Source organism: Corvus cornix, chromosome 4, assembly GCF_000738735.6.
Source record: "Corvus cornix cornix isolate S_Up_H32 chromosome 4, ASM73873v5, whole genome shotgun sequence".
NCBI lineage: Eukaryota > Metazoa > Chordata > Aves > Passeriformes > Corvidae > Corvus > Corvus cornix.
In genome coordinates, this window is record NC_046334.1 from 54,851,617 (window position 1) to 54,977,714 (window position 126,098).

The 126,098-nt window shown below is 40.2% G+C and overlaps 4 protein-coding genes across 10 annotated transcripts; 1 reads left to right on the forward strand and 3 right to left on the reverse strand.

Moving 5' to 3' along the window:
* Window positions 1–20,830: 20,830 nt before the first annotated feature.
* ANAPC4 (anaphase promoting complex subunit 4) lies at window positions 20,831–39,008 on the reverse strand. The gene is made up of 28 exons (XM_010401830.2): window positions 38,830–39,008; window positions 38,116–38,221; window positions 36,915–37,047; window positions 35,624–35,698; window positions 35,470–35,496; window positions 35,322–35,366; window positions 33,763–33,847; window positions 33,287–33,397; window positions 32,622–32,705; window positions 32,273–32,359; window positions 31,507–31,571; window positions 31,371–31,413; window positions 31,189–31,265; window positions 30,661–30,761; window positions 30,530–30,581; window positions 30,171–30,226; window positions 28,949–28,995; window positions 27,956–28,012; window positions 27,737–27,793; window positions 27,078–27,171; window positions 26,309–26,406; window positions 25,737–25,798; window positions 25,607–25,645; window positions 25,419–25,520; window positions 24,236–24,313; window positions 23,349–23,519; window positions 22,057–22,180; window positions 20,831–21,701 (listed from the first exon to the last, which is right to left on the reverse strand). Exons 1-28 carry the CDS (start codon window positions 38,935–38,937, stop codon window positions 21,486–21,488), a joined length of 2,400 nt encoding a protein of 799 aa, XP_010400132.2. The 5' UTR covers window positions 38,938–39,008; the 3' UTR covers window positions 20,831–21,485.
* Window positions 39,009–39,672: 664 nt separating this feature from the next.
* Window positions 39,673–49,775, reverse strand: ZCCHC4 (zinc finger CCHC-type containing 4). Of its 4 annotated transcripts, XR_005601719.1 has the most exons (14): window positions 49,681–49,775; window positions 49,408–49,526; window positions 47,793–47,875; window positions 46,840–47,115; window positions 46,266–46,346; window positions 45,874–45,946; window positions 45,188–45,338; window positions 44,888–44,988; window positions 43,600–43,721; window positions 42,935–43,010; window positions 42,388–42,439; window positions 41,563–41,707; window positions 40,707–40,865; window positions 39,826–39,910 (listed from the first exon to the last, which is right to left on the reverse strand). XR_005601719.1 is itself a non-coding variant. In XM_010402181.3 (13 exons), the coding sequence occupies exons 1-13, from the start codon at window positions 49,763–49,765 to the stop codon at window positions 39,787–39,789; spliced, it is 1,488 nt and encodes a 495-aa protein (XP_010400483.2). In that variant the 5' UTR covers window positions 49,766–49,775; the 3' UTR covers window positions 39,673–39,786. The 4 variants fall into 4 exon arrangements, 3 of the variants coding, with proteins under 3 accessions (XP_010400483.2, XP_039406606.1, XP_039406607.1); XM_010402181.3 differs by lacking the exon at window positions 40,707–40,865 and having other exon boundaries at window positions 39,673–39,910; XM_039550672.1 differs by having other exon boundaries at window positions 39,796–40,865.
* A 333-nt stretch (window positions 49,776–50,108) lies between these two features.
* On the reverse strand, window positions 50,109–72,050 carry PI4K2B (phosphatidylinositol 4-kinase type 2 beta). 2 transcript variants are annotated; one of them, XM_039551121.1, is made up of 10 exons: window positions 71,733–72,050; window positions 67,520–67,677; window positions 62,208–62,408; window positions 61,578–61,709; window positions 59,986–60,139; window positions 58,397–58,464; window positions 57,827–57,923; window positions 55,235–55,368; window positions 54,102–54,161; window positions 50,109–51,571 (listed from the first exon to the last, which is right to left on the reverse strand). In XM_039551121.1, exons 1-10 carry the CDS (start codon window positions 72,019–72,021, stop codon window positions 51,398–51,400), a joined length of 1,467 nt encoding a protein of 488 aa, XP_039407055.1. In that variant the 5' UTR covers window positions 72,022–72,050; the 3' UTR covers window positions 50,109–51,397. The 2 variants fall into 2 exon arrangements, with proteins under 2 accessions (XP_039407055.1, XP_039407056.1); XM_039551122.1 differs by lacking the exon at window positions 50,109–51,571 and adding an exon at window positions 51,584–52,126.
* A 3,127-nt stretch (window positions 72,051–75,177) lies between these two features.
* SEPSECS (Sep (O-phosphoserine) tRNA:Sec (selenocysteine) tRNA synthase) lies at window positions 75,178–97,846 on the forward strand. Of its 3 annotated transcripts, none has more exons than XM_039551140.1 (11): window positions 75,178–75,372; window positions 76,715–76,869; window positions 79,093–79,211; window positions 79,300–79,458; window positions 80,015–80,168; window positions 84,465–84,567; window positions 87,291–87,420; window positions 87,543–87,634; window positions 94,681–94,774; window positions 95,376–95,466; window positions 95,818–96,363. In XM_039551140.1, the coding sequence occupies exons 1-11, from the start codon at window positions 75,259–75,261 to the stop codon at window positions 95,870–95,872; spliced, it is 1,266 nt and encodes a 421-aa protein (XP_039407074.1). In that variant the 5' UTR covers window positions 75,178–75,258; the 3' UTR covers window positions 95,873–96,363. The 3 variants fall into 3 exon arrangements, with proteins under 3 accessions (XP_039407074.1, XP_039407073.1, XP_019142704.1); XM_039551139.1 differs by lacking the exon at window positions 95,818–96,363 and adding an exon at window positions 96,900–97,846 and having other exon boundaries at window positions 75,181–75,372; XM_019287159.2 differs by lacking the exons at window positions 75,178–75,372; window positions 95,818–96,363 and adding exons at window positions 75,667–75,819; window positions 96,900–97,846.
* Window positions 97,847–126,098: the final 28,252 nt, after the last annotated feature.

Genomic DNA, 126,098 nt, shown 5'->3' on the forward strand with positions numbered 1-126,098 from the left:
GCGTATCCTCCTTCAACTACAGAGGATAACTTGTCTACCTCCATAGTTTAATAAACAATTGCAGCTTTTAACAACTCCCCCCTTTTTTTTTTTTTTTGAACCTCTATTGTTTATTAAACTATTTCGATCTCCTCCTCCTTTATTTTCTTCCCACACCACTCACATCTACTATGACAATCACAAAATCTTATTCCATTTTCTGCACAGCAACAATCGTATACAGGTGATTTGGAATCACATTCACAGTACTCATTTTCACCTTTTTCAGACATAGCTTGGTATTTCGCATTGGTTGTTAAAATTAGCAATTTGGTTATATCAAATTTTTCATTTATGAACCTCAACACATATCGAATAATACATGGTCCAAAGATGAGTCCTAAAATAATTATTATCAGGGGTCCCTCTATGGCAGACAACAAAGTCGTTAACCAAGGGGTGGCACTGAACCATCCTTCGTACCATGATTTATTCATTTCCCGTTCCTTTTTTCGTTGTTCTAATCGTTTTCGGAGTTCGGACATAGAGTCCAGTACGACTCCGGTATGGTCTGCGAATGAACAGCATTCCTCTTTCAGTGCAACACATAATCCTCCTTCTTTAAGGAATAATAGATCTAATCCCCTTCGATTTTGTAACACCACTTCTGAAAGTGATTTCACTGAAGTAGCTAAGTTTTCAATGGACTGTTCTATTCGCTCCAGATCTTCGTTTACAGCTGTTTGTAACTTTTGAATTTCAGTACTTCTGACTATAGAGGCAACACCTGTGCCCGCCCCCACCCCTCCTGCAATTAGTAAAGTCACCAATGTTATCGCAGTCAGAGGTTCTCTCTTTTTCCTGCTTAAGTCCCCTTCAAAATGATACATTATCTTCCCAGAGGGGGTCTGGGTTCCTAATCTGGGTAGGGGGGCTAGGTCTGGTGGAGTTCTGCGGTTCTGTTTTATTTTGTTGTTTTGTTTTATTTTGTTTTTGACTTAATTCTGGTCTTTTCGGTGAGAGCTCAGGGTTTGGACCTATGGAAACTGGATCATGGCGTAGGGGTTCCCTTCGTATTAAAAATAAGCCCCAGTACGCACAGTAGTAGTGCCCGGGCCAATTACAATAGCTTTTCCCTGGATTAGATGCAGGGCAAAAATAAAACCCCCTTTTGTTTAGGCAGGGTTGTATTACTATAAGATCACAGAGCTGGCAGTTAAAACTAACATTCCCTGGCCCTATTACTGTGGATATTATTTTTTTTGATCTTCCCATGTCTCGGTTTTGAAAGACAGGTGTCTGCTAAGGAAGGCAGAGGCCCCCCTTGAGGTGGCAGATATAACCCCTTTTCCCTCCAAGTTATTATATTTTGAAATCAAGAGCCTTTAGGCGAAGATGTGGGAAATAGGAATAACAGTTCTTTACTATATATATATATATGTATATAACCAGTCAAACAAAACAACAACAACTATGGCAGTAACAGCAATCACAAACCCAGTCCCAGCCTTCTCGGCTGTCAGGCTATTTCCCCTCGGGTGCAGTTCCGCTCGCAGCCGGCAGGGGCACTGGCGGCTCCCGGTGAGCAGGGCAGGTGCGATGGTTCCCCCGCGGCTGCAGGGGGCGCTCCGGAGCGAGCTCGGGAAACCCGCGGCTCTGGTGCTCTGGGATCCCGGGAAGGGATGGAACAAAGGCTTCACAAACCCCTGGGCAGTTGATCCCGGGCTCTCAGGAACAGCAGGCTGAACGGCAGGGACGGACGCAAATCCCGGGTGGCAGACGAGATGTATCCAGATGGGAGAACCCCACGGACGCCCAGGCAGGCAGGGCGAGCAGGGCTACAGCGTAGCGAAAGCTCGAAGCAGCAGCGGGGCAGGGCAGCCGCAGCCCGGTCTCCAGCAGGGCAGGGAAAGCGGCTTTTGGGGTCCCGGCGTTGTTTCCAGCAGGAAGAAAGAACGGCCAAAAAGAAAGAAGCAGCAGCTCCTTTCTCTGCAGCTTCTCTCTCCGGACGCTCCGAGCGAACTGACCCCACACCCAGGTGTAGACAAAAGAGTAGCCAGGCCCGCCCCACTCCCCTTTTTGTCTTCCTTAAGTACAGCTATTTGTCCCCTAGCAACATGCATATGGGAGAAAATTCCTTTAACAGGAAAAAAACTAAAACTAAACTAAAACCCCAACATTATCCACCCCGAATTTTTTCCCATACTAACATGTTACATGAAACTTAACTTTTTTAACCATATAAATCTATGCATTACCCAAATTATATACAAATATACATGCTGATACTGATACAAGTACAGAGCCATGGGTAGTTCACCCTAAAACAAGGTCCCCTTGAGGTAAGCATCGGGTCTCTCCATCCTTTTGCATCACCCACCAGGTGCAACCTGGTCCCTGAGCAAAAACAACCCCACGGATGGGTTTGTCTTTGCTCAAGGCAGACTTTACCCAAACAGTTTTTCCAAGCATACCTCTCATGTGCACCACTGGAACCTTATCCCCGTCTGTTGTTTGTAGGGGTTCAGATTGGGCAGGGCCTGCTCGGCTGGTGGAACCTCGAGTGTTAACTAACCAGGTGGCTCTTGCTAAATGCATCTCCCAGTTTTTGAAAGTCCCCCCACCCAGTGCCTTCAAGGTGGTTTTAAGCAGTCCATTACACCGCTCAACCTTCCCAGCTGCTGGTGCATGGTAAGGGATGTGGTACACCCACTCTATGCCATGTTCTCTAGCCCAGGTGTTTATAAGGCTGTTCTTGAAATGAGTCCCATTGTCAGACTCGATTCTCTCAGGGGTGCCATGCCTCCAAAGGACTTGCTTTTCCAGGCCCAGGATGGTGTTCCGGGCAGTAGCGTGAGGCACAGGGTAGGTCTCCAGCCATCCAGTGGTGGCTTTCTACCATTGTGAGCACATAGCGCTTGCCTTGGCGGGTTTGGGGCAGTGTGATGTAATCAATCTGCCAGGCCTCCCCATACTTGTATTTGGACCATCGCCCGCCATACCACAGAGGCTTCACCCGCTTGGCCTGCTTGATCGCAGCGCATGTCTCACAATCATGGATAACCTGGGAGATACTGTCCATGGTTAGATCCACCCCTCAGTCTCGTGCCCACTTATAGGTGGCATCTCTGCCCTGATGACCTGAGGCATCATGGGCCCATCGAGCTAGGAACAGTTCTCCTTTATGTTGCCAATCCAAGTCTATCTGGGACACCTCTATTTTCGCAGCTTGATCTACCTGTTTGTTGTTACGATGTTCTTCATTAGCCCGGCTCTTGGGGATGTGAGCATCTACATGACGGACCTTCACGGATAGCTTCTCTACCCGAGTGGCAATGTCTTTCCACTCTTCAGCAGCCCAGATTGGTTTTCCTCTGCGCTGCCAGTTTGCCTTATTCCACCTTTCCAGCCAACCCCACAGAGCATTGGCTACTATCCATGAATCAGTGTAGAGGTGAGAGCTTTGGCCACTTCTCTCTTTCAGCTATGTCCAGGGCTAATTGGACAGCTTTGAGCTCAGCAAATTGGCTCGATCCACCTTCTCCTTCAGTAGCCTGTGCAACTTGTCGTGTGGGGCTCCATACAGCGGCTTTCCATTTCCGGCTAGCGCCTACAATTCGGCAGGAACCATCAGTGAAGAGGGCGTATTGTCTTTCACTCTCTGGTAGCTCGTTATATGGTGGGGCTTCTTCGGCACGTGTCACCTGCTCCTCTTCTTCTTCAGAGGATAACCCAAAAGTCTCACCTTCCGGCCAGTTTGTAATTATTTCCAAGATCCCAGGGTGACTTGGGTTTCCAATTCGGGCGCGCTGCGTGATGAGGGCAATCCATTTGCTCCAAGTAGCGTCGGTGGCGTGATGCGTGGAGGGAACCTTTCCTCTGAACATCCACCCCAGCACCGGTAGTCGGGGTGCCAGGAGGAGTTGTGCCTCTGTGCCGTTACTTCTGAGGCAGCCTGGACTCCTTCATAAGCTGCCAGGATTTCCTTCTCTGTGGGAGTGTAGTTGGCTTCAGACCCTCTGTAGCTTCGGCTCCAGAATCCCAGTGGTCGGCCCCGAGTTCTCACCAGGCACCTTCTGCCAGAGGCTCCAGGACAGACCATTGTTCCGGCTGCAGAGTAGAGCACGTTCTTCACCTCTGGTCCTGTCCTGACTGGGCCAAGGGCTACAGCGTGAGCAATTTCCTGCTTGATCTGAGTGAAGGCTTGCTGCTGTTCAGGGCCCCAGTGGAAATCATTCTTCTTGCGGGTAACCAGGTAGAGAGGACTCACGATCTGGCTGTACTCAGGAATGTGCATCCTCCAGAAACCTATAGCACCTAGGAAAGCTTGTGTTTCCTTCTTGTTGGTCGGCGGAGACATTGCTGTGATCTTATTTATGACCTCAGTGGGAATCTGACGTCGTCCATCTTGCCACTTTACTCCCAGGAACTGGATCTCTCGGGCAGGTCCCTTGACCTTGCTCTTCTTGATGGCAAAACCAGCTTGCAGGAGAATTTGAATTATTCTCTCTCCTTTCTCAAACACTTCGGTTGCGGTGTTCCCCCACACAATGATGTCATCAATGTACTGCAGATGTTCTGGAGCCTCACTCTTTCTAGTGCAGTCTGGATCAGTCCATGACAGATGGTGGGACTGTGCTTCCACCCTGGGGCAGTCGGTTCCAGGTGTACTGCACGCCCCTCCAGGTGAAGGCAAACTGAGGCCTGCACTCTGCTGCCAGAGGAATGGAGAAGAATGCATTGGCAATGTCAATAGTGGCATACCACTTTGCTGCTTTGGACTCCAGCTCGTACTGGAGCTCCAACATGTCCGGCACGGCAGCGCTCAATGGTGGAGTCACTTCATTCAGGGCACGATAGTCCACAGTCAATCTCCATTCCCCGTCAGACTTGCGCACAGGCCAGATGGGGCTGTTGAAGGGTGAGTGGGTCTTGCTGACCACCCCTTGACTCTCCAGCTCGCGGATCATCTTGTGGATGGGGATCACAGCATCTCGATTTGTCCGATACTGCCGGCGGTGCACTGTCGAGGTGGCAATTGGCACTCGTTGCTCTTCCACTTTCAGGAGCCCAACTGCAGAAGGATTCTCTGATAGTCCAGGCAGGGTGTTCAATTGCCTAATGCCCTCTGCCTCCACAGCAGCAATCCCAAATGCTCACCTGAGTCCTTTTGGGTCTTTGTAGTAGCCATTCCGGAGGAAGTTAAAAACCCATGAATTCTTCACCTTCTCGACCCATAACGCAAGCTGGATAACAGCAATGGTAGCCTTAGTCAGAGGACCCATATTCAAGTAAGGAGCTGCAAAGGGGAAGAATATAGCCACGGCTACATGCCACCCAAACCAGGGTAAACTAGACCACATAGTGCTGCCTAACAAGGTTCCAATATCCAGCACACAAAATGAAGTTATCGAGGAACTGTTATTCCTTTTTCACCTCTATCTCTTAATGCCCTCAGGCCCCACGTTGGGCGCCAAGATCTGTCTCGGTTTTGAAAGACAGGTGTCTGCTAAGGAAGGCAGAGGCCCCCCTTGAGGTGGCAGATATAACCCCTTTTCCCTCCAAGTTATTATATTTTGAAATCAAGAGCCTTTAGGCGAAGATGTGGGAAATAGGAATAACAGTTCTTTACTATATATATATATATGTATATAACCAGTCAAACAAAACAACAACAACTATGGCAGTAACAGCAATCACAAACCCAGTCCCAGCCTTCTCGGCTGTCAGGCTATTTCCCCTCGGGTGCAGTTCCGCTCGCAGCCGGCAGGGGCGCTGGCGGCTCCCGGTGAGCAGGGCAGGTGCGATGGTTCCCCCGCGGCTGCAGGGGGCGCTCCGGAGCGAGCTCGGGAAACCCGCGGCTCTGGTGCTCTGGGATCCCGGGAAGGGATGGAACAAAGGCTTCACAAACCCCTGGGCAGTTGATCCCGGGCTCTCAGGAACAGCAGGCTGAAACGGCAGGGACGGACGCAAATCCCGGGTGGCAGACGAGATGTATCCAGATGGGAGAACCCCACGGACGCCCAGGCAGGCAGGGCGAGCAGGGCTACAGCGTAGCGAAAGCTCGAAGCAGCAGCGGGGCAGGGCAGCCGCAGCCCGGTCTCCAGCAGGGCAGGGAAAGCGGCTTTTGGGGTCCCGGCGTTGTTTCCAGCAGGAAGAAAGAACGGCCAAAAAGAAAGAAGCAGCAGCTCCTTTCTCTGCAGCTTCTCTCTCCGGACGCTCCGAGCGAACTGACCCCACACCCAGGTGTAGACAAAAGAGTAGCCAGGCCCGCCCCACTCCCCTTTTTGTCTTTCTTAAGTACAGCTATTTGTCCCCTAGCAACATGCATATGGGAGAAAATTCCTTTAACAGGAAAAAAAACTAAAACTAAACTAAAACCCCAACATCCCATTTTATTAGGGACCATTTAAACGGTTGGTGTGGATTCCCAGCCTCAACCAGCTTCACAGGCTTACTCAGGATGACAGAGAAAAGGAGGAAGAGCCATTGATAATATTCTCCTCGCTTGAGCATTAGGTAACCTTTCCTCCCCGGGTTACCTCCTCTGCCTCGCTCGTCAACCGGGTTGCATCCGGCTACGAGGTGTCTCATCTTCTCGGCAGCAGGGGTTTCCTGTTCAGGGAAGGGAACCTGTACCTTCAATCGCTCAAGGTCTGGTCTGGTTTATCTCTTCCCTTTTCTGTATCCTCTGCACTGGCTTTTTATAATATGTGATTCTAGTTGGGCAGTGATGGCTGCGCCCCACACCTCCAAATCCCGATGCAAAATTGTGAGTTGAAATTGTTCAGCTGATTACTGTTTGAATCTCAATAAAGGTATATGGGGGTGGAGGAATCTGGGATTTTATCTCTTTTGGCAGTCTCTCAATTATAGGTGTGAATATTAAACGTGTCTTTTGATTTAGCCTTCTAATATCTAGTGGTAGGTTCCATATTTCGGTTTGTTCTCTATTATTCATATACAAATTCCTCTTCCACATTTAACAATTTTCCATAAAAAATATAAAACTATTGATAATGCTAAAGCAATCACAAATCCTATTACACACTGCACAGCAAACGGCAACTTAATAAATGGTTCAACTACAGTTTCTATCATTTAGTTTTTGTACTTATCGCTCTTCTTAATACAAGTTTGCTTTCTCCCGGAGGGCTGGTGATTTTCCACTGGGGTGGTGGTACTGGTCCTTTGATTCTGCTTGCGTGTGTCCAGCCGCGCTCAGCTGTTCTGACGGCAGTTTCTGTAGTCAGCAAAACAAGATAAGGACCCTCCCATTTGGGTTTCAAAGTCTCTTCCCTCCATACCCGGATTAATACCCATTCTCCAGGTTCGATTTTGTGAATTTTTAAGTCTAGTGGAGGTCTTTGTACCACTAGTCCTTGTTTCCACAATTCTTCTCGGTGTTTTGCCAGTTGTGAAACATATTCATTTATAGCATAGTCTCGAATTAAAAGGTTAGTCTGGGGTTTCTCAATACGATAGGGCATACCATACACCATTTCATAGGCAGAAATTCCCAAATCAGCTCTTGGTCGAGTTCTCAGAATTAATAATGCCATTGGTAAGCATTTAATCCAAGATAATTTGGTTTCTATCATTAGTTTTGTCAAAATTACTTTGATTTCTCCATTTATTCTTTCAACCTTACCGGAACTCTGGGGGTGCCATGGTGTATGGTAATCCCATCTAATTCCTATATTGTCCACTATTTCTTTAATGATTTTAGATGTGAAATGAGGTCCGCGATCTGAGTCAATTACTTCAGTTACCCCGTATCGAGGTATTATCTGCTCGAGCAGCACTTTTGCTACCTGATTGGCAGTTGCCTTACCGGTAGGAAAAGCTTCAACATAGTGGGTGAGGTGATCAATTATTACAAGGAGGTATTTATATCTTCCCTTTTTTGGTAGCTCTGTAAAATCGACCTGTATGTGTGAAAAGGGTCGGTATGCTGGAGGTCGTCCTCCTGATTGTTTCTGCTTACTCCTACTTCGGTTTACCCTCTGGCAAATCTCACAAGACCAGGTTATTGATTTTGCAATGTTATAAATCCCTATACAGGCATATAACTGTTCAAAATGATCTACTAAGGCTTGGGTACCCCAATGTGTTTTTTGGTGGATTTTTGTAAGGATATCTGTGGCTATTCCTTTAGGCAATATTTCACGACCATCTGGTAACATATATTTCTTATTGTGTTCTTTAGCTCCCATGTCTTGCAATTTCTCTCTTTCTTTTTGGTCAAAACTAAGGTTTTCGTCTTTTTGTGGTATCTCCTTCATTGTAAACAAAATACTGAGATTCCCTGCGACTCGCTTAGCTTCTTCATCTGCTACATTGTTTCCTCTGATTTGATAACTGGTACCACGCTGATGGCCTCTAATATGTACTACTGCTATTCTAGAAGGGCCTCTGAGTGATTTTAAAACTCGTCGTATTAGTTCTGTGTGAATTAGTTTCTTCCCTTGGGAGTTTATAAATCCTCGTTCTTCCCAAATCTTTCCAAAGGTGTGTACTATCCCATAGGCGTACTTGGAGTCTGTATATATTGAACCTGTTTTCCCTTCCAGTAATTTCAAAGCTTTCCAAAGGGCATACAATTCACATGCTTGGGCAGACCAGGTTGCACTCAAAGGTCCAGATTCCACTATTTTAAACTCTCCTTTATCAAATTTCACAACGGCATACCCCGAGGTGCGCCTTCCTTCTACTACTCTTGAGGATCCATCTATGAAAAAGACCTCTCCTTCCTCGAGTTCCTCTTCTTCTAAATCTGGTCTTATCCGGCTTTGGTGTTCTATAGTTTGGAAGCAATCATGTATTATTCCACTACCTCCTCCTGAATATAGAAATTCTGCTGGATTCATGGCCCCGGTTGTTCTAAGTGACAGTTTAGGTGATTCAATTAGTATTCCTTCATATTTGAGCAATCGACTATCTGTGAGCCACTTCTCTGCCTTTTGCTGTAATACCCCTCTGATATTATGGGGTGCGTATAAAATTATTTCTCCATTAAAAGTAATTTTATTTGTTTCTTCTACTAACAAGGCAGCCGCCACAATGATCTGGATGCAAACTGGCCATCCCCTACTCACAGGGTCTAATAATTTAGATAAATAAGCTACTGGTTTTTTCTGCCCCGCCCATTCTTGAGTTAATATTCCAAATGCTGTCCCTTCATTTGTGTTCACAAATAAATGAAAGGGTCTCTTTATATCCGGGAGACTTAGGACAGGTGCTTGACTTAATTCTTTTTTTAACTTAACAAAATCTTCTTGATCTTGAGGGGTCCATTTAGGCAGCTTATCTTTTGCTAGCTGTTCATATAAGAATTTAACTTTGGAGCTATAATTTTCTATCCATTGTCTACAGTATCCAAATAGGCCTAACACTTGTCTAATCTGTCTTTTGGTATTTGGTATAGGTAATTCTAATATTCCTTTAATACGTTCTGGGTCTATTATTTTCTGTCCTTCAAATAAATAATGTCCTAAATACTTGACTTTTTCTTCTACAAATTGCAATTTCTCTTCAGAAACTCGTAATCCTTTTAGTGCCAAAAAATTTAATAATTTGATACTTTCTATCCTAACTTCTTCCCTCTCACTTCCTGCTATCAGCAAGTCGTCTACATACTGCAAGAGTACGTTCCCTGATTGTACTTGATACTCCGTTAATAACTCCTCTAGAGCTTGCCCGAACAGATTTGGTGATTCAGTAAATCCTTGGGGAAGGACTGTCCACCTTAGTTGTTGTTTGCGTCCCGTTTCTGGGTCTTCCCATTCAAAGGCAAAATAATCTCTACACTCTTCTGCTAGTGGGCATGCCCAGAATGCATCTTTTAAATCTATCACACTATACCACGTCCTCTGTGGACCTAGCCGGCTTAATAATGTATATGGATTAGCTACTACGGGGAACCGGGTAACTGTTCGTTTATTTATTTCCCTTAAATCATGAACTAATCGATATTTTCCATTAGGTTTCTGTACAGGCAAAATGGGAGTATTAAAGGAAGACATGCACGGTTCTAGGATTCCTTGTTTTAATAATCTGTCGATTTCTGGCTTTAGTCCTTTCCGTCCCTCCAGAGAAATAGGATATTGTTTTATTCTCACTGGGATTTGTGGGTCCGTTATTTGTATCTTAATTGGTGGAATATTTAGCTTTCCTATTGTGTCTGGGGAATACCATATGTTAGAATTGATTTCTTCCCTGTCTGCTACTGTGAGGGGATATGCTCTGACAGCCAATTTTTCGTTTTCAACTTTGATTTCTAATTGTAATTCAATAATCAAGTCCCGTCCCAATAAATTGTAGTCCGCTTCTGGGACTAGCAGGAGTTCACCTATCCCATATTTATTTTCAGACTCAAATATGACATCTTTAATTTTGTTTACTTTAAATGGTTCTCCTTTTGCTCCTATAACTTGGACTTTTTCATGTGAAAGGGTGCATCCCTCCGGTAATTGTTTAATTGTGGATCGCTCTGCCCCTGTGTCTACTAGAAAGGTGAACTCCTGACGTTGGGGACCTATTTTTAATTTTATCAAGGGCTCCTGATGACTCCGGTCCCCTAATATATAGAGCCCCTGACTATCCTATTCTGCCTTTAATATTCCCTCGTCTCTGATTCGTTCTCTGCAGTTCTTTTTTATATGTCCTCTCTTTCCACAATAAAAACAGTTTCCTTGTTCCTTCTTTTCTACTACATTTGACCTTCCCCGGAATCCTTCTGGTCGTCCTTTTCTATCCTCCCTGACCGCTGCTACCATCATTCTTATTTGTCGTTTACTGCTCTCTTCCTCTCTCCGCACGTACACTTTCTGGGCTTCTCTCAACAGTTCTTCTAAGCCTCTATCCTGCCAATCTTCTAGCTTTTCAAGTTTTCTCCTAATGTCGTCCCAGGATTTCGCTACAAAGTGAGTCTTTAAAACAGCTTGTCCTAAAGGACTTGCTGGATCCGTTCCAGAGTATAACTGTAGGGCTTTTCTTAATCTCTCTAACCACTCGGTGGGGCTCTCGTCCTTCCGTTGTCTCTCATTGAAAGCTTTACTAATGTTCTGGCCACGGGGTACGGCTTCTCTGATTCCCTGAATCACTATAGTTCTTAGATCCCCCATGTGGACCCTATGTTCGGCATTCTGGTTATCCCAGTTGGGATTCTGTAATGGCCATTTAGTGTCTGCCTGCGGTCCTTGGGCATGACGGGCATCCCATATTCTCATGCCAGCCCTCCTAATCATTTCTTTTTCTTCGGATGTAAACAGCTGGCTTAATATTGAGTTCATCTCCCCCCAGGTATAGAGACTGGGTCCCAAGAATTGATCTAGCCTTTCAGCTACTCCTAATGGATCATCTAATAAACTCCCCATTTCAGTTCTCTTGAATTCTCGTAAGTCTCCTGAATTTAAAGGGACAGTAACATATCCGATCCCGGGTAGGGGTCCTCCCATAGGTACCTCTCTTAGTGGGTACATCTGAGCTTGTTCTCGTTGATTTCTAGTTCTCCTCCTGACTGTAATGGGGGACACTCGCTCTGCATTAATTGGTGCATCGAGGGGAATTGGCGGTGGCGGTGCCTCCGGTGCCTGTGCCGGGGGCACATATGGGGGTGGATTCAATAATAGCTCATCTTCCTGCTCTTCTTTCCTTTCTTTCTTTCTCTCATTTAAGGGAAACATAGCTACCTGGGGTTTTTCTAGCCACATTGCAGCATATGCACTTTCTTCTGGGTCAAGCGGACTTTTACTGTTTACCCACAGGTTAAGTTGTTGTCGCACCCAATCTTCATCTGACCCAAAAACTGGCCAAATCACGTTCTTTTGTATTTTCTTTCCTCCCCATATTTTAGTACAGAATTCTATCATTCTGGCTTTGTGTTTCCCGGGTGAACTAGGGAGGTATTTCCAATTATTTAGCATGAATGCTAGGGGGGTGTTTTGGGGTATCACTGGGGCCCTCCCTGCTGGGACCCTCCCCATGGGGACCGAAGGCTTGCTGCCCTTCGCCCCCATCTTCTGAGATATCTGCACACACACACACACTCGCTCCCCTTATTCCTAGCCCGGTCCCTCGCGGGAGTCGGGAAACGTAGTACTAAAGGGTCCACACTCGCTTGGTTCAGTATTTCGAACCTCTCAGTCGTTATATCTCAGGAAACCCAATCCCGCCCGGACGGAATCCCGATGCTCGATACTCACGCGGTCCTGCGTCTTCGTCCGGACTTTAGTGCACTAAACTTTATGGGATTTGACCGGTTCTCAATTGCTCACCATTCTAGAATTTAGGTTCGTCGGTGTGGGGGTAAGCGCACCACCGATCCCCGGGCCGAGGAGTACCTCGGGGCGCCTCCCTAAGAGACGGTAGGTCGCTATCTTCCCATCCGAGTCACGGCACCAAAATTGTAAAGAGTGCGCAACAATAAGGGGAATGCACTCTTAGTTTAATAAATGAAATTTATTAGTAATTAAGCAAGTAGAATGTGAGCAAAAGCAGCGCTGGGTGACAGGGGAGTCTCCGCTCCGCCGACTGCCACGTTTTTTAGCTTGTACAGAGTCCTTTATATATGGTTTTTTCTTCCGCTTTCCTGTCTTTCCAGGTGGTTGTTATCTAGTTTCTCTGCGCATGTGCGTTGTGTTGCTAGGGGGTCTTCTTCTGCCTTCTGGTGGTCGTTGAGGCTGAAGCCAGAAGTCTTCCTCCATAGTCCTCTGAATGACCCCTGTTTTTCTCTCCCATATTTGGTATTTTATCTCTTTACTTACATAACATAAGCGGAAGCGGTACATATTTGGCACTACATATTTTACAGGCTGCAATGGCACATCTTTGGCAATTCATATTGTTCCGGATATACGGGCTAATTCTGCAAGCGTATCCTCCTTCAACTACAGAGGATAACTTGTCTACCTCCATAGTTTAATAAACAATTGCAGCTTTTAACAACAGGGGTATAAAGGAAAAGGCAAAAATCTTCATGGCATCACTACCATTGCTCCATGGCACAAGCTAAGCCAGCTCTTCCCCTAAAACAGTTTGTCAAGCAAGAAATCAGATTATTGTGGATGCAAATATGCCTCTAGCAAGAATTTCTCTTGCTTCTTTCCAGTCCCATGAGATATTTTTCTCTCTCATGGAAGGTATTAGTAGAGTTCTATAAACTATGAACGCCTGCGACCTTGCAAACCTTTGTTTATAGTACAGTAGAAAAATATTTTGACAATGGATGTTTTAGGATTTTAGCCAATCACCCCATGGGGTGGCTGATCCTTTGACCAATTAGACTATGAAGGAAAAAGTCTATAAAAGAGTTGTAAAATAGTTAAATCAGGGAATCTTGCTGGACAATGCCTGCCTGCTGGATCTCTTTTCTCCTCCCTACCACTGCGGGACGCTGTTACATTTGGTGATCCACCACGTGTCCTGCACGCTGCGAGCCAAGCCGCGTTTCTCTAGAGGTGCGCTGTTGTTCCCCCCCTGGACCGGGGTGTCCAATGGGACTGAAAGAAATGGCGAACAGCAGCTTAAAAACTGACACTGTGTTATCTGCCTGGAAAGGTGTTTCCAGTTTAATGGACACCTCCATTTCTGAGAGCTCACTCTGTGAATTATTAGACTGGGGTGCTCTACATGGCATCTCCCCGAATGGAGACACCGCCCTGGATTTTGGGCTGTGCCAAGAACTCGGCTCTGCGCTCTGGCGCGAGTTCCCATCTGGGGATCCGCCAGTGCTAGAATTACTACACACATTGCGGGGTTTGTTTAATCTGCTGATAGACTTTAACTGTGGCAGCAGAGCTGGCTCGCCCGTTTCGGTGGCATGTGGCGGAGACATATCCGAAGGAGACCCCACTGACCTGGCTGTAGGGGCGTGTGGTGGCAGATCCAAAAAACTCCCCCGGCTCCACGGGCAGAGAATGCCCCAGAGCCTGCACCGGGTTGTCCTGTGCTGCCGCAGGAACCCATGCCCCCCGAGAACCCCATGCCAGCAGAGCAACTGGCGGGGGCGTGTGGGCAGCGAGGTGGCGCTCAGCCCGCCTTGCCTTTCGGCTCAGCGACGGTCGCCGCTTTTTCGGCGCCACGTTTCAGTGGGCTTGTGTCTTGTACCCCCATGGCAGTTCCTAGCCCATCTGCGCATGCGCCTGCTACGCCGAGAATGCCCGGATGCGGCTCATCGCCCGCCATAGCAGCAGACTGCTTCACCCAGGCACAGAGCCGAGCAGTCGACCTTCTAATACGTCACCTGCCTTTGTTGACAGAGCTGCCGAACATATCACGGCAGCTGGCAGAACTGCTCAGCTTGCAGAAGCAGCTGTTGCAGCTGCCGGAGACGCCCCGCTGCGCGGGGCTCGCCAGGCCCACACCGCCCGTGAGAGATGCTCCCAACCCCGAACCAGCGGTGGTGGTGGCGGCGGTCGCGGTGTCAGCGACCGGCACTGCGCCAGTGTCCCAGCCGCCAGCGGAGCCGAGACCAGCGAAAGAAGCAGCAGTCGCAGTGGCTGTGCCCCGGCTGGCGGCGGCTCCGGGTGCTACCGCGGCACAGGAGACGACAGTGGCTCCGGGCGCGGCCGCAGCATTACAGACGCTGCAGCAGCCCCAGTGCCAGATCGGTCAAAATCACCCGAGATTGCATCCCCGACAGCGGCTGTAGTTCAAACCCCTGCACAGCCGACTACAGCCTCTGCTGTCAGTTCTTCTTCTGGTCGGTCGATTCTTCCCCGCCCACCTCTGTTTGTTCACGGCTCCTCAAAGCTGCTCATACCCAACGATTCATCGTCGGGCAGTGGGGCAGAGGAGGCACTGGCCCTGGGGCGTAAAGCCGCTGTAGCAGGGCGGTGAAAGAAAAGGCTGCTCCAGTCTCGCCCCTGGACCTTCCCGGACTGCACTGTGACAGTGCATCCGACCCACTGCAACCACTTCTCGGAGTCGCTTAAGATGCGGGCTCTGGAGGAGGGCGATTGGGATTTATTGGAAACGCTGGGGATGCCAAACAGATTTGAGGATCCTGAGAGTAATGGGAAGCTGCTACGCTGCATCCAAAGGCTGTGCCAGCAGTTCAGGGTGATAGTGACACCCTGAAAGGGGAGACCCAAGCTTTCCCAGTGTATAAGGCTCTGCCAAATTCAGGCCAGCATGATAAGCATGAGATAATTGACTGGAAGGTTGCACAGGATCTGCAATCCAAGGTTGCACAACACAGGCTCGGTTCTGCTGAGGTTATGCAAATGATAAGGGCGATAAACACGGATTTGCTCGCTCCATTTGATATCAGACACTTAGGTCAAATCCTCTTTCAACCTGTACAATGTGCAGTTTTTGAGACTACCTGGAGAAAGCTGGCTGATAAGGCTGCATTAGGGAATATGCAGCTCCCTGCTGAAGACCCTAGATGTGCAGTGGGGACGGATGCTCTTATGGAGACTGGTCCCTTCTCTGGTCCCAATCTCCAGGGTACCTTTCCCGCTAGCATCCTGCAGCAGGCTCAACAGGTCGGCATGGCGGCCCTGTTGAAAACCATAGAGCTGGCTGCTCCTAGAAAGTGATATACGGAAGTAATTCAGGGATGGTCCGAGTCATATTTCTCTTTCATGGAGAACCTCGCTGCTTCTCTCAAGAAGCAGGTTGAGAATGACGGGTTAAGGCATATGTTGTTAAGGCAGTTAGTGAGAGATAATGCGAACGAGGACTGCAGAAAAATCATAGATTTCAGGAGAACCTGAACTCACAGACATGGTCGAGGCCTGCTCTAAGGTGGGATCTGGGAGCCAGAAAAGGTCTGCTTTGGCTGTGTTTCTGCAGGCTGTTCATGCATCTTCTGGTCGTGAACCAAAGCAACCCAAACACACGAAAGAACAGAAGCGGCCTAAGCCGAGCCAAAAAGAAAACACACCGATCCCCCAGTGCAAGAGGTGTGGCAGGCCAGGGCATTGCTCGGACTATTGTAGATCCCTGACTCATGCCGATGGTCGGCCTTTGTCAGGAAACTTCTGCCGGGGTGCAAGGAGGGGGAATTGCTCTCCGATGCAGTCGCTCCCCCAGAGAGTGGCACAGGTACAGGCACAGGCCTACCCAGCCACCCTAGAGACAGCACCCAGGGATCAGACAGCACCCACGAATCAGACGGGTTTGACGTCCACACCGCAGCCACAGTCGTCTTAGACTCTAGCGGTATTTATAAGGTTCCCTTGGATGCATATGGACCCTTAGCCCAGGGATCCAGTGCAATGCTGGTGGGAAAACCTGACGTTGCTCGTGAAGGAATCCTAGTGCACTCAGGAGTTATTGATGCTGACTTTACATGTCAGATTCATGCCACAGTCTCCATGAAAAAAACCCCTGTCACTATTCCTGAAAAGACCTGCTGTGCTAAATTAGTGCCTTTTAAGTCTTGTGTCCCCAGGATAGAACAACAAATTCACAGAGATAGTGGCAGTGGATCTACGGGACTTCCGCAGGCCTTCTGGACTGCAGATATCTCTGACCAAAGACCACAGATGACATGTACCCTGATCCTGCCGAACGCCCGTCCACCCCGGATTCAGCTTCGAGGTTTGATTGATACGGGTGCTGATGTAACTATCATCTCCTTCTCTGCATGGCCTCCCGCATGGCCTTTAGCCCCGGTGGGATCGGCCATCACAGGATTAGGAGGAACCACACAGAGCTATTTAAGCGAACGGCCTGTGGTGGAGAAGGACTCAGAGGGGCACACAGCTACAATTAGGCCTTATGTTGCTACCACTTCCCTTAACCTTTGGGGACGGGACGTGTTGGCAGCTTGGGGCGTACAGATTGGGACAAATTTTTAATAGGAGTCACTGTGCGTAAGGGCGCACAGTATCCTACAAAGGAGGGATCTGAATGGCAGGTGCTGAAAGGCCATGAGTCAGGCTCTGCTCAGTTAGTTGAATTAAGGGCTGTTACCATGGCTTTTCAACGATTCTCACAGGAACCTTTGAATTTGATTACTGACTCTGCTTATGTAGCAGATATCACCCAACGCTTAGATTGTTCACTTCTGAAGGAGGTGAACAATGCGGCTCTGTTTTCGCTGTTGCAAACCTTGTGGTCTGCAATTCAGGCTCGAGTGCATCCGTATTACATTCTGCACATTTGAAGCCACAGCAATTGACCAGGGTTTCTAACAGAAGGCAATGCCAAGGCTGACATGCTGGCCAACCCTGCGTGGGTAGGGCCTCAGCCTGACAGAATTGCACAAGCCAAGGCATCGCACGGTTTCTTCCATCAAAGTGCACATACCCTGCAGAAGCAGTTCCATTTAACGCCAACCGAGGCGCGCGACATTGTCAGCGCTTGTGCTGTCACGGACTCGCTGCGCCTTTGCCACCAGGGGGCTAAAAGCCTTGCAGCTTTGGCAAATGGATGTAACGCACATCTCCGAATTTGGCTGGTTTAAATATGTGCACGTGTCTATTGACACTTTCTCCTCGGCTATGTGGGCTACTGCTCACACTGGAGAGAAGGGCAGTGATGTCATTGCCCACTGGAAATTGGCTTTCTCAGTCCTGGGCGTGCCAGCTTCTGTGAAAACCGATAATGGTCCTGCCTACGCCTCGGAGAAGACGCGGCAGTTCTTACACCTATGGGGTGTAGACCATACCTTTGGTATCCCACATTCTCCTACTGGCCAAGCCATTGTCGAACGCGCTCATGGTACCCTGAAGCGTGTTTTGGACAAACAGAAAAGGGGAATGCATGGAGAAACCGCAGAGAACTGACTAGAAAAAGCTTTGTATACAATTAATCACCTTACAGTACCACAAAATTCAAATAATCCTGTTATTCTGAATCATTTTCTCTCATTGCAGTCTTCAGGTGAGACACAACTGCCTCAGGCAAAAGTCTGGGTACGGAATTTACTCACTAACCAGTGGGAAGGCCCTCATGAGCTTATCGTTTGGGGTCGTGGGTATGCTTGCGTTTCCACAGATACTGGGGTATGGTGGCTACCTTCAAAACGTGTTTGCCCTGACCTACGGCACCAGAGGCAGAACAGGCAACCTCCAAATGATGGCCAGAACGCCAACCATCCAAATGGCGACCAGAATGTAGATCATCAGCCTAATGACTCTTCTGATGATGACCAGGATGTCAACCATCAGGCAGATGGTCCTTCCACAAGCAGAGACTGAACTTTAAATTTCTTGTTATGGAGTCAGATAGTTAAAGCCCTTAAAGCTATATTTAGAATTAATAACTGATGTAAATTTCTATTTAGGATTAAGACCTAGTAGAATTGTTATCTTATAAAACAAAAAGGGGGAATTGTGGATGAAAATATGCTGCTAGCAAGAATTTCTCTTGCTTCTTTCCAGTCCCGTGAGATACTTTTCTCTCTCATGGAAGATAGTAGTAGAGTTCTATAAACTATGAACACCTGCGACCTTGCAAACCTTTGTTTATAGTACAGTAGAAAAATATTTTGACAATGGATGTTTTAGGATTTTAGCCAATCACCCCATGGGGTGGCTGATCCTTTGACCAATTAGACTATGAAGAAAGAAGTCCATAAAAGAGTTGTAAAATAATTAAGTAAGGGAATCTTGCTGCACAATGCCTGCCTGCTGGATCTCTCTTCTCCTCCCTATCACTGCAGGACACCGTGATAGATTATAGCCACAACTCCAAAAGCAACAGCTAGTTCCAGGTTGCATGAGAGATCTCAGATGTTACTGCAGTAGGTAACAAGACACATGAACCAATTCTGACTACAGACACTAAACACAGGCCACGTACTAAGGAATTTCCATGCTTACAGAGATGGCTTTCCCATTTTGTCAAGGTTTACAAATGGGGTTTAAGGCTTTTTTTTTTTTTTAAGTAGGTTTTTCAAAGTCAAGGAGCATTAGGACCAGCTGTAACTTTTGTTACAAAGCTACACATCCCTTGTCCCCTCTGCAAAAATAATAATAATAAAGCAAGCTTTTGTTCACTATTGCTCTACATCCATCTCCTGTCTTTTCGAGCAGCTCAAGTGGCTGTTTACAAAGGAAGATGCAAATGTGCCATGAAATCCATGTAAGTGGGAGGCAATGGTACCACAGCATGTCCAGGTTGTGGAGCAAAACAGCACCAGCTGGTGAGAGACCAAAGCACACACAGTGTGGCAAACTTTGAAGAGATCAGGCAGAAAAGGTATAGGAAAAAGGTCTGGAAAAGAGATTACACAGGTAAAGAACAGAAAATAAAAGTTGCATAAGATTTAAAAAAAAATAGTAATGCCAAATACAAAACAAACAGATATTTAAAAAGAGGCAGCAGTAAATGTTTCTTAGAGACCTAAAGATTTGTATTGCAGAGTGGATTGTGTGCATGCTTGCTGAGAATATAGAAGTTTTTTTGACTACAAAACTATCAGTAAATAATAACTCCCCACAGAAAAACATTTACTGAGCCTTCAGTTAACATAAGAGATCAGAGATCAAAATGGCAAGTGAGAAACCACCACACCCAGACACCACCAAAATCCTAAAATACTTCTAGATCTAGTACTTCTTATCACCCTTTTGAAAACAGATGCATAAACACGTTACTGACATATTTATTACTACAGAAATCTGGCAGCAAAATAAATTTTAAAAAAGCTTGTCAGAAGGAATCAGCAATGCATTCAGAAGCACTGACCACTGGTGTGTCTGTACAGTGTCACTGTGAAATGTAGAACGTGCACATGGACTTATCCAAGCTACACAAAGCTCCCACTGACTCGAGTTTATCCAAGACTGGACTAGAAAGGTGCACAGAATAGCCTTAGGGAGGCAACTGAAAGACATGCCCCTGTGACATGGGACACATCTGCTACTAAATCAAATTTAGGAACTACTGTGGGCAGGATAGATCAGATTTCCATATGCTCATGGACTAAAACTACTTAGCACAAAGCATAGCAGAACAATTACTTCTAAGCCCTTGATGTGACACCTCTAAGTTAGAAGCAAAAGTTTCCTTGAAGAACAAAAGGCCATGTTTAAGCTGACTGGGCTCTGTTATAACAGCAATTTCTTATTAAGAGTTAACTGCTCTACACAGAAAATATGGCACTTCTGGATGGGCATTTCTGCCCCTCCTGTCCTACAGCTTCAGTGTGCCTTGCAATATGACCATCTGTTGGATGAGAATGATGAACAGCAAGCAGCTTTCAATGAGGTTGTCGGGAAAGGGAAAAACTTAGTCTCTTTCAAAACTGAAAGTGTGTTTCACCAGGGTCTCTCCCAAGCAGTTCAAAACCTTCAGAAGGCCACTTTTTTAAAGTTACTTAAAAATGGTATATTTCAAAACAAGAGGATAAGTTTAGTATTTGAATTTTGCAATGCCAAATAGCAATTTCAAAAGATTTGTTTTTAAAGCACAGAGTGGAAACTTGGTCCTCCTCACAAATAGAAGGTACACTCACTCTTCTGAAGGAAGCTCATGCATTTAGTAGCATTGTGAATTCAAAGAGCTGAGTTTTAAGTCAGTTAAGAATGACAGCTAGTAGGGAAAAAGAAAACATTTTAGATTTCTAAATGCTGTTTCTAGTTTCTTCTGCTTAGCACTACACCATGCCTACAGTAATATATAAATTGCAAGTAACATGTTTATGCTGAGGGCTATGCACGACATACAATGCCGAATCAGAATAAAAAAATATACTCTCTGTTGAAATTTTTCATTACAAAAAATTCCACATTGAGAAGACAGGCTTTCAGGAACAAATTCACAGAAACTAGGCAGGCTGAGACATGCAAACATTTGACAGATCATGCACTGTGCACACACACATTGCACTGAGGACTAAAGAATTGCATAGATCAAAATGCTGTGTTACCAAGGACAGATGTTATCCAAGGAGCTTTTAAAACTATATATTTAATTAACAGTTGCTAAATTTTGTTGTGTAACAAGTCTTACACTGATTTGGAATCTTAAGTTTTAGTTCTACAGGACATTTTCATACCCATTACTAGAACACAAATGTCTGAGAAGCTAAGAATTAGATTCCAAGTTTTGCTGGTTTTATATACAACTTTATTTTAATCTTTACAACAGTATTTGGGACTGAACAGCTTAGCTACAAAAACCTCAGCTGGTATTTCTTCTTCTCCTCACCTATTAAAAATGGCAAATAGAAAAGCTTTCAAAGCTTAAGCTGGTACCAAACCATGTGCCAGACAAAACAGAGTCAATAAAGGTACTCTAGAACAGTCTTGGCTGAAAAGCAATACAGAATTCCAACTTGATTCAGCTGCTTGAGGAGGTACAGGATCCATCATCTCAGCAGCCTGAAGTCAGATTACTTTCTAACTAGTTAGACGACCTTTCAAATGTATCACCCCCAATCCCAGGGACTGTATTAATAATGTCCCTGCTTATTATAGCAGCCAGGATGAGTTTGAACTTGCTTTTAATATTTTCTGTTTATTCTTCAACACACAATTTCTTTGTGCCATTAAAAAAAGTATTTACAGTTCGGTCGTGTCCCTTTACTATTATCAAAACCTATTTCAAGGATCCAGACTTGTCTCGTGTTCTTCAGTTTCATCAGGTAGTTCTTCAGCAGATGCATCACACACATTGTCCTGGCCATCTGCAGACTGATTTGATTCATCAGGTTCCCCAGCTGCAATCTGAGTTGTTTCTTCTTCCTCTTCTTCCTCAACTTCCCCGTCATCCTCTACATCCATCTCAAACACCCTGACATGGCGGAGGTTTGAACTTAGCTATAGAGACAGTAAGAAGTTCCTGTTAATGACTAAACAAGTAAAACACCAATAGCATTTTGTCAGCCACTAGCTTTGAAAATAGCCCTTATCTTTGAAATGGAGGTTTCAGGAGAATTAGCAACTTTTTTATTGCTCTACAGGCTGAGAAGTAAAGCAAGCAGATTGATTACCTTCTGTTAAAGTTTTTCCATCCTGTGCTATTCAACAGGTATGACTGTACCCTGACACCCTCATAGCAGATTATGAGAAAATAATCTGTTTGTCATAAAAAAATGGTAACTTTTAGGTTACCACTTTAGTCAGCATATTTTCTTTAATAGCTGACAGGCTTCTTCAGAGATACTGCACTTACCACACAAGAAACTTTTCTAATGCCATTTACAGAAACATACTGAGCTTTCATATTCTCTAGCACTCTCCACTGATTCTCCAAGAAGACAGTACGTGTGGGTATCTCACCGCTTCGCTCATCCAGCCTGCACATGGCAAAGAAAAAAGCACAAAGCTGGTTCAAAAGACATAACTGCAGTTCTAAGAAAAGCCTCCAGATTCTTATGTCTAAATTTCATCATATGCAACAAGCAGCATCATAATGCTGCTACAGATACTGTAGAGCAGGAGATCCAACTGTAGAGACACAGCATATTCCAACTGAGTTAAAAATATCACAGCAGGTGAGAAGGGAGTTGTGAAGTCTGATCTTCCCATGAGAAACAGCTATGGCAGGAGGCTGTGGGTGGCTTTCCTTCAAACCTCTCCTCTGCACAAAGAGGAGTTTCCGAACACAGTCCTGGACACAGTGCCTCCCTTTACACAGAAGTTTGGCCTCCTTGACCTTTCAGATATGCATCACTACCCCGCTCACAGGGATTGTATGAAGACACTCCCTACCTATTACAGCAGCCAGGATTAGTTTGAACCTGCTCTTAATATCTTCTGTTCATTCTTCAATGCACAGTATCTTTGTGGCATAAAAAAATTTAATTTACAGTTCAGTATGGCTCTTTATTTTGCAATAAAAATGCATCTTAAGCAAACCACCAGAAAAGAATGAAAGAAAAGTAAAAGCAAGGGAGACACAACTAAAAGATTGGATTCACTGCCTGAACACACACTGGCCTTTGTGTGTGTTCACTTTCATCAGATGCTCTCCTCTACCTGTGTCAATGCAAACAGTGGTACCAGTTCTGATGTTTTAAGGTTAAGCTGACAATATTTGTAAGGGTGACTACCAGGGAAAGAAGAAGAAATACCTTTGAATTCTTATTACACAGCAGAGATATATGAGCAGATATGCTGAAAACATCCTAAATTGAAGTATTCTGACCAGCAAAGTTAATCTTCTAAAGAAAGGAAGATTTCTGATTCTACAAGGTGTCTTCAGCTGATCCTTGCATTTCATGACACCCCTGATACACATGTAGCATCAGTATCAAAAAACCCAAAACCAACCTCCCAAAAACCAGAAAACAAACTATTTAGGAAACTTCTGTCTCCCCCATCCTACTCTCCTGGCACGAAGAGAGTTTGTGTCTTTAAAATATTTACACACACACAAAGTATGAGTAACTGTACACAGTTCTAATATTTGCTTCATTTGCTTTTCAGTTCTACATTTTCAGATATGCTCAAAGTTTTCAATACCTTTCCATAGAATCCCAGATGAATTTCCTATCTTGGTCCTCATCTGTATATACTGAAGATAAAGGCAGCTGAGCCAAGACTCTCTCCTTCCCCTCTTGTTGCACGCTCTCCTTCAGAACTACAGTTACAGTTTCATCATCATAGAAGTGAGCATCCAAACAACTGTAGCATCTATAGGAAAATAATTTAGAAAGAATCAAGTAATATAAGAGAATGCAGAACTAAAATATTTTAAAGTTGCACAGCCTCATGTTAAAAAGTATTCAGTACTTAACAATGAGCTTTATTGTAAATAATAAAACAGGTCAGTTGTGCAGCTATGACACTGAATGATAGCCATAACCTGGCAGACTCCTGTATCATGCTGGAAAAATTATTCTGAAAAGGGAAAAGAAAGCAAGGCACAAAAAAACTTACTAGCAATCTTCACATTTCAGATCAAACATAAGAAACAGTAAACATAAACACCAAAGAAAATTTAGAAATACAGCTGAAGGTACTGAGGGCAAACCATATCTGGCCTTTCTACATGAAAAGGACAAGTTTAGTCTATCATATGCCTTGTAAGATGGCTATATTCAGGCCTATCAAGTCTTATCTTACTTAAAGAACATCACAGAGATAAACAATACTTGTTTCCAGCCAGCTTTGTCTCTTGCACATGTGTTAAAGCTTCAGTTTTCAACTGGAAAACTAAAATTTACTTGACCTTGAGATGAAGCGCAAAGTAAGATTCTCACGACCCCGCAGCTTCACGCACCTGTGCCATTTCCTTACAACCTGATTCACCCAGGTGAGTTAACTTCAAAGTCAACTTAATGCAAAAAAACCACTAGGAAATATGATCTTTAATTCAGCAATCTGGAAGAAAAATCAAATATACTGACCTGGAGTCTGAGCTCTCATTTATACTGTTGTTCAAGAAGTTTCCAAACTCTACTGCAAGAATCCCATTACTGACAGACCTAGAACAACAGAGTTCATTATCTCAGTGACAAAATCTTTTCCCTTCACAGAGAATCCAAGATCTCTAATGGCAACTGTGGTACAAGATGGTGTAAGCCTATCTAAGCTTAGCACAATACATGGCTACATGCCAAAATTGTGATTGGCAGATGGAACCTTTTAAATTCTTCTGCTCCTCAGAAAAATGGGACTAATGGAGTCAAATGGAAAACTACATCTGGCTTATGGGATACAGTTCTTTGCTGAACTCCTGGCTCAATTGTCCTAGTCTCATGTTCATTATGTTACTCGTTACTCCACAGCAAAAGAGGTTAGATTGTTTTGGGTATCAATGAAGGAGGAACTAGAAGTCACCACAGGGCAGTAATTCTGTCATCAGCAGCTGTCAACTGGAAACACAAAAGATAGTTTCACCATGTGCTTTCCTTAGCAGTAAAATTGCTTTGCAAATTCCCATCCCATCACAGTTCATTGTCTCCTCAAATTAAATGACACAAATTATAAAAATCAGTACTTTACAGAGAGAAGGAGTTTTTGTTGTTTTTAAACCCAGCTCATTTCAGCCATCCCACTGATAGAATGCAGCTTGAACAGCTGTATCAGTACAACCATGCTGTGACAAATCACACAGAGGACACACAGAAACTCTGAAGGTACGCAGATCCACACCCCAAAGAGATGCATTCTACTTCATGCACCTGTGAGTGCAATCCCCATATTTCTAAAAGTATTAAATTACTGACTGCAACTCCTTAATCAAAGAATACTATTTAAAGTAAGACAAAGCAACACTGGAAGTGGGATTCTCTGTAATTCTGCACAAATAAGTAATTCTGTGAGCAGCAATCTAAATGAGTGTGATTTTTTCCTTATCCTAAAACCATCTTGGGTCTTGAAATTAGATTTTCTGAGTCTAATACAACACAAACTTCTGCTGCAGGTTCCTGCTGCATTTCTTAATGTACTCCTCATTTTCTCTAGTATCCAAGAAAGACTGTATTCATGGTGCTCATTCCTTATTTTTACAATTAGATTTAAATTGTAACTGTCTCTGTACAAACGTGGCAAAGCTCACACATCACTTTTTCCCTCTTTTTGTCTTACCTGGAAGTGTCAGTATGTCTCCTCAAAATGTGTATTTTAGAAATAGAATTTTCTAACATGGTGAAGAGAACATAATGTAAATTAGACGTTTTGTCATTCCACCTGCAATGTGGGGGAAGAAATGAAAATTTAGATCAAGTTTTAGTAACTGGTAAACAACAAGGAACAAGGAATAGCAGCACACTTACAGAAATGGTAATTTAAATAACTGAGGTGTGCAATCTTCACTGCAAAGGAAAGACAAAACAGTTTATAAAATGCTACTCATGCATGAGTTTTAGTTGCACATTTCTTTGGTTGCTTATAGTAAAGAAATACCTTTGAGAAATCTTGTAGAGAGACATGCAGGCTGCTTGATGCACTGACTTCCCAATTACATCCTAACAAATACAATAAAAATAAGCCATAAAATACAGGAAATTATTCATAATTATACATGTTTTTAAGATAAAAAAACCCCAACCAACCAACCAACAACATCTGAGTACATCTGAAAGAAAAATCCACCAATATTTATCCTGGAATAAACATCCCTAATGCAAACACTATTGTCACTTCATACTCTTGTTTCATGTTTCTTCATATTAGACTGATGTATTACCAAGTAACACAGTTATCTGGCACACAGCACACACACACACACACGTAATTAACATTAAAACCAGATCCCAATAATGTGGCAACAGAATATGTTAAACAAAAAAATCCCCCGCTATGCTTTCCCTAAGCAAAGGCTTGACACATCCCAGCAGTGGTGAAATTGGACTATACCCAAGTTGTAGGCACTCAAAGGCAAAGATTAAAGTTTCAGGCCTCGCTAAGCGTGACTGCTACCTTCAGCTGACCACTATCCCTAAAAGAAAGTTATCGTTTATAAAAACTGAACTTACTGCTGGCTTTTGTAAACACTGATCAATGACGCCTTCCATTTGCCTTTTGACAAAATGCAGTGATTTCTCAGGATAGTAGGGAAACAGAAGTGGACTTTCTGTAAACAGATGAAGTTAATTTTAAAAATGCTTGTATCTCTATAAAAACATATTACACCATTATAATCACTAAAACTAGATTTTCTGAAGACTATTTTCCAAACAAAAATTCCACCATTTCCCCCCTTTTTATTGAATTAAATAGGCAGAAAAAGGCAACTGTGGTAAATTCTATTACACGACAGCTTATGCTGTCAAGGTTTTACAATCTCTGGTTTCTAAAGTTGAAGTAGAATAATTTTCACCATCTGCTCATTATAGTCTCTTAGTTCTTTTTCACCACTAATTAACAAAATAGACTCAGTGAAAGAGAACAAGCTAGGACACTTCCCCCAGGTATAACCTAAGCATAACTATTACTTTCTTGAACTGGAATTAAGATATCCTAAAACAGACATCTTCTGGGATTCCTTCCAAGCCAACACTTCTGAGACTGGTACAGAAAAGATGGGGAACTCCCAATATCCAGAAAATGGTAATTAACTGGGTAAGCAGCTACATAAACCCTCTGCAAAATAACAAGGCCCATTTATTTTATTCTACTAAGACGAAGACCAATGAGTAACACAACAGAAGTAACTCATAAGCATGAAAAAAGATTACTCTTCTATATTTGTTACATTCTACATGTAGCTTGCACTCACTTCTTTTTTTAACGAAAGCACCTTACCTTTAAGATGAGTACTATCCTTCAGAAAGTTAAACCACTGGTTTCCCTCTGTATTAGGTGGTGATACGAGGTCATCATCTTCATCTTTCAAGTACTAGAAAAGAAACACACGTTTTTAAGACTGCAGTTTAAGAATAGGGAACATTAGAATTCACCTTCACTATTGCCCCTAGTAAGTATATTAAACATTTCTTGTTAAATTAACATGCCATAGCCTTGAAACTAAATATTCCACTCCATCCAGAAACAGTAAGAAAAATCAACAATTGTTTAAGATCACATGGTGATATTTCCCTAAGAAACTGATTTTTAAACCAAGTCTGATCACAAATGTTTTGAAATCCAGTGTTAAATGTCACAAAGACAACAAATATACCAGTTTTACTGAAGCTGGCTTTTACAGTTTTACTACAGCCGCAAAATGTTTTTGTCTTTTCCTAAAAATACAGTATGTGCAAGGTGAAGCTACAAGGCATGGTTTTAAACCTTCATTTTCCTAATACTAAGGGGAAACAATTAGAAGACTCTCTTTCACCATTACTGGTATATGAAACACAGAGCAAATGGGCCAGGGAAGAAAAACGGACACAGCTTTAAAAACTTCTCTATCAAAGGATTTTCTCATTTGTATTTTTTGCATTTATTCCTTAGCTCTTTACCTGGCCAACTCTTTCCACATTGAAGTATTTTCCCTTACGATTGTAAAGTTCTGGTGCCTAAAAAAATAATGCAAACAAATCCATTATTTAAACACAAAGTTAACGAGAAGTAGTGAACAAAAAGATGATCAAATTATTGTATTCTAACATTTTTCAGACTCAGCTCTTGTCAGCAAAAATACAGTCAAATTATATACTTGGAAAACCAGTATCACTTACCTCATTGAAGTGCTCCGTAAGAAAATCAGCAACAAATGTGATATCTTTTTGAGTCATCTAAAAGGAAAAAAAAACAGTGACAAAAGCAAAGGGTAAGAAATACCTTTCAATGAGCACAGAACACACATTGTATAGGCTGCACAAGCACAGCTTCCTCAGCCTGTGCTCATAGGGCAAATGTTCCAGCGTCCAATCTCCTTGGGAGTGCTCTGCTGAACTCATCCCAGACCATTCTTGTTTGTCTTGTACAGGATGGCCCCAAACTGGAAATGCAACCTGACAAGTGCTAAATACGGACAGTAACTACTTCCCTTGAACTCCTGGCCATGCTCTTATTACTACAGCCCTGGTCACCCCTGCCCACCTTTATCAGGGCACACTGCTGGCTCATGCCCAGCTTGCATCCAGTGATTACTACATCATCATGGCAGAGCTGACATCTTCCCGGCCACATGGGCTCCAGCTGTGCAGTCACAGGGGGTTAAACCACCCCACAACAGAACCTTGCATTTTGTCCTTGATGAACTGCAGGAGGTCCCTACCTCTCCATTCCTCTGGCCTATCTATTTCTGGAAGGTATCTCTGCCCTGAAGTGAGGGCAGTGTGACGGTGGCTGCAAAGCCAACACAGGTATTATTATATTATTATATTATGGTATTATATTATTATATATTCCCTCTCCTCTACTGGGGCATTGATAAAGATATTAAAATCTCACTCTGGTTAACTTTGTCACTTAGGGCACATAAAGGGCTGCTATACAGCGGCCTTACATACACAGTGTACTAAATACAGTAGTGTTAACAAGGAAAACAGAAAAAGTAATTCATGCACGACAGCATGTTAGTATGAATGTGCAGGCATCAACTTTCTCAAAAAAATGACACAGACACTATCCTTTAAGTTCTGGAACAAAAAGAAACCTTTAATTCTGCTTTCAAGTTGAGCAGAATATAGAGGATATCACCATTTATCAGAAGATATTACTATTACCTTGTTCAGCTCTGGAAGCACATGGTCTTCTGACATCCTCAACATGGCTGAGGGGAAAAATGATATTCTTATTGCATTAATACTGTTTTCCTAATATTCTTCGTTTTTCATGTCTATGTAATAAGCCACTACTGTTAGAAAAGATTAATTCATCCAAAGCAAAAGAGCCTGGAATGAAGAATTACAAATGGAGACTGAAATTAAGTCTCACTAGACCCACTAGCTTACATTACAAATTTTGAAGAATTTGTATCTTTAATCTTTTCCAACTGCATTCTACCCTGTATGAGACTGAGACAAAATTATTATGGAAAGGGCTCATAAGAATTTGTTCATGTCCATAATAAGAGTACTAAAATGGATATATGTAAAATACATTAAAACTGTCATGCTCAGAATAATGTGTTTTAAGAGAATTGCACAGGAGTAATTTTAAATCAGCAAGGCTTGGATAAAGTTCTCTGTTTAGTTTGAAACCAAACACAGTGAACATAGCATTATGACAGAGAACTCGGACAGTTGTGCTTTCTGCAATTTTCTAAATTAGAACTATTATATTCCTGCTAGTAAGTGCTAACACTGCATATCTGGGGCTTTTACACTATCTGGTACCACTTAGGTTTTGTAAAGTAGTTTTAAAATGATCAAATAGAAATTATAAACTTGTTCATGAACACTTTATAAAAACAAGCAGCCTAAAATACAGCATTCCGCACTTCCTTTCAACGTTTTCTCTGCAGCTACCCAGACACAACTGAAGGTGGCTACTAAGTGCATCTGGACATTCAGAGACTGTTTCCATCTGTGCAGAACCTTACACGTAACCAGGCTGTCACAGAAGAAAACAGCAAGTAACAGAGTAAAAGAGAATCAGGCTATACTTCAAACTAAGTCTAAAAAAAGTCCTTTATTTTTTCTCCAAATCAAGACCAGAAAATTGATCATGAATCAGAAAACAGTTTGGAGCAGCATTACAGGTCAAGTATATACAATATCCACTCTACATGCACTAATTTTAATTGAGAACTACCAAATTTATAATCTGTGTTTAATATTATAATTACTCTTGCCTCATCAACTATATCCCTTTACATGTCCAGAAATTTTCTATGATAGAAAAAAAATAGATGGTTATAACTAAGATTGGCCTAATTACTTGCCTGCATTTCAATGCTTACAGGATAAAACAGATACTGGATGATTACTATGTTACCAATCTTACCAACATATAGCCATCGAAAAAATGCCTTGAAGTTTTTCATACTACTGTCGATAACTCTAAACAAGAAACAAGAAAAGAAATTACAAAATCTGAATGTCACAAGCTGCTCCAGGCTTAAGCGCCATCTTTACCACAGAAAGGTCTGCAAGCACTACCGGTTTTTTCAAAATGCCCAGTGCAACATTTCAAGTAAGACTGTTCTTGCGGTGTGAGTCTGACATGCAGTGAGACAAGATGAAAGCTCACCACCAAAAGAGGAGTCTTGCTCCCCCAGCCTTCTCTATTCCCAGACACATCCATCTCCTTCAACACAAGACTGAATAGGAATGTTTTTTAAACTCTCCAGACTTTATACTTACTGAAGCAGCTCATTCGCCTTCAGGATGAAAGAACCAACAGCAGTAATAGCCTCTGTAAAAAACGCTAACCATTATTATTAAGCTTTCAAAAGTGAAATCAAAGCAGGTAGGTAGCACACACACTACTGTACCGTCAATTCCAGACGCGTCTAATCCCAGAGACTCATATTTTTGTTTCCATAAAGCCATTCCTTTCAATTCACTCAAGTGGTATAACAGTGCCTCAGAGCCACTAGGAAGGCAGAGTTAAAAAGTGTAATATTTTATTCACCCTCTGGAAAATCAGTGCTCTGCTGCTTACTACATTTTTATCATTTAATGCACAAAGTGCAAAGTTTTACAAGGTAGTCTGACATGTACAAGAGGTAAGGTATTGCTTCAGAGAAAAGCAAATGTTGTCCCAATGATTTTAACCACCACATAAAGTTAGCATGAATGTTTTGCACAGATCCTATAAAACACACCAGGCAGCAATTTACAGGTGATGTGTCATGGAGATTGTTCAAAATACATCAATAGTTCTCTACTATGCAAAAGTAAAATAAGACATTTTGCCATGATCACAGTCTCCAAAGCAGCACACCTACATAGAAAGCACCACCAACACAGCATATTATTTGCCATTTAAACTATAATTTCTTGGAAATTCTGTGACTTACCTCTGCAAATGACTTATAACCAACTTCTGTATACTGGAATAGGAAGACTCTATGGACTGACCAAGTTTTTTTAAACCCTGTTAACAAAGAAATACAATCATCTAATAATGTTCATTAACATAGAAATGATTAAAAGATATTGGAATAGATTCGTTTAGTATGTTTAAAAAATATTAACATACCTTTACTGTCAGTTGGTTCATTAGTAATGCCTGAAGTTCCAGACTGAAGAAGGTGGGGAAGAGAACCAAATAGGCATTTAATTTGTGTTTCAACATCAAGTGCAAAGGCATGCTCAGATAAAACAACAGTAACTACCTTGCTTTGCCCCATAACAACAGCTGCATAAACTCATCCTGAACAGAAGTGGTTGTATTCTTTTCCTGTCAGTCAAAATGATTGAAATAGATTGGTGAAGAGGTTAAATCCAGGCTACCAAATTATCTCACAAACACTTCAGTTAGAGTATTTCAGAGAACCCACCCATATTCTTGAATGTTGAAATCAGACTACTGATCACTGAAAATTTTCTGATCACTGAGAATTTTTAGTATTTCAAGTTATTTTCAATTGCATTACCCAATAAAAATTGTAAGCAGTTTGCCATCAGCAAGAATCTGTTTTAAAAAATAAATTACATTACATTATTCATTAACTTCTGTCCATGGTCAATGAACACAAAATTCAAGCAAATCCAAGAGCATCTTAAACATGGATAATTATATGTGCTCTATTGAACTAGGTTGTAAGTGTTATTACTCAACAATTACAGTAATCAGTTTATCAATGACTTAAGTACAAAGAGCCCAATCTTAAACAGAAAGCAACTGATCAACAGCTGGGCAAGCTGTTGATTTTTTAAAGATTCAGAATAAATAAAGTATCACATGCAATCATGCTTGATTGTACACAGGTACCTTCAGCATCAGAGCACTTGACACAATAGATTTCAGGCTGTCTCCAAACTTAGAGACTTTTCTCTGGAGGCATCATGCTTAAACATTAAGATATGCAGTAGACTAACAAGAACAACAGAACTTCTGCAAAAAGTGTTTTTCCAAAAGGATGGTTAATCCTACAGTACCTGTACAAACTTTGTTAGTCGTGAGTCCATCTGCATCAGTATTTCTTCCCATGCTTCACACATGCATGTCAATGACAACTTTATATACTGTAATACAGAAACTGCCATTATTACTATTTCCTTTCTCCCCTTTGACAACACGTTCAAAAACTGGATGTTACAATACAAAAGGAAGATATACTGTAGATCTGAACATAAAAATTATTATCAAATTCCAGGTTGCAGCTCTACATTTACTTAAAACTAACTCAAGCTTCTTACTAGAAAACATTTATTTCTTTTGCATTAGAATGTCAAACCTGCAAGAACCACAAGACTAAAAGGATGGTGTAACACATCACATCTGTACCTGTAACAGAGTTGAAATGTGAGTAAACTTCCGGGCCATTCGAGTCACCTCAGGTAAGTAACTTGATAATAGACTAGTGTCCAACTATAACAAATGAAACAAGCAACAGTTAACATATGATTTGTCTTGTAACAATATATAGATTACAGAAATTAAAAGACAGATTGGAAGGACCCACAGAAAATCTCTCAGTTCTCATTTCCTTAAGGTTGATTTTAAGAGGAAAATACATTTAATTCAAAGAAGCAATAACTATTTTTAATACATCTATAAAAACCCCTGATAAGATTCCACATTTCGGAGTTCTAACAGTAATAGTTTTAAGGATGACTGTTCTGGATAGACAGGATAATTGAAAGCATTGCTGTTATGCCTTTGTGTGCAGAATGAAGAAAATCCGAATCATTGTAACTGTAATTGAATAAATTAATGTTATTCTAAAAGTAGTGTTTTAAAAGAAAGCCTCAGATCACCAGTGTCAGTCTCATCAGTGAAACTGCATGTTAACATCATAAATTCAAAAGCTAAACTGGAGTTAATTTCAGAAAGGCTGGAACTGGTAATTTGTGTTTTCTCTGCAAATAATGGGAAAGCAATAAAGCTACCAGATGTAATTTAAAAAGCAGTTTTACTTTTAAAAAACATTTTAAAATTAGTTTACTTGCCTGAAAATACGTTATCTCTGCTTCGCTGTCTGAAGAGCTTTGTATCTCTGTAATAACTGACAGTGATTTCAAATCACTAGACAAACATAGTCCACGACAAGAACCTGCCACCTGAAGGATTCCAGTTTACAAGTTAATAAAACATTTCATTTCCTGTAAGATATATTTACTGCTCCAACACACTGACATATAAAGATGACTGTGTTCAATGACATGTAAAAACAACGTGTAATTGTCAGCTACTGCTAAGGAACAAACCTGCTCTTTTTATTGTGTATTAACATTGAACTTTGAAACAAGATGTTAAATTTCCCAGTTCAATTTCTTTCCATCAATGACCAACAACCTAATCCATCAGTTCCTTTAAAATTCAGCAGTCCACTTTCATGTACGTGTAAGCATATGTATATTTTGACTCAATTCAGCTGCAGTTGGGTATATTATGAAGAAAAAATATGGAAAGGAACTAAACGTACCCCAGTTACTGTAGCAATCTTGAACATTCCATAAGCATAAATCTCAATAAATCCTGAGCTGCCACCAAGGACAAGAGCATTAAGTCTATAAAAATAGAAGAATGTGTTAATAAGCATACTGAAAGAAATTTGAATGCACAGATATCCTTCTTAATACTTAAATTCCACCCCTTTAATAATGTTCCTCTAAAGAATCACTGCACAAAAAGAAATACTGTGCTACCTTCCATGATCCAAGAAATTTAAAAGCGAACAAACAAATTAGCTTGGACTTTATTGATAAAACCGGCCTCTAACATTTACATTAAGAGTATCAATTACTACATTAACTGAGAGAATAGGGAAAAAATAGCACAGTTTAGTCACAGAGTTCTTTTTCACTCAAAGTAACGAGTTTCTAGCAACAGTCCCCTTATAGGCTGCAAGCATTCTTACAAGCTACTTTGAGTTTATCCTGACTATATGCAGAGGAAGTTTGTCACAGTCACTCAGTGGCACTCCTCAGCAAAACCTCAAAGGCAATAACAGCCACAGAAGTAACAACAGCATCAGAAACAGAAACCCAGTTCAAAGAATAGAGTCTGGGACAGACAGGTCTGCATTTTGCTCACTTATTAACACTAATGTGCTACACTGGTTTGGGAAAACGCCTACAAATACTAGAAAATTAACTGCAACTTCTGCCTGTTACATACCTAAATAAATATTCATTGAAGCAGAATGTTTCTGTTAAAGCCAACACAGAACTTAGCAAAACAATATCTTAAAAAACTTTTGGTTTGATTGAGCAGATGAAGGGAGCAGAAAATTCACAAAGCTCCTACACCACAGACAGCTCGCTCTCTCTCAAGCAAGGAAATCCTATTGTAAGAAGACCTATCAAGTTTTAAGAAGGAGAAACTGGTGATAGAGATGCAAATTTGAATTAAGGAGGTTCTCAGTGGTGAGACAGTAAGGAACAGTGAAATGGAAAAAACAAGGCACAGACATTAAGTGCCCTCCTCAAAAAAGCAGCACAAGGCACTGCACAAAGCCAGTCTCAGTCTGCTAAATTACACTTCCACCAGCTGCTCTTCATATGTTTCCTAATAACAGATGTTTATTTTAAAGTAACATGAATACAGCTAGTTTCAGAGCTACTTTTAAGTTTAGATTTGTCACACTCATACAAACCCCCAGGAATTCTCTGTATAGAACAAGCATCCACAAATGTCTCCAAGACCATCTTAACTAACACATAAATCAGCCTTCAAATGCACTGCAAGAAATCTTCTAAGAAAAAGAAGATATGACACCAACAGCAGTTGCTCATGAAGTGCCTAAAGTGCCTTATAAACCCTCTATACTGAGGGGAAAAGGTGTAAACTGATGGAAACTTTAATACATGCTTTGAACTTTATCTTTGTACATAAAAAAAAGACATTCCATGTAATTTCTCTGAGACTTTAAGAACAATTATGAATAACTTAAAAGTAAACTCGCTTATCCATTATTTTATACTTTTAGAAAAGCATCCAAAAAAAAACCTCAACCAACAGCAACCCACAGACAGAATTTACCTGACATCACCCAGAAGCTTCATAATCTCATCTGACTTTTCTTCACTGAAAATACAAAACATGTGATTAGGGCTTATGTAGCCTGTCTCAATACCAGAAAACAAAATAAAACAAAAAAATAGAGAGTTACAATATGACAATTTCTTACCTGAAAATTTTTGCAGTGGTACTGTAACTGAAAACAAAATAATTACTCTCAGTAACAATGATCAGACATCTGTAGGGCATTAAAGACAAATAACCAAAATAATGACAACAAATGAAAAATGGTATCTTCTCAAGCTGACTAGTATAACACTTACTTTTTTGGTAGTGCTGGTAATTTAGGCAAAAGGAGGTTTGATTCATCCTCAGCATTGTAAAAGGAAGTGAGAAGACTGAAAAAGAAGTAATACTGTCTTTAGTACCCAAGCTGTAAAAATGAGAAGAGACTTTCTTTTTAATTCCAAAGTTAGAGCATATATTCAATGTATTATGTAAATGGGAATTAGAAATATCAGAGGATAGTCCTTTATGGGACCTTTAATAATTTATCAAGTGATCAAATTAATAAAAGAACTGAAAATCTTTTATTTCCAGTGAATAAAGTTTGTATCTGCTGGCTCAGACATTTGTCACCAAATCCTTCATTACCTGTAATGCAGTTCTGGTCAGAGGCTTTCTGTTTAAACTCTTTCCAAACCTGCAGTACAACTTACCCACACCTCAGAACAGCTAAAGACACATTGCAGTGAGAGGAAGATCAAAGAACAACACCTAATGTCACATCTTAGATATGTCAGAAGGATGAGATTCCCAGTAAGAAGCTAAGCCTATCCCCACCAGGAGAAGAATGTTAGAGTGATTTAAGACAGTTATTTTCTTGCTATTTTAAGACTGATGCTTACTGGAGGTGAGGGGGGAAATCCTCAAGTCGGGAGCTTACACCACCTGCCTCCTTTAAATGAATGTTTTATTTAATTATGTTGTTGCACTGCCATAAGGTGCATATCAGAGGTTTCTTTAAGACAACAGAAACAGGGACCATGATGTCCTCCAGCTCACAAGTGCTGCTGAGAATTGTTCAAACACACAGAGTTCATGGTCACTAGGGATAATCTGACTTCCTGAATAACAGAATTGCCAATGGAATTGGATGTAGCACCAAAGACACAACACGAAAGATGTGAACGCCAAAATAAAGATCTTGAAAATGCAGAAGAAAGATTTAAATATAACACTTATTCTGATTAACAAAATAGATGAACATAACATTATTATAATTAGTTTAATAAATTGATTGGTGTTGAAGCAAACTGGATCAGAAGACAGGCTATACATGCTTACACTAGTCTAAGCAGCTCTTAAGAAGGAGAAGCACAAGATCATGCTGAAATCTGATGTATAACCTAAAGAACAAGACTAAGGTACCAGCACTCAAAATAACCATATGAAAAGTGTCTATTCTAAAAAAAGGAAAATTTTAGCCAAGTGGCAAAAAACCCCACAGCTATGGAATATTGTATTATTTTATGTGACTGCTTGTAACATTCCAAGCATAAACTATCAGTAAGGTGGCACTACATAGCCTGTGATTTACTCCGTCAGACTCACCTGCTCTCCTCAGTTACTTCCATCCAATGCATATATGTAATAGATAAGTCCACAGAGAAGGAGTGCAAGCTTTCAGGTTTTTCTACATCACACAGAATAATCCGCTTGGTATCAGCAAGGCCAAAAGCCAAAACTAGAGAAAGACAAGTGAAACGTATAAATAACCAAGGTGCAAAACTGTATTTTACACTGACCTAGAAAACAATGTGCCTTCAAAGCCAACTACTGGACACTTTTGTCTGTTTACAGTCCTTCCAAACTCTCATTTGAAATCTACTTACTGTAGTGAAAGTCTGAACTCCTGTCATGTTTTAGGTGATAAATTTAAGGCAAAGGCCTGATTTCACAAGTATTTACCTACACGTTGAACTGAACATGCTTCTAACACTTCTAACAATAGCTCTGATAAAGTAGAGGTTTCCAATTTTGTAAACTTGAGTACAATATTGTATATAAAGACTTTCCACCAGAAAGGTTTGGGTTTTATTGCAACAAAACACAAATTAGGAGTTGCTGAGCAACTTCTGCATCACTTTCTTCCTTTCTTCATCCATAATAGCAAACAGCAGGCAGAGGCTTCTGTACTTACTTCCTTGTAATCACAGGTAATCAGCTTAAAAAGAAGTTTCTTAAACTCTTCAGATGATATCATAAAACAATATAGGTAATTTTTATCCACATGTCATGGAAGATTATTCCCATTCTCCCACCTCCAGTAAATTAAAAATTAACTGATTTCTGGCATAAGTTTATTAAGCTACTAAATTCAACATTATTTCTGTTAATAAGGAAAAGACTTTTTTTTTCTTCTCTGGTCTATAACTAGAGCAATTTTAGCCTATGATATTTCACCCATGATAAGCAAGCTAAATTCTTCAATCAATCCTGATCAGACAGCTTCTTCCTCTCCCGATAAACTTTGTAGTTCATACAAAATATCCTGCTTAGTTAGGAGGCTGAAATTTTGCTATAACCGGAAAAGCAGCACTTGGGATAAAAACCTGGCTTACAAATCTTTCTTGCAATTGCATTCAACGGTGTTAATTTCTCTATTACTGTGAATGAACCTATATAAAATTAAGCCGCCCTTCTCTTCAAACACACTTTACTTGAAAATTTCCTTCACAGATGAGAGGTATCATCATTCATGATTTCCCATGGGACTTTATTGCACCATATCACCTCATATACTTGACATTACTTTTGCCATCTGGTCTCCAAGCAAGAGCAGTCACTTCTTTTCCTGTATTTTCATTTGGAGGCAAACTCCACACTCGTTGGAAGTTTGCAAGCCGATGAAGTAAAACCTACAAAGCAAATGCATTAAAGGCAAACTTAAAACACATTCTCACACTAATAAAAGTGTGTAAATCAGTCCAAGATGCACGGAATTTTTTACCAGTTTTAAACGCCTGTGTCTTAAACACCACCTACTCCTCTAGCAGATGATTCACTCCTATATTCTTTTAGAAGGCAGCATACAGTTTACAGCAATACAGAGAAATAAGCTGAACCTTGCATAAGAATACAAGCGCCTAATCAACAGGGGTTACCCATCAGCTCTCTAGTAGACACCCCAAAAGCACAAGTTTTGTCTTCATGTATGATCACATACTGCAGTTCCGGGGGAAAAAGTACTCAAAAGTAGATTTAATTTAAATAGGAACTTTCATGCACTTCAAAATCCCACAAACACAAGCAACGAGAGCATCAAACGTGAATTTGCTCGGAAATTAGAATGCAAAAGGTGAAGGGACAGTAAGCATTAAGAAGCTTGATTCTAAAAAATTGCTATTCCTAAATGCTTGGCCAGGCGTACAAGAAACATGCCCCAAGTAACAGCAAAGGCATCTCGGCCTGCAGGGAGAGGCAGCGCCCGTCCATCCCGTGCTCCTTCCCCGGCCCCCGCACTCACCTCCCCCGCTTTGTTGGCCAGGGCGATGAGGTCCCTTTTGGGGGACCAGGACATGAACACGACCTCCTGTGGCAGCTGCTTCTCGCCCACCTGCCTGAAGGCGGGCATGGCTGTGCGGCTCCGCCGCCACCCGCCGGGCCTCTGCTCCCGCTTCCGGGGGCGGCGCTTCCCGCCGCGGCAAGGAGCGGGGCGGAGCGGGGCGGGGCGGGGCGCGCCTCGGGAGCCGTGGAGGTGATCTGGGAGCGGGGCGGGGCGGGCCTCGGGAGCCGTGGAGGTGATCTGGGAGCGGGGCGGGCCTCGGGAGCCGTGGAGGTGATCTGGGAGCGGGGCGGAGCGTGCCTCGGGAGCCGTGGAGGTGATCTGGGAGCGGGGCGGGCCTCGGCAGCCGTGGAGGTGATCTGGGAGCGGGGCGGGCCTCGGGAGCCGTGGAGGTGATCTGGGAGCGGGGCGGGCCTCGGCAGCGAGGCCGCCGCAGCGCCGAGCCCGGGCGGGCGCGGGGAGGCGGGTCAGGCTCTTCCCGCTCCGCCCACTTACTAAGTACTATTTAGTACTAAATACTTTTTTTTTAAGCCCCTTTTCGATCTGGAAAGAAATTTTTAAAAAGTCACAAGCCATCCCGTGAGAAGACTGTAGCTAACACAGCTTGAATTCCTAGAACTCGTGCCTTCCCATCACCTACCCTCACTTCCTCCCTTGCCTCACGTCCTCCAATACCGACACAAAACCAGAGCATCCGCCAGTACCTGACCTCAGACACATAGTAAGGGCTGTCATAGTTCACTGAGTTGTTTTCGGGGTTTTTTTTTTGATACCAGTAATGATGTATAATAAAGGAACTGTCACTTTTCATTCAGTCCGGTTTTATTTTGGATGTTAGCATTTACACTTTTAGAAAATGGAACAGAAGGCTGGCAATAAAAAAAAAAAAAATTAGCAACCATGTAGCAGCAAGAAAAGTCATGTCTTTTTTTTCTTATTCTTTACTTTCTTCTTAGAGAATATGGCATGTTTCATAGCTAATCTTCTAAAGATCCCCATCTTTACTCTCTTTTGAGTTTTCTGCCCTTTCTTTTTGTCAGGCCTGTAAAGCAAAAAAGGAACACTGAGATTAGAATAAAATGAAGAACACACTTCTCTGTACAAATATATTTGCTGGTATTTTAAATAAGTATATAAACTTTGTGGCAATATGTGAAGTACCGTCACAAAAAGTACAAGGAGTATTCCATCTTAAAACATTATGGTACTTCACTTCCCAAAACTGTCCACTTTATTGCTATTATACTTTCATTTTATGTACTTATTCAGCATTTAAATATAAACAGATATTGAAAACAAGAAAGTCACCAAGTACAAAAAAGCACATACATAGTTTCATGCTAATATATAATGCATGAATATATAATAGAAAGGCTTAGAAGAAAGTACGTAAAGTTTAACACCATTAGGAAGCATCCTGCAATTAGTACAGGACCTAAGTACAACTGGCAAGTGGATTGTTTTCTGTCTCTGACAAAAGATGTCATAATGCGAAACGCTGAATAACTATAACAAAACATACAACATTTTTATTAGAAAAAGAGATCTAAGTTATCTTCTGCAATGAATCAGCAAAAGAACTAACTGATGGCCTGAAAGTACTAAACCATTCTGGTACAACTGACAGAATAGTACCTTCCTTCACAGAAGAAACAGATGAGGTTTCATGAATTTCTTTTACCATCCTTTTTAATTTTTTAGCAGAGGAAAAAGAAATAGTAAGAGATGGAATTTTTATGAGAGATATATAAAATGAAACATTGCTACCTTTTGTGTCTAATACTCCCTAAGCAAAACCCGGTTTAATATCAGTAGGACACAAAGCAATAGAGCCGTACCCATCTACCATCCAGCAGGCACCTGGTCAATCTCTGGATACTGATCCAAGAGGGTAATTGTCTGAGTCTCACTGTGTAACACACAGCTTTTGGGATGGAAGATTTGCACTCCCCCTGCTACAGCCATTCAAGTCCAGAATCACAGAAAACCCCATTACTCTGGAGAGGAATTTATAAAAGTGCAATCAATTATCCCGAACTGGAAAGACTGAGCCATCTGCTGGATCATCTCTTAGCAAATCCCCTTTCCTGTTTTCAGTTAGTTCCATCTGAAGACAGCCACACACCATTTATTTGGCTCTCTGATACATACAGGTATGTGTACAGTGTTGCTCTGTATGTTACTAAAGGGCAATCATGGAAGAAAAAAGGTATTTGATGTGACCCTCATTAACGGTGGAGATTTAGATCATGCTACAAAAAGCATGTGAAATACCAGAAGGAAAAAAGCAATATATGCTACAACAAAGCAAAAGAGACAGGAAGCAATAAAACCATTATAGTGACTCTTCTATCTGCCCTTTCATGAGGAATTAAAGGGGGATAAAAATGTTCTATTACATCAATTTTCAGTTGTCTTGACAGAGCTCCATGCACCAGTCACCAAGTTTGCCATCCATATAAATCAGCGTTGAAAGAAAACCCACAGATGGGGAACTGGAAGCCCCAGTAAGTGACCTTTTATCACACCCTCCCTTCAGTATATACTCCCCAGCAATGCAGCAAGTGGGCAATAGTGAGACTGACATCAGCATCTAAAGCCAAAAATTATCTCTTTCTGAATTGATTCCATGACATAAGATGTCATCTCATCTGAATGCTGTATTTTACTGTATTAATGCAATATCACACTTACTGACAAGCTGTTCTGGTGCGGGAGAGACTGGGACAGGCACTGCGCTTGTGACCTGCCTTGCCACAAACAAAACAGCCAACGTCAGTCTTCTCACAACTGTGCTTTTGAAGAGTGCAGCAGTTGCAATTGTTACAATGAAACCAAGCTGCAAAATACATAATATGATTTATGATCTTGGAAAAGTTTAGAATGACCATTCTGAAACCAAGCTTTAAATATAGGCCACAATACCACGTTTTTAATTCTGGATTAGCTTTACAGAGATGGATGTGAGTCACTTTCTGGTCCCTTATCACATTACTAGACATACTGTGCAATTGTGTGTGAATTATTTGGGTATTAGAACTATTACCCTGTGTGTGATCTTAAAAAGAAAAATAGTCCAAATGTTATAATGGACTTGTAACAGTAACAAAAATGACTGCTTCAGCTATTTATACAGAGCTATAAATACAACTAAATTTGTGCATGAAACATAATTTTATCATGATCTCTCGAACATTTTAGTAATTGCCTATTTGTTTATGAAATTCAAAGTTTACAAAACGAGGAAATGCTTATATGACAAATGGAAATACTTCAGTTTTCCCATAATAAACATAAATGGGATTTAGTGTGCCTTGACAAGAATTTATTACATTTCCACATAGCGCAAGTACACCAAAACTAAAGAATAGCAACTTGTGTGAAATTAACACTTTTCCTTTATGTCTTCTGAATTACTACACTTTACTTCTTTCACAAAATATTTTCTCTTCTGGTTTGGAATCTCAGTTTCTTTGGACTACGTGCACTTTTATTTAGAAAATATTTTTCTGTACTTACAGGGTTTTACACATTTTTTGCAAAGAACACAATGTTTCCATCGTCTGCCATCCTACAAAAGGCAAATAAATGGTTTTATTTATTAAAGCCCCCCACTGATTCCATCTTAAAACAGAACTACTCAGGTATGGTCCCCACTCTTTACAGGAACTACTCTTCTGTAGGAAGGACTGTAACTCGGAAGCAACAGTCCTGAGAATCTGTGAAAACCACAGATGAAATTTTGAAATTAGCAAGTTCTACAACTTCAAAACGTAAGAAAAAATGTATGTGTCAACAGACCACAGCTGAATAAGCTCTGGTCTAAGTGGCAAGTAGCAAACTTGTCCTGTCCTTTTTCCAACACAAAGGAATTAGGGAAAGCGAAATTATTTCCCAGTGAGTTATGAAAGATGTACTGAGAAGGTAATAAGTCTATGAAACTGAACTGCTGGGGGTTTCCCATGGAACTCAGCATCAGAATAGGTTTTTATCAAAGCAAGTACTACAGAGGTTGTTATCTGGCTACTTCTAAAACTTCCATTCAGAAAGAAGTGAAAATACTTACTTTTGATGTACATGAATTGCATATCTCACAGTGCTGGTTACCAGAACTAACATATCGCTGACATACAGTGCAAAACCTGGGGAAAAAGATGAACTGGTCCACTATTTGCTCACAGAACAATTAATTTTATACAAGCTTAACAACAAATATAAGGACTGCAAAATCACTTTGTTGAATTAAAGATTATGTCTTTGATGCATAAATGACCACTTAGGCCATTTACATACAGTACATCCACACAGTAAAATACAGGTGCTTGAAGTCAAATTATCAACAGTATCAGTAGTAAAAGAAACTAAATTCCTCTGTACTCAGTGCTTCTCTTAGTGTTCATTTTTTAACTACTGTCTTAACAGCAGATTATCAGACATAGCTGCAAATCTCTCTTGTAGATGTAGACAATATTTCCCACAGAAAAAATGAGGAATCTTATCATTCCACACTGGAAAATACAAATGTCATTTTAGACACTTCAGCTCTCCTAGATGTAGTTTATATAACATGCAACTTTAGAATGAGACAGAAAAATGTGCTTTTAAGCCTGGCATCCAAGTTAGGCAAGACAATACTGAACAGCACCATGCCAAACTCCTTTGGAGATTTTATGCCTTAATTAAGAACAAAGACACTCTTTTAAAAGTCACCTGAGTATTAATACATCTTACCTATAACCCTCTTCTTCAGGAAGCACAATCATATTTGGGGCAAGGTTCGTGAAAATACGGACAGGAGACTGTCTACGACCTGTCTTGCCATGCTTATATAGTGCATGATTATCATAGTCTACCTAGAAAAACAAAACCATAAAAAAGAGTCTTAAAACGCTAAGCACAGGAAGAGCTATTTACATATTTATTATCTTTATATGTGCCTTATGAAATGTTCAGGTTTATACAGAAGACTCTAACCCCAAATCAGATTACAAATTCTACATCCAGTTTTTTGTCTCATTTACTTGTAAATTTGTGCAAACATAGTATTAGGCTAGACACACAATACTTCAATAATATTTTACTTATTCCCTTTTGCTCATTTGCAGGGGATACTAAGATAACATTGCAGTTGTTTACAAGAGCAACCTGTCAAAAAAAAAAGGGATCTATACTGTTCCGTTTGTCAGTACAAGTGGTGACATCTTAACCTATCTCAGAGTAACTACAAAGTTGCTAATCCAATTAGCACTGCTTTTTCCAGCACCGCCTTCAGAGACTTGTCACAAAAAGCTCTGAACACTGGCAGGAATGCAGAGTCTAGCCTAGCATGAGTTTAAAATTTTCTTCAACAAATTTCTATTCTACAAGACACAAATACATTCTTCAGAACATCAATGTCAAAATTCATGAAGAGCTGTTAAATGAAAAAATAAACCTTTAGCATCATGAATACCCATGACTGAGCTCTCAAAACACACTACAGCACGTGTGCTTAAACTATGTACAGAATGGATACAATATTGAAGAAGCTGATACCAGATTATTGCTTTATCACTGACAAGTTCACTTATTAAGCAATTTTTAGTAATTCCAAACATTTCCATCATTGCAATTGTACTCTGATCCCAGCAGTTTTGGAGACGAAAGACCCTTTTTTTTTTTTTTTAACCAGGGCCGGGCACTACCCACTAACATTTCAACATCTGTGAAAAACGAAATACTCTTCATCAAGTTACCTCTCACCTCTGCAACAAGCACCTGTCAGAATTAGAACAAATTTTGCTACACTGAAAGCCTGGCAGAATAAACAAGTTAATGAATAAATGACGGATGAGTTAAAGATACGTAACAGGAACACGATAAAGCTATCACAGATATGACTAAGAGAAATACAGAACGCAGGCTTCACACGAGCAAGGCCCAGCTACAGAGAAGAATGCCGCTGTACCTGCTTTCACTCATATTCCTGTTCACATTGCACACAACTGATATTTAGCAGATTCACTGGATTCAGCTGTACCTGGTAATCCATCATACTGAAGCTTGGGAAAAAGTCAAGAATACGAGACTCAAAGAAGTATGGAAATATCCAGAACACAGGCATCTCTTTGTTGTCATGACCTAGTAATGAAAAGACTTTGGTGTACATAGGAGAAAAACACAGTACATGCAGCATGAGAAATTTACAGTGAACATTCCAAATACATAAACATGGGTATCTACATCATACTGGGCAGAAGCAGTAGTTCTCTTAGAAATAGGTCCTTTTTCCTTAAAGTGATGTTACAGCACAACCCACCTATCTGGCTGTAATACATACCTTCTTTTTCTGTCTCCTTCCACATTGCCATCAGCTTTTTAAAACTAGAAGCCAGTGCTTCCACTAAACCTCCAAATGGGGGATCAGTTATCATAATGACTCTTTCACCATTCTCTTCATACAAGAATTTCCTGCAAGTTTCACGTGCAGCCTGTAAGAAACAGAAGTTAATTTCCAGAAATAAAGATTCGAGAACTGTAAACATATTGTCTTTGGCAATGAAATGATCACTGTAGAAATTTCAACTTTAAAGATGAAACTTTTTTCCTGTCTTGTGGAGGTGAATTTCCTCTTGAGTAGCATTAAAAAAAAAAAAAACCAAAAAACCCAAAAAAAAAAAAAACCAAAAAAAACAAAAAAACCCACAAAAAACCCACCTAGATTTGAAAGACTGAAAACAAGTGCCCTGTTCAGTTAACATATAAAAACATTACTGAAAATCAAAGAATGAGAGTGCCTCCTCTTCAGCAGTTCTCTTCCACTCAATTAAAAGTTAAAGCTGCCTATTAAATTTACGCTAATTAATGTTGCTTACACACCTTAATTGCTGCTTTTATTAAAATGTTCTTAATTGATTCATGTTTTTCCGTGATGTTTTCTACTAGATAGCCATGGCTTTCTTACAAAATTCTGCATCAACAACATGCATTTTTTTACCAAAGCACTCAATAAATACTTGGCCTTACCTCTCCGCCAAAAAAATGATGATTGAACATGTTGTAGTGGCAGAATTCACCCTCTGTGTAGAATTGTGAATACCTGTAAAATAAGTTTTGATAGTAGTAGAAAAACATAAACAACTCTTCATTTTTCCTAAGGGGATAGTTAAACATAGTTAAAACAGGCCTCGAGAAAAACATCATCTCTGGGTTCTGATAACTGACAACACATACCAATTCTGAGAAATAATTAAGTATACTTACTTTCCTCATCAACTGGATGTCATTTGTGTATGTGTACAGGAACAGAGATGCAGAGACAAGAGAGGGAAAACAACCACCAATTTATCTCTTTAAGTAATAAGAATACACATCTTTGTATAGGTTCTTCAGATAGATAAACATTTGCTAAAACCTACCTGAAATCAATGTCCAGCAAAAGGCTTCTAACACTGAATTCTTCTTCTTGTGATACTCTTGACTGGATCATTTCATGAAGTCTGAAGTATAATTGGAACAAAGAAATTTAATACAAAATCACTGGCTTCCGAAATGATCTGGCAAGACGAGAATGCCTGGTACTTTACTAAATGTAAAACCAAACAGATAGAGAAAATGGAGTAGTCTAAACTTGCATGACTCCATTTGGTTTGTACTCAGAGTCAGAAAAATAGGTTAGTCTTAAAAGATGAGAAATCAGTGGAGCCTACTGGATCACCTCACACAAAAAAGCATAAACTAAGAAACTCACTGTCATTTCTATACGGAACAGAGAGATCTGAAGCATGTATGTGTGTCATTTGCATTGGTGCCACAGTCTTCTCTGGTATAAATTCAAAGCTAGACCCCACTAGATGTTTGGATAATCCCAACCAATTAAAGTATAGTGAACCTCTTATTATGGGAGAATCATTGATCATGTAATCATTAGTAAGCTGTACAGTTTTGAGAAAGAAATATTATTTGAAAGTGTAACAATTCTCACTGATGTACCTGGGTGTTCCAACAGAGAGCACTCGTCTGAATCCTAAATCTATAAGGAGATTCAGTAGGAACTGGCAACTTCTGTCTGCAAATAAATATTGTGCATTTGTTTTTTTATTCTCCAGTGGATATAGAAGTTGACTGGGACTTTTCAACTGGGTAGTGGTGATATCACACAGGAACTGGTGATCCGAGTGTTCTTCCCATTCTGCTGGCAATAGCAATTGCTGGCATTCCTGGCAAAACCTCCTCTTTGGTAATGGCAACAGAACAAAATTCTTGTACCTTTAAATATAAAAGATGATAGGGAACAAAGTTTGAAAAAAGCTTCTATCAAAGATAGGAAGGGGAGCTATGGGAGGGGGCTTCGTATATTTTAGGAGTTCAGATATTTAAACAGACAACATAGTTTACATTGCTCTTGCAAAACTCCATGAGAATGAATTATTATTGATGAAAAAATATTCAAAGGACACTTTGAAATGCATAAAGTATTTTGACCAAATATACTGGGAATTTCCATAAAATAACTAGATTACAGAGTGAAGACTCCATCAACTATCAGCAAAGTACTGTACATTTATACACAAAATTCAGACATTATGTGTTACTGTGTTACCTTTGCTTCTTTACACAATGTTAAGCCTGCTACTTTTGCATACTAAAGTCACGAATAATTTTTTTAACAGAAATTGCTACTGATGTCTTGTAAGCACATTATGAGCACTAACATAAGAATGACTATACATACCAGAAAAAAAAATCCAACAGCCCCAGTTCCTGGATTGAAAATACCGTGCTCTAGTTAAATGTTTCATGCTATTTCCTTCCCACTGCCGTACAACAGTTCTTAGTTGTCCAAATTCCTCTTTTCATATTTTAAAGAAACCTGAAATGTTATCTCTACATTCAGATACCCATACTACTTCATTTTTACTGAAGAAAATATACACTAACAATACCTGTCCACATTCTGTCTGTGTGTAAAAGGAGGCTGATGGTTTCTATTATATTCTTCACGTGCCGCAAGCCTAGTTTTTGACACCTGTAAAATTTGCGTATATGAAAAGTTACAAAACGAACAGCTACTGTTGTGTGTTGTATATCAAATCTCAACATGAAAAAAAGGGGTGCATAAAAGGTCTCATGCTTTAGCTACTTTGCAAGGAAGAATGATCATGTTTGTTGTTTCAGAAGAACAAGTGTGTCTGCAGCACAGGGGCATGCTGCAAAACAACACAAGCCTCTCGCTGTGAATTTAAACTGTGCGTTTCATTCTTCTATCACACGTAATACTCAGAGAAAAACTCAAAACATTATTATGATGAAGATAGAAAGAGCCATACTTTCTATTAATGTGTGCCAGCAGTTGTGTTCCCTCTGAAGAACTATGATCTGATCCTGAAAAACTGATGATAGTAGAAATGTTGCCCAAGTGTTTTGTGTGAAATCATTTTAAAAGCATGACAGCTCCTTGTTATGATCTGCACCTGAGTATTTACCATTTCAGTCTTTCACACTCTTCTCCGCGTCTTCTACTTTGTTCCCACAAAACATATTCATGGTTTGACAACAAAGTTTCAAGACATTTGGTCAAAACTTATGGAACTGTTTTGCTTAAAGGAGGAGATGGTAAAATGCAATACAACAAAAGACATCATAATACAAGTGATATTCAAAATGAACAACAAAGAGATATTGCTGCAAATATTCTGAGACTGCTGACCATCATGCCAAGCCCCACCATCTCAGCATTTTGTATACCCCACTATTGTTTGTATCCAACAGATTTTCTCTATTTTAATCAGGGGAAACAACGACATCTTGGGATCAGAAGTACCCAATTTTGTTCAACATTGCATAGCATCGGCAAAGTTCCTATATGTTTTGGCAATAGAATAACGAGTGCCAGTTTTGCACAAAATGTACACAGCCTTCCTTGAAAGCTATACTTGAAACATGTTCTCCTGACAAATAAATGCTCAGCTAAATACCAACTATTAGACCAAGTTTAGAAAATAGCACTTGCCACAGATTTCCACAACAAAATATACTTTTAAAATTGCTAAATAGAGGAAAAAAATCCCCAATGCTTCATAGAACCATAGAATGGCTTGGGTTGGAAGGGACTTAAAGATCATCAAATTCCAACCCTCCTGCCATGGGCAGGGCCACCTTCCACTAGACCAAGTTGCTCAGAGCTCCATTCAGCTTGGCCTTGAGCACTTCCAGGGATGGGACATCTACAACTTCTCTGGGTAACTCTTCCAGTGCCTCACCACCCTCAAAGAAAAGAACTGCTTACTAACATCTCATCTAAACCTATCCTCTTTATGTTTAAAGCCATCACCCTTTGTCCCACCACTACATGCCCTTGCAAAAAATCCCTCTCCAGATTTCTTGGAGGCCCCCCTTCAGGTATGGGGAGGCTGCTATAAGGTCTCCCCGGAGCCTTCTCTTCTCCACGCTGAACAACGCAAACTCTCCCAGCCTTTCCTCATAGGAGAGCTGCTCCAGACCTCCGATCACATTCGTAGCCTTGAGCCTTTAGCACAGCCTTAAGCAGTGCTCTCTTACCTTCTCATCTTCCCACTGAAAAAAGTTACAATCCTTTCTATCCCTACAAGCCGAACAAGCATAGAATCTTCTTCCTTGCTCTTTTCCTTGCCTGGTCTTCGCAAACAGAAGTGTAGGACCTAGGGACAAAGGCGATGACACGATAACATAGGGAACATCTGCAGATCTGTTTCACGGCTCTGCTGCAAGAACCGAGCATCCAGAACAAGGCTTCCCCAAAGGCTGCTGCAAAACAGCCCGCGCCAGGAGGTGTCCCCCCCCAGGCCGGCTCACCGTGAGGGCAGCTGGGCGCGCCGGGCGCCGGCCCGAGCAGGGCGAGAGACCCGGGGCTCGGCCGCCCCCCGCCCGCCGCCGCCATGGCACCGCCTCCTTCCCGACAGGCACCGCGCCGCGCGGGCCGACGGCGCCCCCCAGCGGAACGGCGGCCCCGGCGGAGCTGGCGCGGGCCGGGCGGGAGCGGCAGAGCGGGGCCCGGAGCCGCGGGCAGTGCCACTGGCACAGGCGGCAGCACGCGGACCCCGCCCATCAACAGCACCGGCCCTTGGGTAAGAAACTGCCCGGTAGAAACCATCATGGCAAGGCTATAAAGGCATTTCCATCTCCTTTCGAACTGCACTGTACCGTGTTTTACATTTAAGGCTTAACGTTTCAGGTTGTTGAAGTTGCTGACATGCTACATTAATATTTACATCCACTCAGAATTATATAAAATACAAGCATTTTATTATTTCTCAGTTCAACAATATTGCTTAGAATTACAAAATACAGCAATGTCTGAAATACTGAAGGTTTCATAAAAGTAGCAATCTTTCTCCCCTTCCCAGTCTTAAATGTCAAAAAAATTACTAAAATAAAAATATTTACCACATTACATAAGCTGCAGACTTAGAAACATGACCATCAAGTCTTAAACCAGGTAACTTAAACATAAATGTAAATGGCAACTGGCAGGCGAGCACAACATTATTCAGGGCACAAAAGTAATTCTCTTTGCTGTAGATAATCCAGGGGTTTTTTCTTTTTTTTTTTTTTTCCCCAGTCAAAAAAACCCAAACAAACTGTGTTTAGCTAGAAATTTAGAAGGCAGACTGGCTTTGTGATGAACACATTAGAGCTTCTGTCATTAGCAGAACCACACTGGTGACAACTGATGAACACATTTTTACATGTATGGCAAAACAAACCTGTAACAACATGGTGCAATTCCTTCATAGTGATGCATCTCTAAAGAAATATCACAGATTTCCATATATGTGCTTAAATATACAAATGCTAAACACTACAGTGAAATTTCAACCTCTGAAACATACACTCAGTGTGGTTTGTCACAGTAGAAACTGTGTGTATTTACTTGGGTTGAATTTTGCTGTAATTCAACTATTTTTTTGGTCCCCACGTGCAAAAAGGCCTACTTGGAGCATTTTTCCCCCCTTCTCCCTTTCTTTGACTTGCTTGTCAAGGACAGATTGATTTATTTCAAGTGCATGACTTTTCAAGTAACTAGTCTACAAAAATCTATAACCAGTTTAAAATATCAGGAAGAAAATCCAAGGAAAAGCATTTTCACAATCAAAGATAGCATTCTGAACTTCTTTTAAAAGCCATATAAAAAGAAATTCATAGTGTATGCATTCTCACATTAATATTTTTAAAAAATTCCTATTGTATTCAAAATTAGTTTCTCAGCATATGCAAACGGTTTATCTTCCCTCATTCCAAATATTATTCAGAATACATTAATTTAGCCTATAAAAATACAGTATGGACAAATTCTTTTCATTCCCTGACATAAGAATTCACAATTTTGACACAAAAATTGTAAACTTTTATTACATTCAAAATACATTTCTTAAGTCTTTAGAATTTAAGTTCTGAGGTGTTGGCAGTCAGAGCTCTTGGTATACAGCAGAAGTACATTATTGCAGAGCCTTTACACAAAAGTAGCTTTCTAAAGTTAAGAGAAACTTACTCTTCCCATGTATTTTTGTTGCTACCAGGAGGAAAAGAAAGGCTTCCTGCTATGAAAGGTCTGTGTGAATGCATTACTCAGATGAACAATTCGGCCCTGACTTCCAGTGCTACTTCGTTCTACAATCACACGTGGCATCTGAACAAGCTGAATGGGACTCTTTTCATCCTTTAATGCCTGAGTAAGGTTTAGTATCTAAAAAGAGTAAAAGCAGGTGAGGTTAGGGTGCACAAATAAAACTGTGGCTAACAGGCTTATCATTTTAGTTGCTACTCTTAAATCAATTCTGTAGAGGACTACGCTGCTGAATAAATTAATTTCAAAAGATATGCTATTGCAAGTAAAAATATTTTATTTATTCTGTAACATGAATACATCCTACTGCTGTCTACCCTTCCATTCTTTTCCTATTTCATGCAGTCCTCTTCCAATTTTCAGAAAATTGTAAGAGATAAAAATCTATGAGCATTTTTAATTTCACAAATCTCTTGAAAGCATTGCACCTTTAGTGAAAAAAATACCTACAAGAAAGCCATCAACATGATTTAACATAGGATATACCAGCAGTTAGCTACAAATTATTTTCATATCAGAAGATATGAAGCCATGTAATTACCTCATACCAAACCCAGTGCTAAGACCCACATTCAGCCCTCAGCTCCCAGGAGTCTGTTATCTTCCTTCCAAAACTTCAGTGCTCATGGACTGCCCTCATAACTTACTTCATGTTCAGTGTTACCCTGCTGAAAACTGAGGCAAGTATTCAATTTAGCTCTAGTGACACATTTGCACTATCCTTAATATCAAGCCTTTTTACCCCCACACAATGCCCCTTTCTTCCTGGTGAGCCTTACTGATCCTCTGCTTATTCTGCTCTTTCATGGCCAAAAAACCCTGACAAAGTCTTTTGCATTATTTACTGCAATTTGGTTCTGCCAGCAACTCTACTTGACGTTTGCATTCTCTAAGTTCTAAGGCAATCCTTTGTAGATGTGTTACCCATTTCTTGGACTCTACATTCTTGAGAGAACTGTCTCCTTTGGGTTTGAAACCCTTCCCAAAGTTTTTTTTCCTACACTTCACAAAAATAGACTTCTAACAATGTTCAGTATCTTAAAGACCTTGACCCTTCCATGCAAGATATGTTTCTCTGCAGTTTTTTATCAACTAGATTCTTCATTTTCTAATTCTTAAATTCTCATTTTTAATGATGTATTTAGATGCTTTGGCTATACTGCAAATTCATCCCAACTGAATGAATACCTTAGCATGTGATCTAGATAGCCAAGTCTTCTACAATGCCCTCGTAACATACTTTGCTTTAACACCAAAAAGTTTAAAAGTTTAAAATCAGTGCCAAAAGGCATTGTTTGCCAAGGTATTTCCAATCTCACCCAAGGATTACTTATTAATTGCATTTCTTCCGTTCATGAAAACCTGACATTTCCCACGGTGAAACACACTCTTATGTAGCTAGAGAGAAGTAAAAAAAAAAAAACCCAAACGAAAACAAATCTCTGCTAAAATCCACCTGAGGAACAGGGTGTGAAGAAAGGGTCCAGATGCAGCCTTTATAGTGGAAAATTAATTTTGACAACCTCAGCTACATCACTCTCAATTACATCAATCATGTTTTTCCTCAAGCGTTTTGTTAAATAACAGATTCCTTGTAGCCAATTGTCTCATCAGAAAAAAAAGCTACTTAATAGAGTAATAGAGTTTAGGATGCCTGAGTACTTCAAGAACCAACCTTGCAGTGACTACACAAACTTCTCAGAAGAGTTACTTCAGAAACTCCTATAATTCAATTTAGTAAGTAAGGTTTGATGTCTTTTAGCTACCACACAAAAGATGTTAACTGGGATTATGTTTGACTAAGGAGAGCTGCAGTCTTGTGCAAGGTACATCTTGATGTAGGAAATTCTACAGAGAAAACATCGAATTAAGACGCTCTAGGAATGTCTGGTTTAAAACAATCCACGTTGAATCTATGAACACAAGGACTAAGTTTCAATAAATTCAGAGCAAATGGGACTATTAATTTGTCTAGTCCAATTGTCTTACACTTGCAGAAATCACTATTTTATGCCTACAGTGTACTAAATTTGTTCTTAGCTAAAGCTTTTTCTCTAGTATTTCCCACTAGCCTTAAATTGTAAAACAGGAAGAAGATGGAGAAATCCTCTCCTGTTTTAGTGCTTAAAAAAAAAAAAAAAAAAACAACAAAAAACCAGAAAAAAACCCAAAACAAAACAAAACAAGCCCAACACTTAACTATGATCAAACTTCTAACCTGAAAATGGCTGGACTGTTTTGAAGTATGGTTTTGACATTTGATAGGATGAAGAAATTTTATTACCTAATATTGCTTTCAATAATCAAGTAAACCCTCTAAAATAAAGTCATATTTATTTTAATAGCATAGTGAAATCAGACATCAAATTTTCCATCCAAATTTCTGACTCGACTTTTATTTTTCAAATACCTTCTAAGATTTTAGAATCCCCCCCAAAAACAATAAAACATAAATCAGCATACACTTTTTGCTGTTTCATCTATACACAAGTAAGAACAAACTCTAGAAAGAAATTTAGTCTTCTCAGATGAAAATACCTTCAAATATCACTCAGTGTAATAGGAGTCAGTTTTTGTAGCTCTAAAGAAAGCAGCTGAGGAGTGATGACAAATTAAATACATAGATAAAACCATAAAAAAACAGTCTTACCTGCCCCCTCATAACAGACATCTGGTTTTCAAAAGTAGCCTTGTCAAATCCTTTGTCAGTCTTTATTAAGAAAAACAAACAGTCTATAGTAAATAATCCATTTATTTTTAGCTATATATTTTGGTTGTAAATTCATCAATATCACAATATGCATATTCATATTTACCCACACAATTATAATTTTTGAAAGATTCAAATAGAATCCTAGTATGAATCACAAAAAGGTCTATTTACTGCATCAAGTTTACATATGTGAAAATGAAGACTGTTCCACATCATAAAATAAAATACATCAGTGGATACCACTTTTGGGCATTGGTAAATACCAACAGCTGGTAGATACCAGGCTTAATATCAGCACATTGCTCTTTCTCTTATGATGACTCCAGCAGAAAAATGCTTCCTCCTTCAGATTTAATAATACTTAACTAACAAACCCAGAGGGATTTTGAATACAAATGAGTCGACGACGCAAATACAGCAAAAATGTGTTTCAGGATCTAGTTTTGACATTACAGCTGCATTTTCATTACAAGTCTAAAATTTCCAATTCTTTCAATCTTTAATTGGATTTTTTTCTCTTGAACATCTGACACAAATGTTTGCAAAATGTTTTAGAGAAGGATACTCTTTACATGTCAACACTGTAGCACAGTTTCTGTATCTTTCAAGTGAGTCTGACTTTCAATATGATCAAGATTTTGGCATCAGCTTAGCACAATATATGCATAAAATTAAGTATATGAAAGGTATGGAGGTACTTTAAGTTACATTAAATACATTATTTCCTCAGGCTGCTACAGTTTAAGTCTCTACACACCACGTGGGTATGTTAAATGCAGTTTTTACACAGATTTGTGCTGTAAGAGTAAACTAGCTTTAATTATGTGAAACTTAGATATCTAATAGGTAATTTATGTTTTCAATTGAAATAATTACTATCAATTAACCAGATTGGTGACAGTTTGCTTATAATTACATAAACCTTTTCTACCACGCCAAGGTTAAAGGTAAAATAGCATAGTATCTTGGCATTCAGAAGTTAGATGGTTATTCTTTTTATGAATGTAACTGTCTCATTACAAGTATCAGCTAATTCAGTAATAGTTAATTCAACGAAGCACTTGATTCACCTTAAATAGTTCATAAAGGTCTTCACAAAGGTCCTGCACGAAGTTCATATCAGAAAGGCGAGGAAGAACTAGGTCTCTGGTCTCCTGAGAGAAAGGAACTTTCGCTTGAGGAAGCCAAGCCCAGTGAAAGGGATCTAATGCAGAAAAACAGTGCACTTAATGATAAACAAGCAAAAATGAAATTCTGAGTCGCATGCTCTACTACCTACTGCAAGTTCTCAGTAATACCACTTCTTCCCAACATTGTTACCCCACACATCCCTTTTAGCTACAGTTACCAGAGCAGTTTTACAACTGCTAAGCCATTTTTTCAAACAGTGAGAATATATTAAGTAATAAATATTTAGTTAAAGAAGTAAGTAAAAAAGGTATATTAATTAAACATCATAAGCAACAGTAGTTTAGTACAGCAGTTTCTTTTGGAGTAAAATAATAGCTGCAGTCAAATAGAAATCTTTCAGGTATTTGACTCATATGGAAGAATTAACAAAAAAAGCTACTATTTTTAATATAATTTTTAATTTTTTTAAAATGCCTTCTTCTAAGAATGTTGAGAGAAAAGCATTCATAACTTTTCACGTAATTGCTATTAGACAGCTTTTTTCAAATTATATTACAAAAGTAATTAATATTACCAGATGTTAAACAAGACACCAAACTATTGCAGGAGCTGAGAAAGGCCACTAGGAGTGGGCCACCCCCTAAACTTCCTCACACTGCCCACAGCCCCCTGAGTCTGACAGTCCAGGCAGTTTTCCACATATCTCACAGTCCTTTCAGTTGGTATCTCACATTTCCCTACACGAATACTATGACAGAGCAAGTAGAAGTCCTCCTCAAGGTCAAGAAAAAAAAAATCAGTATTCATTGATCTTCCCTCAGCCACTGAACCAGTCATCATTAAAAGCCACCTAGTTAATCAAGCACAGTTTGTTCTTGGTAAATCCATGCTGGCTTCCCCATCACCTTCTTGCTCTTCATGTGCCTGAATACAGCTTCCAGGAGGATTCATTCCACAGTCTTCATGGAGACTGAAGCAACCTCTCACCATTACTTATAGTCTTTCAAGAGGGATGATAAAACTGCATAACAACAGCATCAGCCAGCTCCCACTGTTTCCAATGCATCCCATCTACTCCTATGAACTTCTGTATGACCATTTTCCTTAAGTGTTCCCTTTCTTCTGCTTTGGGGATTCATTCCCAGAGGCTCTACTTAGGAGCTTTGAGATCCAAGAGCCTCAGAGCAAACCTTACAAGAGTGAAAACTGAGGCAAAGTCAGCATTGAGTAACTTGTTCTTTCTTATGGCTTTTGCCTTTATGTCTTTGCTGCACTTTTGTTCAGTCCCACTCTCACTTCTGATTTACCCAACCCTTTCTTGTTGCTCTTTATGTCCTCTGTTAGCTTTACTCCAGCTGAGCTTTGACATTCCAAACTCCATTCTTGCACTTTTGGAAAAATTCTCTATTTTTTCAGCAAAGTCTCTACATCTTTATTCTTTTTTTTTCCCCAAGGTACTTAAATTTTGCATCCCAGTTCAGTCAGGAAATCCCTTTTCATCTGTGCTGGACCAACTTCCTGCCTTTTGCAAATGCTGCTCTCTGGCTTTGAGGTTACCCTTGATGACCAACCAACCAGCTCTAGTCATCAAAACCATGCTCTAGGTGGTAAGGGACTGCAATGCACAAACATTTTGCTACAAGTTTACTTTTACAGAACTATCACACACCTGTCCATCTGCAAAAGAATTCTAAAGGATCACGCAAGTTTATTCCTTTTGATGCCGATGTGAAAGATGATATAAAATAAGCAATAATTGCTGTGTCTTTAGAACAGCTACAGAGGTGACTGTAGCCAAGAGATACGTAGGACAGTATCTATTTAATATCAAGATAGAGACTACACAGAGCTCTGGGTGGAGCACTTAACTAGCCTTTTGACAGCATAACTAGCCACACTTAACTGCCATAATTACCCGATTGGATAATAGCCCACAAAAGTCATTGCAAACCCTGTTGGGCACTTCCCTCCTAATGATAAGTAGTCAGATGTGGTCAAAAATAATCTCACTTTAACACTAACAGTATTTTCAAGCAGATGGAAAATTGACTAACTAAATATTAACTTCTACAAAGTAAGCTAAAGCTGAGAACAAGAAAAAACAACCTGACTACTTGTCCACCTACAACAGTACCCTTCCTTTTGAAATAGAAATTTGGCTGATAGAGGGACAACTTGTATATCCTCACAACTGAGTTATTTTCCACCACATTTTTCAAGAAAACATGTGCAAGAAACATTTTCCTAAATTCTTTCAATACCACCATTAATCACTTTACATACAGTACTATGTTTACAAGTGTCCATATATTGTTCAAAAGTAAAAAATATGAACAAGAATCAAATCACATATGCCATTGCAAAAAATGGCGTTTGTCACTAACTTTCTGAAGAAGAGTACATTATTTAAAAATTCAATATATAGCTACAGTGATGATTTCTTAGTTTCTTGCTGCAACAACACAAACAAAAATTACTTCTTTGGAAGTTACTGTCCCAAAAGGAAGATGATTGAAGAATGCAGTACTTACATGCCCTCCACTCATCAGGATGCTTAAAAGGAAATGCTAAACCATTGTCAATTGCAGCAATTTTAATAGATTCTTTAGTTATAGTCCATTGGCTATCCTACAGAAGGAATATTTAAAAAGTAAGTGATATTAATGTGTTTACACAAACAGTGAAACACATTAAAAATACTAAATAATATACTTTGTAGTGTAGCTTCACTGGTTAAATTCAACTTAAACAATATAAAGCAGCATCCAAATAAACTCCACCACATATAATTTCTTACTCTACCATTATTAAAGAGAAGCCCTTCCCCAAATACAAGATAAGCAGAGCACAAAGGGATGAAGAAATGTACCTGAGCAACAGTGGACATTGTAGAGCAAAAATACAGAACAATAATTTCTAGCACTGTTCTACCTAGTCTAATCAAAATAGCTTTTCCACTCATTTTGCCTACAATATTTTGTGGTTATCATATTTCTTGAGACCATGCACAAGGATTAAGGACATGCCCTTAATCTCCAACAAGACCAAGCTACAAAACTAAACAATTAAAGAATGTAAGTTTCAGAGTACAATTCTCTTACCTTATCTGACAGATCAAGTCCATCATCTTGTTTTTCGTACCTGACTAACCAGTTGTCATTACCTCTGTCTGTAAACAGGAAAATGCATGCCACAACAAGTCATTTATAAAGAAATCATCATCTAGAGTGACATACAACAATATTGTAAACTGACACTTTATACATGGAATTAGGCAAAACTGTTCAGAAAGGGTTTTTCCCATCACACGTGGTTTAGTTTTACTGAAATGTATAGGCAACTGATTCAGTGGAAAGACCACAAATTTACCAGGTATTTACCAGGTTCTTAGGTATGTATTACTTCTTTAGGTACCCCAACTGGCTGAATATGCAGCAAAATATGAACAAAGCCAAAAGAAACTATTTTCATACATTTTATGCAGAAAGATTGGTTGTGGTGTGCACTTTTCCTGAGGAAAATACTATCAGACCACAATGACTTAATTTTTAAGCTTGTTTTAATGCTGATGGGGAAATGGAGAAGGCCTCTAAAATTATAGATAATGTGACCTTTGACTACATGGAGAAAACAGACTCTACAAAGATGAAGAGGGAGCAAAACTGAACAGAAGGGAAAGAAACTGAAAAGGTTCAGACAAAATTGAGAGATTGAACACTCTGAAAAGGTCTTTCAGACAGAGGATGACTGCATGTATTCGTAGGACCTTCTGTCATTTTAAGGTGCTCCCTTAAGTTTAATCACCCTCAGATTTTCATGTTCTACTATGATTAGATATATCAGATTAACATAAAATCATCCATGTAATGAGGTTTTGCATTTTGAGTATTTGCCTCAATTTTAAGAATGTCAAAAAACACTAACTGTTTGGAAACACTGAGGTTTATTTGATAAAGCTGACAGACCATTGCAATAGCTAGCAAGTATTATGTTCTTACGAAAATTTCTTCTAATTTGCTTCTAAAATGAGAGAATTTGAGAAAAGGAAAATGAGCTAGACCTGGTGTGTCTGAAGAAAAGCTAAGATGCCCACCTCTGCCAAAGCAGCAAAGCAAATATTTTAAAGATAAAACTGCCTTTGGATTCCTCAAGATGTAATTCACCTACATAGATAACAGAAGAATCCCAGCTTTGGAGTGATAGAAACAAGAGTGCAGCAGAACGGACAGGTACACATTGCAGTGGTACCTCAGTGCCTACACAATTAGTATGAACTATTGTGAGTTGGCATGAAACTGTGCTATTATCAGCTCCAGTTTAGCATAAAAGGAATTGTAGTCATTGCTTTTCTTATGGGTCCTGAAACCCCACCATTCTTTATCTTGATCGGGGGAAACAGTTAATAGCCCACACACAGAATTGAAGCACAATGAAAGCATTTGTTCTTACTTCTGCAATTGCTTAAAATAGTGAGTAACAATCAAAAAAGAGTTGTTTGGATTGTTTTTGTACTACGATATTTAGTGTATTAATCCAAAGTAAATTTTTTAAAATTTCAAATGCATCTTCATGGCCTTCAATTGTGAGAAAAGCATCTGATACACATTAAAAGCCTTAAGCACCAGCTTTCAGCCAGCATTGCTTTCTACCTCAGGAAAATAGATAGATACCAAGAGATACTAACAAATACCTGTATTTCTGATGACATAATCCAAAATAACCAATCTTTCAAACTGTGACTGAAATTCTTTCCTTGTGTTCTCAGGTAAAGGATCAGTTTCAAACTTCCTGAGCCAGTAGTCAGCTTCCTTATACCCTTCAACAAACAGCTGGAAGGAACCAACCTGAAATAGTTAAGAAACTGCATTTGGAAAATGCACATGGGTGGGTCACATAAGTAATCTCAACATTCACAGAAAAACTAATTATATACTTTCAAAGTTCAGAGCACAGGAAATACGACATAAAAAAAAAAATTAAGTGGTTTCTCTTTTATTCCTATATTCTTAAAAAGGTAAGAATCAAACCATGTGAGGCTGGGTTTCTGGGGGCTCTGGTGGTGGTTTTTTAAAATATTTCTTTAAATACTCACTGAGCTTACCAGCAATAAAATATAGCCAGACAGCTCAGTGTAAATTAAGTTAGTATTACAAGAAATATATGAAACCAAGTGAAAGAAGTAACACCTGTTCTCTTTTTCATTGGAAATGCTTGTTTCAATAGTTCAGAGAACACTCACTGAAAATTACAAGAGAAAAATCTTCCTCTCTGAAAAGTCTTAAACCTTCACTGAAAAGAACAGCAGCATTAACCATTTTCTTCAAGACAGATGCTTTCTGCATAAAAATTACTGAAATACATTTCCCAAAAGAGTCCAAGGGAGAACATGAGAGTTGGCATAGGCTCCATATGTATGTGAAAGGTACTCAAGATTGAAATTCAAGAACTTCTACTTGAGAAGTAAAATGCAGACAGATAAACACACAGCATGTTTTTTTTTTTCACGACAATCATGCTTTGTCCAAGATTGTCCAAGACAAAGTAACTATAGAAAACTTAATTAATTCAGTTTGTAAACAGATACTCAAGACACCAGGCATTAGTAGCATCATCTGTCTCATCCACCGTGCTCATACGAGCTTGCACAACCCATGTCACATGGATCTAAACTGCTGGGAACTGACTCAAGTGGATTACCCAAGCTGTACACAACCTGTGTTTTAAAAGCTTAGGATTAGAACAGTGTAGTGATATTTTGGGAGTACAATAAGGCTCATTAGGGAATAAAGATGTGAGGTTTTTAGTCAGTGTAGTCTGCACATAAGACAAAAGGGATGTAGGAAGAACACAACAGCAGGGTACCCAAAAGAATAAAACAATAGACGGCAAAAAAAAAAAATCACAAAAAATTTTAAAAATTAGATAAATTGCAGGGAAAAAACAGACTGACAGTATCAAAACATGACACTTAAAGGAAGGGTATTAAGTAATCTATAAGTAGAGCAAAAGTGAGATATACAACAATTAATATGTTACTATTCCAACAGAAAACTGGATTGTAAACTGAAACAAAAAGTGACAAGATGATTAAAACAGTTCAAATGAAAGAATGATGTAAGAGTGGATACATGTTGCATGGAAACAGTCATATGTATCAAATTTTAGATCGTTTTCAACAAGTTTTTTCTTCTACTGCTGAAGTTACTTAAAAATACCCCTTTTTAAAAAAAAAGTTTTATGTAAGAATCAGGAAGTGCACAAATTACTTATTTTTCATCTTACCTTAGGAGGTAGTCCAATTCGATTAAATTTTTTAGCAACTTTTGGCACTTTCTCTAAAGCATATTTTTTTCCTCTTGACTTTGCACGATCTATTGCACTGTAATTAAAGGTCTCACTGACAAGCCAGACAACCTTAAAATATGAAAGTTAAACACAGCTCAGAATTCCTCATTATTTCAATTGTAAATTTACAGTAAATTTTATGCTCAGTTATACAAAAAAATTTTAAAAATTAATCAAGAAGCATGCATCAGGAATTTTCAACAGATAAATTTTACATGAAAAGGTGAATATTCTCTATTTTACATATCCCAAACAAAAATGGGAATTGTATATGCTGATTTTTGCAATTTGCATCTCATCAAAACATGAGGCACAAAAGGTATCAGAAAATGCTAGAAAGTGCTTCCAAAGAGGAGATTCGATTCAGATCTCAAACTTATCCATTAAATCAAAAGTCACAGTCACTTTTTCTACACCAAACCACTCTACCTTTGTACTTGCAATAGTTTATAAATTACATATAAATAACGCATGATATACAAGGATATCTACACAACCACAGTTCAGAGACTGACAAATACATTGGCTTTTTTTTTAATTCAGTAATTTATATGTTTAGACTTTTACCTTAGTTTTAGGTACAACTCCAAGCCCCAGATTCTCATCCACAAGATAGGCACCAGCTTCAGAGAGATATCCCTGATTTGGAACGAGGCAGCCTCTGCCAAAGCAGCAAGGGCAACAAACTTTATGAAAATATTTGGTCCATTTTGGATTTAGATGTCCATAAGGCTCTTCGGATTTTGGTTTGAACACTCCAATAATTTTCTAAGATAAATAATAAAAAATTAAAATATGAGCACTTTGAGTTGCAAAATAGTAAAATTAGTCTGAAAATTAGTTATTTGAAAATACTGGTTAAATCCTATCCGGTGCATTTTACAGTTGCTCTTTTTAGATGATGAAATAATAAAACTAGTAAAATTGAATTCCAAATAAATTTATCATGAAGTGCTTCTTTAGGATTAGTATAAACTCAAAATAAGCTCTTCATAAGAGAAAATCCAAGCCAACACTTACTTTTTCAAAATATTTTGCCAAAAATTCAAAAGGACTGCGTTTTAAAAAAGATATACTTTATCTTAAGTTCTTAAAAAAGGAGTTTTTAAAAGTAGCTTTAAAAAACAATTTTCAGCTTACCAGCAACTCACTGACCAGCTATTTCAGTCAGAGACATAATGGCTCCAGGAAAGTGACAAACATACAGAACACTACTTTTATATCTGTTTTTCTTATTACCCTAAGTTTGAATGGATCAAAAGGTGAGAATGACCATCAGCCATCATGTACATTAGAGACACATAGTAAATCTTAAAATTAGTCAGAGCCCTATGTCCAATTTTGGACACTATGCTTCAAGAAATTTGTTAACAAACTGGAGAAAGCTGAAAAAAATGAGAATAAGCACAAAATATGTGAATAATGAAAGATGGTCAGTACAGGGAATGCTTAAGCAAAGAGAAAACTTAGACACGATGGACTATGGAATAGGCTGCTATAGGAAAAAAAGGAACAACACATTTACTGTTAATGAGTCAAAAAACGACAGGCTTAAATCCTAGCAGGTAAGTTGCAAAAAAGAAATCCTTTAGAAACATAAGTGCAGCTCGAGACTGGAACAGATGGCCAGGTTCTGCAGTCTCCAGAACAGGGTGCAACTAACAACAGGTTAGTTAGACATTCCTCAAGAATCACGTTGAAATGATCCTGCTCCACAGCACAAGTATTAAAGAGACAATTTCTCAAGGTGTCGTCTACAGAGGGTCTATATTTGTTAACCTCAAACTACAGGCTTATTACCACATTAAAATATATAACCTTTCAATTGTCTGTGATAAACTTTGGCCTAGTGCATAAGGTTCACATAATGACTCTTCCATAGCTCAAGTGGAATGCTGTAGAAATGCTGCATCTTCATCCCTTCTCACTGGACAATGGCAAGTAAATCAAATTCTTTCTAATAAATACTTCAGAACAACTGTTTAAGAAGCATTTTCACATATTAGTACTTTACTGAATCCTTATGAAAGAAAGTATCTCACCAAGCTAAACACTGCCTGTTGCTGCACCAACACTCAAAACTGATTCACACTCCGGTCATGAACATGTTTGCTGGCAGTCAGAAACTAGCAGTACTCTTCAGTAGCTGCTGATTCAGCTGGATCAGGGAGAGGATCGGACCAGCTGGTTTAGCTTCTAAAGAATTTTAAACCAATTTTCTCATGACAATCATGCTTTGTCCAAGACAAAGTAACGGTAGAGAACTTAAGTCATTCAGTTTGTAAACAGATACACAAGACACCAGGCATTAGTAGCATCATCTCTCTCATCCATCTATTTTGATTCATTCCCATTAACTACAAGGAAAACCAAGTTACAAACCACCATTATTTGCATTCGTACTATAAAATTAGTGTCCTATGAACAGAGTCAGGAAACAAATCGACAAGAACTCCCTTGGGTTTGGTAGGCTGTTTTCCATGATTCTAAGGTTGCATTCAAAACCATGAACACAACTGCACAGACAAAATTCAACTTGGACCTACAAAAATGTAATAAATATTCTATGCAATGTAAAAGGTCAGCACGTTTTTGAATACTTTATTTTTTTTTTTTTTTTTTTTTATTTTTAAATCACAATACTCGGTATACTACTTAAGTCAAAATCCTAATGTTAGGTTTAGAATTGTTTAAAAGTTATTTAATTTTTTCCTATTGAAACACATGTATCTACCTGCTTAAAACAAAGCTAGCAGCTCTACATTTCTTGGAACTGTTGTGGTGCTTTTAGAAGTACATGCCAAACCTTTAATTATCTCTTCTGAATCACTCTCTGGCTAATACTTCCTAATAAGTGCCCATTTAAAAAAGGAGCTTAGCTCATTCTATTATTTGCCTGGACTGTACTGTGCTACACTGTCAAATCTAGATATGGTTTTCAAGGTTTTGCTGAAGTTAGAACCTTACTAAATTTTGCAGAGCCACCCCTGTTGAGGACCAGAGTAGACCAAAAAGTTCAATCTATAGAACAAGCTACCATGGCCAGTCTTAATTTTGCCAGTCAAAATGACTGACTCCGTTAACACTAGCAATTAGTTAAAACTGTCAGGAACATATTGCAGAACAATTTCTTTTATTTATTGCTTACACAATGAACAACAAATGCAGAAATATGCAAGTCTTTGGCAATAGTGCTGCTTAAGTACTGAACTCCATTTCAGTATGCAACTATATAATTTTTGCCAATAAATGCAAAAAAGCTAACTTTAATTAAGCAATTTGAATTTTATCTTTCTGATAGAACCAAATCAGCAGATAAGGCAACCTAATGGAAACAGCCTATTTTATCTATAATTTGGTATTCATTTTGGGCAAACACTTCAGAAGGTGATCAGGAAAAAGGCTTAGCACATCCTTTAATGAGCTCCTTCCCACCATAGAAAAGAGATTACTCAAGAGGAATAAGAGAAAGCAAGTCACAGAAGTGTTCTGAAGTGGAATGACACAATACTGAAACAGGATCTGAAATCCATTTTACACATGAAAGTCGCACTATTGGCAAAATGAAGTTTTATCAGACCTTTAATATGGACAGCAAACATAGATAAGCTCTAGAATAAATGCAAAGAATAAAATCAAAATTTAAAGTCTGCTAAGAACCATTATTCCCACAGTCCCATATCCCAAATACTTTCATATTTTGCAATGATTTCTTTCTGAACCATGTAAAATAAACAGTCTTCTTTTCTCAATCTTTATTTCTCCTAAACACATTCAAATCAGTGACCTGCATAAGGGAGGAGGGCAAGTCACTACTAGAAACTCAACTAGGAATAAAAACAACACAGCAAAAGAAAAGTAAAACCAACAAGAAAATCACCACGTAAGAAACAAGGAATAATATGCCCCATCCAAAATACTATGGTGATGTTTATACTGAAATGATGCATAAGTACTCTCTCACCATCCCCAGGGCTCAGTGAGTATATCAGGTGTTGTCTAGTGACCAAAACCCAGCAAAATCAATCCAGATAAGCTTCAGACAAAACAGATTGGCACGTATGGTATGACTTTTTTTTTTCCCCCTAATGATTTCTCTACTAACTTTCTAAGAATAAAAAAATCTTGATTGCACAGCATTAAGAAAAACTCAAAAAACTTAATCAGTTGTAAAGCATTTTTAGTGTGACACTCTAGAATATTCTTTAGATACATCATGCACAGGATTTTTGAAAAACTATTGATTTAAACGCATATTTGACTACTTATATTTTTTTCCTATTGCATATTAAATAAGATATGAACCTACTTTAAAAACAGCATGAAGTTTGAATATGTGTATATAAGCACACAACCAGAAAATCTACAAAGATCTAAGCTGCAAAAATAGGGAGTGACCTGAAGTTGGAACTCTGAAGACGTTTTTATATTTACAGCATTGCATGTGATAGCAAGAATCCCACAAAGCCATTACAGAGAGATTTTTTTCATTCAGGTTTCAAAGAGCGACCACCCTTTTTATTTTCTCCACCAGAATGAAGAGGATCATTACTAACAAATGTTCCTGGAACACAGGCATATGAACTGCAGTTTTCAGAAGATTTTGAAGAAGTGGTACTGCTATTTTCCATAAAAATAAAATCATAAATTGATATATTTATTTATATCAAAGTCAGTTAACTAGTCTAAAAAAAAAAAATCACTTATTCAATAAAGTGTAAAAACTATCACCAGAAAATTGCCATTAAAACAAACTAAACAACTATGAAAATTAACTGGCAAAACAGGAATATATTTTCTAATGACTATATATAGTCAATAATATGACTAAAAGCTAAACGAGAACCGTACTACTTCCTAAATGAAAGGAAAATTACTGTTATGGGAATGCGCGGAATCACAACAACCTTGAACGTGCTCTGAAAACCTAGGTATTCAAAGTGTTCTAACTTCCATTTCCAGCTCAATTGGGATCTTCAGGATTAAAGGACACCTACATCTATCTAAGACCTAAAAACTGCTGATTGAGCTTAAATTAAAATCAGATGTGACAAATTAACACAAGTTGAGCAGTCAGGAGTCTCATTTAGTAAAACAGGTCAGTAGCAAAGTATTTCTAATTTAAAGAAAACAATGTGAAAATATGTCTGAGACATCATTTCCTCTTACTAAATAATGCTAACCATGTGTAACTTTTCAAGAGAGATATTAATGTAACTATTACTTCTCTGTCCCAAAGTAACCTTAGGGACACCTCACTCACGATCACAGGTACCATTCACCACCACCATTTACCACTACAGAAGGGAAAACCAAATCTTCCAGAGGGGAAACCAAATCTTCCAGCTAAGATTCAGCAGACAAGTACAAGTTAAAAGGTAGGTTTGATGATACCACTCTTCTCACCCATCTACCAATTATATATGAGAAAGGAGACATGACCTAAATAAAAGACCATCTAAGAAGAAAAGAGAGAAAAATATAGGAGGCTTAGCTAAAGAAACTTAAACCATACTGAAATTAGGAGCTCAGTTGTGCAAATATCAATTAAAACATACAGAGAACAAGATTCCACACAAGGGCATTTCTGAATTGTTTTCAGATGTTAGAGGCCCTTTTATTCTCTCTTTCTTTGGTGCAGGTCAATAAAAACTTGATAAAACTGAAGCAGAAATAATGGTTATTTTGCCTTAGCTTATGCACCAAGACATAATTAGAAATCTAAGTATTACTTGCATTGATTTTTCCAAAATAAATTTTGGCATACAATAAATTATTAAATAACTTATTTAAATTAATTTGCATATAGATAGAATTTTTGAATTTCCATTTTCAACTTGCAGCTGATGGTGTGTCCGACTTTGCAGTAACATGCTCACCCCTTTTGGATCCTTAGCAAAGTAACTCCCACTGGATCCTTGGGAGATTCTTTCTGGAAAAACTCCACACTCTATAGCTTGTTCTGTTCTCAGAATAATTTCTGCAAATTCTGGATCATCTAAAAATATATTCATATCTGCAGTATGTCCTGAATGCCCTGAAAAACAAGAAAACAACCAGTCTTAAGTGCAATGAATTAAACATAAGCAAACACACTGATAAGCCAACAGCCTTCCCTGCTGACACCCATCCAACAGCAGGCTGAAAAATCTGGTCCATTTAATCAGTCCAAGTTTTTTCACTGATTTATCCATGTCTAATCAACTTCTTGTTTAAAGTAAATCAGCCAAATCTGCAACAACAAATTTGAGATTACCACTGCTAAGTGTTTACAATTTTCAAGGATTTCTTTTTTTAATATTTATTTATGAAACAAATCTAAGGGGAAAAAAAATGTTCAAAGTCACAAGTGTAAAAAAAAAAGTGTGAAAGATTTTACATATTATTTTTGTGTCCTGCCCATTACCTCCTATTAGAATGGTATTGTACCATTCATTTAAGAGCTTGGCTAACATGTTTATTATCTGTTAAAACACAAAGTTGTTAATGCACTGAATAATCCGCTACAGGTAGCACTCCCAAGTGGTACCAACACGGCAGTGAAGTGCTGCATGCCAGCACTATTCCAGCCTTAGAACACTGTAAGCAACTTGTAACATTTCTTTACATACCAACCGGAAGATCAGGTCTGTGCAGACATTTGTGCACACTCTATGATCCTATGCAAACATTTAGAAAAACAACTAGAAAGGAAGGTGCCAGAATCCTACTGATCCTTCAATTTTTTCAAACTATTTCTTCACAAATTTTGATACTGTAGATTATTATACCTTCCTTTTAGGCTGGGATTGTTCCACATGTTCACTGAGTGCATTCTAATGGGCCTGTGCATTAGGGCTCACTTCTGCCTTAAGAAACAGCTACATTATTCTAGATTAAAACGTTTACAGATAAAGTTCCTTTGCTCACATTTCAGCAATTGAAGAAATTTAACATACATCCTTCTGGAATGACAACCAACACAGAATCCATTGAGAAAAGATACTCCTTAACAGTTTGTGGAGAGTCAAATAAAAAAAACCCAATGATCTTTTTTTGTAGCTCAGGACAATTTTTGAATCTTTTTAGAACATTAGGACTTACTTGCATGTACCACTTAAAAATAGTAACATGGACTCCAAACAAAAACAATCAAAAAGCATAAAAAATAGGTAAATTTTAGTATAAGTTGGCAATAAGGAAGAGAAACCTTAAAGCTAATAGCAGATCATTCTTAAGAATCAACAGCTACAGCCCATTGGATCAGAATCTGTTACAACTATTTGGCCAATACTGCTGTGATAAACTACACTTTAAGACTTCAGTGTAGGACAAGAGAGAGGGAAAAGGTTCAAAGGTTTTCCTTTGTCACAAAGTACTTAAGTGAGTTGGGGAAATAAACCAAAAGATCCACAATACACTTATTTTTATGGAAAAAATCACTTAGAATCAGTAGTTCTTATTTCACAATCAAGCCTCAACTATCTCCACGTATCTACATTCCATCACACAGCTGAGCTCCAACTACTACATTTTTTTGTCAGGGAAAGCAAAATCAGCATTGTGCATTATACTGTTACCAAATGAAGTGCAACATCCATGCTAAGTCATTCTGCACAATTATCGTCCAGGTGAAAAAAACCTACAGAAGAACTTTGTATCACATGGATTGCAACTGTCTATGTGGAAGACTCAGAGGTCAGTTTTTAATTTCTGTGCATTTTTTCTAGAATCTAGAAACATTAAGTAGTCTCACTGTCTGAGGAAATTCTTCAACCATGTCTTTTCTAACATAAAAGATAACTTCAGAAAAAAATAAATTAAAACCAAAAAAAACCCCATTGCACTGCCTGCTGAAGGAAGAAGAGAAATAATTTTTGAAACTCATTACTTGCTCAGTATTGCTACTGTGCTGCTAAGGAAGCATGTTACAACAGTGATGTGGCTGTTCTAAAACATTTAGGCTGACAAGGAAATTAGAAGTTTTAAGGAGTTTATCAACCCTCTCCATATGGAAAATAAGCCGTATTAATTGAAGATAGTATTTGCTGAATGGGGCAGGGTTTGGGGGTTTTTTGAGTTATTTTCTTCTTTAAAAATTATTTTAATCAAGTTTTCCACTGAGAAAGCATGTTATGTCAGAACTTATTCCCAGTACAGTCTCAAACTTACAATTATAACTAATCAAGGTTTCTCTTGCAGTTACTCTTGAAAATTACTCTTCTCATTAAACTCCCACTAAGGATACAGGGCTCACACAAACAAAGTCAAACTACCAAGCTTGAGAACTTTCTTCACGTTAATTGGGACAAGGCCCAAGTCTGTGAAGCTGCTATACCGGAGTGATGATGACTTGCCAAAAAAGATACAAATACTATCATCCATGTATGCACCACAACCTGCTCTTCCATCAAGTTAGCATGACATAAGCTAAGCTAAACAAATACACTTTGCAAGAGTAAGATGTATGAACTCCTTCAGCACTAAGCCAGATTTATACTTTTTAAACATTAACATGATTAAAAGTAGTCCCTTTAACCAATTCCACCTTCTCCTATACAGTCTCCTATTCTGACCATAACTCCATTATGTAAACACTCTGTGTTGCAATAACATACACAAGTAACATCTGGTGCATGTTGGTTCCACCTGACACGTGAAACAATCCTGCACCTTCAAGGGTTACACATACAGAAAAGGTAAGGACAAGGAAACCAAAGATGAGATGCTGTAATCAATCACAGTTCTGAGATTTTCTTACACACTTTTGGAGCAGATTCCAAGTAGTACTCTGCATTCACCATCCTAATGCTTCAGTGGTGCAAGAGTCATAAGCTCTAGCCTCCACTCTGAAGCATCAACTTTTTAAAAGTTTCTAGAAACATTTTGCTAGAAGCACTATCTCCTTAAAAGATCTTAAGTCTTGTAGGAAAAAGACAGGAAAACTAACATTTTAATGGCATGTTTACATTACAGGTATGGACTATGCTTGAGACTGGTGCTTAAAAGATGAGATTTTTCCATCTTTATGGCCAAACAAGTAAAAGTTGTCTGTAGTTACTAAAATAGAATTATTAGCACAACTTATTTTGTTAAACTTTATGGGGGGTTTGTTTGGCTTTTTTTTTTAAGTACTCTATTGTTGCAAAAGAAACAGTCTTGCCAGTCTCTGGCAAGAAATCCTACAGTATAATTACAATAGCAAAAACAAAGAAGTGATGGAACTCCACATATTTCTGTCAGCAAACCCATCCTAGATGGATACTTATACAGAAACTTGCACAGAATCAGAAAGCTTGAAAGTCTAAAGAAAAGAAAGTAAGCAATAAATATCATGTAATTTATCATTTTGCCAGTATATCTAGAATTAGACAATGGGCACACTTATGTCTCTTTTCAAATTAATAACTAAGTTCTTGCATTTCTGGACTTTCATACTGTATTTCTCTCTTCAAGACCAGATTTGAAATTATGAAGGATAAATTTTTATGAAAACCAAAAATATGACAGTAGAGCCCACATCTAAAACTTTTAAAGCATGTGATGGTACAAAGTGAGCATATGATTAAAACAAAGAACAGACACACACTGATTTTTTTTCAAGATGAAACGATGGGGGGGGGGTCACAAAAAAAGTATTTAGCGGGATAGGCGAGTCAAACTGAAAACTTGACACTTCTCCAAGTGTTCAGGAAGCAGCAGCCAGTCCCACCACAGAACAATCTTTAAAACATGCAAAGCCACAAGTTTCAAAAAACATGACAGAGACAAACAAAGCAAGGCCCAACAAAGCAGCAGACAGAGAGCGGGGAGAAGGGACAGTGGAGACGCTCATGAAGATGTAAACGAGTTCGCGCAGCCCTACACAAAGTAGTCGAATTTCGATCCATTCGCAGCATCTTCCGTTCATTGTCAGTCCGCGAGCCCATACGTCGAGAGACGTCAACACACCTCTGCCCCTCACCGATGCTGTGCCATCGGACATGGGATATCGAGCGCACTTCAGTCCCGGCTCCCCCAGAGCCGCGGGCCCCCTCCCCCAGGAGAGCAGCGCAGCCCGACCAGCGCTGCCGCCCCCGGCCGCCCCCCGCGCGCGGCGGCCCCGGGCCGTACCTGCGGCGGCGCGGCGCTCCTTGTCCCGGGCGGCGTCCGCTCGCCGCCCGCGGCCGCTACCCGACGCCCGCAGGAGAGGCTCGTCCTCTCCATCTCCCTCCGGCCCCGAGTCCTCCGAGTCCTTCAGCTCCTCGAGCCCCGGCTCCCCACACTGCCGCACGGCCCCGCCGGGGGCGGCTCTCGCATTTTGCGGCCCCCGCCAGGGCGGCTTTGCCTGAGGCGGCGACGGCGGCGGCTCCGCGAGGAGCAGCAGCCGCTCGTCGGGCTCCTCCGCGCCCGGCTCCGCCATGGGCGGCCGGGCCCAGCGCGGCGGGAGGAGGCGGCGGCGCGGCCGGGCGGGCTCGGGGCGCTCCCGCCGCTCCGGCTCCGGCTCCACCGCCCCGCGCGTGCGCGCGGCCCCGCGCCCGCCCCGCCACCTGCCTTAAAGGGGCCGCGGCTCCGCCGGGGCGCCGGGATCGGGGGCGGCCAGCAGCAGCTCCGAGGGCTTTTCCGGGCTAGCGACCGGTCAGGAGCTCGGACACCTGCTTTCAGCGCTGGACGTTAGACAAAAACATCCCTGAAACTCGCCTTAGCTCTACACCTGGAACAGGCTTGCCTCCTGGCCACCGTTTGCCGTAGCCAGCTGCTCTCCCTCCCCACACTTTGCACAACATACGGTAACTTCCGAAGTGAAGCCTAAAAACAATATAAGTAAAACCAGTATGAATACATTGCAATTATTTCCATGTTCCCCACCATCCATGCGTTACTAACTAGAAGAAAGAGAATACAACTATAACCCCAACATACTACATCAGATTTCAACCTGGATGTGTTTTCCTGCTCCTCCCTATAGAAGAGAGGTTTTCCTCAAGTTTTGGTGAAATATGGGAGAAAGATACATGCATTAAATACTCCCATAGAACTGGGATTATGGGTTATATTTGGACCAAGTAAGTTCTCAGCTAAAAATAGTAATTGTATAGATTTATTATTCATTATTCTCATAGTTATGCATGTTATAAGAATTTAATATGTGCATAATCTGGATTACAGGGGAAAAAATAATTTTTCTTGATTACTGACAAAATAAAACCTTACTGAAACCCTGGACTTGTGTTTGTTTTGTCTGGGGTTACCTGTCAGCCAGTGGACTTTGGAATTAAGCTGAGCATCATGTACTTATGTAACTGCTAATATCTGTAACATTTGATAAAATCTGTTTACACTTGCATTTCTGTTTCCATTCCTTTCTATTAAAAGTGAACTTAGTCGTGTGATTCCAGATGAATAGCCATTTGATGCCTTGTAAACACATATATGAAGGTTACAGCAACTGGATGTAATTTTCTGTACAGAAAATTATATGGATGTCAATTTCTGTGTGAAGCAAACAAAAATATCAGACTAAAATGGGAGAAGTCTGACATTTTCCCCAGCAGAATGTTAAGTAATACTGCACCTCTCTTTAGCTACAAGTGAGTTTTGGCTGTTTCAATAATGTTCCATTGAACAGTGAATTCACAAGCTGCTAAAATGATTGAGAGTTTGTTCTTTTGAAAAAAATAGACAAGAAATAACTCATTAGTTATTTCATAGAAAGGCCTGGGTTGGAAGGGACCTTACAGATCATCTATTTCCAACACCCCTGCTGTGGACAGGGACACCTTTCACTAAACCAGGTTGCTCAGACCTCCATTCAACCTGGTCTTAAACACCTGCAGGGACGGGGCATTCACAACTTCTGTGGGCGCTCTGTTCCAGTATCTCACTTGCCTTACAGCAAAAAATAGTAAAACCCCCTATTTCTTCTGGTTTATGCGTTCATCTACACGTTACTGTATTTCTAAATGCAGTTAACTGGTAGTTTTCACCTTCTGCTTCAATGAGAGTTCTGTAACTTGCTCACAGGTCTTGATCTAACAAAGCCTTTACATTGCCTCACTCTTCAGTAGTGCAGAGTTCAAACACCACGAGAGCTCATAATTAAACAAAATACACATCACCGTCATAGTTATTAACAAACCATTAATTTTAATTCCAAGTAGCTCATACTCTTCAATTAGCCACCTGCATTTAAATTACTAAGAATTACATCACGTAAATTAGCTGGGTCATTTTCCTTGTGCTAAAGCTTTTGTTCCTATCCTCCTAAACCAAGAGAGCAGACTTTGTCATCTGCTTATATGTATTTGAGCATGGTGTCGAAACACTGGAGTTGAAAAAACAAAAGGAAAAAAAGGGGAATACCCGCACACTTGTGCGCTTGTCGCTTTAGGTAGGCGCCCTCTTGTGATACAGACCAGGAGGAGCAGCTGCTCCGCGTTTATAGAGCAACAGCAACAAGACACATCCAACAAACCAGGCGCAGGTGACTGCGGGGACCGAGGAGGGGGTGGGGAGTTTAATTTGTAGAGCTCTCTTCTGCTCAAAGGGCTAAGAAACTGTGTTAATTATAGTATGAGCAACAACTTCAGACAGGTGTGTAAGATTACTCTGTCAAAACGTCCAAAAGATCCTAATCAGGTTAGCTAAACTTACAGAAGCGGGACGGTCGCTACGTACTCTTCCCACGCCAATTAGCCGTCTGAGCTTAAAACTGTAAAACAGAAGAATCAGATACGATTTCATAAACGGATTCAGTTGACCAGGTACAGGCTGGTTATAATTAAACATTGGAACAAACACACCGCGTACTTAACGCGCCTCTTCAATTTTTGTACACTCGCTACTAGTTATTTCAAGAAGGTAAATGGGAACCTGCCAGTCCCCGTGGCCGCCTGGGGGCAAAGGACAGCGACGGCGGCCGGGTCTCCCTGCTCCTGGGAAGCTTCCACCTGCTGAGGCTTTACGGGCAGTTCCTAGTAAAGTTGCAAAGCCTGGCCCAGATCTCCTGCTGGTGTAACTGGTTTTTCCCAAGTTGTGGGGGGGAAAAAATATCATATATATATGTATGTATGTATGTATGTATGTATGTATGTATGTATGTATGTTAGGTCTCTCTGAGTAACTTGTCTTTGTCCCTGTGATGCAGTTTTGGCCTACGCCCCCAGCCCTAGCAGTCTGCTGCTATTCCCTGAGGACCGTCCCACAACCACCTGTGCCCACAAACACGTCCCGATGAGCGAAGAACGCCCTCGCCCTCGCGGGAACACCGGAGAGGTACCCGGTTGTTCTCAACAGCCTCTGAGGGGCAGCGAAAAACAGCCCACGAATAAGCTCTTCCCAGCCCAGCAGTCTGGGTTCTGGCGGGCTGCCCCTCACAGGGGGATGCGGCCGGTGACAGACTCCGAGCTCGGATCCGCTCCATCGCGGCCCCGCACCTGTACCGTGGGCGGCCCAGCCCCACCCAGCGGCCGGGAAGGGCCGGGCGGGGGCGGCCCCGCGGAGCGCTGCTCGCTGCGCGGAGCCGGCGGCGGGGCGGGGCCCCGGAGCTCCGCGGAGCTGCGTGCGCCGCACCGCACCGCCTCTGCCCGCCCCTTCCCGGCGGGAAGTGCCCGGCTCGCAGTGGCCCGCTCGGCGCGGAGGGGGAGCGGCGGCGGCCGCCATGAACGCGGAGAACCAGGGCTGCAGCGAGCGGCTGGTGACGGCGGCCTATGTGCGCCAGGGGGCGCAGGGCCGCCGCGCGCACGAGCTGCGCCTGCGGGCGCTGCTGGAGCAGGTAATGGGGCCGCCGCCCCCGCCGCCGCTGCGCACCGGGAGCCGAGTGGGGTACAACTGCCCTGAGCAGCCCGGTCTCCGTGCACCGCCGTCTGCTGTGGGGCAGAGCTGCCCTTCTGCCCTCCGCTCACCGGGATCCGAGCAGGCAGAGCGGCCCGGAGCCGCCCGCCGGCCCTCCGAGCAACCGGGTTCGGCGGGGAAGCCCCTCCCGCCCGGGCAGGGCCGCGGCGGCCCCGCGCATCCCCGTGAGCGCGCAGGCCGCCCGGGCTCACGGACTCGCTGCCCTCTGGCACGGCGCCACCGCGGTGTCCGGCCGGCGGCTCGGGAGAAACCTTACGGAGCCGCAGAGCAAAAGGCCGCGTTTGGGAGGAAAAAAAAAAAATACTGCCCTGGGTTGTGCATTTGCCGAGAAAGGCACAGCGAACGGTTAAATGAATGTTTTAAAACAGTAAGGTATTAACACATTGTTACACGAGGTAAAAAGTGATACCTGTAAGGTGCCAAAGCAATGTATTTCATTGCTTCCAGCGTATAAAAATCATTGTCAATGAATTAGCAAATATTTCGGTTCTTGAGCATCCTCGGTCATGTCATCGACTGTTTCCAACTTAACTTTGATACTACACTTCAGAAACTAATCAGATTTACTGAACTAGCTGTTTTGTTACTGGGGCATTTGAAAAATCCTCTGGACCTATAACAATCTTCATGGTTTTATGAGTCCCTGTCCTTTGAGAGTCTGCAATTGGCAAAGATGGGTGCAGTTGTTAATGCAGTAAAGAGCACAAGAAAGAGCATGTTTCTGGTTGCGGGTTTTGACATATTTTGGAAATGGTTTCCTTCCCTATTAGATAATAACTAGAAAGGAAAATGCGTAGATAGGAAGATGTGTTACATTAAAACTGTATTTCCCTTCTGCTCCTGTTTTTGGTTCTCTAATATCTGAATATATTCCCTTTTGTGCAGTTTTCTCTGTTGAATTCTTCTAGTTGTACATCATGTCTAGAGAATACATCAAATAATCTATAGTCTTGTAGGGAGTAATTAATATGTATGCCCTGCAGTGGTTTTGTGTGTACCATAAAGAACACTTGAAGGTGAAAAATATCCTGATTGTTTTAATGTTGGGGTATGCTAATGTACTTGTACTTAATACATGGAAAAATCATTATTTAACTTTTCTCTGAATACAGGTTCATAACATTAGATAGTATAAAAGAGCATAATGAAAATACAAACTGCTGTTTAGCATGAAAAAGGAGAGTAACAATAATCAAACAAGTTGCATTAAGTTTTGTTCATTTTTCATTTCCAAGTTTTGTATTTACTTTTATATTATTAAGGGGAAATGTCCTGAAGATGGATGGGATGAAAGTACCATTGAATTGTTTCTTCATGAACTTGCTATAATGGATAGCAATAACTTCCTGGGCAACTGTGGCGTTGGTGAAAGGGAAGGAAGAGTGGTGTCAGGGCTTGTTGCCCGAAGGCATTACAGGTACAAATTATTGACAATTTGAATTATTCAGGTTTATTATTAATACTTTCCAATGGCATATTTTATTGTGGTTTTGTTTATCTAAGACCTTGGTAGCGTTTGAGGCAAATAATATAATGCAATAATTTAATTTATACAGCTTTCTACATTAAATTTTCATTTAATAACTCATTAGAAAGTCTTGAAAGAAGCAAAAATGCTTTGTCAGGATTATGTCCTGTATGCTGAATTTGTATAAGCTGAAGTTGAGTTGTCCTCTGCAAGGGAAGTAGAGATCTTGCTGTTTTAAAATAATCTATAATGCCATACATGTCTTTTATAACAAGGTGCAGCTTTTCATCTGTATATTATTAAAAACTACTGTACATTGTAGTTGCACAATATTGAACATTGATAGTGAACAGCTCTTTGTATGTTGTCGTATTTGTTAATAGCTTTATAATGTGATTAGTTGATAGGTAGAGGAAACCCCAGTCCATCTATAATCGATTTTATATGAAGTAAGGAGATCTCTAAAGACAAAAAGAGCTCTTATTAGCTTGTAGCCCTTCTGACACTTAATGGGCATGTTGGATGCTATAATTTTAGAGGCGCTACGTTAATTTCTTTACGAATATACTTTTTTTGCATGTGTTTTGAGTTCTGTGCTGAGTACCTTGCTGTGATGTTTTATCCAACGGGAGTGAAACAAAGTGAAAATTCCAGGGTGTTTCTCCTTGAAAGATAAACACAAAAACAGAGGCTAGAAATTTAGTAAGCTTTACCTTATGGAGGTTGAGTTACTTAGGCTTGATGGCTTTCATAAGCCCTACAGTATCACGAGAAGTTCATGGAGAAGTCCAGTAATGCATCAGTTTGGCTTTTTGAGTTTTGTGTACAGCTCTCTAGATTAGGATATGCATGGTAGGGGAGGGGAGGATATCTGAGGAAGTTCTGCTTTTGGACAGCACTGGAGAAAGCATGCCTGGCTTCTGGCCAGAGGGAGCCTGAACTGGTGTTCAGCTTCTGTTGTTCCAGGGCAGCTCTGTCACCTGGCATCTTGCGTCACCTGTGTAAGCAATAGCAAGGTGTCCTCCCCTCCATTTATTTCTGCAATAAGTTTTACAGGTGACTTTGGGAGTGATGGAGGTAGCAGGAGATGGTTTTCAAGCTGTCTCTCCTTTTAGCTTAATAAAGGTTCAGTCTTAGGGAGGATTAGTCCTTAGGAAGGAGTACCTACGTGCACAAAATAAAAAGTACTGATATGAGACAGTTATTAAGAACATAGCAAGAATGAGGGAGGAAAATATTTTAGGTGGAGTGAGGATTATGTGTAAATTTCAATTAATTACCAAGTGTTTGTTGATTTCAACTTAGTACTTGAAACAGGAAAATAAATTTAAGCTGTAAAACCATGCTTCTGAATGTCATACACTCATTGGACTACATTTTACTCTTTGCCAAGACGAAAACAGAATTAAAGCTGTAAGTAGGTGTATACTGTTACTAGCTTACTTGATCAGCTGCTACTTTTCAGCCATGGGTGAAGTTAGTTCTGTAAGCTTGTATTTTATAAATTACTTCAGGATCCTCCACTCCTGAACTAAATAATGTTTGATATAACCATAATTTATAAACAGAATGCAGAGAGACATGGTATTCCATGATAGATAACGTAGAATAGCAAAATGATAGATGAAGTGAAGATGTATAAGATGGGCAAAGCGATACATATATATGTGTATATATAGATATGTATCGCTTTGTATATGTATTTGTCACAGTATATGTTATTTCCTTGCCACATGAAGATGAAGCATTTGTCAAGAAAGTATCTATAATACCACTATGTCTATGCTACACTACGCTGTAGACAACTCATTTTTGTTTTCCTTGGTTGTGTGTCTGAACATGTCAGCATTTATAATGCTGTTTCAACAAACATCAAGAAGTGCTGAGGTGCACTTAAAAGTAAACTTGCCAGATGCTAAAGATGTTGCTACTATGGGTCTTCTCAAAGTTTTTACTTGCATGCAGGAACATTGTTAATCTACTGTTAAAAAAAACCCCCAAAATTTCATACAAATATGTGTAGTTTGTTAAAATGGAATTCATTGTGGCAGATATTGATGTTGCATTGGGTACAAAGTTTTCCACAATTGTTTATCAAATTAAATTCTCTTCAGTCAACAAGAATTGCAATGGGAAAAAACTTGATGTGTGTTTTCAACTTCTTTTGTTTAGGTTGATTCATGGAATTGGAAGATCGGGTGATATTTCTGCAGTACAGCCTAAGGCTGCAGGTTCAAGCCTTTTGAACAAACTTACTAATTCAGTAGTTCTGGATGTTATAAAACTGGCTGGTAGGTGTAAATTTGAAAAATATCTGTTGTTTGTGAAGTTACATCATGGGTTCCTCATGTTGATTTCTGACTTGCTTTTTCTGTGCAGGTGTCCGGACAGTGACTGGTTGCTTTGTGGTTCCTATGGCAACAGGCATGAGTCTAACTCTGTGTTTTTTAACATTGAGGCACAAGAGACCAAAGGCAAAATACATTATCTGGCCTCGTATAGACCAGAAATCTTGCTTTAAATCAATGATAACTGCAGGTAAGAAGGTAACTGATTGATTACACAGTGTGTGTTCTTCTAACAGATACGAAACTTCCAACTATCAGAGTGATAAATTCATATCCTTACAGTAAGATACAAAAAAGGCTTAACTCCTGGTAGCTCTGCTCTATTTCTGCACTCCTGATTTCCAACATATAATTAAGACATGTATGCTGCCTTCCTAATGCCTTGCAAAATGCAGGTGTGTGCTGTGGTACAGAGGTGTATAAAGTAGTCAAATGAGAACACAATACTAAGGAAGTTACAGTTTGCCCTCAGAGTAAGATGCTTAATATGCTGTCCTTAGATTTATGTAAAACCAAAGCTCATGGTTCAAATCTCTCTCTCTCTCTTGAATTTATGCAAAAACTTGTGTCCTAGGAATTGTGATCAGAAGGTGATGACAGTCTGTCTGATTTGCACAGTCTTTTCTGTTAGCATCTATTAAAACAACAGTATCATGAAGTGTTTTTCAAACGTATACTGGAACTCAACCCCCAAAATTAGTCAGAGATTTGTTGAGTTACATTCAGGTCTTGCTTTTTTTGGTCAGGTTTTGAGCCTGTGGTGATAGAAAATGTATTAGAAGGTGATGAGCTACGGACAGACCTCGAAGCAGTGGAGACCAAAATCAAGGCTCTTGGTGCTGAAAATATTCTTTGTGTGCATTCTACAACATCTTGCTTTGCTCCAAGGGTACCTGATAGGTAAGCAGTCTTTGTAAAATGTGTGTTATTTGTTTCTGTAAAAACAAATAAACATCCTCCCCCAACAACAACAACAAAACCCAACCAACCGAAACTTCCATGTTTTGACCATCCATCTTGCTAAAATTATTTCTGCCAACAGTTAGCAAAGGTACTTTAATCCCCTTCCAGAAAAATATATTAAAAAGGTGAGAATTACAGAGAAGGTTTTTCTCATGTCATATAGGTGAGGTTAATGATGGTCTCTTGTTGGGAAATTAACGTCATTTTGCTAGTGGTTTTCTTAAAATTTCATGGAAGTAGTAAAAGTAGACTCTCAGAGAGACATAATCCAGGAAATGTAGCTCCATAGCTAATGCCATGTTTTAATGTTCCTGTTGCCTTCTCTACTCTTCTCCTCCAGCCTGTGATCAATTTTGCTAGGCTGTTAACGGTTACAAAAAAGAAAAGAAAAAAGCTACAGCTAAATTTAAAGTCAGCTTGAGTTACTCTTTCCTGTATTATACTGATGTTTATAAGGGCAATTAAGATACACCAATGAAAGGAAACTCTTGGAAGCATCTGGGGCAGGTGTGTTGTATGACTGTAAGATACAATTTGCCCTGCTGTGCCTTGGTTTCACTATTTGCTGCCTGATTGCATGATGATGCTACTTACAACTTCCAGTGGCTAAATTACCATTAAAACAAATTTTAAATACATTGCGTTCTTTCCTAATATTATGTGTCCATACACATAACTTCTGAAGTTGCTACAAAGATTTCATTCAAGCTCTAGCTGAAGCTGAGATGAACACTGCAGTTTTAGAGAGGAAATAGAATATTTGAGAATTATTTCATAACCAATGCACAGGTTGAAATAATGTGTCAATCTGAAGGTCACCTGCTGGAGTACAGGTGCCTGAAGTACTTGGTATATTGAGTCATTTGTCCAAAATGACCATTTGCAAAACCTGCTTTCTCTATTTGCTTAAGAAAATAAAGCAAAAAATTCCTTATGTTTTACAACTGAACAGGTGTATTTTTGTGGGCTAGTATGTAGTTTGCTGAAATAGGAAATACTAATAGGATGACTTTTTAAACATGGTTTTATATGTAGTGTCTCAGTAATTTCTCTTTAACTGTTTTTAATTTATCATGAAATTGAAGACACTTGTTTAGAGTTCCTCTGCAGTGTGTGCTTCTTTGTTAATTATTTCGTTATTTGGAAAAATTAGTTGTCTATTCACAAGAACAGGAAAGAAATGTTATTGGCTCTGAAATGTGGCAAGTAAAGATATATTTCACTTTCTTTTCGTAGCTTAAAAAAAGCCCCGGTATTCATCATAGGTTAACCTTGCTGCTAGAGGGAAAGATGAGAGTTAAAACTATCTAATTCTGTCAGAATACTATGAACATTGCTTGAAGTTGACTTGCAGATTTATTGTCTAACTTAAATCACAGCTATCAAAATTGAATGGTCTGTTTTACAGCTTGGGTAAATGAACCTTCTCCTTATCTGCTTCCTCTTTTTGACATGCTGCGATTGTTTTGTCCTCTACCACTAAGAGATGAATTATTAGGTAGTGGCACTATGTTATGATATACCACAGATATAGGAAGATTTGAATGTACTTTCTGTTTAAAGGAAACTGTCAACTGTTGAAGGCCATAACCTTCATCTTCCTGTAGGAAGGAAAACCTTGACAGCATTTCTGGAGGGTGCAGTTTTAAATGTCTGTTTTTAAATATCTGCATTTGTAAGGCTTTATTTAGTTGTGGTGGTCATGTTTTATAATTTTAAGTAGTTTTATGGCTAATGTACCTATGGCTCTCCTTTGAAGTATTGTTTAACTCTGTGGGAGTAATTCTCTAGTGTATAAACTCTCTTTCTCAGAGAGGCATCAGTTCTCAGACAGTATTTTACCTGCTGTTGCTGTGAGGTGTTTCTAGAACTACTGTATTTAAGAGAACCAAAGGGGAGAAGTGTCCTTTTCAATTGGTTTATGTGCTTAGCAGAATTCTGTATCTTTTTACTTTTCAGTAGTAGAAAAAAAGAACAAAGCTTTCTTTTCATTAACTTTAACAAACAGGAGAGAAAGAAAGGAAGAATAAACTGGGAAATATTTCTCTATTTGTGACTATTTGGAACTTCAGTAGCGAACTTAAATTAATGCTTTATTTTAATCATATGATTAGTAGCATTTTCAATGCTGCATTCTAGGCCTTGGAAGCAGGTGCAGGTACAGACAGGTGCTGTTTATTGATTGCTTCTCTTGCATACTATCACATTCTCTTCAAACTTTAGCATTCTCACTCTGTATTGCAAAATGGATCTAATTGTTCAATAGAATATTTTTAGGAAAAAAGACTTTTCTGTTTTCAGTACTTGTAGAAGATAGGTTATTGCTCCTTTAATTTTCAAGAAGTGAGAAAGATGAACATACATAGCTGTATACCCTCTGTGTTTCTAGTTTGGTGAAATTCTCTGCCTGTGCTTGAAAAGAAGCATGTAAGAGGGAAACTATGTTCCTTTGAGTCTCTCTAGAAGGTGAGGAATGAGTCTAAGAAGCAGCAGATCAGAAGGCAAAAGCTTTGCCCTACATATTGTTATGTTTCCTCAAGTATTCTGTTAATGAGGGGAAGCCATATGAGGAGCAGCTGAGGTCACTTGGTCTGTTCAGCCTGGAGGAGACTGAGGGGAGACCTCACTGCAGTTACAACTTCCTCACAAGGGGAAGAGAAGGGGCAGGCACTGATCTCTCCTCTGTGGTCCCAGTGCCAGGACCCAAGGGAATGGCCTGAAGTTGTGTCAGGGGAGGATTAGGTTGGATATCAGGAAGAGGTTCTTCACCCTGGGGGTTGGTGGGCACTGGAACAGGCTCCCCAGGGAAGTGGTCATTGCACCAAGCCTGGCAGAGTTCAAGAAGCATTTGGACAGTGCTCTCAGGCACATGGTGTGACTCTTGGGGATTGTGCTGTGCAGGGCCAGGAGTTAGATTTGATGATCTTTGTGGGTCCCTTCTGACTCAGAATATTTTGTGATTCTGTGTTGATAAATGTGAAAAATTATTGAACATGCAGCACCTGACAAATATCTTGACTGTAGAAGATCAGTATGTACATTATATTACTGGTGTTTCCTAATCATAAAGTACTTTTGATTTTTTAAAGATAATATGGTGATGATGATTTCCTAAGGAAATTTAATGACACTTGCAGCAGAATTTTGCATTGCAGAGCAACACCAGACAATATAATAGAAATAGAATGCAAAGGAATGCCACCTCTTGGAAAACATTTTCATACTCCGTCACATTTTATATGTATGTCAGTAAATTACAGTGAGAAGCTGTACAGAAGGAGATAGAGTAAAAATGCATTGGAAGTAGAGTTTCCTGATTTTTTTTTTAAAGGTAATATTACCTTTATCATCACTTTAAATTATTTTATATTGCCTAATTTTTTTCAAATAGATTCTATTTCAAAATACATCCAAAAGTTTGGGGAAAATCATGAGTAATTTTTTTAAAAATACAGCATGATTGGAGTGCTTCAGAAAAGGCTACTGCATATATGTATGTTTAAAATGCCGAATGATCTTACTTTAAATGATCAGTGTGCTTGCATAAATCTTAATTTGACTGATTAATCAATACAGGTTGAGCTCACTGTGATTTCAGGGGGTTCTAAAGGCAAGTGAAGAGTAAACAGCTGAAAAAATTTTCAATTTGTTGATGTCCACATTCAGACATTTGAGGGCCCTCCAGTCCTTTAAAGAATTTCTTTTCTCCTAATCAGTTTGTCAGAAACATGCAAGTGAGATTCCAGCCAAAGGATCGAATGCTAGTTCTTTGAAATAAACAGAAACATGTAAAAACTTCCTGTTATAGGATGCTTTTGATTCCCAAGACACTCTTGAAACTACTATAGACTATTTTTTACGTTGAATATTAGAGAAAAAGAAAGAAGTAACTAGCTAAAGCTATGTTAGTTAACATTAAAGTAACAAAAAACAAAGCTTTATATCTAAAGCAGAATGGTTTGGGATATATTTACTGGTGTCCAGACAAAACTTAAAGTGAAGCAAGAAAAGTCTCAGGCTAGATCAACAATTTGCAATGTATGTAAAAGCCAATAGAATTTTCATCTTAAGTTTTATAGCTTAAGATGACAAATACTGCCTTGAGGTACTAATCAAAAAAGTTACTTTTGTCATTCTGACTTCCTTGTAGACCTCTCAGTCTTTTAATGGTCTGACTTCTAAGATGAACTACAGTAATCAATGCTTCTCTAAATTACAATTTTATGCTCTCAGGCTGGAGGAACTGGCTGTGATTTGTGCTAATTATGACATTCCACATATTGTCAACAATGCATATGGACTTCAGTCTTCAAAATGTATGCATCTTATCCAGCAGGTAGGAGCTGTGTATTTCCAATAATATTTTTTAGCAAGTATAAGTAAATCTGTGATTGTAGACAACCTAGCAAATTTTATGAGATACTTTGTAGCTTTGAGAGTAATGCCATGCATGTCTGATATTTGAACAATTTTCTGAGAAAGCAAAACAGACAAAAATAGAATTTAAACATAATAGTTGTTTCTATTATGTGCTTTTTATGTAACCCTAAATTTATTTAGGTTTTGTGTATGTTCATGTGTCTTTCATAATGGAAAAATGTCCTTAATAAGCTTTCTTAAAATATTTCCTTATGTTGTTGACTAAAAGTGGCATAATGGATCATACCTGAATAGAAATTAAGCCTTCAACGGGATGAGTTACAGATTTTCAATTGCAGGATTCTACAGCAGCACTTGATAGATGTTGTCACTGTTAAAATATTGTTGGCACAGAGAATGGCTGAGGAAACTGGTTTAAGTTCAATGTTATGTTCAAAAAAGTTTCATTTCTGTTTAGTTTGAAGAGGATGTTGCTTGATAATCAGTCAAATCAATTGTGAAACAGAGTTCTTGCATTTTTCCTCATTTTATTGTATGTGCATTGTTCTTCAATATTCTCTTTTCTGTTACCTATTCAAAAGAATAGGGGGTTAAATTTTAATAGAATCCAGAGGATCCTGAACTATTAGTAATTTTAAATATGCTAGTCATCTTTTTTTCTGATTGCTAAGACATTGCTTAGTTTAATGTACAATTGTGACAGAAATATCATGTTGGCATTTCTAAATCTTGAAAGACTGAGGGAGTTTATGAAACAGAAAATGGTATATGATTTATTTGTAATGTACTTAGGACGTGTTTATTGTATTTAATTTGCACAAGTTTAGTGAAAAACTAACATGAATGAGGCTGTGGAAATGCTGGGTTTTGCTGCATGAAATGTTCTAATGATAAACATTTCAGACTATAATGCTACAAATAGAATTTTTACTGCGGTTTGTTTCTGTATTTTTTCTAGACTTGGTAGGTTGTTTGTTCCTTGCTTATGCAAATGTATACATTTGAGCTCTGATTTGTTTTGCCTTTTTTTACAAAGTTTATTTTGTGTGCTAGAAAATTTTCTGTTTATGTGAAAGTAGTTATTAATGAGTACTTAGGAATATGTACATGCTGAGCACAGTGTGAATAGAACTTGCAAGAGTACCACAGGAAAAAGCTTTTGAGACCATTTCATGTTGTGCTTTTCCTGTGGTGGTCGCCTGTCAATTAAATCAAATGGTAGCTGCTGGCATTCATGTTCCCATCAAAAAGCTGACAAACTTGGAGTGCTTCTTCCTATCTCCTGTGCATTAAGCTATCAAAACATAGAACTAATAAATGAGGTTTAGTTGGCTCTGCTTTTTTCAGTCTATTTGCCATAGGTATTAACTCTGTTTCTACTTCTTGCATTTAGTATGTAGTCTTGAAAATATGTGTATTTGCATGTATTTTAATATGTATGGAGTTTAACCTACTTTTCAGGTTCTCTTATGCTGCATACTTTTAAATTGTACAGTTCACAGTTGCATGCTACTCAAATTGAAGATGTACTGCAGAATCTACATTATTTCCTTTGAAAATATGTGTGGTTAGGTATAAGGATGTGGGGGATGTCTGCTATAAGAAGTTACTTGAATCTTGATTTTGAAAGCAGCCTTAGAAGGAGTGCTGTAACAAGCCTGTTTGTTTATTGCAAATTTATGTATGTATTTGTACTAGTTTGAAAACAAACCAGTGGGAGGCACCAAGTCAGAATAACAATTTAATGGAAATTAAAGAAAAGGGGAAAAAAAAAGGTAAAAGAAAACACTGTCAAACTGACAGAGTCAAGGTACAACCTGACGCCCTGTTAGGCAGGGTGGTGGTAGCAGTCTGGTAGAATGGTGGCTGCAGTCCTCTGAAGCAGTGATCCTGTAGTAAAACAGTCTGCTCTTCCTCAGGAAGTCCAGTGGTGGCTGTGTAGCTCCTGTCCTCTGGAAATCCAGTGGGAAGCCCGGTGTCTCTGGTGTTCAGCCTCAGCTTATATCCACGATGGGATGCTTGGTTTCTCCCTCTGGGTGGAGCATCTCACAGTGGGGTAACGAGTCATGAGGCCAAGTGTTGATTAGGCTCATTAACAGAAGATAGTCCGGAGGGAGTTATCTCTGAGTCAGGCGGCAGGACAATGATGGGCAATTAACAGCAAGATAGTCTGGGGGGAGGAGGCAAGAAAACACTGCCCCACCTGATTTCAACGGCTGATGGGGATGGTAATAGAATACACTGCAACCCAGGACAGTATTGAAAAAAGCTTTGCTAATGAAGCATTAACTTGTAGCCTTTTATTGTGAGACTTGTAGAAAGTGTTTGGGGTTTAACAGTTTTAACTGTGTAATTCCTGTTAAATTTTGAGGGGTTTCTTTTTGGTTGTTGTTGAAAAGAAGCTACACTTAGACTTGCAGGAACTAAACCTGATATTTTAAATCACAGCAACATGGGAATTTGTAAGGTACTATGTTAAGCAGACAACGGTAGTAATAGTAAGCAGTGCTTAAAAAAACATAATACCCTGATTTTTATGTTTGATCAGAAATGCAGTATCTGAGAGTTTCAGGTATTATATTTATTTTAGCCACACTTTTATATAGTTATGATGCTATCGCGTTTCCTTTTTTTTCTAATGTATGCTGTGGCTTTTATTTTTTGTCCTTTTTGATAAAGGGTGCTCGAGTTGGCAGAATAGATGCTTTTGTTCAGAGCTTGGACAAAAACTTTATGGTTCCAGTAGGTGGTGCTATCATTGCTGGCTTCAGCGAGTCCTTCATTCAGGAGATCAGCAAAATGTATCCAGGTAACTAGTTCATGGACTGATTTCAGCCATACAAAATAACTGTAGAAAACTTGATTATCAGCTCTCTTTCACATAAAATTTATTTTTGCCACTTTAATCTGTATATTGGGGTTTTTTTTCAGGAAGAGCATCTGCATCTCCTTCTTTAGATGTCCTCATTACACTTCTGTCTCTGGGAACCAGTGGCTACAAAAAGTTACTGAAAGAGAGAAAGGTAAGCTTTTTGGCAAGCAGTATTTTCTTGAAGTCAGCTGTAACAAAGTCTTGTTGCAAAACTGCTTTGTATAGTAAATCCAGTTTCTGTCTAGAAAGCTATTGAACTTAGTCTGAATCTGCAAAGTCTGATATAATTACTTCTTGTCTAAATGGTGCTCACGAGTAAGCATGATTTCCATGTTGTTGTTTGTTCAAACCAGGAAGCTAAACTGAGGTCCTGTACTATCTTGTACAGTATTCATATTTGTTGTTCCAAAGTGTGACTAATATAGTAGAATTTTGTCCACAAAAACTTAAATGGAGAAATACTGTACTGTGTTATCATGGTCACACTGCTTCAAGGACAGGAGATTGGACACTCAGAGTAACCCAGGGTCTGTGCTCTTCCTCTTTTGTCCCTGTTGTGCCTTTGTGCTATAATAGTGCTTAATTAAATGTTTCTGTACCACATTCTCTGGAGATTCACAGCTTCTGGTTGGGTTATAAATACTGTGCATTGCCACAAAAAGAGGAAAGTATTGTCATTTTAGGTATTCATCTAGACACACAGCTAAGTTTCTTCTCTGCTTTTCACAGACTATGGGTTTTAAGTTCGGTATAATTGCACTGCACAAAAATCCAGTGGATGTCAGGTTGGAATTTGTATATCTTGAGTTATCCTTAATTCTGGAATAAATACATACCGGATTTTTCTCTCTTTATGTAGTAATACAGAAGATTCTTTTTATAGAGGCTTTATATAAGGAAATGCTGTGAATTAAGTACTATTACATTAATAATTTTTAACTATGCATTATCTGTTTCATTATTTTATTTGAAAACTATGTTCCGATTGTTTCCTGCTGACAGCTTGCTGCTGTCTCTGATTATGTGGCAGAGCAGTAGTTCTGGATGCTTTGACTAATTTCTAGCTGCTTATAGAGGCATCCATAAATTCTGTACTGGAACTGAGATGCCATAGGAATAGCTAGACTATAGAAAACCAAACCAACTTAGTGGCCTTACAGTGACTAAGAAGTGATCTGTGCAACTAAAGTGAGAACAGCTTGTGAAACACTGAAAGCAGTTACCACTTTTGCCTCTACTGCAAAATTTTATTGCGGACTGTTGTATGTATTGCCATGTATGTTTTGTGTCTTCATTAAAAGCAAATTGTATTTTTTCCCCTTTACTCTTATGTCCAAAGGAATCTAAAGTGAATTTATTGTTTTCTACAAAGCTGATTTTGATGCTAGATTTTTACCAGTAGCAGATGTATAAAGGACAGTAGAAATATTGTCCAAGTCATAAATAATAGTTTTTTCATAAATGTCTTAATGAATAGCTGTATACTTTGAGTCATCTCATTTTCTTGGAAGTAGAATTCTGAAGTGAATAAAGTATTATATTTTTACAGCTTCAGGTCTTTTTATTTCAAATGTGAGTATTCTCGATAAACAGAGCCTTTATACGGCATAAATATGTTTCTTTTATTGGATTTGCTATAGAAATAGAAACATTTTTGCTTGAATGTGTTTGTTCCTGAATTGTAAAAATGCAATAGGGATAGTTTATTGCCTGTACTCTGAGGAAGCAGAGGCAGAGCTGTTAAGCTTCCAGCAGGAACTATTTATAGCTTGACATTGAGTACTCCTTTCTATACTGGTGCAGCTGCACCTACTCACACAAAAAAAATCAGCTATAAAAAGCTTCAGGTATTTTTTTTTCTTTCTCTTTTTGCCTGATCCTCATTTGTGTGGGTGTTACTTCAGGTTATTTGAGCTTAGGCCAGACAGACCAGAATATTACTGAGAAGAGATTTGTCTCGCACAAGCAAGGAAGAAATAATCTGCCCAGTTTTTCTTTTACACAGATTAGCTGTTTAATACAGGAAGGGAAGAAATTTTAAGAGGGAGAGGAGCGTATACATGGTGTGGGATTTTTCTGACAAGCTGGAAGTTGTGGAGTGTGCAATTGTCCAAGAGTATGAGATTATATGTTGTGATATGAAGGAGTACTGAATTTTCAGAATTCCTTTTTATACTTTTATGTGATGGTTAGAACAGTGGTTTTCTGATCTCAGTAGGCAATTCTAGGTCCTTTTGCAATGCAGATAACAGCTGGTCCATAGTCAAATTTGTTAATATCTTTGCTTTTAAGGAGCTCATAACATTATGTAAAGGTCATGTTTTTATAGCAACTTTCGATGCCTCAGTACAGGTTATGTTATGTCCCCTATTTTACATTTCTAGGTCATAAAAGTTGCTATTTTCATATATGTATGTGTGTGTCTAAACCAGGCCATGTGAAGTAAATATAGTTGTTGCACTGTGTAATGGCATGAACAACAGGCTTAGTTGTCATGTCAAATTTTATGGAGAGCAAGAACCCTACATTCAGGGTTTACATTCAGAACTCTACAGACCAGGTTTAATACCTGCTATTTTCCAATATGGTCCTTTTAATCGACTTAACTAATTATTTTACCTGTATTATTGAAGAGGTGATGGTTTTGTTTTGTTTTCAGCAGTTACGGATTTCCTCATTAGACTTTCTTTAATCTAACAATCAAGATAATTATCATTTTCTTAAACGCATTTCTCTGTTACTGTGGGATGTGATAGAGCTTTTCATATTGGTATCCATCTGTCTGCATACTTTCTGAGATTAAAACTGGAGTTATTTTTATGTCCTTATGGACTATGTATCTAAAATATTTAAAATCATACAGAGTGGGAGGAAATTGTTTGGGTTTTACAATTCAGTAAAATACTGGGTTTATGTTTCATGAGTTATCATTGATGTAGTTGTTCTGATTGGAATAAATTATTTGTACAGTTCAGTGTGAGTTTGTATTGCTGCTCTACTTATGATGGAAGAAGAGGAAAGCCATTTCATGAGGGATATTAAAAATGTAAAAAAGATCAGCTATTCTCAAAGTGAGATAGACATTTGTTGCTCCTCTTTTTTTTTCTAGTCGGTTTGCTACACTGTAGCATATCAAACATGAGAATATTGTAGGATTTTCCTCATGTGAAGTATATGTATTCAAACCATATTCAAACTTCAGAGTAGCTGGAGGCAAATGAGTTTAAATGAACTGTTTTATATGGTGTTGTGTAGTTAAACAAGTGCCAAACATGATGGAAATTTCAGAGAGGCCTCCATTCTTATAGCCTGTGTTGGAGAAGTATGGGTCACAGGGACCCTGAACTCAAGGTCCTGCAAATGCTGAAGAGAAAATGTGTTGATTGCTGTTTTTAAGAAAGACCTTTAAAAATTGTGAGTTACCAAAACTTGTGACCGTTACCAAATCAGATTGGCAAGACTTACTGGGCACTTTCTGTTAGATTACGCTTATGTTAGATACAGATGATATAAAGATTTAAAGGTTCTGTAATTAATTCCGTATTTTTAAAACTTTCTGGTATAAATCCAGAACAAAATTCCTGCAATGCAACAGAATCTGAGGGGGTATGTGGTATATGCAGGTGTGACACAAACACAAATATCTTGTCATGTGTTTGGCTGCATTTCAGTTAAGTAAGGCTTCTTCTAGGCTCTTATCTGCTGGTAGGTGTCCATGCTCAGCACTGCAGCTTCTCTGATGGGTGGCGTGGTGCACCAAGTGGCCTGGTCAGATCACAGCTTGGATGCAGCTGGGCATTCTGAGGCACAAAGCAGAGCAGAGGCTGTGATGGTTGCATTATAAAACAGCTGCTGCTGCAAAGTAAGATGGGACCAGATCAGTCTCAGGCAAGCACAGGAGAGCTGGCAGTCTGTGTCTAGTGTGAAGAGGCTGTAAAATGACTCTTGTGCAGTGTCCTCTACCCTGCCATAAGCAGCTCTGTGGCTGTTCCCTGAGGACAGCTTGTCTCTTCAAATGAGAGTAACATGGGGAGGAAGGCAGAGTGTTACAGGTGGTTAGAGCCAGCTAGGATAGTTTCAACCCTGCACAAAAACTTTTCTGGCCTTCATCAGCTGCCTCTTTGTCAGCTGGTAGGGGACTGATAGCTTATTACCCCTATCTTCTTTTTCTCTGGAGTTACTGGCTTTTTCCTTACTTGTTTCTCTCTGGTTATTTTCATTTGCAATAATAGTGCCTATCACAATGGAGCAACAAATGAAGAATCACCCATACTAGGGTAGGTTCTATTAAAAATAGTTTTATAATGTAAATATAGTATGATTCAAATATTTTTGATGATTGTTACAATACTTCTTGAAAATATTTGTGTATATGTATGTGAAAGTACACTGTTTTGACCAAACCATTGAGTTATTTGGCATATTTGATGCATACAGTGTTGTTGACTTGTTCTTTGCTTTTTAAGGTGTTTTGTTGGCTTAGGTGCTGGAAGAACCAGAAGTGAAAGACATTTCCACATAGTTTAGCATTCATTTCTCTAGCATAATGAGTTTTTGTGATATGTTTCTAAGGTAAAAGAGTGAATTAAATAATGAAACTTAACTGACATTTAGTGCCTGGGTTGCTCAGTGTAACTTTAGCATAATAGTTGGGTTCATTGGAGAAAACTTGAGTGCCTGCTACAGAAAATCTATTATGTAAGAGCTCAATTATATATAATTGCTTAGGGTGCTTATAAATTTTCCATATAAGAGAAATATTTTATAATGGAGGTTAGTTATAGATTTGACCTCACAAAAATATTGCTTTAATCCATTTTTTGGAAAGGCAGTTAATCTATTTTGCAACAAACTTCTGAAACTATAAAATATCTAGAGGGCTTCCAATGGAAAGACGCAAAATAGCGTTGTTCATAAAAAGAGGAAACTTTGAATTTATGTTCATGTAGCTTCAGTCAAACTGATGAAAATACATACTTGGATTTTTTTTTTGCCATCTTTCCATTTTCTTTTGTTTTAACAAATTCCTATGTATGTAAAGGCTCATCTAGTAACCTAATTTCATTGAAAAGATTTAATTAAATTTAATACTTTTATGCAGTGGTAACTTTTTATACCAGCTTTCAGTAATACTTCCAGTATTCCTTTCAGCAATACTAAAGAGATTTATCAGAGAATTCCCTAGATACAACACACAAATATTTTTTGAAAATTGGTCTTGTTCCAGCATATTTTTTCTCAGTACTAATTTCACCAGTAATATATCCATAGTAGGCACAATTTATGTCTATTTCTATAATACTTTGCTTCAGTTTTAGGAGTCAGTAGCCAGCAGAGGGAGCACAAATTAATTTATGATTTGTATTCCAAAAAAAAAGCTAATAAAATGGCTAGCACATTAGTGATGCGTATTATGGAAAGTAACAAATGAATAATATGCTTATATACAGTGAGGGACCAGAGGAAAGGCAAAAGTGTCTGAACATCTGAAACATAAATATTTTTCAACTTCTCTGAGTGAACTGTAAATAAACTCTGGACTGAAACCATAAAATCACTTGATTTATGGGAAACAAGAATGATTTTTCACAGGTTTCCAGTTCTGATAATTAAACATATATACCTCCCCAATTTTTTTGTTTTTTCAAGTATTACAGAAGCTTTATGTTTTTGTGGATAGTTGTATCAATAGCCTAATTTATTTAGACAGTAGGAGGGTACTTTTTTCTCTCCTGAATTCGTTCTGTGGTATTAGGAAGTACAGGTGGGGAGCTGTGTTCATTTAGTCGCTCATGAAGGGAGACGAGGTTTCCTGCAGTGGTTCAAGAAAAGCAGCTGTAACATTCTTCTAACTTAGGTACCACAAAGCTCATTTGATTTCATAAGACCTTGGGGAGGTTCTGTTCAAAAGCATAATTTTGATCACAAGCTGTAATTTGTATCTGTCAGAGTCCACAGGTCAAAGCAGGATACTGGTCTACAAACAGAAGAGGTAATTCTATTTAAAGAATGAAAAATCACTTGTCAGGTCCAGAAATTGATGAGGATGCTTAAACAGGCAGGCACACTGAAGCAGATAAGCAGGACAATTTTTATGGCCTGAAAGAGGAGAAATCTGGTGTTTAATATCTTCTAAAAAGGCTACCCGGTGTCTGTATGGTTTTGCTAGTTTTTATGAGAGACTAAGCATTAAAAAGGATGGAAAAAAAGCTAAAGCATACAATAAGAAGAATGGTGTTTATTCTCACTGTGTCCATAAGTGTTTTGAGCTGATATCTGAAGAGGAATATATTAAACTGAGAAAGAGCATGAGCAATTATCATAGATTACTACTGGGGAAGAGGGAGGATATAAAATACAGATGAAGTAAGAGAAACAGCCTTTTATGTGCAGTGTGACTTGTATCCGGGCCCAAAGTATTTATGAGTCTCAGTCTTATGACACTTTCACAGTAAAGGTGCAATCCAATTAAGTGATAGCAGAAATTCAGATATTTCCATTCTTACAGTCAGCTTGAACAGGAGGGGGGTCCAAGAAAAGGACAGACTGCTCAACAGAGCTGAATATTCAGGAGAGTGTGTATTGTGTGAAACAAAATACAGTCAAATGTATACTCATAGCCTCTTTAAGAGACTGGATTTTTATTGTCATACAAAAAAAGAAGTCTCTGCACTAGTGGGAAATGTGATTGTGTGATACATGGCAACAGAATATACTGCTTTTAGTCTGGAATGTATTAATGGAGAGAAGACAGAGTGAGGAGCCATTTGCCATAACGTGGCCATCTGTGATGGTAACAGTTCGTTCTCAGTGGCTTAGAGGGGCTGGGACACAGGAAGGCTCTTGACAAGTGGGGTGGGGTAAGACCTGCTGTGCAGTGGGAATCTCTTCAAGATTTTTTACCTCCCTAGGTTTCAGGGCCACAGAGAGAATAAATGACATCCCAAGCATATATATTAGACCAGATAGAGACTTGTGTATCAGCTTTAGAGATAAGAACAGTGTTCAGGAAATGGAGCTGTTTCCTTTATAGAATTATTTCAGAGAATTGTCTGATCCACTTACTTGGTACACATGAAAAGAGAATCATCTGAGCACCTGTAGGATGTAATGGAGACTTAACAGTTTTGTGAAATAGGTGATATTTTCTCTGTTTGATAGCTAATAATAAAAAATACTGCTTTTTTTTTTTTTCAGGAGATGTTTTTGTATCTTTCATGTGAGCTGAAGAAGCTGGCAGATAACCACAATGAGAGACTGTTAGAGACACCACATAATCCCATTTCCTTAGGTAATTATTGGGGTTTTAACTTAAAAAAAAAAAACTAATATACTGTGGATTCATAATGCACTTTCACATACCATTCCTATGTATTTAAACATCACTACACTCTACTAAATTGAACCCAATAAGGTAACCTACTATAAAAGTAGAGTAGTAACTTGGACCCATTATTTTGCTCCTGTCCAACATATTCATTTGACACAAATTAATTGAAGACAGGCAGAAGATGTTAGCATGTAGTAATACTTTATAAAAGGTAGATTTAAAAATAAATCAGGGTATGATTATTTTACTCATCATCTTAGTGTTGTAAAAGAGAATATGGAATTCCTACTCAAGGTATTTGTTCTAACCAGAATTTCTGCTGAACACCAAAATAAAAATGCCCACCTGTGTAGAATCTGCATATAGTCTAACCAAAGAATAATCTATGACAGCTTGTGGAAAAATCAAAAATTATTCTATGTAGTGTTTCTTTTTTTTCTTTGTATGTGAACACAAATATTTGGCTAGATTATTGCTATTGGAAAGCACTTGTCATTTGTGGTGGTTCTTTGGAGAAAAAGCAGCTTTGTAGCAGTTTTAACCTGACCTTATGTTACTTTAGCCATGTCACTGAAGAATCTAGATGAAACTAACGATGCTGCTGTTACCCAGCTTGGATCTATGCTTTTCACAAGACAAGTTTCTGGAGCAAGGTAAGGATACTATGAATTAAAAAAACTAGGGAGTTGTGGGGGGTGTATTAGCATATATTGTATGAAATCCTGTAAGTGTTTTATACCAATTGTATCATGATTACAAAAGGCAGTCTGACAATAACAAGTTAGAGAGCAATCACCCTTCTTCATCACTGTTATAGACTAGTAATGTCTCCCTGCCTGAGTTAGCAGTGAGGCTTCCTATGTCAACTTTGGTAACCTAAATAGATAATCTATTCCCCTTTAATTTAGTGTCGTTATTCCCTAGTCTCCCTTGGTTTCATTTAGTTTCCAGATGTTGTCTGATCGTGTAGTTTATGTGTAAGATCTTTGTTTTGTTTATTGCAGCACAAATATGGTTATGCTGGATGTCAAGGGAATAAGCTTCCAATATCCTACATAACTTTTTGTAAAATGGAAAAAAAAATTGCTTTCTTGAACTAATTGTGTTAAAAATAAAAAAATTTAAAAACTATAACCTAAGCCAGTCTGAGCTGAATTTATTCTTAGAGACACTGTTACAATAAAATGCAAGCCAAATAATTTTTAATGATTTTGGTTTAAACCTTTTTAGAAGAAGAGAATGATTTAAAATTTGTTTTGGCAGCATTCCTTAATCTGAATATTACTGCTGCCATGCTCATTTCTGCCATAGACTTAATGTTATTTTTTTGTAGCAGAGCTGAATGTTTCCACGTCAGAAGGTATGCTTCATTAGCTTGGATTATTCCACTTCCTGCACAGATGAATGACAGTAAATCTATATGTACTGTGGCTAGATGCTCTTTTTAATTTGCCTGTCCTAACCTTGGCTGGTCCTGTAATTTTAACTGTTGCAGTGGGGATCCTGCAACACGCATATATCAAACCAGGAGTCCCGTGGAAAGGAAATATATATGGACAGACAGATTCTTGCTAGATGTTTCAGAGAGATGTTTATTTCTCCAGCCGCATGGCCGGAGCTCTGCTGAGGAACTGTTCCAGTCACGGGACCAAGGGTCCTTCTGCCCGCGCAGGGAACACAAACCAACCCATGGGAACGAGGCTGAGCAGGGGCAGGGAAACCCCGTGTCTGTGCCCTCAGGGCCCCTCTCCCAGGGCTACACGGCAGGGGAGGGACCCCGACATTTAACCATCTTTGGCTGAAATTATTCAAGAGTTTCAATTTTTGAAGTTAAAACTCTGAAATTCTTTGCCTGATGTGAAGGTTTCAGGTTTTCCCTTTTGTTGCATAAGTATTTCTTCTGTAGTACACACTGTTTGACCTGGCATTTCAACAGTTTTAGAAGTTATGCTGGTGTTGAGCATCAGTGGTAGGAATAGCAACTCCCTACTTCAGTAGGAATTTGTGTAATCGTGTTCAATCTAGGGTACCACATAAAATGTCAAGGCATCTTTAATTGAATCACTATTTTGTTTGTTTGTTTCAGGGTTGTTCCCTGTGGATCTGTGCAAACTGTGAATAACTACACTTTTAAAGGCTTTATGTCACATGCAAATGACTATCCTTGTGCTTACCTCAATGCTGCCTCAGCAATTGGAATTAAAAAGCAAGATGTAGATGTATTCCTAAAAAGACTTGACAAGTGTTTGAAGACCTTTAGAAAAGAAGGAAAGCAAGAAAAGTGTATAAATGAAATAAGTGATTCTAATGCAGCCACAGAACAACTTGAAGACTAGAAGATACAGATTTTGTAACACAGCAAAATAAAGTAGCAAGATGGTGTCTGAAGTGTGTCGGGTTTGTATTGGGTTAGGACTGTGCATCTGCAGTGCAGAAATTTACTCTTGATCTTATATTCTTGTTATTGAAAACAATAATAAAAATTTGGGTGGAATTCAGCTTTAAGAAAGTAGTTGATACTCTCTCCAAGAACAAAGAACCAGACACAAGTTTTGTGCAATGTATAAAATGCACTTAATATCTGCCAAAGTAAAGCTTTATGTTAATATAAGACTCAGAGTTTGCCTTTCGATCTGTGTGTGGCTATTTGGACCAGTGTTTACCAAATCACAGGATGTTTATTCATATGTTTTTGTTTAATAAGATTGTCTGTGACAGTGACTGAATTCCCTCCTAGGCATAGACCATCCAAGCACCACATTTCTCTGCTCTCAAAATACTTTGTTTTTCATCAGTGAAAGTGTCACTTTTAATTTCTTTTCAAATTCTATGCAAATGTTGGGATAGCACTTACTAGATACAGTGTTCAAACTGCATGGGGAAATGACAGAGTTGGAATAGTAATGTTTTTCAGGTGTTCTCACCTGTCATGAATTACCTACAACTAGTCAGTCTCTAGTGGCAAAGAGGAACCTAGAGTACCTCATATCCTGTCAGTACTCAGCTCTTGAAAACATTGGCATTGTTCAGCAGCCCAAGGGAGCTTTAATACTGAAAGTCAGGGGTTGTGGAATGAAGAGGTACAGTCATTGGGGGGCGTTTGGCTTTGTTTTTTTAATTTTCATTCTTCTGATTTGATATGTGATCAGATCAAAAACTCACTGAAAGGAGGAATGCCATGTAGGATTAATGCAGTGGTTTTAAGAGCCAGTGAGACATGAGAGTATTTTGGCATTTTTAGTCTACTGTTGTTGAAATGTATATACTTCCATTTTTGTAGTGTCTCTTGCCATTGGCACTGTTGTTTCTGTGGCTCTGGGCAGTTACTGATTTGAATTCATTAAGCAAACAATAGATTCAGAGTCTGTTCCTGAAACAAAGGTTCCATATCACTGGAGTGACAGTGCTGCAGGTTGCAAAATGTGTAGTTCTTAAATGTGGTTACTACATTGTACTTAGCTTCTATGTCATTTACTGTTCAAAGTAAGCATAATGTTCAAAGACATTTTCTTTGTCTGTGATGCAGTATTGCTTGGGATACCACAATTAATGATTCTAAATGTCAGGAAACATTTTAGTTACTTTGCTGGGTGGAATCTGAGACATGTGTCCTTCAAAGCCCTCTGTAAATCACTTCATCAAAATAGTGGTGCTTTTGAGAGATCGTCTGTCCAGCACATTCAAATGGATTCATACAAGAAGTGATGCTAGTATGTGGGAGTTAATACTGTGCTAGTCATCATGAAGGTGCTCTCACTTAATGAGGTCCATTGTATCTTAAGCTTAAGTGCTGCTTCCACATTGTTATTGCTGGAGTTACAGGTTAGATTGATTAGAGCTTGTGCAGGTACAGCTCCCTGGACTGCAGTCACAGTGTTGTTTGCTGTACAAACACATCCTAGGAGACAGGTCAGGTAACTTGGCCACTGAGCCCTTGTGGCTGTAAGGAGATGTAAGTCTTTTCTTTCTCTCTCTTTCCTCTCCCCTCCCCCCCCCCTTTTTTTTTTAATGAGAGCTTGCTGTACCTCAGTTTTTCCAGTCAGTAAAACTTCCACAAACTTTGGAGCCACATCTCTGCAGCTTACTGCCTCAGTATTCTGTATATTGGAGCAGCCAGTGAAAACCACCAGGCCTCAGTGATACCTTTCTTCCCGTTTTTTGATATTGCTGTTTGGTGCCTGAATGGTCATCTAAATCAATAATTTATACTCAGTCGCAGAATGTGAATGTTAGCCTTATTACTACAAGAGTTCAGGGAGATGTGCGATAGCAGCTAAAATAAGCATTTTGATGAGTAGTATCCTGATTCTGAATAAAGAAAACAGCAGTTGCCTTCTCTGAGAGGAAGAAATTTCTGCTTTTTTTGGTCTCGTAATAAACTGTCTGCTGCAAGTAATTCAGTCACTTCTAACACAGATTGAACTGTTTCCTCGATTTGTGGGTTTTTCTGTCTTTGAAGTGTTTCCCATTTGCAATCAAAGCTGAAAATTTCAACAAAGCTCTAAACAAGAGTTCATCGACCTCAGTAGTCTGTTTTGATTTTTACTTCTTAAACTTCATTTATTAAAAAAAATAAAGTGGTGGATTTAATTGAAAACAAAAATAAAATTAATTTGTGTCATTCAAGTTCTTCACAGATCTTAGTGAAGCCACCTGAAGTGAGAAAATCTAAAATATTTTGAGAAATGTGTCTCACCATAGGGTATAAGCTCTTGAACTAAATATTCATGTTATATTGCTTTGGTAAGCTTTTGTACCAGTTTTCAGTTTTGTTTGCTTGTTTTAGCTCCATAAATGTCTTCAGTTTTGATTAATATTCATTTTTTAGAGACAGAACCATTCTATAATGTCACATAAATGTAAGGAAATTTTAAGTAATTCAAATGGCAGTATACTTCCAAGTAAATGGAGAAGACATGGTTCTTTACAGCATATTTGAAACAGGAGATTCAGTAGAGGATAAAAAGTATTTCTCAAGTAAGAGTATAAATTTCTTATTCTCTATTCGGTAATGTCTATAATGAAGTAGTGAAATAACACTGGACCATATACCCATGAGCAGAGGTTTCATTTCCTTTTTATAACAGTTACAGGGAGATTTCATGGCTATGGCAGCCCTCACCCACTAAAAGCAGTGCTGTGAAAGATGACAACAGCATGGGCATATATCAAATATATATCAAGCATAAAACAAATAACAAATTAGCAATATTTGTGTTCTGTGAAGATCTTTCCAAGATTGTACAGTGAAGTAGAAAAGCTCCTTAATTAAGTTGCAGCCCTTTTTCTAATCTCTACCTACACATGTCACTAAACACCTTCACATGGCTCAAAAATCTGTAAGAGCCAACTTGCTGTCTCCAGGTTCCTACATTATGAGGGAGACTTCTGGGAAGGCTGCCTGGGCTTCGCAACATACTCAGGTTTCATAGAGCAGGAATCCAAGTGGAAACACCAAGAAGCGATGCCCATTTAGTAAGGCTGTCTCACAGCTATTGTTTATGTAGCGACCTTTCTCCATCGTCTTCTAGCTCACAGCATGTGATTACCAGTGAAATAGGAATGGGCAAGCACTTGGAAGACTCCAGAAGAGCTGAGGATTCAGAACACAGGTTTAGGAGGTTACCGTTCTTGCTACCTGTCTGCTGCTCCAAGTTACTGCCCTGTATCTGCTCGGCAGCTGTTCATGCACTGTGTTCCCAAACACTGAAACTGGGGTGTGTTTGAGCAGTGCCAGGCTGAGAAGTAGTGGCTGTAGAGCCAGCACAACGCCCACTGTGCTGCTGCAGTATGGGTGTGCTACAGATACTTGCTTACCAAGACAGTAACCTTTGGCAGCGGGATGGAGTGCAAGAGTAGGCAGGGACCACTCAGGTTGCTGCAGTCTGAACCACCGAAGTGATTTTCCCCCTTTACAGGGCCTGCAACTGTTGTGCAAGGTGCTTTTCTTTCCCTCTGATGTTGCATCTTAGACTGTCTGGATCTATACAGGTGGAAGAAATGAGGGAGCAGATGGCTGTGCCTTATAAAAATAGCACTGGGATAATACAGTGCAAGTGAACTGACACTGAATGACCCATCTCACAGGCCCACTCTTAGTTTACTTTTTTTTGGTGGTATCTGAGATAATCAACAAAACAGAGGACTTGGAGCAATAATATTGCCTATTTGTGCTTTGCTCGTAACAATTGCCTTAGACACAAAGCAAATAAAATCTACCAGATGCAGCAAATTCTCTTGAGCCTAAGAAAGCAAAATTGTAATGTTGCAAATGTAAATGCTGGCATTGCAGCTTAATACACGTATAAACCGAGCAATCTATATTGTGTGATCATCATTTTTTAAGAAAGGCTGGAGCCCAGAGACTAGCAAATGTTCTCATCTGCAGTGTATCAGCAGTTCTCAGTCTTCAGCTGCTGTACAGATAATAATTCTAATTGAAGAATCATTACATGGATCCATATGTGAATGATAGATGGGCTACAGCCTTTTGTTCATGATACTTTAAAAATTGAGTTGCTGCTGTTACTTTTATAAGGGGAGATTAGATTGCCTTTTCCTCCCCCCCTTTTTTAATGCAACATTTTAATCACCCTGGTCTGACAGGATTTGGAATCTGAAGGGAAAACAATTTCTATAACTGACAATTTTTTTAAACAATAGCTATTTAAAGCCTTGAATTGGTTACAAAGTGACTCTCCCCAGAGAACCTTTGTTCAAATGTTTTTAATTCTGAAACTAGTGCTTGAAAAATTGTGTTCCATGTGCTCTGTAATAATTGTTTTTCATATATTATACTTTTTTTCCCCTCAAAGATAACAGCATACACTCTAGTGCAGTTTAATAATCCTTTAAAAAAACCATAGTTAAAAAGGCATTTGCTCCATTACTCATCAAGCATCTGTTGTATCAAAGAATTGGTAATATATTTATCTTGATGGATAAGCTTCAGTGTTCTGGACCAAGTTCAGTGTAACTGGACCAAGCTTTCAACACTCCTTTGGGGATCCTAAAGTCAAGTTCATGATCTAATTAAGATGGGTGTGATAATTATATCTGCTGCTGAACAGGAGTCTTTCATCAAACCACATTTCAACTAAATTCAAAGCTGATCCAGTTCAGAAGCTCAATTGATTTCTTAATGTGGATGGTGAAATTTAATTTGCCTTTAGATCATGTATTCCAATTCAGGCTGAGTCAGTCATAGCAAAATTATAACTGTTTGGTATTTAACATAATGTGAATAGAAAAAGTACAGCAGTTTCAGCTGGGTGCTACCTTTCCTATTCCTTGTTCTCAAAGGGCTGCAAACGTTAGGCTACCATCTTACACCTACAGCTGTTTGGAGGGTGGCGTTGGTTATGTACACGTACTATGACAGCAGCAGGGATGTGTGTGTTACTGATCTTTTTTTAGGCATCCCAAGTAGGAACACACCACTTGGGAATTCAAGATGAACACATAGCACTACTGATCTGTTTTCTCCAAGAACTGTTTCTGAGGCAAACTTCTTGTGATTGAAGTGTACCAGAGGAGCACATGGCCAAAATACAGGGAAAAGGAGCAAGGTCTCCCAACATGTTTGAAGCTTTCTACATTGGTTACACGTATTTGGCTCTTGTGATATATAAGGCTCATATTGCTATGGAAACTCATGTAAAAAATGTTTTCAGCCATTCTTGTCCATTACCTAAACTGTTTCTGAGCCACCTCTGTAGGCACCGGGGCAGGGTGCGCTGCTGCAGCCCTGCAGCTGGCGGATCACAGGTGCAGCCCTGAGCTCTGGCTGCAGGAGAATTCAGTGCCCAGCAGGGGAAAGCATTCCTGCTTTACTTTGGTATTGGGCTGCCAAGCACATGTGAAGTAGAGCTAGTTTGCAGACACAGCTACTGTTGAGGAGTTAAACCTGCAACTTCTGGAGTGTGAGGAATTGAAGAAGGGAAAAGAGCTTAATTTGGTCTGCAATATGTCCAATTGAGAAATGTAGCTCTTGAGGGAAAATAATATGTCTATTATTTTCTAGAGAAATGTCTTCAAAAATTTTTGCAACATACTGTATAAACTCTTAATTAAATACAAGTCTGCTTACTACTCTCATTGTCTTCTTCTGGCTTCTGATTCTATACAGCATCTATTTCAATAGTGGTAGAGGAACTGCAAATGGCTTGGTGGGTGGAGAGGCTTGGGATACAGTAAAAACACGTTTTTTAAATGGAAGATGAGGAAAGTGTCTAGGAAGTTCATAAAAATAGAAGTAGCCTGAAATGCTTGCTGTACAGCTGAGCAGGCAGTGAGTCTCCAGGAGGATCAGCGTATGCATAGTAAAGTCTTGACCTCCTGCACAGAGCAAGCACCAGAGAATACTGTCAAGATGTAGCTCTGATTTCATCACAGTGGTAGCTTGCTCTCTAATACTATGCATTTCCAGTACTCTGTTCTTCCCTCACCCCACTGAGTAATTTTGGGTGTGTTTTTTTTTTAGACTCTGCTGTACTAGTGCACCAGAAAAAGGATGGGAAGGGAGGACTGATGCCTACCAGTGAATTGCCATCCCCACTGATGCAGAACTTCGTATGCGAGAAGTCAGCTGGAGCACACAATGGCAGCAGGTTCAAGCGCACATGCTGCTAGCTTTTTTTTGTTAAAGGGTTAGCAATCAGTAAATGGATTTGAATATAATTTTTTTAATAATATTTTAACTGGTGCCATTAAAAGTCATGCTCATATCCCATGCAGATGGCACAAACTGTCACACTCTGGTTTTCTCTTTGGTTTTGTTTCTAAAAATTCCAGCTGAATGTTGAATCTGTGCCTAAATCTGCTAAAGGATAGCACTTCAAGTTTCAGAAAAGATGCACACCATGTTGACCTAGCAGTACATGATTTCACTGGGTCCCAGAGAGTTCATTTTCCATCTCTGGAGGCATGCTTAGGAATGCTTAGCCTCATTGATCCAAGGCCTCTCGAAGGGAGATATTTCTCAGTGACTCTGTCACTGAGAAAGTGGAGGTCTTGGTGGGCTCTTCATAGTGTCTTGTGCTGACTTCACCCAGTGTCTTCTGGATCCACATGCTCATTTACAAGTAAATAGCTTTCCATCTCTTTTTGGATTGAGATGGGCAGTATAAATGCTTCTTTATTGCTTCTACACCCTTAACAGTATTAAAAGTTATGGTGAGTGAAACACTGCTGCTGCCTTCAGCAAGGCTGTAAGGCACGTGTGGCTTTGCTGATGGGGTGGAGCAGGCCTGAGGGTGTTTGAGCTCGGGTAATGGCATACCTTGTGCTCCACATCCTGAAATGCCACTGCTCTGCCAAGTGAGGCAGGGCCTGCAGTGGCCCTCCTGCAGGTGTCAGCTAGGCAGAAGTGAAGTGTGCAGCTGGCCTTGGGTTGTCCAATCTACTGATCCAGAAGGGAGTGGTGTTTTCTCTTTCCTGGATGTGATGGCTCTGCCACCGGCTCAGAAAGCAGAGGCAGTAACAATGTATTTTTGTCATGGAAGGCAATAGCAGTGACTCAGGACTCCTGGGGCACCACTTAGCAGAGATAAAAGATGCTGCTTTCATTTAGTTGCTATATAATTGCATTTCTGAGTCTCCGTTTGCTTTGTTCTTGCATAAACCCCTCTTCCTGCATTTGCAGGCCCTAATTTTCCTCTACCTTGCAGTTTTCGTAGATTTTTACATCCATGCAAGTGGTGGCAAAACTCAGCTCTTTCGCTGAGTTGAGAGCATTTAGCGTATGCATTTACTTGGCATAAGCATAGAAGGCCGCAGTAGGGGCAAGGCAGTGGGGAATCAAGCCAGTTGTTTACATCTTCCTCCAAAGGACTAGTAGGTCAAACATCCTTCTCCTGTCCACAATTCTCTGCCATTAACAGCTGTTAGCGAGTGTTAGCGCATCATATTTTTTCCCCTCGAGGCTGAGTACATTATCTCTACCACACTCCAGCACCTTGCTGGGAACATGCCACAGCTCTGTTTTCAAAGTGTTTTGTTAATGCTAGTGACCTTGGTGGTGTGACCACAACACCTGCTTTACCTGATAACATCATTAATTTTTTTCTCCTCAGCCTTTGTGTTGAGCATAAGCAAATCTTCATTTGTACCTGGAAAACATTGCCTGAACATCAGCCTGCTGGAGCACTGCCCTGTATCTCTCAGTATTTTTTTAATGTGTTAAATAGACAATTAGAAGAAATCACTTCAATAAAGGCACGAACACAAGACTTTCGTTAGCTGCAATCGAGCAAGACGGCGCTGGAATCAATCACATGGCTTTTCAGCTGTCACTCTGCCACAGCAACAGCTGTCTGTCAGTCGAAGTGACAGCGGAGAGCTGATCTATTCTCTTCTCTGAGCTATAGAGATAAGCTGCACATGCACAATGAATGTGTTCTCAAAATAAACACATTGGGAATAGCAGAGGGGGTTTTTTTCATGATAAATCTTACCCTTCTAAGAATTCCTCCTTCCTGATGGATTGAGAACTGGCTGAACAGCAGATCCCAGAGCATTGTAATCAGTGGCATGGGGTCTAGTTGGGGGCCTGTCACAAGTGGTGTCCCCCAGGGTTCAATACTGGGCCCAGTACTGTTTAATTCATTCATCGGTGACTTGGATGAAGGTCCAGATGCCTCCTCAGCAAGTTCATGGATGAGACAAAGCTGGGAGGAGTGGCCAATACCCCTGAGTGCTGTGCAGCCCTTCAGAAGGACCTGGACAGGTTGGAGAGACAGGCAGAAAGGAACTATCTGATATTCAACAAAGGCAAATGCAGGATCCTGCACCTGGGGAAGAATAACCCCATGCACCAGCACAGACTGGGGGCCAAGCTGCTGGAAAGCAGCTCTGCAGAGAAGGACCTGGTGGACACCAAGTGTCCATAAGCCAGCAGTGCCCTTGTGGCCAAGAGGGCCAGTGGTACCCTGGGGTCCATCAGGGAGAACACTGCCAGCAGGTTGAGGGAGGTGATCCTGCCCCTCTACTCAGCCCTGGTGAGGTGCACCTGGAGTGCTGTGTCCAGTTCTGGGCTCCTCAGTACAAGAGGGACATGGAGCTCCTGGAACAGGTCCAGCAGAGGGCTGTGAGGATGATTAAGGGGCTGGAACACCTCTGTTAGGAGGACAGGCTGAGTGAGCTGGGTCAGTTCAGCCTCAAGAAGACACAGCTGAGAAGGGACCTCATCAATGTCTGTCAGTATCTGAAGGGAGGGTGTCAGGAGGATGGAGCCAGGCTCTGCTCAGTGGTGCCAAGCAACAGGACAAGAGGCAACAGGCAGAAACTGATGCCCAGGAAGTGCTACCTGAACATGAGGAAGAACTTCTTTAGTGTGTGAGTGACCAGGTGCTGCAACAGGTTTCCCAAAGAGGTTGTAGATACTCCTTCCATGGAGATATTCAAGAACCACCTGGACACAATCCTGTGCAATGTGTTCTAGGATGACCCTGCTTGAGCAGGGAGGTTGGACCAAGTGACCCGCTGTGATCCCTTCCAACCGTACCCATTCTTGAATTCTGTGATTCCTCCTCCTTTTTCAGTTTACCAGGTTGCTGTCACCCCCTGCCTTTTTCCCTACAGTGGCTGTGTGTTCTCCTTCTGCTTTTTACCTTGCAGGTTTGGTTTTCTGCATGCTACTACTTTGTATTTCTATGGCTGCATCCCACCTTCTGCTGTGTTCTACCTTCAGTCAAGGTGGGGTCTGTCAGAGGAGGAGATGCAGGTGGTGCTGCCTCCAGGGCTAATGTGACCGTGGCTGTGAGTGCCATGGCTGCAGCTGATGTCCACAAAGCACTGATTGGAGTTGTTTGGATAAGGTTTAAATGGATCTTAAACTCAGGGAGGAGTAGAGGAGCTCTAAGGGCTTGTGAAGGGACTAGTTTTACTTCAGGCTTTTTTCCAGGCATGAGTTTATTAAATTGTAAGGTGCCTTTAACTTTCCCCTCCCCACTGTTTGCCCCAGTTTTGTTGTTCCTATACTGCAGTGCTGATATTATTTTCATTGTACAGGGCAGTGCTGTAGCTCCTTTCTCTCTCCTTCACCCCTATGCTGGCTGGAGAGAAACAGGTTTCCTTGGCAGGAATCCTGTGGTTTGGGTCTTGCTATGTGGCCCCATGCTCAAGTATATCCTGGTGGTGTGTCCTGTGTGGCAGGGCTGTGCAGGGATTGTGGTTGCTCCTGTTTCTCTGCCTCACTCTACAGTAACAGGCATTTGTATTTAGGAATTTGTGAGTCTTGGGTGACGTAATTTCCTCAGTAAAACACGGCAGTGCAAGCATTGTGTTGTGAAAGCATAGGGATAACACTGACTCAGGAGCCTGATCATGTCACTGGTCCAGACTAAGAGCACATATGCCATGAGAGACTTGGTTCAAGGCCTTCCAAAAAGACCAACAGAAACTCACAGTGGAATAAAAAGGGGAGAGCCAATCTCAGAGAAGCCTTTGCATGTACAAAAAACCCCATAAATATTTTCATTTAAAAATTCAATTTCATTCTTTATTTTATGATTTTGGTTGTACAACACTTGCATGTATCTTTTCTTTTTGTCTGAGGTCTACGAAGCCTGAAATGGAAAGCATGGATTTTTCCATCAGTCTCTGAGATGGAGCTGAGTAAGTATCTTTCCCATTTTATAGGTAACAAGGACAAGACAGCAGGGTCCCTTCAGAAGGCCAATTGCCTTTCATGTAGCTGTGCTGGTTATGCCCTTTGGCTCTGTCTCAGAAGCCCAAAGTAGCAGGTCAAAGTGCAGATAGCTTCAAATGTTCCACTTTTAACTGTTTTCTACTTAAACAAGGATAAATCTTTTATTGCCTGAATAATGTTTGCTATCCACAAGACTACCACATTATGGCAGTATATGGGAGTAAAATCAGCAGCTCCTACTTGGCAGGCTAATGGGTTTGACTGGGTAGCTCCTTTGATAATTTCAAATGGCCTAAGGTAAAAGGAGCTTGGAAAAGATCTCTGATTTCCTTCCAGAGGGAGAGAGGAGGAGCACTGAAGTGACACTGAGCCATCACCATTTCTGCTGCTCTCATTTCATTGAATATACACTGCCAGAAAATGTCAGTTTTCAGGACTATCAACAGATACTTCAAATAATTAAAAATAATATCTCAATTATAGCAATTATAGTTACATAGCCTCTTGCATGCTACCAATCCTACCTTTGACGTCTACGGTTTTAGGAAAGTTTAATACAGGTTGCTGAAAATTAAGCAAATAACTTACCAACATTATAAAACATTATTGTTTTTTTAAGTTGTTACTTGCAGGTTTCCAGAAAACAAAGTGTCTAAAATAAGATTTTTTTTTTGGTCAGGAAAAATTTCAGTGCTATCAGTTAGTTTGAAGCATTCATTCTCTTTCTGGTTCTATCTCAGGATAGATGTGTTAATTTTAACACACAGAGTGCAGAACAGAAGCATCATATGCTGCATCTATACACAGAGATTTGGGTTGTTTTCGAAAGAGTTTATAATTTTTATCCAAACTTAGGTTGTTGCTGAGCTCTGCTTTCAATTTTACTGCAAAGTCTCAACAAAGGGAAAAATTATCCAAACCGGTCATTTCTAAGGCGTATTTTTTTAAAAAGCCTACTGAGAGAGTAGTTTGAATCATTAAAATATAGGTGCCATAAATCCTGGTCGCCTAAGCCGCAGTTCATCCACACTTACACAAAATTTCCCTTGAGATTTCACATTTTCCAAGAGCACTTTCAGTATATAAATACCTTTCCAAGTTTTTTGCAAAATCCAGATAATAATTGAGTTATATTAGCTTATATTATAGTTTTATTATAGCTTTATACGTAATCATATTGTAGTTATATAACATAATAGTTGATTAAGTAACAACTGCATTCAGAAATGTCAAGCAGAAAAACATTTAGCTGCTTTTCCTTCTAAGCAATATGCAGCTGCAGTGAACAGAGAGGCGAGCTGTGGCCTCTGTCCCAGAGCAGCCTGTGTCGGTGCGAGGGCAGGAGCAGCAGCAGGTCGCTGATCGCTGCTGCGAAGCTGGGCCGAGCACAGCCAGGTCCCCGCACAATTGCTCCCTCTTGCCTGTATCTGTCACTTAACCAGCTGTTAAATGAGTGAAAGATAACTAAGGCAAGAGATAAAACAATGCTCTTTGGGAACACCATTGAACACATCCTCTTATATGTTAATGGAGCTTGCAGGAACGTGGCCTGATCCTACAAGCTGCTGACAAACAGCAAATGAACTTCTGGGAAAGCTGAGGCTCTTGCTGGTACTTGGTATCAGCCTGGGCATCAACTGCAGCTCCTGATGGACCTTAATCAAGCCTCTCCACATATGCTTTTCCCACAAGTGTTTAACCTGTCTGAACTGAGCACAGGTCTGGTTCCTGTGAGTGGAGGTCTCTAGATAACAGGCTAGCAATAAAAGAACAAACCACCCAAACAACAAACCCAAACAAACACCAAAAAAAAGGCAAATAAAAGAAGATGGGCACAGGGAATGGACAAATTAATTGCACCATGTCTAAGCCACATGTGACAGGATATAAACCCCTTTACTGTGGCTAACCATCCAGTAACCACTCCTATAGCAATGATATGTGATAACTGAGGGCCCCCAGAACAACCCAAGAAGCCCTTGCTTATTTCTAAGCAAAGCCAAAGAGCACTGATGCTATGATGGATGGCTCCTTACTTGAAACCTTCTTTCGCAAAAAGCACAAGACTGTCAATATTTGTAAACTTTACTCACACAGGTCAGCAAATATAATAGGCAAATATGCAGAGCAAAATACACTTTGATTATATGCTTTGGAGAGAAGGCACCAAATTCTATATTACAGATATTTATCTTGTAGTCTTTTCCACTCTGCTGCTTGTTAGTGCATATGGAGCATTTTGCTTGTGTTTTTAAATACTAGTAAGTGTGAGACACATGGGAAAAGTTTTTCTCTTATTTTAAGTGGATTTTCTCTTAATTGAAATGAGGACAGATATAATGCTGGCGTAATAATGTCTTGTTAAGCTCAAATCTATGTATTTTTTGAGTACTTAGGGCATTCTTGAGAATTGACATCAACTATGCCACAAGAAGTGCAACTAAGATTCCCATCTTTATAAATATTTCAAGTGTCCATTATAAAAACAAACATCATAGTAGCTTTCCTCCTTTATCTGCAAGAGTGTGGTTGGGAATATGCCAGCATCCTGCCACCCAAAATGGTCCCCAATAGGTGGTGCTACTCTTTCCAAATGCAATGCAAGATTCTTCCGGGTTGTCTCTCAAACAAATTCTCCTGCATGCCTCATCTTCTGACAAATCTTTCTCAAAGCCTTTTGTTGATAAATACACGATTCCCAACAGATTGATTTCAAATTTTCATATTCCTTCTTCACTGCTATGACCTTTAGTTGCTCCTTCACACTAGTGTGTGGTTGTTCCCCATGCTCCAGTCTTTTGCAGCCAGCTGTCAAGTAGGAACTTCTGGGGACGTGATTCCCACACCCAGAGCTTTGGCCTCACTCCCAAAGAGCTTACCTTTGTCTTCATTCAAAGTTCTTTTATCATGACTGTATTTTTCCATTCTTTCTGAAAATGGGTCTTAACAGTGCTCCAAAACAAATGAATCATTTTCACTCAAAGTCATCTTTAATAGAACTTTTATAAAATTCTGCTTTTGAATGCAGAAGCAAAAATTTAAAGAAAGGAAAAGGTCGTATAAATATAAAGCAGAATCTGTCAAATGGTGTAGAATAGCTCTGGTGATATCAGTCTTTTATCTTAAGCAAGGATATTCTTTTTGCTCGTTGATTCAGAATTCAAACTGATAGTGTATTCTGTTTTCCGTGACTGGTTCAGGGCAATATCCCGTAACTCCAGCTTGCAGTTATCGTAGTGATGATTCTCCTGATGGAAGTCATGACGTTCTATTTGCACTGATGGGGAGAGCCAGGCTCGTCACCCTCCAGCTGTCAGCATTGCATTTTATGTTGTCCTGAGCTCTGTGCAGGAGCTGGGACATGCCAGTAACAGCTGGACTGGGGGACCGCATGAGTCAAGCCTCCACATCGGAGACCAACACACCTCCTCTCGTAGCTGTGATACTCAGGGTGCATGTTTCCATTTGTAACAGCTTTAGTAAGACTTTTTTTTCCGGTGCTGCCTATAAAAATCAGTAGACTTAACTCTAAGCAAATGCTGACTGGGATGCTTCTGACAGCCTGGGTCTGGAGCAGGGTATACGCTGTAAGAGGAGGAAAGCTGCCAATTCCAGCACCCCTGCAGTACAGTATGGTCTGTCCATGTCTCTCTGCTCCCTCTTGATTTCTCTTACAGGGTATGTCTAGGCCAGAACCCTTTTGGTAAGAGGTTGCTTCCCCAGAGGCTTGATTCCCAATTGTCAGAAAAAAAAAAGAAGACATGAGTACCTCAGATGACAGAATTTTAGAATTATAGGCTGTTAAGGGGTTAGAATGGGCCATCTAGTCCCAAGCCCCTGCAAGGGGCAGGGATATCTCCCATTAGACCAAGTTGCTCAAGGTCTTATGCAATCTGGCCTTGCACACTGACAGGACAGGGACATCCACAACCTCCCTGGGCAACCTGTTCCAGTGTCTCACCACCCTCACAGTAAAGAATTTCTTCCTAATCTCTAACCTAAATTTCCCCATTTTCAATTTGTGCCCATTACTCCTTTTCCTATCAGTACAGCTCCTGATGAAAAGTCACTCCCTAGCTTCCCTGCAGGCCCATTCAGATAGCGGGAGGTTGTTATGACGTCTCCACACAGCCTTCTCTTCTCCAAGCTGGACAGCCCAAACTTTCACAGCCTGTCTTCATAGGGGAGTGCTCCAGTCCTCTTACCAACTCCATGGTCCTCCTATGGACTTGGTCCAGCAGTTCCATGTCCTCCTTATGTTGGGAACACCAGAACTCTACACAGTACTTCAGGTGGCGTCTCACAAGGGCAGAGTGGAGGGGGAGAATCACCTCCTTTGGCCTGCTGCCACTCTCCTTTTGGTACAGACCAGGATTCTCTTGGATTTCTGGCCTGCAACTGCGCACATTGCTGGCTCATGTTTAGATTTTCATCAACCACCACCCCCAAGACTTTCATGCAATGCTGTGCTCTCTGACCCCTTTGACTGTCATCCAATGTAGGAGTCCCTACAGTATATACAAGGAAGCTGCCAAAAGTCCTTCTGACCTTAGAGGTATAGATACTCTTGATGCCTTTTCCTGGTCTTAAAATCAAGAGTCAAACACGGTTAGAAGGGAAAAGGGGATTTTACCTTGGTATTTATTTTAAGGATCTTTAGGTGCACATGTCCAGGTCAAATGCACCTCAATGCCCACCACAATGCACACCCCCAAAAGATCGGGTATAACATTATACGTCTTACTAATTAGCATATCTATCAAAGATTCCCCAATGAGAGGCTTGAATGAGCCCCCCTTCCCAAGGAACCTTCCCCTGGATGGTTCTATCTCAGTTTACAGAATGTGTTTTGGAGAGGACCTTGGGGTCTGGGGCACACTCATCCCCTAACTATGAAGCTTCTAAAATGTTTAGTCTGCTAGCTGAACAAACAAGTCCAAGAATGTAGGCAAAAAAGCACTAAGAATACAGAAGTTGTAAAAAGGTATAACAGGGGTATAAAAGAAAAAGCAAAAAATCATCATGGCATCACTCTGAGCCCTCTAACATGTCCAAAGGGCTGGAGCACTTCCCTTGGAGGTGCAGGCAACCATGGAAGGTCCCAGGCTGGGCCTCAGCTGGGGAACATATGCCATACATTTGGCATATGAGAGAGCAGTGGCATCCTTGAAACACTGCACTTTACCTCCCAACTTATGAGGCCAAAGGTTGTCAAGCTATTTTTTCCTTCTGCTCATCTTAATGAATGTTGAGGGAATTTTTTTTTCTGTTTGTCACACCTGGAAGGATGAAGTACATATCCTCCTGCTCCAGAGAGGAGGAGACTCTAAGCCTCAGGGTAAGACTCTTCCCTCAAGGCTTAGAGAACCCTCTGGGGCTATACTGAGAATAGATTTGTCATTTCCTTGTTGAATGATGATCAGAAAAGCATTGTGTGAGGGTGGAACATGGTGCTTATAATGATATTTTAAAAATAGTGGCTGGAACTGTATTTTATGAAGGTCTCGATTCCTTGTTAAGGTGCTTTAAGAAAATATAGTGGATCAAGGCTTTCATGGGGCAAGAGGCAAATAAATGTTCCATTTCTGCATCACCTTTGAATTTAAGCATGCCTGATCTGGAACCCTAAGTTTTGGGAAGTTCTGGACGTGGGCACCTTTTGACCTTAGGACCCACCAGAGCTGGACAACAACCAAGGTGTTTGACAGGCAGCCACCTCACTACTGAAAACCATATTCTGTAGATGATACCCAAATTCCCAAGCTATGCAGCCTGTTTGACTTCAGACAAGGCGCAAGAAGGGATGCCTCTATCATCAATCTCACATCTCTAAGTAGGATTTTCTTTTTTTCCCTCCAGTCTACCCTGAATTAGTTGCTGTTACTGATCCATCCTCCTACCTGTGGGAAGGAAGTGCCTTGTGCCCTCCAAGGTCCATCTGATACATTACCGACATTTCAGTGCTCTGCACCTACACCCTGTACAGAGAGGTATTACCTTACTTTTCCAGCCTGTCTTTTTTAGTTTAACTGAAAAGTACAACTCCTAAACTGCAGCTTTTAACATGTGTGCATTGCTCTAGATAAGATCTTGCTGACCCTGTAGGACACTCCGCAATAAAAGGAATTGTTTTGTTGCATGAATATGATTTATGAGTATTGAAAAATAAAAAGGATCCTAGCATGGAAAATAGAAATCTGATATGAGGAAAAGAGATATTGTTTGGGTACACACTAGGAAGTATTGACATCCTTGTTACAGCTCTGGAGAAACCGGATCAGTTTAGCCACATGATCCAAAACATAATGGAGTGTACACATTAATTTTAAAGATGTTAGTAAATCAGTAAGCATCTTGAAGGGTGAAACAAATGTCCTGGGCATGAATATTCATCTAGGTCTCTGATAGGTTTCATACTAATCTAGCTGTGTTACAGAAAATGATGAAGCAAACATCTTTCACTTAGTATCAGCACCAGATACAATGTATGACATACCTAAATTCACTGAAGACACTGATTCATCTGTGAAGAGGAACTTTTCTGACCCTTGACTATAGACATAAGAGAAAACATAGAGCTGAGCAGAAAGCCAGACCTACCCTAAATAAGTGTGATCCCAAGAGAAAGACCAGAAAGTCAGGTTTGGAAATAGGCTGCCTGAAACAGGCTTGCTAGAAGCAGAGAAACTATCTTTGTTTTCTTAATCCCTCCAATGCCCAAAGGAAAAGGGCTCAGAAATTTTGTTAGAAACAGCACAGCATCAATTTCTCCTAAACAGAATAACTTGCAAAGCCTCCACATTTTTGGCCAGGAAGAGTTTTAGATTTGGTGCTTTGCAGCTGCTCCAGGATCAGCTTTTTAAACATTTTCTAACTCCATCCTTTTTTCCCCCAGTTTATTCCGTTTTTTCAGGCTTGTCTAGAACTGGTACATATTGTCACTCCTCCGCCAGGTAGGAACAGATTTGAAGATTTGCAGGCTGGTGTAGAGCAAGAAACCTGTTCTGCAGGAATACATTTTGTAAATGTCTTCATTTTACCTGCAGACATTGTGTGTGTAGGTATAAACAAATACAGATCCCAGGAAATACTTTGTTGAACTATGAGCCTCAAACAGCACCTTGCTGCACAGCCTCCAGTGCTGTCCAAGCCTTGTTCTTCTGTTTATAAATCACTGGCCTGTACTGACCACTACGTGTTTAGTTGCTTATTTAATGTTGGTAAAGACTGAAGAGAACAAAGGCTAAAATAGAGATGTGCAAATGATTACTTAGTACCATTAAATTTAGTGTCTTTTCTGCTAATAGATAAGACAATCTCTGTCTATAATATTTTTGACTCAGTTGTACACTATGGAAACAAAAAGACATTTTTAGGTCTTTCTGCTGTTTCCAAGTTCAGATGCTTTTTTCCACTGTTTTATTTCTTTGCTTTGTACTAGACAGTTCCAGCATTTTCACTTGTTTTTCGTGTTTGTCAGTGTTGCTAATGAAAACTCCAGCAATAGAAGATCAATAAAAGATAAATTTACACTTTAGATGGGATTTTATCATATATTTTCCATGCATTTCCTAATCCCTACCCCCAAAATCCACAAATAGGAAATCATTAAAGCCAAGGGAACTTAACAGATGGTACAGCTGATGGTGTCTCCCAAGCTTCGCTCTTATCTTAGCCAAATGGAAATAATGCTTGGAATTAGTTGCATAGGTACTTATTCTCTAAGCTTAATGCAAAAATTGTTACCTCTCCTATTACCTTACTGTGGAATGACTAAACAACTGTATTTTTGCTCTGGTTCATAAGAGCTATTGCATAGGGATAATGGTGCTCGTAAGACTGTATGAGAGACAGGAGGGCTGATGACACGTAACAATCAGAGTCTCAAAACATCACTGCTAGTCTCAAGAATCAATTACCTACACTTTAAAAACAGTTCTCTATTCTTACCTATTCGCTCAAAGACAGAGGACAAGCTGCTCTGTCAGCTGGGTGCCAGAGGCAGTGGCACGGGTGCTGTGCTCAGTGGCTTGAGGGAGTTGTGCAGCAACACCAGGTGGGCAATGGGGGCCTGACCTGACCTGCTTCTTCCTCTGCCAGTGCAGGCAGTTTGACATGAGTGGGGTGAGTCCTTCCCTCTCTTCCCTTGAGCACAGCTGAAACGTTTCAGCCCTGCTTGCCCCAGGGCCTTGTCCCACGGGCTGCAGTGGGCATCACACCTGGACACAGCAAGGCTTCACCACCCCAAACAGAACCCGTGGCTGAGAAGTGCACACGAAGGGAGATGTGGTCAGATGCTTTTCCAAGGGGCAGCCTCTTGCACTTAATGGGCTTCAGTGAATCAATACAGAGGTCCCAAGGAGTTAAACATAGATATAATTCCTTCTCTCATAGCAGGCTGGGGATCCGCGGACAAGGTTCATCCACAATGCTAAAATCCCATTCAAGCAGAAATGTCACATTATTTACTTGCTAAAACAATGCTCTTATTGCAAAGACATGTTAGGAGTGAAAATATGACAGCATCTATTTTAGGTTGTCATTGATCTTTAATTTGCTATGACCTGAAGGTTTTCCATGTAGTCAGTGCTTTTTGGCCAAAATATATGACTGCAGGGAAATGAGTAAATGAGTGCTAGAGATGTTCTTTTTTTCCTATGAAAAGACTGAAATTGCTTTGTGTAAATGTGTGGAAAATGCTGATATTTTGTTTCTATAAATACTTTGCCTCCTGCGTGCTGTATTTCATTTGTGCTGTTTCCTAGGAGTATTTGGCTTCTTATCACTTTTATACAGCGTGCTGAATACAAATGAGCTACAGTTTACCCAGCAACCAAGCTGTGGAGCATTTGTGGCTGTTGTGCATTTCCTGAGCAAGAGTAACTACTGAATGAAGCAGATTACCCTGTAGCCTTGCAAAACACTGAGGATTATAAAACATGCATTTAGTGGATAAATACACAGAGGAAAATGCACAGACAATCTCTGTTTCTATATATATGGATGTGCGTATAAATGAATATATCTGGGTGATGCAAAAAAAAACCCCTGAAGTAATCCGTCATTTTTAATGACAATTTAAATATAGGGAAGCAAAAAACCTCAAAATTGCATTTCTTATTCTCAGTGATACCACCTACAACCAGAATCCTTGCTTATGGAGTCTATAAACAAGGTTCCATTACCACAGACTTAGTGATCACAGGATGATTCACATTGAAAGGAACCTCAGGAGATCACTGGTCCAACCGTGGCTCAGAGCAGGGCCAGCTCTGAGGTCAAATCAGATGTCTCAAGAGTTGATACAGCTGTTTCTTGAAACCCATGAGGACAGAGACTGCACAGCCTCTCAGAGCAGCTGCCCCACTGCTTGATTGTCCTCATGGGGAAAATCTTTCTCCACATATCCAATCTGAACCTCTCTTGCTTCATCATCTCTTGTCTCTCATTCTCCTACCATGTGTCTCTGTGGGTTAAAAGCCTGGCCCTCCCTCCTTGATGGTCTCTCCACAGATGCTGGGTGGCTGCTGCTGGGTGCCTCCAAAGCCATCTCTTCTCCAGGCTGGACAAGCCCAGTTTCCTCAGCATGCCCTCAGGGAATGGTAAGCACTCCAGGCTCCAACCAGCCTGTAGGCTCTTGCTGAACTCTCCCCAGCTCATCATTCTCTTCTTTTATTTGAAAGGATCAAAACTGGGCACAGGACTGCAAACATAGTCTCACTACTGATGAGTAAAGGGACTACTCCCTTGACCTCCTGCCACACACTCATTAATACAGCCCTGGTAACCCCTGGCCACATTTGCTGCCAGGGCACACTGCCGGATCATGCCCAGCTTGTACTCACTGACATCCCCAGGTCCATCTTGGCAGAGCTGCTTCCCAACCAGCTGGGCACCAGTTGTGTCCCTATAAGGGAGTGCTCCTTCCCAAGTGCATAATGTGGCTCTCATCTGTGTTGAATTTCAGGAGATTCCTGCTGGCCTATTCCTTCAATGTGTCCGGGTCCCTCTGGATGGCAGACCTGCCCTCCCATTTACTGAATGGTGCACCCATTTGGTGTAACCTTGATGAGAGTGCACTCATGGTGTCATTGATGAGGATGTGAAACCGGACAGGTCCCAGGACACATGCCTCCTGCACTCCGCTTGTTACTGGTCTCCAGGTATAGGATGGTTCGTTTACTCTACCCTTTGAGCCCAGCTTTTAGACACCAGTTGCCCATCCATCCAGACTCACTTGGATGCAAGAATATCACAGGAGACAGTGTCAAAAGCCTTGCTAATGTTCAGGTAATTACTATCTGTTGAAGAAAAGTGTTCCTGGAGAACTCTGTGATTTTACCAATGACCGAAGTTAGGCTAACTGGCTTGTGTTCCCCAGGTTCTGCTTTTGGTCTTTCCCGAAGACAGGTGCAAAATTTGCCCTTCTCCAGATCTTAGGGACCTCTCCTTCTCCCAGAGAACTCTTAAAGGTGACAGAGAATGACCTTACAAGGGCAGCAGCCAAGAGAGTGAGCAACCTTGGATGCAGCCCATCAGGTCCCAGGGACACCTATGGGCCAAGTTCTCTTGAGATTCCTGACTCAATCCTCATCCTCTGCTGGTGTTCTCCTCCTCCCACTTTCTACGCTCTTGATGCATTTTGGCAGTGGGGTGAATCAAGACAACAAGTTCACTTTGCTGGGGAGGGGACCTCCTAGCAGAACCAAGAGGAAAGATCCAAATTTTGTCAGGAACATTTTGGGTGAAAAACATGAACTGTTTTCACAAGACTTTGGAAAACATCAGGAAGCTTTCCCCACATTGGATAATTAGCCACGGGCAGAGGAGGGGTGGAAAAGTGCACTCAGAATTACACACCTGAAGTCATCATCCAAGTCAGTTTTATTTTTTTCTCACTCAAAGCTTGAGGGAGGACTTCATGTTGCCTTGAGAGGAGAATGGCAGTGTAAGCACTGAGGTCCTCAGCACTTCCCATGCGTGTGCCACTTCTTTAATTGCTAAAATACACACATGAACATGCCAGATCTTCTTATCCAGGAGTGTTTGGAGTGTCTCAAAGCAATTTAAATGAGTCTTGTTGAACTGATTGACAAATGTAATACAGATGCACTTGGCCATTTTTGCTTAAATCAAATTGTTGTCAGTGACATAATTTGCCAAGGTGGACAATGATGTTATGATTAAGTTAAAGGTCTCCATACCTTGATTTTCATCTACTTAATACCTGGGGTTTTAAACCTGCATTCTTTGCTGTGGTATATTGGGATAGGCTTTTCAGTGCACTGGATTAGGTTGTATGTTGTAGTGAAATAGAAATATATTTTATAAATATAAAATATTCTAATATAATGTAACATCATTAAATACAGAACATAATTAGTGAAAATACTGCTTCCCCCTGCAGCACAGAGGTTACCACACATGATTTTTGTGGGACTGGCATAGCAGAAAATGAAGGGAGGGACTCTCACGTGGAAATGAGTATAAGCAGCAAGAGAGGGCCTCCCTCTATCCTGATGCTCTCCATACTGGCAAGACAAGTGGGAGAGCATCCAGCGAGGATCAACCCACCTTCAGGTAGTTGTCTTATGAGGAAAGAGCTGACAAGGGAACACAAATCTAGACAAGCATTTCAGACTATAAATACTATGGTGGAAATGGAGTAGGACATGGAAGAGACAGGAATAGGCAGAGTTTGACTAGGCCCCCATACCCTTTCATCAGCACTGCCCCTTCACACTTCCCAGCAGCATTCAATATGCCCAGCCTGCACAACACATTGAAACCACAAAGAAATTAGGAGGAAGAAGAGAAAAAGTGAGCAAAGATGGCACCAAGTGCTATGATGTCAATACACCCAAGCTGTTCTGCATCTCTTTGGGTTTTCTTAGACTGTTCTGCCTGTCCTCATTTGCCGAAATGAGGTTTGACTTTCCTAAAATGCAGAAAATATCGTAGCACTTTTTAGCATCACTAAAGCTGTGTCAGATTAAGTGTGACTGCTGTTTAAAACCTCCAGTGTCTGTCATTTGATGGAGATTATCTTAAGGTTCATCTCAAATGTGCAGAAGCCAATATGGGGTCATTTTCAGGGAAATTGGGACTGCAGAGGGTTTGTCCTCTTCGAAAACAGTTTTATCTGTTTAGTAGTAGTGACTGTCTGTTCTGTAAGGGCACTTTACCCAGCAATCCTGGTTTGAATGGCAAGGTTGGAAGTAGTTCAGTGCACATGAAATCAATAAGTGGAATTGGGGTGAAATGGTCAAGGAACTGCAGTTGATCAAATGGCAGTTGATAGAATTTATTACCTGACTGTACAATTTGTCCATAAACAGATATATACAAGGCAAAATCTAGCCTTCTGTTTAATAGTTCTTTGCCATGATTCCCACAAAGCCTGCTTTCCTTTTCCCGGGGTCTCCCTGTCTCGGTGGGTTATCTGAAATTATGGGGCATCTAAGGACTTATTTTCATGTGCCTATGTTTTTGAGGGGCTGCAGATTATCTGAGCTTTGTCCAAACCTGGAAAAAAAAAATACAGTAATTCTGTTTCACTGAATTCAAAGGACATAATTCACCCAGAAGTGGACCACTTTTTCTGTAGCCAATACCATAGTCTTTCTGTCCTTAAGAATATAAAGGATGCATCTTACTTTCATTTGCAAGTCTAAATTAGAAATATTTTCTTCTTTAGTTTAAGGTGGAAAGAGAAAAATTAAAACCTCTTGTTGATTTTCTGGGAAGTTAAGTGGTCCAATTTCATATTAAATTTCACATAGCAGAATAGTGAAATGCAGCCATCCCGCAAATATAAAAATCTCTTTTTCTCATAGAATTGTCGTCCTTTCTATGGGGCTTTTTCTTTTGCCTGATGTCCTAAAGAAATGAGACTTTTCTTACTTCCCCTATTTGTATTTGTGCCTGTTTGCCAGGACCCTTTGATAACTTTGAACTCACTGAGTTTGAACCAGTTTGGAGAGAAGGATGGAGGACATGGAGATCCTGAGCTCCCACTCAGGGAGCCAGCGGGAAGAAGAGATGAGGGGCAGGCAAGGACCATTCATCTGCCTCTCCTTCTGCTCAGCCTTTGCAGTACCAGCACTTGGCAGCAGCTGGGCTTGGCACACCCAGAGTATTGTGCCTGCTGGAGCTACTTCCAATTTCTTGCCCACCTGACAGGCACAGCGATGGGGCACAGCTGGAAGGAGGGCAACCATTGCATGAGGTCACTGAAACTGGCATAGCAAGGAAGTGCAGATCTTGAGATGGTGAAGATGCAGGGAGGGAAGGTGCATGGGGATGTGGGTATGCAGAGTTAGGGTCAGACTCCATTAATTTTGCTCTTCAAGGAACAGCTTGCTACTCCCTTGGTCTCTCACAAGTAAAGGAAAAAGGAAAGTGTGTGGGATGTCATGTTTATTAAGTTTTTATTCCTTCAGTGGTGCTAATATATTATTAATAACTCATCTCAAGAAGTCTCATTGCAGGGTAGGACTGTAGGTGAGGCTATGTGTGAAAATCTCTGGGACACACCAACTTGTTCTGCCTGTCCCTCTTTCCACAGCGATTCCTTTCCAAATCTGGGGATTTGGAGCCACTGTGAATCTGGCTTAGGGGCCTTTAAAAAAACATGAAAGCAAGGACAGTACATGTGAGCAAGTCCTCTTTTTCTGGTGTAATGTGAATAATCACTTTCACCACACAGGGCACACAGCACACCTCTGGTGTAAGAGACCAGGGCTGGGGAGCACTGTGTCACTGCAGAGGACATGCTAGCTCTCCCAAAGTAGGATTTTGCAACCTGGATTTTTGTTTGATTTCTGAGAATATTTTTTAAACACTTTTCATTAAAGCCTACATTTCAGCAAAGTAAATTGCTTCTGTGCTTCTTTAAAGGAAAACTGCAGTAACATACCAGGTGTGCAATCTGGACCAGAAATCTTCAGAAGTCAAGAGCAGAGGACATTTAATCCTGACCAAGCAGACTAAACATTTGGTCTGAGAGCTGGAGAAAATTCAAGATAATAATAACGTGCTCTGCATGTTGCAGAACATCTCCTCTAGCAGTTGGAGTCCAAAAAGGTCACATCAACCATGAGTGAGGAAAGAAAGGAAAACACTCAGCAAGATGAATATTGCTCAGAGCATTAATTTTCCCATACCTTCTTCCACAGCAGGGTCACAAGCAATTAAGAGTCTTCATAGTGGGAACACTTCCACTGACTTACTTTACTCCCACCCACAATTTTTTTCCAATTTCTTTGAAGAGGTGGTGTGTTGTGATCCAACAAAAATCATTTTTATTTGCAAATTAGCCTAGGAATTAAATTTTCTCGGACAAAAGGTTTAAGTGCTCTTTCCTTCCATGCTTTCATTTTGTATGCAGTGACCTGATCAGCAGCCTTCTGTCTACAACTGTCCACTTCTGTCAAATTACAGGAAAAAATACAGTCAAAGCCTCTATGTTAATACTTACTCCATAAAGCAGGGGTTTGTGAAAAAGGGACTGAGAAGAGAAAATGAGAATGTCTGAGAAATGCCTTCCTGATCCTGAAGAAACAAAGCTGACAACTTTCACATCAAGATATTTATTTTAATATTTATGTGCTCCTAAAAGCTCTTCTGATTTCTTTTCTCTTTGGAATTCAAGATAAATATCCAAACTTTTGGAAAAGAGAAAGAGCTGTTGTGTTAGAAGAAATGACAGTGATAATGTCATACATCAAAGTGTTGAGATGTCTCAGTCATACTCACGTGGGAATCAGAATATTTTCCACCTAACATCCACTTGGAAGATTCTGTGCACCATTGTACAGGTCTGCACTGGGGTACACTCTGCATCCCAGGGAATCCCCACCTTCCCCTGCACTCTTGGTTACGATGATTGTTTAAAGGCACTGCACAGCCTTTGCACCTCTCCTCTCTGCTCATGTTTTTATATCATGCCCGCTGACATGCTGTCTGAGTTCTTCTTTGCTTGTGTTACCCATCTGAAATGCCATTTTATCTATGGGTATTGAATAGCACAATCTTTCATAGGCAGCTGACTGCATTTATTTGTGGCATGACTTAAATGGATGCACCTGCAAGTCTACATAAAAAGTCACCGGAGCCTATGAGCTGGAATTTGAAGGAAAGCAGCAAAATGCACCTTCCGGTATTATTTCTCATTCTTTGATATTCTATTTCAACATCAAATTCAATTTTCTATTTTCTTCTCAGAAAAGAGAGAAGATTTCATTTTTATGCCACTGCGTTTTTATACTATGGCATGGATAAAGTAGGCATCACTTTTTAAACCAAGAAATTTTTAAATGTTCTTTTAAGGTAATTTATATGTGCTTATCTATATGCATATTTTTATTTTTAACCCCTCAAATACCTGTTTTCTGTCAAGTGAATTTTCCAAAACAATCACTCATTTTTAATTTCAGCAGGACAGGACCGTCTGCTCTGTCCTGCTGGCACTCCAGGCTGTCTCCTCAGCCTCTGATAAAGCCCTCACTCTTCACACTGGTGCCTTCCTGTGCAGTACCCTGGCCCTGCTGCACCTGCCTCTCATTCCACCTCATCCTCATCTGACTCACGAGGAAGCCCCCTTGACACTTTCAAGACCTCCAGCAAGGGTGGTCTGTGCCTGGCAGCCCCTCACTGAGTGCAGCAGGGATGCTGCAGATGAGGCTGCACAGAACACCCCAGATAGGGACAGCAGGAGAAAATCCTGCTTCCTCTTCCATGGGAATGTAGAGGGGATACCAAATAAATTGCATTTAGATCAGTTAAATCAGAAGACACCTTGTCTGCAAAATTAATTGAGGTCAGTGCTAGCAGGTAAATAGTTTTCCATTTCAAAATGTTCTGGGATTTTTAGATGTCTGCAGGAAATACCTTAGCATGAGTGAAAGTTGAAGAACTGAGTTGTGGCATTGGGGTTCTGGCTTTGTATCTTTTAGAGAAGGTGCTTTACATACCAGTATGGCATTTGTAGACATTTAAAACCTTGTAGCAATACTGAACCCTGAAGCCATGTTTCCTGACAGAATGTTGTATGGCACTTGGAAAGGGTAAATGTATCAAAGGCTTCCCGAAGTGGCATTCCTGGATGGCCACAACAGTCACACTTCATGGACAAATGTCTTGTCTGGTTCATGACTTTGTCACTGTTTTGGGAAATTGTTGTGTTTTTTCTTTTTCACAGAATCATAGAATAACTCAGGTTGGAAGGAACCTGTAAAGATCACCAAGTCCAACCCTGTTTCTCACAGGGCTACCTAAAACAAAACCATATAACTAAGTGACATCCAGATAGATGTTCCTTGAACTCTGCCAGGCTTGGAGCCATGACAGCTTTCCCAGGGAGAAGTGATTGACCACCCTCTCAGTTAACACCCTTTTCCTAACAGCCAGCCTGAACTTCCCTTGATGCAGTCTCATTTCATTTCCTTGTGTCCTATCACTCATCACCAGAGAGAGATCAGCATCTGCCCCTTTGCTGACACCTCGAGGAAGTCGTAAGCCCCACTCAGATCACCCCTCAACCTTCTCAAAGCCAAACAAACCCAGCAACCACAGCCCCTCCTCATTAAGTCTTGCCTTCAAGATCTTTCACCATCCTGGTTGCCCTCCTCTGGACACAATCTCATAGCTTTATATCCTTTCTTACATTGTGGTGCCCCCAGCACTCGAGGTGAGGTCTCCCCAGTGCAGAGCAGAGCAGGACAATCCCCTCTGTTGCCTGGCTGGCGATGCTGTGCCTGATGCACCCCAGGACATGCTTGGCCCTCCTGGGGGCTGACTCGTATCCAAGTTTTCACTGACCAGGATCCTCAGCTCTCTTTCCACAGGGCTGTTCTCCAAGCTCTCATCCTCTGATTTGTGTGGATAACCAAGATCACCTGTCCCAGGAGGAGAATCTGTCACTTCCTCTTGTAAAATTCCATGTGCTTGGTGACTGCCCAGCCCTCTAGTCCTACCCACATCTCTCTGCAGGGCCTCTTTACTCTGAAGGGAGTCCACAGCTCCTCCTAGTTTAGTATCATTGGCAAACTTACTTAATGTACATTCAGTTCCTGTGTTCAGATAATTTATAAAAACCTTACAGAGCTCTGGCCCTAAAATGGAGCTCCATGGAGCCCCACTGGTGCCTGGCTGACAGTCTGATGTAACCCCATTTACTGTAACACTTTGAGCCCAACCTGTCAGTCAGTTGCTCACCCAGTCTATTATGATCTTTTCTAGCTGTGTGCAGGATATTTTGTCCAGAAGGATACTGTGAGGGACAGTATAAAACCCTTTTGATTTCTGGTGGTGTTCTTGTAATTTTTAAAATTATTTTTTCTGGCACTTTCAATGACCTCAGAATAAAAGTGACCCAGCTGGAAGAGAACGACAGGAAATCCAGCAGCTTTAATGGTTCACAACTATTTCTGTCTGCTTGTCAATGAAATAAACATCCTTAGATTATTGTGGCTGTAGAATTAAGATGCAGATGTGGTGCATAACAGCTCTTGCAAAGACATATATTACACAAATCATTTAAATCACTGAAATATAAAACAAGGCAAAGAAAACTGGGACTAACACTGATCTCAAACAATTTCTCTGTCTTGTTTCTGCATAATCAGATGATAAATTAATTAAACTGCTAGCTCAGGTGTTGCTCACACTTTCTGAATTTTTGCCTGCTGCAGGGATTTTGTGTGGGTGGAGATGGAGATCTGGGTCTGCTCAGCACAAAGAAGAGGACTCTCACTACTGTCTTCAACCACCTAATGGGAGGGTCTGCTGGACTGTGTGGGAAATGGGGAGGGGCAGCAGGCACAAGCTGCAGCAGTGGAAATGGTCATGAGAATTTTGTGACTCGCCCCTGCAAACCAAGAAGAGAGGCTCGGACAAAAAGGATTGTGAAGGTTACAAGTTACATGCAGTTCTGAAACCTTTCAAGCATTCAGATACAACACGATTCAATTAATGCGTACTTAAGACACACATACTACTGGAAAGCAACTGGAATTGTGTGGTGTCATCATCCATTTGCTTCTTTCATGATCTAGACATCCTTCGAGTTGGTCTTAGAACCATAGAACCCTTATGGTTGGACAAGACTTCTAAGATCATCAAGTCCAATCACTAACCCAGTACTGCCAGGTCCACCACTAAACCATGTCCTTAAGCACCACGCTACACATTAGATTGCCCAGAGAAGTTGTGGGTGCCCCATCCCTGAAAGTGTCTAAGGTCAGGTTGGATAAGCCTCTGAGAAACCTAGTCTAGTGAAAGCTGCCCATGGTAGTGGGTTTTGAAATAGAGTAAGGTCTCTTCCAACCCAGACCATTCCATGATTCTGTGATTTTTTTTTAAACACATCCAGGGATGATGATTCCACCACTTCCCTAGGCAGCCTGTTCCAATGCCTGAAAACCCTTACAGTGAAGAAACTTTGCCTAATATAAATCTAAACCTCCTCTGGTACAACTTGAGGCCGTTTCCTCTTGTCCTATCAGTTATTACCTGGGGAAGACGCTACACCCATCCCACTACAATCTCCTTTCAGTTAGTTGTAAAGAGCAATAAATCCCTTTCCCCGAGCCTCCTTTTCTCCGGGCTAACCACCCCAGCTCCCTCAGCCGCTCC

Excerpts from the sequence above, each read along its gene's own strand:
- ANAPC4 (XM_010401830.2), bottom strand. The coding sequence starts at position 38,937 with ATGCCCGCCTTCAGGCAGGTGGGCGAGAAGCAGCTGCCACAGGAGGTC. Across the intron at positions 35,367-35,469 it reads ACCACTGCAAAAATTTTCAG|TGAAGAAAAGTCAGATGAGA; the intron begins GTAAGAAATTGT and ends TTGTATTTTCAG. Across the intron at positions 24,314-25,418 it reads AGACATACTGACACTTCCAG|GTCTGTCAGTAATGGGATTC; the intron begins GTAAGACAAAAA and ends CTGTTGTTCTAG.
- PI4K2B (XM_039551121.1), bottom strand. The coding sequence starts at position 72,021 with ATGGCGGAGCCGGGCGCGGAGGAGCCCGACGAGCGGCTGCTGCTCCTC. Across the intron at positions 67,678-71,732 it reads GGAGCGCCGCGCCGCCGCAG|GGCATTCAGGACATACTGCA; the intron begins GTACGGCCCGGG and ends CTTGTTTTTCAG. Across the intron at positions 62,409-67,519 it reads TTGCTAAGGATCCAAAAGGG|AAAATTATTGGAGTGTTCAA; the intron begins GTGAGCATGTTA and ends TATTTATCTTAG.
- SEPSECS (XM_039551139.1), top strand. The coding sequence starts at position 75,259 with ATGAACGCGGAGAACCAGGGCTGCAGCGAGCGGCTGGTGACGGCGGCC. Across the intron at positions 79,459-80,014 it reads TAAATCAATGATAACTGCAG|GTTTTGAGCCTGTGGTGATA; the intron begins GTAAGAAGGTAA and ends TTTTTTGGTCAG. Across the intron at positions 87,635-94,680 it reads AGTTACTGAAAGAGAGAAAG|GAGATGTTTTTGTATCTTTC; the intron begins GTAAGCTTTTTG and ends TTTTTTTTTCAG.
- ZCCHC4 (XM_010402181.3), bottom strand. The coding sequence starts at position 49,765 with ATGGCGGCGGCGGGCGGGGGGCGGCCGAGCCCCGGGTCTCTCGCCCTG. Across the intron at positions 43,011-43,599 it reads CCTGAAGAAGAGGGTTATAG|GTTTTGCACTGTATGTCAGC; the intron begins GTAAGATGTATT and ends CTTTTTCCCCAG. Across the intron at positions 41,708-42,387 it reads CAAAAAATGTGTAAAACCCT|CTTGGTTTCATTGTAACAAT; the intron begins GTAAGTACAGAA and ends TGTATTTTGCAG.